The 121,717-nt window shown below is 42.4% G+C and overlaps 2 protein-coding genes across 4 annotated transcripts; one reads left to right on the top strand and one right to left on the bottom strand.

Annotated features, from left to right (window-relative positions):
- Positions 1-12,548: 12,548 nt before the first annotated feature.
- On the top strand, positions 12,549-46,137 carry fbxo11a (F-box protein 11a). Of its 3 annotated transcripts, none has more exons than XR_005037977.1 (21): positions 12,549-12,895; positions 31,161-31,291; positions 31,813-31,894; positions 32,263-32,407; positions 34,135-34,264; positions 37,544-37,627; positions 37,888-38,020; positions 38,290-38,396; positions 38,692-38,803; positions 39,144-39,250; positions 39,368-39,505; positions 40,831-41,048; positions 41,220-41,400; positions 41,856-41,978; positions 42,107-42,192; positions 42,376-42,452; positions 42,716-42,970; positions 43,323-43,430; positions 43,621-43,671; positions 44,022-44,120; positions 44,398-46,137. XR_005037977.1 is itself a non-coding variant. In XM_036956148.1 (21 exons), the coding sequence occupies exons 1-21, from the start codon at positions 12,808-12,810 to the stop codon at positions 44,525-44,527; spliced, it is 2,643 nt and encodes an 880-aa protein (XP_036812043.1). In that variant the 5' UTR covers positions 12,556-12,807; the 3' UTR covers positions 44,528-46,137. The 3 variants fall into 3 exon arrangements, 2 of the variants coding, with proteins under 2 accessions (XP_036812043.1, XP_036812044.1); XM_036956148.1 differs by having other exon boundaries at positions 12,556-12,895; positions 43,621-43,729; XM_036956149.1 differs by having other exon boundaries at positions 12,556-12,895; positions 32,266-32,407; positions 43,621-43,729; positions 44,398-44,696.
- Positions 46,076-80,638, bottom strand: msh6 (mutS homolog 6 (E. coli)). Its single transcript, XM_021576400.2, has 20 exons — positions 80,259-80,638; positions 77,980-78,185; positions 74,873-75,051; positions 68,731-69,417; positions 68,331-68,483; positions 67,970-68,167; positions 65,131-65,277; positions 64,609-64,699; positions 64,001-64,260; positions 63,443-63,683; positions 63,007-63,305; positions 62,584-62,786; positions 62,299-62,413; positions 61,953-62,139; positions 51,799-52,088; positions 51,402-51,519; positions 51,014-51,103; positions 50,581-50,735; positions 49,106-49,308; positions 46,076-46,395 (listed from the first exon to the last, which is right to left on the bottom strand). Exons 1-20 carry the CDS (start codon positions 80,516-80,518, stop codon positions 46,314-46,316), a joined length of 4,164 nt encoding a protein of 1,387 aa, XP_021432075.2. The 5' UTR covers positions 80,519-80,638; the 3' UTR covers positions 46,076-46,313.
- Between the last annotated feature and the right edge of the window lie 41,079 nt (positions 80,639-121,717).

Raw genomic sequence — 121,717 nt, 5'->3', positions numbered from 1 at the left:
TGCCTTCACTGTACTGTACATATCAGAGATGACACGATCCCGACCCTGCAGCTGCAAGTTTATTGCATTCAGATGACTCGTAATGTCACACAGAAAAGCCATTTCACACAGAAACATTTCGTCTCGGAGTTGTGTTGTGTCTTTCCCTTTGCTGTCCAAGAACAGACAAATCTCCTCACGAAGCTCGAAACATCTTTGAAGCACCTTTCCCTGGCTTAGCCATCGCACCTCTGTGTGATAAGGCAAATCACCATGCTCCGTTTCTAACTCCGTCAGAAATGCCTTGAACTGGCGGTGATTCAAACCTTTGGCTCTGATAAAGTTAACTGTGCGCGTGATGATGCTCATTACATGCTCCATTTTCAAGGCTTTACCGCACAACGCTTCCTGGTGTATGATACAATGATAAGCTGTCAGCTCACCTGTCGCGTTTTCCTCTTGCATCTTTTCCCGTATCTTCGCCACCAGTCCGCTCCTGTGTCCACACATCGCAGGTGCTCCGTCGGTTGTCAAACCCACGAGTTTTTCCCAAGGCAGCTCCATCTCATTTACACATCTTGACACCTCTTCATACAAATCATGCCCCGTAGTTGTGCCATGCATAGGACGTAAAGCCAAAAACTCCTCTGTCACGCTTAGGTTGGAGTCCACTCCGCGGATGAAAATTGACAACTGGGCAATGTCAGAAATGTCGGTGCTCTCATCCACAGCCAAGGAATATGCAATAAAATCTTTTCCCTTTTTCACAAGCTGCTCTTTTAGATTGATGGACAACTGGTCTACTCTCTCGGCAATGGTGTTTCTGCTCAGACTCACATTTAAAAAGAGTTGCCTTTTTTCTGGGCAAACTTCGTCACAAACTTTAATCATGCAGTTTTTGATGAAATCCCCCTCCGTAAATGGCCGGGCTGATTTAGCGATCTCTTCTGCCAAAATAAAACTGGCCTTGACAGTTGCGTCCGCGTGTGTGTCCGCGTGTTTCGTTTCATAATGTCGTCTCAGATTATACTCTTTCAGTACCGCCACACTTTCTCCACACAGAAGACACACAGGTTTTCCAGCTACCTTCGTGAACATATACTCCGACTCCCACCTTGTTTGAAACCCCCGGTTCTCAGTATCCACCTTCCGTTTTGCCATTTTTGATGGGTATCTGAAAGTTAATTTTACTGTGATGCTGACGACTGCTGTGCCAATAAATATTGAAATGAAGCAGCCTACTGCTCGGTGCGTCACCTTTGCATTGTGGGAAATGTAGTATTGGTGCGTGTAAAAGATCTGCGGGCTGCCGGCTTGCTGCGGGCCGGTTCTAATAATAAATCAAGATCATCCCAGGGGCCGTAAAAAACCTTCTTGCGGGCCGGATGTGGCCCGCGGGCCTTGACTCTGACATATGTGCTCTAGTAGTTAAACGTTCTTTTATCAATGAGTTTACTTCTAAACTTGGTGATGTAACACAGATAAACCTGTTTTATTCATCTCTAATTAGTATTTTCCTGGTTAATAACCCATTACAGTCTAAGCCCTGTTCGTGAGAGTCTCACCTTTACACTGAGGAATTATATTAGTGTGTAGCCCCAACTGTTCGGACGCTACAGACAGAAGTCGACAGATCGGCTGTGTCGACTTTAGAGTCCCAAAGATGTTTGTCGGGGTCATTGAGCAACACCATGGTGTTCGTGAGAGTCTCAACTTTCCAGAGGGTTCATAATAGGTTATAGACAAACCGTTCAGACGCTACAGACGATTGTGAGAAGGACCATTGTTTTTGGATGTCTCATGGTTTGACTAACATTGCTCTAGCTCTGTCACCTTTCACCGCAGGTGCGGATGAGCGACATCGGAGGAGGCAGTGGATTGAGACGCATCCAATGCAGAAAAACAGATCTCAATTCAATTCAAAGGCTTTATTGGCATGGGAAACATATGTTTACGTTGCCAAAGCAAATGGATAGACAGTAAACAAAAGGGAAATAAATAAAGTTTAAAAAATAAAGTTTTTAAAGAATATTGACATTTTAAATGTTATATTATTGGCTATGTACAGTGTTGTAACAATGTGAATGTAGTTGAAGTTTGGAAGGGAAAATAAATAAACAGATAAATATAGGTTGTATTTACAATGTTGATAGTTCTTTAATGGTTGCCCTTTTCTCATGGCAATGGGCCACAAATCTTGCAGCTGTGAATGCACACTGCGGTATTTCGCCTAACAAATATGGGAGTTTATCAATGTTTGATTTGTTTTGAAATTCTTTGTGGGTCTGTGGGAAATATATATCTCTAAAGTGGACATAAATTTGGCAGGAGTTTAGCAAGTGCAGCTAAGTTTGCACCTCATTTTGTGGGCAGTGGGCACATAGCCTTTCTTCTTCCTATGGCGGCCTCTCAAAAGCAAGGCTATGCTCACTCAGTCTGTACATAGTCAAGAATTTTCATAAATTTGGGGTCAGTCACATTGGTCAGGTATTCTGTCACTGTGTACTCTCTGTTCAGGGTCAGATAGTATTCCTATTTGCTCTGTTATTTGATTGATTCTTTCCAAAGTGTCAAATAGTTATGTTTTTGCTTCCTTAAAATTTGGTTGGTCGAAATGTGTTTCTGTCCTGAGGCTGTGGGGTCTATTTGCATTTCTGAATAGAGCCCCAGAATCACCTGGCTGAGGGGACACTCTCTGTAGCTGATGGCATTATTGTGGAATGTGTGGGCATCGCTTCCTTTTAGGTGGTTGTAGATTTTAACACATATTTTCTGGATTTTGATAACTAGCGGGTATAATCCTAATTATGCTCTGCATGGATTGTTTGGGGTTTTGCGTTGTACACTAAGTATATTTTTTCAATTGGGTGTTTGTCCCATTTTGTGAATTATTGGTTGGTGAGTGGACCCCAGGCCTCACCACCATAGAAGGCAATGGGTTTGATAACTGATTGAAGTACTTTTAGCCAGATCCTAATTGGGATGTTGAGTTTTATGTTCCTTTTTGATGGCATAGAAAGCCCTTCTTGCCTTGTCTCTTAGATCTTTCACAGCCTTGTGGAAGTTACCTGCGGTGTTGATGTATAAGCTGAGGTAGGTGTGTGCTCTAGGGCAACAGTGGCTAGATAGAATTTGTATGTTGCCTGGCTACTGGACCTTTTTTGGAACACAATTATTTTTGTCTTACTGAGATTCACTGTCTGGGCCCAAGTCTGACAGAATCTGGGCAGAAAATCTAGGTGCTGCTGTAGGCCCTCCTTGGTTGGGGATAGAAGCACCAGATCATCTGCAAACAGTAGACATTTGACTTCGGATTCTAGTAGGGTGAGGGCAGGTGCTGCAGACTGTTCTAGCGGCCTCGCCAATTCATTGATATACATGCTGAAGAGGGTGGGGCTCAAGCTGCATCCCTGTCTCACCCCACTGCCCTGAAGAAAGACATCTGTGTGTTTATTGCCCATTTCAACTGCACACTTGTTGTTTGTGTACATTGATTTTATAATGTCATATGCTTTCCCCCCAACACCGCTTTCCATCAATTTGTATAGCATACCCTCTTGCCAAATTGAGCCAAAAGCTTTTTTGAAATCAACAAAGCATGAGAAGACTTTGCTTTTGTTTGTTTGTTAATAAGGGTATGCAGAGTGTACACGTGGTCTATTGTGCGGTATTTTGGTAAGAAGCAAATTTGACATTTGCTCAGGACATTGTTTTCACTGAGAAAATGTTGGAGTCTGCTGTTGATTTACATATGTACATATTGGCCCGACCAACCAGTGCTCCCGCACATTGGCTAACCGGGCTATCTGCATTGTGTCCCGCCAACCCCTCTATACGCTACTGCTACTCTCTGTTCATCATATATGCATAGTCACTTTAACCATATCTACATGTACATACTCCCCCAATCAGCCTGACTAACCGGTGTCTGTATATAGCCTCGCTACTGTTTTAAACTGCATTTTTACTGTTGTTTTTATTTCTTTACTTACCTATTGTTCACCTAATACCTTTTTTGCACTATTGGTTAGAGCCTGTAAGTAAGCATTTCACTGTAAGGTCTACTACACCTGTTGTATTCGGCACACGTGACAAATAAATGTTGATTTGATGATACTGCAGAGGATTGTTTCTGATATTGGTGCTGACGCATAGTTCAAGGTAATTATTGGGGTCAAATTTGTCTCCAGTTTTGTGGATTGGGGTGATCCGGCCTTGGTTCTAAATATTAGAGAATATGCCAGAGCTGAGGATGATGTTGAAGAGTTTAAGAATTGCCCATTTGAATATTGTTTAGTATACCATCAACACCACAGGCCTTTTTGAGTTGGAGGGTTTGCATTTTATCCTGTAGCTCAACCAATGTAATTGGAGAGTCTACTGGGTTCTGCTAGTCTTTAATAGCTGATTCTAAGTTTTGTAAATGATCATGTATATTGCATTCGGAAAGTATTCAGACCCCTGGCCTTTTTCCACATTTTGTTACGTTACGCCTTATTCTCAAATGGATTAAATTGTTTTTTCCCCCCCTCATCAATCTACACACAATACCCCATAATGACAAAGCAAAAACAGGTTAAGAAATTCATAAAAAATACAAAGCTGAAATATTACATTTACATAAGTATTCAGTACTCAGTACTTTGTTGAAGCACCTTAGACAGCGATTCCAGCCTCAAGTCTTCTTGGGTATGACGCTACAAGCTTGGCACACCTGTATTTGGGGAGTTTCTCCCATTCTTCTCTGCAGATCCTCTCAAGCTCTGTCGGGTTGGATGGGGAGTGTCGCTGCACAGCTATTTTCAGGTCTCTCCAGAGATGTTTGATTGGGTTCAAGTCCGGGCTCTGGCTGTTCCACTCAAGGACATTCAGAGACTTGTCCCGAAGCCACTCCTGCTTTGTCTTGGCTGTGTGCTATGGGTCGTTGTCCTATTGGATGATCAACCTTCACCCCAGAATGAGGTCCTGAGCACTCTGGAGCAAGTTTTCATCAAGAATCTCTCAGTACTTTGCTCCGTTCATCTTTTCTTTGCTCCTGACCAATCTCCCAGTCCCTGCCGCTGAAAAGCTTCCCCACAACAGGATGCCACCATGCTTCACCGTAGGGATGGAGCCAGGTTTCCTCCAGATGTGACGCTTGGCATTCAGGCCAAAGAGTTCAATCTTGGTTTCATCAGAGCAGAGAATCTTGTTTATCAGGGTCTGAGAGTCTTTAGGTGCCTTTTGGCAAACTACAAGTGGGCTGTCATGTGCGTTTTACTGAGGAGTGGCTTCCGTCTGGCCACTCTACCATAAAGGCCTGATTGGTGGAGTGCTGCAGAGATGGTTGTCCTTCTGAAATGTTCTCCCATCTCCACATAGAAACTCTGGAGCTCTGTCAGAGTGACCATCGGATTCTTGGTCACCTCCCTGACCAAGGCCCTTCTCCCTCGATTGCTCAGTTTGGCCGGGCGGCTAGCTCTAGGAAGAGTCTTGGTGGTTCCTAACTTATTCCATTTAAGAATGATGGAGGCCACTATGTTTTGGGGACCTTCAATGCTGCAGACATTTTTTGGTACCCTTCCCCAGATCTGTGCCTCGACACAATCATGTCTCGGAGTTCTATGGACAATTCCCTTGACCTCATGGCTTGGTTTTTGCTCTGACATGCACTGTCAACTGTGGGAGTTTATATAGACAGGTGTGTGCCTTTCCAAATCATGTCCAATCAATTTAATTTACCACAGGTGAACTCCAATCAAGTTGTAGGAACATCTCAAGGATGATCAATGGAAACAGGCTGCACCTGAGTTCAATTTCGAGTCTCATAGCAAAGGATCTGAATACTTATGTAAATAAGGTATTTCTGTTTTTTACATTTAATAAATTAGCAAACATTTCAAAAAAACTATTTTCGCTTTGTCATTATGGGGTGTTGTGTATAGATTGATGAGGAATATATTTGATTTGATCCATTTTAGAATAAGGCTGTAACGTAACAAAATGTGGAAAACGTCAAGGGGTCTGAATACTTTCTGAATGCACTGCTATATGTTTTTTGCCCTTGGTTCTTTGTTATATGGCCGAAAAGGTTGGAGAAGTGGTTTATCCATACATCTCCATTTTGGATAGATAGCTCTTTTGTGTTGTTTGTTTAGTGTGTTCCAATTTTCCAGGAAGTGATTTGTTTCTATGGATTCCTCAATCACAATGAGCTGTTTTCTGTCATTCTGTTCCTTCTTTTTTCTTTGTGTATTTCCGTATTGTTTTTGTGTTCCACCATAGTGAAGGTTTTCTGGTTCTCTGTGTTTTTGGTTGGATAGGTTTAATCAATTTCTTTCTTGGGTTTTTACATTTTTCATCAAACCATTTCTCATTGTTAGTTGTCTTAGGTTTTCTGCCAGAACTTACGTTTGATATGTCAGCTGAAGGGCAAATATATTGTTCAGGCTTTCTACTTCTAAGTTATGTTGTTGGCCAATTGTTTGTTGATAGGTTAATACACTACCCTCCTTCCATCTATACAATTTCTTAATAGTATGTAGTTTGTTCGGCTTTGATGCCTCATGCTTGATTCTTACTCCGTTCAAGTAGATTGTGATTTTGCTGTGATCTGATCAGAGTGTCAGTGGGCTGACTGTAAACGCTCTGAGAGACTCTGGGTTGAGGTCGGTGATAACGTAGTCTACAATACTACTGCCAAGAGATGAGCTATAGGTGTACCTACCGTAGGAGTCCCCTCGAAGCCTACCGTTGACTATGCACTTACCCAGCGTGCAACAAAGCTGCAAGAGTTGTGACCTGTTTTTGCTGGTTATGTTGTCGTAGTTGTGTCTAAGGGGGGAGGGGCATATGTGGGAGGGAATGCTGTCACCTTCAGGTATGCGTTTGTCCCCCTGTGTGTTAAGGGTGTCAGGTTTTTGTCCAGTTCTGGCATTTAGGTCACCACATACTAGTAGATGTCCCTGGAAAGGATTGATGTCCTCGTCTAGGATGGAGAAGCTGCCTTCATTAAGGTATGGGGATTCTAGTGGGGGGACTATAGGTAGCACACAGGAGGACATTTTTCTCTGTTGAGATCATTGGGCTCCCGAGTAGCGTAGCAGTCTAAGGCAGTGCATCTCAGTGCAAGAGGCATCACAGGAGGCTGGCCTGCTGGCCTGCAGTCCCTGGTTCGAATCCAGGCTGCATCACATCTGGCCGTGATTGGGAGTCCCATAAGGTGGTGCACAATTGGCCCAGTGTCATCTGGGCTTGGCCGGGGTAGGCCGTCATTGTAAATAAGAATTAGTTGTTAACTGACTTTCCTAGTTAAAAAAATGAAATGCCCTTTTGAATTTCAAGCCAAATGTTTCTGTTTTGATTAATGTAATAGTTCATGTAATAATTGTTCTTTTTTAAATGTCATTTTGTGTTATTGACTGTACGTTTGTTTATGTGTAACTCTGTGTAGTTATTTTTGTCGCACTGCTTTGCTTTATCTTGGCCAGGTCACAGTTTTAAATGAGAACTTGTTCTCAACTGGCCTACCTGGTTAAATGAAGGTGAAAATAAATAAATAAATAAATAATAGATGAGTTAGGTCTTTTCTATACCAGATTAGCATACCCCCCTGAGTACCTTCCCTGTTTCGCACCTGGTAGTTTGGTAGATGGAACTACCAACTCTCTGTAACCTAGAGGGCAACCAGTGGGTCCGTCTCCTCTATACCATGTTTCTTGTAGGATGACAATGTCTGTATTTAAATTTTTTTGGTGAATTCCAGGTTCCTGCTCTTTAGGCCTTGGATATTCCAGGATGAGATAGTGAAGGTTTGTGTTCCATAAAGTATCCAATGTTGTTAGTCCTGTGGTTTGGCCTCAGACCAGTAAGTATGAGCAGAGCCTGCTGAGCATCTGATACATGCCAATGGCTTGGGCTAGTGTAAGAGTGGGGTTGCTTCTGTTTGCCTGCTCACGGCCTGGGCGTATGTGTGATTTTCATGTTGAGGCCCTCTTTGCAGAGTTGGGGGGCAGGAGGGGCATAGGTCTGATCTGAGTGGGCCTGAGGAGAGGTGTGGGCATGGGGTGTGGGCATGGTTGGTTTGGGGGAGTATTGATTGGTCAGGGTGGGGGTGTGGATGTGGCTGGTGGTGCTGTGGTCTGGATGTAGGTCCTCTCAGCATTGATCCTCTAGGTGTAGGTCCTGGGGGGTCCCGCAGGTCTGGGAGAGTGTCTCGCTGGTCTGGGCGGGGTGTCCGTTGAACTGTTGCTCCTGTGTGAGTTATTAGGGCTGCGGTTGAGGGCGATGTCCTTTAGGGTCCTGGTGAAGGTGGGCACTGCTGCCTTGTATTGGTGGACCTGGTCGTAAAGGCTGTTCAAGTCTAGGGTGAAGTGGTGAGCCAGGTAAACATTAGATTTTGAGGCACAGTCACGGGAAATACTTGCGTTTACCCGCTGCATGGTAGCAGGGTAGAAGTCTTTTTGTGGTAGCAGGGTGGAGATAACCACTTGTGCGTGGAGGAATGTAGAAGAAGCCTTTTCAATCACTCCCTTGAGTGCTGTGCCTGTGTTTATCATTATTTGGCTGGGTGACCCTAATTGGTCCTCATACAGAAGGTCTAGGGCACGCTGGGTGTTTGGACACTAGAGTTTAGACACTGTGTGTTTGGGAAAAAGTGTATTTTCTTGTATATATTTCTTGTTTGATGATCTGTGGCTTGTTTGACGGGGGAGGGGTGGGGGTGCTAGGAGGGCGTGGGGTCCCCTGGGCTTGGGGTTCTTCATTTATCTGTCCTGCTGTGATGTCGAGGCTATGGTCAGGATCTGAGGTGGGATGTTCTGCTGGCTTCTCTAGCTTATCTCTAGCTTAAACTGACATATTTTAATGGGGATTTTGTTATTATGCTAATTACATTTCAGTGGGGGTGCGGACATCGACTCTAGTGGGTTTTAAGTTATCATGTCCAGAATGAAGGAATGCCCTCTCTTACAAAATATTATTTCATGGCTATACACTACAGCAAAGAGATAAGATTATGTAAGAAATACACAGCAATTTTTTATTGAACCTTTATTTAACTAGGCAAGGCAGTTAAAGAACAAATTGTTATTTACAATGATGGCCTACACCGGCCAAACCCGTGCCAATTGTGCACCCCCCTATGGGACTCCCATTCACAGCTGGTTGTGATACAGCCAGGAATCAAACCAGGGTGTTTGTAGTGACGCCTCAAGCACTGAGATGCAGTGCCTCAGACCGCTGAACCAGGGTCTGTAGTGACACCTCTAACACTGAGATGCAGTGCCTTAGACCGCTGAACCAGGGTCTGTAGTGGCACCTCTAACACTGAGATGCAGTGCCTTAGACCGCTGTACCAGGGTCTCTAGTGACACCTCTAACACTGAGATGCAGTGCCTTAGACCGCTGAACCAGGGTCTGTAGTGACACCTCTAACACTGAGATGCAGTGCCTTAGACCACTGAACCAGGGTCTGTAGTGACACCTCTAACACTGAGATGCAGGGCCTTAGACCGCTGAACCAGGGTCTGTAGTGACAGCTCTAACACTGAGATGCAGGGCCTTAGACCGCTGAACCAGGGTCTGTAGTAACAGCTCTAACACTGAGATGCAGGGCCTTAGACCGCTGAACCAGGGTCTGTAGTGACACCTCTAACACTGAGATGCAGTGCCTTAGACCGTTGAACCAGGGTCTGTAGTGACAGCTCTAACACTGAGATGCAGGGCCTTAGACCGCTGAACCAGGGTCTGTAGTGACACCTCTAACACTGAGATGCAGTGCCTTAGCCCGCTGAACCAGGGTCTGTAGTGACACCTCTAACACTGAGATGCAGGGCCTTAGACCGCTGAACCAGGGTCTGTAGTGACAGCTCTAACACTGAGATGCAGGGCCTTAGACCGCTGAACCAGGGTCTGTAGTGACACCTCTAACACTGAGATGCAGTGCCTTAGACCGCTGAACCAGGGTCTGTAGTGACACCTCTAACACTGAGATGCAGGGCCTTAGACCGCTGAACCAGGGTCTGTAGTGACACCTCTAACACTGAGATGCAGTGCCTTAGACCGCTGAACCAGGGTCTGTAGTGACACCTCTAACATTGAGATGCAGTGCCTTAGACTGCTGAACCACGGTCTGTAGTGACAGCTCTAACACTGAGATGCAGGACCTTAGACCGCTGTGCCACCCGGGAGCAGTAGTGTGATGTGTGATCATAGTATGGAAATATAAAACCCAGGTAATCAAGGTTTTGACTGCACCGGGCCTTTGAGCAGAGTGGGTATCTCACTGCTGCTGTAGTTTGTTGATGGTGCTGTTGATATTGCTGTTGTCAAAGAGGGAGCTGACTGAGACTGGAACAATTAGTAGTCTCTTCCCACAGCCCATAAAGGATTGAACAATTAGAAAAATCAAATCAGTAGAAGATTTGCATCCATCTGTGATATGTACCTCTTTTCATTATATGACATCTGGGGTGTAATCATTACACAGATTGTTGCAAAAAGTTTTTCAACAGAAAATGTAAACAAGAGTTTTTATTGAACAAATTCAGGTAGGTTCCTCCCCGTATCGTTTGCTTCTTAAATGGTATACGGTTTCCATAATGAATACACCCCTGATCTTTTGGTTTGGAGTAAACAGCTTCCATTGCAAAAGTTTGAAACTGTTAGCAACATTGTCTGACTAATGAATACACCACAGGGGGCAGTCCTAGGTTTGAGGTTTACGTGGCATCATCATTACCTCCCAACAGATGGCGTTCTTTCCTACGTGACATTACTAACCCTTCGCAATGAGGAAATCAGAGCATGATGCCTCAATATGGCTCCATCTGTGAGTGAACATTCACTAGACTAGAGTACATGAATAGATAGGCTACCTCCTCTCAGTCAAATGTATATTATTCATGATGCCATTCCAGTGTTTCCTCTAGGACTTTTTTCAGCAGCGGTGGCAAAGTTAGCGCAGGGCGGGCATGGCCAATTGCGTGGCTTCCGACCAAAGATTTTAGAGGCTCACCTCTTGGTCTCAGAGACAAAATGTTGCTTGTTTCCTGCATTCCTACACGTTTTGCCACGGGGCTGATATTTTTTTTTTAAATGCAGTTTCAAAGCTCATAATTTCCTGCAATTCTAAAGATTTTGCGGCGGCCCGCCACTGCTAAATGAATATAGGAGAAACACTGCATTCAAGGTCCCACACATTAACACTTGAATGATCACTATTTCACTGAAATATTTAATCATGAATGAGCTTTGTTCAGAAATTTCACAAATAAACTGCCCATTGAATAAAGGCATTGAAACTCAATATCTAACTCTCAGAATGTTTACCACACTATGACAAATACACAAGTACAAAGAGCATTCAATGAGACCTGAGCATTCTCTCAATAATTAACACTAGAGCTCAGAATTAGTAGCAGGACGGCCTACTACTGGATATGCTCAGTCAGAGAGACCCATCATCCCTATGCATAAAATGTGGCCACCGCTTGTTGTAGTTCATTGATGGCAATTACTTAACAGACAGTATTTGCCATGGGCATTTGCATCCCAAATGACCTCTGGGCCCTGTTCAAAAGTAGTGCACTAAATAGGGAATAGAGTGCCATTTGGGTCACAATCAGCCAGCCACCAACCACACAACATGTGGTCTATACAGCTGTCAGTCAGGAACTCAAATTAATGACAGCTGACCACAAAGGAGAAGACCTCAGCTGTGAGGTGAAGTTCAACACTGGTGATTGATAAAGTATGTTTTTATTACAGTGATTTACATAGACAGCTGAGCTGTGAGAAAGACCATGTACAGGAGTAGTGATGTCTGTCTGTAGGCTTATTAGTTCCTTCTAAGCACTGAGTCAATCACTGGCAGTGGCACACAAACTCAGGGTTTGAATTACACATTGACTCTTGGGGTGCACGACGAGGTGTCTTATGGGTGCCACACATTGATATCTTTGAAAATTGTGGGGGGGGGGGGGGGGCATATTGGTATTAAAATTCTTCTGAGGGGCCCTGATTTGATGACCCCTCTAGCACACCTGTTATCCAAACCCTGTGCACAATCCTGTGTTGTCAGGGGGGAAAGAAAAGGGTAATCCAGTCTATCCTACAGGAGTCAATCAGGTGCTTGTTTAGATATCGTTATGCAAGGCATTGTGCCAGATATGTCAGGACTGTAATAATAAACCTATACTGGCTTCTACTTCAGACAACACAAGGAACCCACATTGACCAATTCTATTTTCCGATAGATGAATTGGCAAATAATACTTTGAAATGGAGTGGGCTTCTTTAGCCATATGTTCTTCAATCCCTATTGTGGGTTACTACCTACCCTGTACTGAATAATGTCTATATATCTCGAAAGGCTGTTCTGAACAGGAGACTCACAGGGTGTGTCGGGTTTGGTTCCAGCCTAGAACTATCACACATAATAGTGATGATTAGGCTACAGTAGGCTAATAATAGTTTAAAGGTAACGTGAGCCCATAATATACTTTGTTTCATTCTCAGCCATTTTCAGACACACATTCATGTTTGCAGTTGCAAGAAAAAACGTCGAACTACGATGTGCTATTGGTGGAAGTTCTTCCCATGTGATTGATGTTCAATTTTCTTGTTGTCGGACGGTCTCTGCGCTAATGGCTCCTCCTGCAATAGCAAAACGCAGCTGAGCAAGGGTTGCAGGGGCAACGCAAATATATACATTTTTTTCTCAAGCCGCAGGAAAGGGGTGACTTATTGAGCAATGTTTAAGAAAAAAACATTTTAGATTGCGTGCTTAGACGTCGTTCCAACTGCAGCGAAGGGTTCGGTTTTTCTTTTAAATTCTAAATACCCCAAATGAACTCCGTCAGAGCAACCAGCAGAAGACCCAGGCGAGTGTCGAGGCCGCGCCCGGTACAGCCGGAAAGGAACAACCAGGAAAGAGGTAATGCATTTAATGTAGTCGCTAAGCTAATTGGGCCCATTTCAAACCTTTACAGACACGTTAATTACGTGACTCAAGTTGAACGATTGCGTGTTGTCAGGTTGATTTTCAAAATTAGGGTTGAAAACATTTCCCTTTTGGTTGAGACGGTAGGAAACATCGAGGCATCTTGCTCTGTCCGCAATCCTTAAGGCCGCGCTTTGTTTGGTTTGTTCCTAGACCTAAACTAGTCCTTGCTGATCTTGACTAGCTACAGATCGTAGAAGATAATACTCAAACACATTGTAAATAATGGTTAGTCAGTCTCTTGTAGATGTCTTAGTATTTCTAGTCTCGCTAACGTTAGTTTTTACGGGTATAAAGTTAGCCAGCTAAGTGAACTAGTAGTACGTTAACGTAACGAGCAAATTGGCAACACATGACGGACGTTATTGGTAGACGGCTAGCTAGCCAACTAGCTAGTAGCTACGCCTTTGTTTAAATAACAATTAGGAAATTGTCGAAGTGAACATTACTTAATTGTTATTTGCACATTATGTAGAGGACAATTTTAGTTATGTCATTACGTATTCCCCGTTACTAGTTTAACCAATGTTGCGTTCTCTAGAGTTGTGATTTGTTGGCTGGTTAGCTAGCTAACATTAACCATCTAGCCAATGCAGCTAGCTACTGTTGCTGGTCACAAATTGTAGAGAAAATAACTAGATGAATAAATCACGTTTTAGCTGTGGCTAAGGCTAGCTACTCTCGTTGGCGTAGACAGCTAACGTTAGTAGCGTGCTAAATTCGCTTGACGCATCTAAAGTAACTAACACATTGGTCTGTGTGGCGTCTCAACACCTTAACCAAGGCCTGGTTGTGTTAGGATTAGTATCCATTTTTGAGGACACCCACCGGCGTTGTACCGAGGCACACAATGGGGTAACCAGGCACTCTTACGAAAGCTAACCTTTCAAATGTAAACAACGTTTAGGTTCTATGTGCGACGATCTCCGATGACAGCAGTCGTCTAGTTACTGGTACGTTGACAGCTGATGGTTAGACAAAGCGAGCTAATTCACAAAAGCAGGGGAAATTCACTTGGGACCGACCGTCAGAGCTTTGAGTGCTAACATACTCCTCTATTTTGGTGCGAACGTTAGCTAGACGATTCTCATTTTTCTTGGTCTAATTAGATTTGAGTCAATTTGCCAGCTACGTTTTTGTGAACATTAACGTGTAAGTATGATCAGTAATAGGATAAGCCATACAAGTCACGGTGGTTGAGGAGGCTTCAAAATAGTCAAGGCAGCTGTTCACATGATGGTTTGAGGCCTCCGAAGTGAAGAGGTACATGTAATGTTAGCTAGCTAGGCTATATTGGCTGCGTTGCCCAATTATTGGCAAAGGCGCTGATCTGATTGGTCAAAATGACATCTAAAATAAATTGGGTATAAGTTATGGGGTACTCATCATGTGACAGACAGCATGACCAAGCAGAGAGGTACTACCACATCCTTTTTTAATACAACTACCTCCAATTGTTAGAAAAGAGGGCACTCTGTACTAATGTGTATTTTCCTAATGAAGTATTTAGGGTGTTTAGACAGGCAGCCAATTATTATATTTTTTCCTGCTAATTGTTATTTTGACCAATCGCATCAGATCTTTTCAGAGCTGATCTGATTGGTCTTTTGAACAATGAGTGAAGAAAAAAAACAATTAGTCTGCCTGTCTAAAAGCAGCCTTAGGGAAACACAGCTATGAAGTGCAATAAGAGTGTTTGATGCTGTCACTGCTGCCTACATATAGACATTTGCATTCTTCATCAGCCTGAAAGAGAGGAACACTGTTTTGTTTTTGGTCATGCTGCCACCTCTTAAACTGTTCCCAATCCATGGTATCCTATTAAATTAGAGCCGCCTTTGTTTTTGTACCCTAAAAACCTGAAATGTTATTTATCAGAATTTGGCAAAGTCTTTAAAACAGGGTCGGGATGATACCAGTATCGTGATACTCGGCAAGGAAACGAAACAAGAAGCGGACTTAATGTTGGAAAAAAACATCATTATGTTGTCATCTAAAGTCACATGTATTTATTTTCCAAGCTATAGCACACTATTTTACATACAGCAGGTTTTTAAAGGACCGAAGAGTTTAGTGTGCTTCACGTCTTCATTTTTGCCATGGAAAAAATATTACAATACTGGTATTGTCCTGGCCCTACTGCCCATATCCATTGATCAGTTTGATTACTAACTAGTGGGGCACAGGAACAATGCAGCTATACTCTTTCGTTAGACTGTATTGATTAAGTGAACCCTGCTTCTTCCTGATGAGGTTTTTACTGTCTCCTCCCCATCATCCCCATGATCCGAACTCTGGTCTTGTTTTTTTCCCAGCAAGGATGCATTTTTTGTGCTATAACAAAAGTGGAGTGCAATGCGACACACTATGTCCTTTGTAATGGTTGTTTGTCAACAGCAGGGAATCGGTTGGCTTTTCTGTGTACTGTGTTTTGAATAGACTGTATGTATGGCTTTTAGGCCTAATGAGTTAGTTGCTTTAGTGCCACTTGTGTTTGGGATGCACTTGTTGTAGAAGACTAGAGATGATGTTGTAGTGAGCTAAGCAGAGACAGTGTTTGTAGTGGTTACTGGACTAGTAGCCTGGGAGAGCAGCCTTGCTACCAGAGCAACAGACAGTTTGCTGGAGCTAGGAGCTCCCAGCTTGGGTGGTTTTGATTGGCAACAGTTAGCCTATGGATTCATATGTTATGGATCCTCCAGGCTGAATGGACCTTTTGTTATTCACCTGGTGAAGGTAAACGGTCTGCAGTCATTGCAGGAGATGTAAAGAGTGTCTACACATATGGTCAAAGTTTAACAGTCTTTTGTCATAAACAAACCCATTAGATTGTGCAGACAGTGGTCGATACGTTTCAGAAATTGATCTTCACAATTTGTAATATATGGTCTGTCAGCTTTTTTATGGGACATTCATTTTATTCTGTGTTTCATGTATAGGCCTACTATGTAGTTTGAATGGTTCTCCCAATGGACTGCATTGCGCTTTACATGTGACACAATCTAATCAGAGAGAAAGCTCAGTAGCACCACACAGCTGCTTGAAAGTTTTAGCCAATGAAAATATCATACTCTGACTTGTTAGAAGGCTCTGTGCAAAATTGCCAGAAGGCTGCAACATTTCTACAAGGGACTGAACTTTTTTCATCTGTTGCAGCCCTCCCAAATGTTAGGATTCATTCCCTCCTCAGGGAACAGCAGACTGTCTCAATTCTATATATGGTACCAGTCAAACGTTTGGACACACCTTCTCATTCCAGGGTTTTTGTTTATTTTTACTATTTTCTACATTGTGGAATAATAGTGAAAACATAAAAATTATGAAATAACACATATGGAATCATGTAGTAACCAAAAAAGTGTTACACAAATCAAAAATATATTTCAGATTCTTCAAACTAGCCACCCTTGGCATTGATGACAGCTTTGCACACTCTTGGCATTCTCTCAACCAGCTTCATGAGGAGGTAGTCACCTGAAATGCATTTCAATTAACAGGTGTGCCTTGTTAATTTGTGGAATTTCTTTCCTTAATACGTTTGAACCAATCAGTGGTGTTGTGACAAGGTAGCAGTGGTTTACCAAACAGTGCCATCTTCTGTATAAGACAAAGTCCATATTATGACAACAGATCAAATGAGCAAAGAGAAACAACAGTCCATCATTACTTTAAGACATGAAGGTCAGTCAATCTGGAACATTTCAATAACTTTGAAAGTTTCTTCAAGTGCAGTCGCAAAAATTATCAAGTGCTATAAAGAAACTGGCTTTCATGAGGACTTCCACAGGAAAGTAAGACCCAGAGTTACCTCTGCTGTCGAGGATAAGTTCATTAGTTACCAGCCTCAGAAATTGCAGCCCAAATAAATGCTTCACAGAGTTCAAGTAACAGACACATCTCAACATTAACTGTTCAGAGGAGATGACTGTGAATCAGGCCTTCATGGTCAAATTGCTGCAAATGAACCACTACTGGGGCGGCAGCGTAGCCTAGTGGTTAGAGCGTCGGACTAGTAACCGGAAGGTTGCGAGTTCAAACCCCCGAGCTGACAAGGTACAAATCTGTCGTTCTGCCCCTGAACAGGCAGTTAACCCACTGTTCCCAGGCCGTCATTGAAAATAAGAATTTGTTCTTAACTGACTTGCCTGGTTAAATAAAGGTAAAATAAAAAAATAAAAAATAAAACTAAAGGACACTGATAATGAGAAGAGACTTGCTTGGGCAAGAAACACAAGCAATGGACATTCTTCACCTGCGGGATCATCTGAGACAAGCCACCCAGACAGCTGATGAAACTGAGGAGTATTTCTGTCTGTACTAAAGCCGTTTTATGGGGAAAAGCCCATTCTGATTGGCTGGGCCTGGCTCCCCAGTGGGTGGGCCTTGGCCCCCTGGGCCTATGCCCCTGTGAAATCTGTAGATTAGGGCCTAATGAATTGATTTAAATTGACAGACTTTCTTTATATGAACTGTAACTCAGTAAAATCTTTGAAATTGTTGCATGTTGCGTTTATATTTTTGTTCTTTGTGTAAAATATATATATATTTGCCCAGAGCCACATGTATGTATGGCTGATTATTGGCCTATCATATGATGTAGCTATTTTTTGTGCCTATGGTTAGGCTTGATACAATCTGACAGGGAAGGTTTTAGGGGGTCTCTGTGTGACACAATTACACAATGTACACACACATGGAAGTTCTTCTGACCCTGATGACCTGAGAGGTAGCCTAGTTCACCAAGCCAGTTGATTTGACATATCTTGTTTGTACAACAGGACGTTTAGGCTCCTATAAATGTCATGTTGATGTAAATAATTTGTCCTATGTCTTCCAGGCATAACCCTTTTGGCTTTTCCAGGGGTACGTTCTGACCTGCTGCTTCTGAACCTACGATGTGTTTTTCTTTTTATGGTCTTTCAGACCTAGTGGAGGTCACAAATTACAAGTTTAGTAGTGGGAGGACTGGTCTGGGATCGATGTTCTTTATTGTTTGTGTTACAATAACCTACTTTCCCAAACGGCTCTTAATTTTTGTTGCTCCTGATCGAGGCCTAGAATCTGACCTCTCATCAGGAGAGTTAAATAGTCATAAAGCTGCTGCTGGCACAGAGACATGATAGGATCGAGGCTGGCTCTGTTGTTGTTGCTACACTCTAGGGAGATCTTTGTAACCCATCTAAATGTGTTTAAGCCTCCTCCTTGTGGGCAAAAGGGCTGTGCCCAGATGTGAGCAAGCTGTTGTGGGGTTACTTAATTCACTACTCATTTCCTTTCTGTCAGGAGGAGTTCTCATCCAGCAGCTAGCTTCGCTGGCCAATATCCTTGTATTTATTCTCTCTCTAACCAGGTTTTGGTTACGCGGTAATAACTGGTTTTAGGACTATTTAAAAAAAAAATAATGGTTAAGCCAATGAATAAAATTGAGCCCGGCCAATTGTCAAGGAGAAGAGAGAAATTATATTGTGAAATAATGCTTTTTAGCGTATTAATTGATGGAAATACATGCTTATTGGTTAACTTAGTGGAATTAAATTGGCGCGTGCGTACATAATTAAAATATTGTCTCTTATCCGTATAGCATACAGATAGATACAGAGCAGAGAATCTGTCACAGTGCGAGAGCTGCTACTGCAGCATCTCAAACGGCAACAGAAGGCAGGCTTCATCAGCATGTCACACACCACTTTGCAATGAGCTGGAGGTAGTAGGTTATGCATTTTGAAAATATACTTCATCGTTTGAAACCTGAACGTTTTAATACATACAGTTGATGTCTGAAGTTTATACACGTTAGCCAAATACATTTAAACTCAGTTTTTTTTTCTTCTCACAATTCCTGACATTTAATCCTAGTAAAAATTCCCTGTTTTAGGTCAGTTAGGATCACCACTTTTTATTTTAAGAATGTAAAATGTCAGAATAATACTAGAGAGAATTATTTATGTCAGGTTGTATTTCTTTGTGATGGCCACTCCAATACCTTGACTTCATTGTCCTTTTTTTTGTCCCATTTTGCCACAACTTTGAAGTATGCTTGGGGTCATTGTCCATTTGGAAGACCATTTGCATCCAAGCTTTAACTTTCTGACTGTCTTGAGATGTTACTTTAATATATCCACATAATCTTCCTACCTCATGATTCCATCTATTTTATGAAGTGCACCAGTCCCTCTTGCAGCAAAGCACCCCCACAACATGATGCTGCCACCCCCGTGCTTCACAGTTGGGATGATAATCTTCGGCTTGCAAGCACCCCCCTTCTTCCTCCAAACATAACTATGGTAATTATGGCCAAACAGTTCTATTTTTGTTTCATCGGACATTTCTCCAAAAAGTACAATCTTTGTCCCCATGTGCAGTTGCAAACCGTAGTCTGGCTTTTTTATGGCGGTTTTGGAGCAGTGGCTTCTTCCTTGCTGAGCGGCCTTTCAGGTTATGTCGATATAGGACTCGTTTTACTGTGGATATAGATACTTTTGTAGCTGTTTCCTCCAGCATCTACACAAGGTCCTTTGCTGTTGTTCTGGGATTGATTTGCACTTTTCGCACCAAGTACGTTCATCTCTAGGAGACAGAACATGTTTCCTTCCTGAGCGGTATGACGGCTGCGTGGTCCCATGGTGTTTATACTTGCGTACTATTGTTTTTACAGATGAACTTGGTACCTTCAGGCATTTGGAAATTGCTCCCAAGGATGAACCAGACTGGTAGAGGTGTACAATTTTTCTTCTGAGGTATTGGCTGATTTCTTGTGATTTTTCCCATGATGTCAAGCAAAGAGGCACCGAGTTTGACAGTAGACCTTGAAATACATCCACAGGTACACCTCGAATTGACTCCAATGATGTCAATTAGCCTATCAGAAGCGTCCAAAGCCATGACATCATTTTCTGAAATTTCCCAAGCTGTTTAAAGGCACAGTCAATTTAGTGTATGTAAACTTCTGACCCACTGGAATTGTGACACAGTGAAATAATCTGTCTAAACAATTGTTGGAAAAATTACTTGTCATGGACAAAGTAGATGTCCTAACTGACTTGCCAAAAATACATTTGTGGAGTGGTTGAAAAATGAGTTTTAATGACTCCCGCCTAAGTGTATGTAAACTTCCGACTTCAACTGTATGAGGCATGTCTTACCTTGCTTCAAAGTAGCCTATTAGATCTCCTCTTTTTTTCCATTTCTAATGGATATTTTCATCACTGTTACATGAAACTGCGGTGCCCTTTTGACAACAGTGTTTTCCAGCTAATTGCATTATGGAATGAACATACCCACGTATCCTTCTGCCTTGTGCGCTTATAATGTTGATAAACTAGTATTTCTTCACATTATAAGCCAAACATTCTGATATGTTGCATCAGACTCATTGCTTTTTAATGTTTTTTTTTATTTTTATGTAGCCTAGGCCTCGTTGTTGTATGCATTTGGGCTCTGTCTTCGCACAACTGTCCTAGAGTCATAATCTAAATGTGATTTCTGTCATTCTGAGCACCGTGGGTGGACACCCTAATCAGGTTATGCACCCAGTGTATGTGCGTCCTACAGATTTCTCAAATGTCCGGTAAATTAAAATGTTTCCGGTGAAATGTCCAGTGCCACATATTCCTAACTAGTTTATGAATTTGTTAGTGCACTGCATTGTAATATTTATCTTATGTCATGCTGTCAAGGAACCTGAGACAGAGATTGAATAACACAGTGGGAAATGACTACAGCTAAAAGGAGAGGATAGCCAATGCTATAACAAAAGTCAAATAGATTCGAGAGGAGACTGAGAATTGGTGAGTGGGCTTGGTCCCTTCTGATAATTCTATGACCTGTGAGCAGCATACACCACCATCCATGTGTCACTGCGTCACTAGTAGTGATGCACCAATATGCCATTTTTGGCCGATACTGATATTTTATATTTTCCTTGCCAAAGAAAAAAATGATACTGATAACCGATATTTTATATTTTAGCAGCCTTTTAACCTCTTGAACCTCTGGGGGCAGTATTTCATTTTTGGATGAAAAACGTTCCCGTTTTAAACAAGATATTTTGTCACGAAAAGATGCTCGACTATGCATATAATTGACAGCTTTGGAAAGAAAACACTCTGACGTTTCCAAAACTGCAGAGATATTGTCTGTGAGTGCCACAGAACTAATGCTACAGGCGAAACCAAGATGACATTTCATACAGGAAGTGAGCCAGATTTCGAATGCGCTGTGTTCCAATGTCTCCTTATATGGCTGTGAATGCGCAAGGCATGAGCCTACACTTTCTGTCGTTTCCCCAAGGTGTTTGCAGCATTGTGACGTATTGGTAGGCATATCATTGGAAAATTGAGCATAAGAGACTACATTTACCAGGTGTCCGCTCGGTGTCCTCCGTCGAAACTATTGCGTAATCTCCAGGTGCGTGCATTTTTCCATTTTGAACACAGGAGAAACCAAACTGCCACGAGTGATTTATCATCGAATAGATATGTGAAAAACACCTTGAGGATTGATTCTAAACAACGTTTGCCATGTTTCTGTCGATATTATGGAGTTCATTTGGAAAAAAGTTTGCCGTTGTAATGACTGAATTTTCGGGGGGTTTTCTTAGCCAAACGTGAACAAAATGGAGCGATTTCTCCTACACAAATAATATTTTTGGAAAAACTGAACATTTGCTATCTAACTGAGAGTCTCCTCATTGAAAACATTCGAAGTTCTTCAAAGGTAAATTATTTTATTTGAATGCTTTTCTTGTTTTTGTGAAAATGTTGCCTGCTGAATGCTAGGCTTAATGCTATGCTAGCTATCAATACTCTTACACAAATGCTTGTGTAGCTATGGTTGAAAAGCTGAGAGGACAGTGTTGTTAACAAAAGGCTAAGCTTGTGAGCCAATATATTTATTTAATTTCATTTGCGATTTTCATGAATAGTTAACGTTGCGTTATGCTAATGAGCTTGAGGCTATAATTACGCTCCCGGATACGGGATACAGGTTAAGCATTCTAGTACAGTTAAATAGTTAAAACACACACATGGACTCAGCGGTCTAAGGCACTGCATCCCAGTGCAAGAGGCATCACTACAGTCCCTGGTTCGAATCCAGGCTGTATCACATCTGGCCGTGATTGGGAGTCCTATACTGCGGCTCACAGTTGACCCAGCGTCGCCCAGCCGTCGTTGTAAATAAGAATTTGTTCTTAACCGACTTGCCTACTAAATAAAGGTTACACACACACACACCACACTGACCAAAAAGTTATTTTGTTGGCATTTACGTGTGTCCCCATTACCAGTAAAACATAATCAAAACCTATTTATTTTACTTACTTGCTGTTTCGTTGAGTCGTTTTATTCTCAACCGGGATTTCTATGGACCGGCATTTGGGTCTTTGCGTGTCAAAAAAGATATACGCCGAATAGCACTATTTGACAAATAAGCTTGTTGACCCATCGGGTCATAAAAAAAAAGCTAGCTAGCTCATGGATGCAAACAATGTTCTTCCCCAAAAACATAGCAAAATGACATCTGTTTCAGTAGCTATATAGTTACCTAGCTATATAGTTAGCTAGTTGTCTTCTAAAATAACCCTAATTTACAAGACTGTTGTTATTTGATTAATGGTGGTCGGACCCATCTATGTGAAGCTAGCCACAATAGTGGACTTTGCGGTTAGCCTTCAAAATAAAAGTAAGTCATTGACAGTGATGCAAATGAATACAAATTGTGGAATTATGCCATAATTGAATGGATCATGCTAAACGAGGTTGCAATGTTATTGTATAAAATCAACAAAAGACAATAATTTGACAATTTGTTGAAATCACACTGGATGTATTATATTTTAGAATTGCATTGGGGGCATACTTATTCCATTGTACAGCCTTACCCCATGTCATTGATCCACAATCCATAGGTATCAGTCTACTCAGTGACACCCAGAAAACATTAGCGTCATAGCTCTTATTGCGGGACTCTGAAACAACTGTGAATTGAGACACATTTGTCAACCTATGTGTATTGAACACCTGAGGAAAAACAATACTCCGTGAATGTTTTGGAGTCTAACTCTGAGGAATATCTTGGGTATTGAGTAGACTGATACCCAATTTCATTGATCCCCAATCGTTAGGTAAAGCTGTACAGTGAAAAATGAATGTCAATACACACAATAAGCTGACTGGGGAGGTGTTTTCACACAGTCACAGTCCCGCAATAAGAGCTACAACGCTAATATGTGCGTAAATTCTTCAGTTGTGTTCTGTAGGTGTCACTGAGTAGGCTGATACACCATTTCATTGCTTCACATTCCAAGCTTGTTTAACTTCTTATGGCTGAGATCCCGTTACCGGGAGCGATATAACAACAACCAGTGATAGTACATGGCGCCATATTCAAAAGAACAGAAATCTCATAATTAAAATTCCTTAAACATACATGTATCTTATATCGTTTTCAAGGTAGTCTTGTTGTTAATCCCACCACAGTGTCCGATTTCAAATAGGATTTACGGGGAAAGCACCACAAACGATTGTTAGGTAACCAACAACTCACTAAAATACACAGCCAATTTTACCAGCCAAAGAGATAGAGAGAGAGAAAAGGCACATATAGAGATAAAATGAATCACTAACCTTTGATAATCTTCATCAGATGACACTCATAGGACTTCATGTTACACAGTACATGCATGTTTTGTTTGATAACTCAGATTTTCTGATATAAATATGAACTTTTACATTGGCGTATTAGATTCACTAGTTCCAAAAACATCCAGTGATTTTGCATAGCCACATCATTCAACAGAAATACTCATCATAAATGTAGATGATAATACAAGTTATACACATGGAATTATAGATATACAGTGGGGGAAAAAGTATTTAGTCAGCCACCAATTGTGCAAGTTCTCCCACTTAAAAAGATGAGAGGCCTGTAATTTTCATCATAGGTACACTTCAACTATAACAGACAGAATGATGGGGAAAAATCCAGAAAATCACATTGTAGGATTTTTTAATGAATTTATTTGCTAATTATGTTGGGAAAATAAGTATTTGGTCAATAACAAAATCAATACTTGTTATATACCCTTTCTTGGCAATGACAGAGGTCAAATGTTTTCTGTAAGTCTTCACAAGGTTTTCACACACTGTTGCTGGTATTTTGGCCCATTCCTCCATGCAGATCTCCTCTAGAGCAGTGATGTTTTGGGGCTGTTGCTGAGCAACACAGACTTTCAACTCCCTCCAAAGATTTTCTATGGGGTTGAGATCTGGAGACTGGCTAGGTCACTCCAGGACCTTGAAATGCTTCTTACGAAGCCACTCCTTCGTTGCCCGGGCGGTGTGTTTGGGATCATTGTCATCCTGAAAGACCCAGCCACGTTTCATCTTCAATGCCCTTGCTGATGGAAGGAGGTTTTCACTCAAAATCTCATGATACATGGCCCCATTCATTCTTTCCTTTAATTGTTTTCAGGCTGGTTGTATTGGTGATAGCTTGGTACCAAGCTTAAGCTAGCTAGCTACTTGCGGTCGGACAAATAATGCTTTATTACCAATGCGGTATTGTAAACACATCTTTCGTGGCTGGTGTCTGCAGACTTTTTTTGTACAGCTTTGACAGTGCTACTGATAGTAGTGGTGGCGCTTGGCTTGCACTTGCAAATTCAGAACACACAACTTTCTATAATAGAACTGTGTTATTTAACACATCAAATATTGTTATTTGACGTGTATCTTTTTTGATAATATCAGCCAATTCCGATATGTTCACCGATATTGTGCATCACTAGTCATGCTAGCCGGTTTCTCTTGGTTCTGTAACCTCCTCCGTTCAGCACAGCTGTTGATATTAGGTGCTTTCCATGACAAAGCGGGGTTTTGTAAACTGCTGCTTCTATTTTCTGCTCGGCATCACACATTCTGTGCTTCAGTTGCACTTCTCCACTTGGATGAGAATTCACCAACGGGCATTCTATCAGCAGACATTTCTCTGGCTGATGTGTAGCTACTTTTCTCGGCTTAGCCAGCCTACTTTTCTCTGGTAAAATACCAGATTAACTTTAGACAAAACATTAGGGAACGTAGCTGGCTACATTCGTTCTATGATAAACATTAGACATAGGATGGCCGTGTGTCGTTTTTGCGGGAAAAAAACACCTTGCTTTTTCATTGTACGCTCATTTACTTGTGTGGCTGCTAGCCAAATAGCCTTGCACTTCTGTGGTCTTCTGATGAATATGTTACGCTCATTTATTTTCTGTGAAGGAAAACTATAGTTGCATGTCCCTAATCACTCCATTGAAGCAAAAAACACAGCTGACTTTCAATATAAAACACAGCCCGGTCGATACACAGCTGACTTTCAATATAACACGCAGCCCTGTCGATACACAGCTGACTTTCAATATAACACGCAGCCCTGTCGATACACAGCTGACTTTCAATATAACACGCAGCCCTGTCGATACACAGCTGACTTTCAATATAAAACGCAGCCCTGTCGATACACAGCTGACTTTCAATATAACACGCAGCCCTGTCGATACACAGCTGACTTTCAATATAACACGCAGCCCTGTCGATACACAGCTGGATTCACCTGCTCCCGCTTTCTCCTATTGTGCTCTTTACAAACACATGCCGTGAACTACGGTAAGCTTCATAATGTGACTGGTGAAATTAAGAACGTGTTTTTAATTATCTCCTAACGTATTGCACAAGTTAACTGCAGGTATTCACTTAAGTAGCTTCAAATATGAACATTTATTGAAAAACTTCTAAGAAATAGTTTCAACAGTATAGAAAAACCATTGTGTGGTGGAAAAAGTACTCAATTCTCATACTTAAGTAAAAGTAAAGATGCCTTAATAGAAAATGACAAGTAAAAGTGAGTCACCCAGTAAAATAATACTTCAGTAAAAGTCTAAAAGTATTTGGTTTTAAATATACTTAAGTATCAAAAGTAAATGTACTAATAATTTTAAAATGCCTTCTATTAAGCAAACCAGACAGCACAATGTTCTTGTTTTTATTTATTTACAGATAGCCAGGGTCACACTCCAACGCTCAGACATAATTTAAAAACAAAGCATTTGTGTTTAGTGAGTCCACCAGATAAGAGGCAGTAGGGATGACCAGGGATGGAGAGGGCAGGTAGCTTAGTGGTTAGAGCATTGGGCCAGTAGCCGATCAAATCTGCGAGCTGACACGGTAAAAATCTGTCGTTCTGCCCCTGAGCAAGGCAGTTAACCCACTGTTCCCCGGGCGCCGTTGGACCATTTTCACAGATTGAGCTGTTTCTAATCTTTGCTAGGCTGTAATAAAGGCTTGACATAAGCATTCAAAATGTAACAAGTACTTTTTGGTGTAGGTAAAATGTATGGAGTAAAAAGTACATCATTTTCTTTAGGTGCTTTCCATGACAGGAATGTAGTGAAGTAAAAGTAAAGTACAGATACCCCAAAAAATTACTTCGGTAGTACTTTAAAGTACTTTTACATAAGAACTTTACACCACTGTATATGGTGTGTATATACTAGGGCCGGGCAATATGACCAAAATATCCTATTTTTAAATTGACGTTATTTTATGTTTTTGAAAAATAAAAGTTCTAAATTTGCTTTGAATAGTGCGTGGCCCTAGGGTAGCAACAATTAGGGCTGTCCCGACAAAAAAAAAAAAATCTTAGTTGACCGAGAGTCGTCCTGTTCTTTTGACCAATCAATTGGTTGAAATATTTAAACACATTTTTTTCATATAGATATACACCCTATGTGTTTGAATAAAATCAACTACATATGTACTTTTATTTATTATTTGACCTTTGATTTAACTAAGCAAGTCAATTAAGAACAAATTCTTATTTTCAATGACAGCCTAGGAACAGTGGGTTATCTGCCTTGTCAGCTCGGGGATTTGATCTAGCAACTTTTCAGTTACTGGCCCAACACTCTAACCACTAGGCTACCTGCTGCCCCACTGACCTTGTCTAATGCTTTAAGCACACTGTTTGATTAGATAATAAAGACACACAAATTACTCAAAGAGCCTGATGGTCACACTGTTTAAAGAACAAATGACAGCGTGTGACTGGTGCACGTTGTCTCTATCTCCTCCCTACTGCAGCGAAAAGGCACCACAGCAAGTGTTTATTGCGCTGTCCGTGCTGAAGCCTCTACATCATTTCAGCCATTTGGTTACTTACTTGTTTGACTGAAAAGTTCTGTTACTGAAATCCCTAATTTGTTTAGGAAAAACATTCACTATTCGCTCAACCCTAGCTCTCTTTACGTGAAACATGTAAGCATCGCATGCATGTGAACAATATGGCCTGAGCTATAGCCTATCATAATCACCTCAATAAATTGGTTATAACAAACTCCGAACACAGTAACACATGACAGCAAAATGGATGCGGCGCATGTGAAAAAGAAACTTGTAACGGGTGAATGTTTACTGGTTGCCCAGGAGGGAAAAAGGAAGTCAGATCTGTAGAAGATATTTGACTTAGTTGTGGAAACTACTGGAAATCCAGATAAACGAGAGTATAGGATCACGCATCCCGAGAGTATTGTGCCCGAACGAACAGTTGCTGTTAGATTACAATTTTTTAAAACAGTGTAAACAACACTAAATAAGTGTATCAGACAGTCTGTTTTAACATAATTTTTAATATTATTTTATTAATATCAACCTTTTATTACAGCGGTATAACAACGGTTGCATGCATTCGTGAATTGCGGTTGATTTATTGTTTAGGCTAATTATTCAAAGCTCCATTTTTGTTTAATTTTTAAACTACAATCCTGGATTGCATTTCAAAGCATGATTGTCTTGTGTGATGGAATGAATGATTGATTGATATTGTAGCCTATATATTGAAATATAGGCCCAAGTAAGTTACGGAATTAAGACTAAACAGGACGCGCTCTTAGGCCGACAGCTCGATGATGGTTACACAAGGCTGCTATACTAAGCCTGCTGATAACAACATTACATTATTATAATGAGGATTGTAATAATAACAATAAGAAGAGGGTAGGAGCGAGAGCTGTGTGCAGATGTTAGATTAGTTATTTTTCTGCCTGTTTTGAACAGTGTAAACAACACTGAATAAATGTTAAGTAATACCAGTCTGTTCTAATGTAAAAAATGTGTCAAGCCTTTATTACAGCCTAGCAAAGATTAGAAACAGCTCAATCTGTGAAATTGCTTTATCTGACATTTGCTGTTGCATGAGGCTTGGTGCTCATGGAATCAGTAGGCTATTAAACAAACACTTAAACAAGCAACAGAAGCAGGATCTGTCTTATTTATGTAGATATACAGTGGGGCAAAAAAGTATTTAGTCAGCCACCAATTGCAAGTTCTCCCACTTAAAAAGATGAGAGAGGCCTGTAATTTTCATCATAGGTACACTTCAACTATGACAGCCAAAAACTTTTTAAAATCCAGAAAATCACATTGTAGGATTTTTAATGAATTTATTTGCAAATTATGGTGGAAAATAAGTATTTGGTCAATAACAAAAGTTTATCTCAATACTTTGTGATATACCCTTTGTTAGCAATGACAGAGGTCAAACGTTTTCTGTAAGTCTTCACAAGGTTTTCACACACTGTTGCTGGTATTTTGGCCCATTCCTCCATGCAGATCTCCTCTAGAGCAGTGATGTTTTGGGGCTGTTGCTGGGCAACACGGACTTTCAACTCCCTCCAAAGATTTTCTATGGGGTTGAGATCTGGAGACTGGCTAGGCCACTCCAGGACCTTGAAATGCTTCTTACGAAGCCACTCCTTCGTTGCCCGGGCGGTGTGTTTGGGATCCTTGTCATGCTGAAAGAACCAGCCACGTTTCATCTTCAATGCCCTTGCTGATGAAAGGAGGTTTTCACTCAAAATCTCACTATACATGTCCCCATTCATTCTTTCCTTTACACGGATCAGTCGTCCTGGTCCCTTTGCAGAAAAACAGCCCCAAAGCATGATGTTTCCACCCCCATGCTTCACAGTAGGTATGGTGTTCTTTGGATGCAACTCAGCATTCTTTGTCCTCCAAACACAACGAGTTGTGTTTTTACCAAAAAGTTATATTTTGGTTTCATCTGACCATATGACATTCTCCCAATCTTCTTCTGGATCATCCAAATACTTTCTAGCAAACTTCAGACGGGCCTGGACATGTACTGGCTTAAGCAGAGGGACACGTCTGTCACTGCAGGATTTGAGTCCCTGGCGGCGTAGTGTGTTACTGATGGTAGGCTTTGTTACTTTGGTCCCAGCTCTCTGCAGGTCATTCACTAGGTCCCCCCGTGTGGTTCTGGGATTTTTGCTCACCGTTCTTGTGATCATTTTGACCCCACGGGGTGAGATCTTGCGTGGAGCCCCAGATCGAGGGAGATTATCAGTGGTCTTGTATGTCTTCCATTTCCTAATAATTGCTCCCACAGTTGATTTCTTCAAACCAATCTGCTTAACTGCTTAATTTTGTTTCTGGTGTCCTTTGACAGCTCTTTGGTCTTGGCCATAGTGGAGTTTGGAGTGTGACTATTTGAGGTTGTGGACAGGTGTCTTTTATACTGATAACAAGTTCAAAAAGGTGCCATTAATACAGGTAACGAGTGGAGGACAGAGGAGCCTCTTAAAGAAGAAGTTACAGGTCTGTGAGAGCCAGAAATCCTGCTTGTTTGTAGGTGACCAAATATTTTCCACCATAATTTGCAAATAAATTCATTAAAAATCCTACAATGTGATTTTCTGGATTCTTTTGTCTCATTTTGTCTGTCATAGTTGAAGTGTACCTATGATGAAAATTACAGGCCTCTCTCATATTTTTAAGTGGGAGAACTTGCACAATTGGTGGCTGACTAAATACTTTTTTGCCCCACTGTATAGGGATGATTTATAAAGCCAGGCACATTTAAGTTGGGTTATTGATTATAGACCTAATTAAGTTGATTTCTTCTCTCCTCACTTTTCTTAGACAATTAGGTTAATGCAAGGGCTGTTTACTCATCTCTGCTGCTGCTGCCTCCACCGCATTGTTCTCAATCTCAATATGCTGTTTAACTTTTCTATTATGCACATAGCAACATAGGGAAAGGCGCAAATTCTACGGTGCTCTGAAGATTGTTTCAGAACTGCGGACAGCGACTGTATCCAATGTGGGAGAGTGCATTTGTTATAAAATAATATTTGATTTATTAGTGATGCACCATCATTTTTTTAAATATAATATAACCATATACAATTTCAGTATCACGTCTTAGTGGTGGACTGTGCCATCCACATGGCCTCTGCAATGGATTAGTCCACTCAGTCAGGCGCAAGTCAGATAGGTGTCTTGTGCACCATAAAAAAAATGAATACAAATAATTGCGACTGGTCGACTAAATGGGGCCAACCCTACATCACACATATTCTAAGTGATTTCAATGGGTCTTTCTCCATTCTGATAGTTTTTGGTTGAATTAAATAGTATAAAACAATTTTAATTTGAGCTCATTTCCACACTGCCACATAGGGCTACACGATATGGGCAAACAGTCTAGGCATTATTTTCTACCAAACTTTGCAATTGCGATTGACTTGTGATTTTGAGCAAAACACTTTGGTGAACTGTTGGAATCATGGAAATAGAATGATTATTCTAAATCTATAGTTCTTTGAATACAGTGTTTGACATGACAACAAATTTAAAATGCCAGGGAGCAGTTATTGTGACAGGGTAGGAAGCAGTGTTTCCTAGGGGACCTTGGACTACATGAAATGTTTTCTCTTAGCTACTTCATGTAGCTAACGTTCATTCTTCACGTATTCCTCTTTTATTTAGAGGATACTGACCGGAATGAAGGCGAATACTCTGCTGTCAGTCAGCGATCTGAGAGGCATGCCGACTTCTAAAACTGTACTGTGAAAGATTTTAGCGCTGTGCAGAGGAACTGTAGCTCACTACGGTGCAGCCGTAACATTTCTACTAGTCGTAGCTTAAGCTAAGAGGGTTTTGACTGTCTTCCTCTCGTCCAGATGAGGACGTCCCTGCAGATATGGCTGTTTTGACTGTGTCCTCTCTTCCTCTTGTCCAGATGAGGACGTCCCTGCAGATATGGCTGTTTTGACTGTGTCCTCTCTTCCTCTCGTCCAGATGAGGACGTCCCTGCAGATATGGTTGTTTTGACTGTGTCCTCTCTTCCTCTCGTCCAGATGAGGACGTCCCTGCAGATATGGTTGCAGAAGAATCAGGTCCAGGAGCTCAGAATAGTCCGTACCAACTTCGAAGAAAGTCTCTACTACCCAAGAGAACAGCAGCGTGTCCAGCAAAGACTAACATGGAGGTGAGTCATTAGAATGGAATGTGTCCCAAATGGCTGCCTATATAGTGCACTATATAGACATGTGTTATGTAAAACAAACATGATGCCTCTGACATGTAGAATAATGACTAATTTTAGCTCTACTCATGACATTTCTATCTGTTTGCCTGCTGAACATGGATCTGCCATAATGAATCAGCTCACTTAACTCGGGCTGTTGAGTGCCACTGGTTATAAAGACATATTGCAGACATTATAACCTAGACTGTTGAGCAATATCAGTGGGAAATGCATTCCACCCACAAAGGTGTCTTTAGCATGTCATCCTTTCACCCACGGGCTGAATTTGATAATTCATCTTTTGTCTCTGCATAATTGATTAGTATTTCACTAGCGGTAGTGATTAATTGAAGAATTTGATTTATTAAAAACAATGCTGAAATATTGATACAGTCGTTTTAAGCAGATGACCACTGTCTGTTCTATCAAAACGGGTCAAAGCTATCAAGGCTTATAACCATCTTTTTATTTTTAATGCGCAGGGTGCTTCCACTTCAGCCACAGAAGACTTTGGCCATCGGGCAAAACGTGCCCGAGTGTCAGGAAAGTCTCAAGATTTACCAGGTAAAATAATACTTTGATCTTTAACTTTTTGTTGAATTTTGATTTATTAGAATCATTGTCCTGTCACTTCTCACCTCACCGATGTGCTTGGCTGTGAAAAGGAAGAGTTAGGAGAGGAACTGTTAGGAACCCTTAAAGGGATACAATCCATTACACAACCTCACCACAATGACATACACAATAGAGTAAAACCAACGACAAAGGTTTTGGAGAGTTGTTGAAGATGTTGGTTAACGTGTTATGAGAATTGGAGGTTAAAAATGACCCTGCTCTGTGTTGGACACTCTTTCTGTCCCGCTCCTGTTATTACTTTGGATGTGTGAAAACCTCCATTAATAAAGTGTCCATCTCGTTGCTTTCACCACTAGCAGCACCTGCGGAGCACTACCTCGAGGAGAAGCTGCCAGACGAGGTGGTTCTGAAGATCTTCTCCTACCTGCTGGAGCAGGACCTGTGTCGCGCAGCATGTGTCTGCAAACGCTTCAGTGAACTGGCCAATGACCCCATCCTCTGGTGAGTGGCTGGTTCAGCTGTCCCTGTGTCACTGTCTGGTTGCCTGTCTGTTTCAAATTCAATTGTATTTGTCACATGCACAGAATACAACCGGTGTAGACCTTAGCATGAAATGCTTACTTACAAGCCCTTAACCAACTTCGTAGTTCAAGAAATGGTTAAGACAATATTTACTAAATAAACAAAAAAATGTCATAAAAAGTAACACAAAATAACAACGAGGCTTTATACAGGGGGTACCGGTACCGAGTCAATGTGTGGGGGTACAGGTTAGTTGAGATAATTTGTACATGTAAGTAGGGATAAAATGACTATGCATAGATAATAAACAGCGAGTAGCAGCAGTGTAAAAACGGGCGGGGGGGGGGTTCAATGTAAATAGTCCGGGTGGCCATTTGATGAATTGTTCACCAGTCTTATGGCTTGGGGGTAAAAGCTGTTAATGATCCTTTTGGATTTAGACTTGGCGCTCCGGTACCGCTTGCCGTGCGGTAGCAGAGAGAACAATCTATGACTTGGGTGACTGGAGTCTCTGGCAATTTTTTGGGCCTTCCTCTGACACCGCCTAGTATATAGGTCCTGCATGGCAGAACGCTTGGCCCCAGTGATGTACTGGTCCATACACACTACCCTCTGTAGAGCCTTATGGTCAGATGCTGAACAGTTGCCATACCAGGCGGTGATGCAACCATTCGGGAATCTCTCAATGGTGCCTCTGTAGAACTTTTTGAGGATCTGGGGACCCATGCCAAATCTCTTCAGTGTCCTGAGGGGGAAAATGTGTTGTCGTGCCCTCTTCACGACTGTCTTGGTGAGTTTGGACTATGGTAGTTTGGTGGTGATGTGGACACCAATGAACTTGAAACTCTCAACCCACTTCACTTCAGCCCTGTCATGTTAATGTGGGCCTGTTCGGCCCTCCTTTTCCTGTAGTCCACGATCAGCTCCATTGTCTTGCTCACATTGAGGGAGAGGTGGTTGTCCTGGCACCACACTGCCAGGTCTCTGACCTCCTCCCTATAGGCGGTCTCATCGTTGTCGGTGATCAGGCCTACCACTGTTGTGTCGTCAGCAAACCTAATGATGGTGTTGGAGTTATGCTTGGCCACGCAGTCATGGGTGAACAGGGAGTACAGGAGGGGACTGAGCATGCATCCCTAGGGGCCCCTGTGTTGTGGGTCAGCGTGGCAGATGTGTCGTTGCCTACCCTTACCACCTGAGGGCAGCCCGTCAGGAAGTCCAGGATCCAGTTGCAGAGGGAGGTGTTTAGTCCCAGGGTCCTTAGCTTAGTAATGCACTTTGTGGGCGCTATGGTGTTGAATGCTGAGCTGTAGTCAATGAATAGCATTCTCACATAGGTGTTATTTTTGTCCAGATGGGAAAGGGCAGTGTGGATTGAGATTATGCCATCTGTGGATCTGTTGGAGCGGTATGCGATTTGTAGTGGATCTAAGGTTTCCGGGATGATGGTGTTGAAGTGAGCCAAGACCAGCCTGGTTTGACTGGTTGTGTGTGTCTGGATGGTGAGACACACTGCCATTCGTTCTGACTGGATGGATGGATGGTGAGACCATAGCAATAGAATGGACATCCCCATTCAAGTCCCTCCCGCACCACTCAGTTAATCAGCAGTTTCAGCAAGCCGATGCACAAAATCTAATCTAGATCACATAGTGAAGTAACCCTGTCTGATGGTGTCTGTCTGTGTGCCTTGCTTTGCTTCACAGGAAGAGGCTGTACATGGATGTGTTTGAGTACACGCGTCCCATGATGCACCCTGAGGCGGGGAAGTTCTTCCAGATTAACCCAGAGGAGTACGAGCAGCCCAACCCATGGAAAGAGAGCTTTCAGCAGCTGGTAGGACTATGACCTCTATACCCCAACTGTCCTAATTGTTACTCACCTCTGTCCTCTATACTCTCACTGTTACCTCTGATCTCAGGACAGTGATTGTTTACAAACAATTACCTCTGACCTCTACCTTCACTGTTACTCAACCATATACAGTCCATTCAGAAAGTATTCAGACCCCAGGTCTGTAGCCATGAAGTGCTTTGAAAGGCTGGTCATGGCTCACATCAACACCATTATCCCAAAAACTCTAGACCCACTCCAATTTGGATACCACCCCAACAGATGATGCAATTTCTATTGCACTCCACACTGCCTTTTCCCACCTAGACAAAAGGAACATCTACGTGAGAATGCTATTCATTGACAACAGCTCAACATTCAAAACCATAGTGCCCTCAAAGCTCATCACTAAGCTAAGGACCCTGGAACTAAACACCTCCCTCTGCAACTGGATCCTGGACTTCCTGACGGGCCGCCCCCAGGTGGTAAGGGTAGGTAACAACACATCTGCCACGCTGATTCTCAACACGGGCCCCGCAGGGGTGCGTGCTCCGTCCCCTCCTGTACTATCTGTTCACCCATGACTGCCTGGCCAAACACGACTCCAACACCATCATTAAGTTTGCCGACGCCAAAACGGTGGTAGGCCTGATCACCGACAGCGATGAGACAGCCTATAGGGAGGAGGTCAAAGACCTGGCAGTGTGGTGCCAGGATAACAACTACAGAAAAAGAGGAGCGAGCACGCCCCCATTGTCATCTACGGGGTTGTAGTGGAGCAGGTTGAGAGCTTCAAGTTCCTTGGTGTCCACATCACCAACATACTGTCATGTTCCAAACACACCAAGACAGTTGTGAAGAGGGCACGACAAACCTATTCCCCCGCAGGAGAGTGAAAAGATTTGGGTCCTCAGATCCTCAAAACGTTCTATAGCTGCACCACCAGCATTCTGACTGGTTGCATCACCGCCTGGTATGGCAACTGCTCTGCCTCCGACCGCAAGGCACTACAGAGGGTAGTGTGTACGGCCCAGTACATCACTGGGGCCAAGGTTCCTGCCATCCAGGACTTCTATACCAGGCTGTGTCACAAAAATTGCCAAAGACTCAAGCCACTCTAGTCATAGACTGCTCTCTGCTACTTCACGGCAAGCAGTACCGGAGGGCCAAGTGTAGGTCCAAAAGGCTTCTTAACAGCATCTACCCCCAAGCCGTAAGACTGCTGAACACTTAATCAAATGGCTACCCGGACTATTTGCATTGTCCCCATCCCCATTTTTACTCTGTTACTCTGCTACTCTGTTTATTATCCATGCATAGTCACTTTACCTCTACCTACATATTACCTGGACTAACCGGTGCCCCCTCCGCACATTGACTCTGTACCGGTACCCCCTGTATATCGCCTCGCTACTGTTATTTTATTGTTGCTCCTTAATTATTTTTTATTTTATCTATTTATTTTTTACTTCAGTAAATACTTTCTTAACTAACAATAGAGTTAACACTTTTTTTCTTAAGGGCTTGTAAGTAGACATTTCACTGTTGTATTTGGCGCATGTGACAAATACAAATTGATTTGTTAAAGCCTTATTCTAAAAATTTTATTTTTTAAATGTTTTTATCCTCATCAATTTACACAGAATACCCCATAATGACAAAGCAAAATTTGCAAATGTATTCAAATTAAAAACTGAAATATCACATTTTACTCAGTACTTTGTTGAAGCACCTTTGGCAGTGATTACAGCCTTGAGTCTTCTTGGGTATGATGCTACAAGCTTGGCACAACTGTATTTGGGGAGTTTCTCCCATTCTTCTCTGGAGATCCTCTTAAGCTCTGTCAGGTTGGATGGGGAGCGTTGCTGCACAGCTATTTTCAGGTCTCTCCAGAGATGTTCAAGTCCAGGCTCTGGCTGGGCCAATCAAGGACATTCAGAGACTTGTCCCAAAGCCACACCTGCGTTGTCTTGGCTGTGTGCTTAAGGTCGTTGTCCTGTTGGAAGGGGAACCTTCACCCCAGTCTGAGGTCCGGAGAGCTCTGGAGCAGGTTTTCATCAAGGATCTCTCTGTACTGACTAGTCTCCAAGTCCCTGCCGCTGAAAAACATCCCCACAGCATGATGCTACCACCACCATGCTTCACCGTAGGGATGGTGCCAGGTTTCCTCCAGACATTACGCTTGGCATTCAGCCCAAAGAGTTCAATCTTGGTTTTATCAGACCAGAAAATCTTGTTTCTCATGGCCTTGGAGTCCTTTAGGTGACTTTTGGCAAACTCCAAGCGAGCTGTCATGTGCCTTTTACTGAGGAGTGGCTTCCGTCAGGTCATTACCTTAAAAGGCCTGATTGGTGGAGTGCTGCAGAGATGGTTGTCCTTCTGGAAGGTTGTTCTTCTGGAAGGTTCTCCCATCTCCACAGAGGAACTCTGAAGCTCTGACAGAGTGGCCATCGGGCTCTTGGTCACCTCCCTGACCAAGGCCCTTCTCCGATTGCTCAGTTTGACCGGGCGGATAGCTCTAGGAAGACTCTTGGTGGTTCCTAACTTATTCCATTTCAGAATGATGGGAGGCCACTGTGTTCTTGTGGACCTTCAATGTTGCAGAAATATTTTGGTACCCTTCCCCAGATCTGTACCTCCACACAATCCTGTCTCAGAACTCTATGGAAAATTCCTTCAACCTCATGGCTTGGTTTTTGCTCTGACATGCACTGTCAACTGTGGGAGTTTATATAGACAGGTGTGTGCCTTTCCAAATCATGTCCAATCAATTGAATTTACCACAGGTGGTCTCCAATCAAGTTGTAGAAACATCTCAAGGATGCTCAATGGAAACAGGATGCACCTGAGCTCAATTTCGAGTCTCATAGGAAAGGGTCTGAATACTTATGAAAATAAGGTATTTCGGGGGGGGGGGGGGGGGGGGGGGGGGGGGTTGTAGTACATTTGCAAAAAATCTTGTCATTTTGTAGTATTGTGTGTAGATTGAGGGAAATTGTGTATTTAATCCATTTTAGAATAAGGCTGTAACAAATGTGAAAAAGGTGAAGGGGTCTAAATACTTTCTGAATGCATTGTAGATACTGCTGCGGCTAAAACGTACTGTCAATGGTTTGTACAGACGTATGCATGCAGGAACAGAGCCCCAGTAATTCTATGGCGCAAGTAGTCCCAGTGGAGTCTAATATCACTTGAGGTTGCTGTGATTCTAGTAGGAATCTCACCATAAGTATTACTGTGTAATAATAGCAATGGCTAGATTCATTATTTTTCTGCTTTCAGTATAAAGGAGCACATGTGAAGACGGGCTTCGCAGAACACTTCTACAGTAATCCTGCCAGATACAAAGGAAGAGAGAACATGCTTGTAAGAGTTGTTTGTTTGTTTGTTTCAGAGAGTTTAAGGACCAGTTTCCTTGACACAGATTGAGCCTAGTCCTGTACTAAAATGCACACTGATTGAAGAATGTCAATTTATATTGGCCTAACTTTTTAGTTTAGGCTTCTTAATCTGGGAAACTGGCCCAGAGAGTTCTGTTTGTTTTAAGGTTGTTATTGAGTGATTTGTCATCATGTGTTCACTGTGACTTGGCTTTAACACACTTCTCTGTTCTGCCTCTTCCTCAGTACTATGACACCATAGAGGATGCACTGGGGGGTGTTCAGGAGGCCCACTTTGACGGCCTCATATTCGTCCACTCAGGGGTCTACACTGACGAGTGGATCTACATAGAGTCACCCATCACAATGATCGGAGCTGGCACGTATTCATTATTGAGTTGCCCTACTGTCTGTTCGTTGTCTATCTGTACCAGTGGTTCCCAACCTTTTTGGGTTACTGTACCACCAAATACATTTTGCTCTGCTTGTAAGCCTGTGGTCTCAGGAGTCTTCTCAAGTACCCCCACTGAGTTATACCACTTGACCTGTTAACTAGGTTAATTGATTGTCATTGCTGGACACCTTTTAGCTCGATGTTGTCTTCCCAACCTCGCCCTTTTAATCCTAACGACGTTCATTTGTCAACAGCACCCGGTAAAGTAGCGGACAAAGTGATCATTGAGAACACCAGAGACTCCACGTTTGTCTTCATGGAGGGCTCAGAGGACGCGTACGTTGGCTACATGACCATCAAGGTGAGCTATTATGTAATATGGCTCTAGCCTAGCTGCCTGGCTGTATGCAGGAACTCTGTACATTAGTGGTCCACATGTCATTATAAATACAGCTGGTCTGAAACAAAGGGCAGTCTTGACATATCAGTTGTGGTTGTTAGTCATATGTTATGAACATGACTCATATCTTAGTAATATAATATATGCCATTTAGCAGAAGCTTTTATGGACTTTTAGCCTGACGTTTGTCATGTCTTAGTAATATCTTAGTCATGTAATTAGCTTGTCTAACTCCCGTATGTTTGTGGTCCTTTAGTTTAATCCTGACGATAAGTCTGCCCAGCACCACAACGCCCACCACTGTCTGGAGATTACAGTCAACTGCAGCCCCAGCATTGACCACTGTATCATACGCAGCACTTGCACAGGTACCTTACAACACAATGTCTCCCCAGACCTACATGCCTTTCATAAAACATAGTATTACCCTCTGACCTACTTAGTGCAGTCCAATTATGGGGAATTGATTGATTTGGTTATTTATAGGGCCTTTTCATTTTGGATTGCATTTTGACTCCCAAATGCATAATAATTATCATAGCACATAGGCTTCTACTCTTTAAAATAAAGCTGGAGCTATGCTAGCTATTTTCAGTGTCTTCAACACATTCAATTGAGACAGTTGGTATCTGTCTGAGAAGTCTAACTTAGTCGATTCACATGGCTCTAGCATGCTGACCTTGCTGGCTCTGCACCTGTTTATTTCAGTGGGCTCAGCGGTCTGTGTGAGCGGCCAGGGAGCTTGTCCCACCATTAAACACTGCAACATCAGCGACTGTGAGAACGTGGGGCTTTACATTACCGACCATGCACAGGTAGGTAATGCAAACACACACACACATACACACACACCTCTCTTTCCTTATGGCACTTGATAACTCAAATAATCCCATTTCCAAGATTCTGCTGTGAAACTGACACTCTGTTTCCAGGGTATCTATGAGGACAACGAGATCTCCAACAACGCTCTGGCTGGGATCTGGGTGAAAAACCATGGCAACCCCATCATCAGACGGAACCACATCCACCATGGCAGAGACGTGGGCGTCTTCACTTTCGACCACGGCATGGTGAGATGACACTCCATATTGGTCTGGCTACCACCGAGATGACACTCCATATTGGTCTGGTCTCTATTGGTCTGGTCTGGCTACCACTGAGATGACACGTCATATTGGTCTGGTCTCTGTTGGTCTGATCTGGCTACCACTGAGATGACACACCATATTGGTCTGGTCTCTGTTGGTCTGGTCTGGCTACCACCGAGATGACACACCATATTGGTCTGGTCTCTATTGGTCTGGTCTGGCTACCACCGAGATGACACTCCATATTGGTCTGGTCTCTATTGGTCTGATCTGGCTACCACCGAGATGACACTCCATATTGGTCTGGTCTCTTGGTCTGATCTGGCTACCACCGAGATGACACACCATATTGGTCTGGTCTCTATTGGTCTGGTCTGGCTACCACCGAGATGACACACCATATTGGTCTGGTCTCTATTGGTCTGGTCTGGCTACCACTGAGATGACACTCCATATTGGTCTGGTCTCTTGGTCTGATCTGGCTACCACTGAGATGACACACCATATTGGTCTGGTCTCTATTGGTCTGGTCTGGCTACCACCGAGATGACACACCATATTGGTCTGGTCTCTATTGGTCTGGTCTGGCTACCACTGAGATGACACTCCATATTGGTCTGGTCTCTATTGGTCTGGTCTGGCTACCACCGAGATGACACGCCATATTGGTCTGGTCTCTATTGGTCTGGTCTGGCTACCACTGAGATGACACTCCATATTGGTCCATTGTGGCCAGCTCATTGTCTACTGTAGTGACTTAACCTTAAGGCGCCATCTCAATTCATCTTACCATCTCTTGCATCCTCTCACCTATTGCTAGAGAAAATCCAAGGTCTCTCCCCTCTGACCTTCTTCTCCAATGTGTTTTGAGAAGGAGAGCATGCGAGGTAACAAGGAAAGAAGAATTGAGGAAAACCTTAGTGTACTGTAGAACCTCAGTCTGCAGCCGTTTCTTCTTCAAGAGAAGCGTTGGCTTGCAGTTTAATCCATGTGTAGGTTTTAGAGACGCACCACTGATTTTAGTTACATAAGCCTTAATCCACAGCTTTTCCCTTTTAAAAACATGTAAATGTGTTCCTACTCACACGGTAGCTTAGTTACATAAGATATCGGATTGAGGTAATTTTCTCAAGAGGAAAGAACCGTTTAGCACCTTGCTCTTCTGAAACGTATTAGAGAAGGTCCAAGGTTCCTCCTCACTGACCATCTTCTCCAATGCTTTTGGAAAAGGAGGCAAGGAGAGAGAATTGAGAAAGAGCCTTGGCATTCTAATTATTTTGACTGACTGTGACTGTCACCCCCTGCAGGGCTATTTTGAGAGCTGCAACATCCACAGGAACCGCATAGCTGGCTTCGAGGTGAAGGCGTACGCCAACCCCACGGTGGTGCGCTGTGAGATCCACCACGGACAGACGGGAGGGATCTACGTGCACGAGAAGGGCCGAGGACAGTTCATCGAGAACAAGATCTATGCAAACAACTTTGCTGGAGTGTGGATCACCTCCAATAGTGATCCTACAATAAGGTCAGTGGGGTTTTAAAGTCAAACACTTTCTATCGCCCTCTCCTCCCTTCTCTTTCCCACTTTTTATATCACTTGCGCTGTTGTCTGTTATACAACCGATATTCATTTATATTGATTCTGATGTGTAAATGGATACTCTGATGAAATTTTTCCACGTTGTGTCAATCACAGGGGCAACGCAATCTTCAACGGTAACCAGGGTGGAGTTTACATATTCGGTGATGGGCGAGGCCTCATCGAGGGGAACGACATCTACGGTAACGCCTTGGCAGGGATCCAGATCAGGACAAACAGCTGCCCCATCGTACGACACAACAAGATCCACGACGGACAGCATGGGGGCATCTATGTGGTAAGTAGGGCTTTCTTATAACTTTTTAAAAATGTGTATTTAAAGAAAACGTGTAGTCAAATACGTAGCAAATACTTATGAGACTTTTAGCTGTGGTTTATTTGCAATCCTTTAGCATCTTTAACTACTAGCCCACCTTATTAGTGTCTGAAAATAAAATGCTCTAAAACGCTAGGCAGGTAGCCAAGCGGCTAAGAGCGTTGGGTCAGACACCGAAGGTTGCTGGTTTTAATCCCCAGCCGACTAGGTGAAAAATCGGCCCATGTGCCCTTGAGCAAGGTACTTACACCTAATTGCTCCTGTAAGTCGCTCTGGATAAGAGTGTCTGTCTGCTAAATGACGACAATGTAAATTGATACAGAGCCATCTTGTAGTCAGTGGACTCTGAAAGACGGGGCAGTTCTCTTTGGATAAGGGTATTAGTAATGTAATGAATCTGTGTGTCTCCCCTGTAGCATGAAAAGGGACAGGGGGTGATAGAGGAGAACGAGGTGTACAGCAACACGCTGGCAGGAGTCTGGGTGACTACAGGAAGCACACCTGTCCTCAGGAGGAACCGGATACACAGTGGGAAACAGGTACGGAGATGGAGAGAGACCCGTCTGTCTGTTCAGATGGCTCTATGGGCTACTCATCTCTTACAGATGAATGAATGAAATTGGACCATAACCTGCAAGCTAAACACTTGGCCTTGTGGGTCATACAGGTTGGTGTCTACTTCTATGACAACGGCCATGGAGTGTTGGAGGACAATGATATCTACAACCACATGTACTCCGGAGTTCAAATCAGGTCAGTGATAGAGCAGGAACTCAAAATGAATGGCCAACCATACACTGGGATCTAATGGCAACCTGTGTAGATCATGTAGTGCATGTTGTAATACATCACAGTGATATGAGCTTTGTAATAGCACTATCAATGTTTTATTATATGCATTGATTGATTGATGGTTAATGTTTTCCACTGTAACAGAACTGGCAGCAATCCCAAAATCAGACGGAACAAGATCTGGGGAGGTCAAAATGGAGGCATTCTGGTTTACAACTCAGGTGAGAAACCAGTATCTTTTATTCTGTCTTTATCCATCCTCCTCTCACACTGCTTGATCTTGTCTGGATAGGGGTGAAGCAAGCACACGTGTACCTTTCTACATTTTAAATTCATGTGCAGAACAGTGAAGACACCCTGGACTCACAGGTTGAGTGAAGTGGACCAATCAATATCCTGTGTAATTCAGATGCTCCCTCATGAACCTTCTAACCAGGATAAATGAAAGGGAGACCCATTGGCTGATATATTGACTCTGTTTCAGGTTTGGGCTTCATCGAGGACAATGAGATCTTTGACAACGCCATGGCGGGGGTGTGGATAAAGACTGACAGCAACCCCACCCTCCGGAGGAATAAGATCCACGACGGGAGAGACGGAGGCATCTGTATATTCAACGGAGGACGGGGTTTACTGGAGGAGAACGATATATTCAGGAACGCCCAAGCAGGGGTCCTCATCAGCACCAACAGCCACCCCGTCCTGAGGAAGAACAGAATATTTGACGGCTTCGCTGCAGGTGCATTATGTAATTCTAGAAAGCAGGGTTCAATCCAGGTCTGTTCATTAGGCACCATATGGTGGAAAGAGGAATGAAATGAGAGGGAGAGGGACTACGTGGATTTGTCCAATAAGAAATCCAAATGTTCTGTTTTCCATTGTGTGCCCTAATGAACACAGCCTAGCAGTATTTTGCTTTGTATCCTTTTGATTAATAGTAGAGAGTGAGGCCCAATCCAAAATGTGGAAGTTTCACCATGTTGCTTATACCAATCAAATCTTCTTGGATCTCCACAAGTGCATAGGGCTTAGGGGTCAGGCCTGAATCTCCACTTCCTCCACGCTGATCCTGACCTGTCTCTGTCCACCAGGTATTGAGATCACCAATCATGCCACGGCAACCCTGGAGGGCAATCAGATCTTCAATAACCGCTTTGGAGGGTTGTTTCTCGCATCTGGTGTCAACGTTACAATGAAAGGTAAGAGGGGGGGGGGATAATGTGTCACCATGATGTGATTTGTGGATGTTTTATTCCAGGAATCTAGCATTGTAGGATCTACTTACATCAAGTAGTATTTGTCAAAATTCAATTATCTTAAATTGCCTCATTATTTTTTCTTCTCTGTACCTGGACTGATCCAACTACACCTGACCTCCTGTCTCCCCAGATAACAAAATAATGAACAATCAAGATGCCATTGAAAAAGCTGTGAGCAGAGGTCAGTGCCTGTACAAGATTTCAAGTTACACCAGCTATCCAATGCACGATTTTTACAGGTAATAATTTCTTACCTTATATATCTAACTTCTACCAGTGGGATTTTCCAGAAAGCAGGATTATTAAATTAGCCATTTAAACTTTGATAAACAGCCACTTAACTCTTCACTTTCTGGTTGATTTGAGAACACTATGTTTTGAAGATAACATTATTTCAAGCAATGTTGGACAGTTAGCTGGCTAACTCATTGATCCAGCTTTCTGCCCCAGCTGTCCACTTTAATTGATGTGACCTGGACAACTCGTTTGGCTCATCACCTGTTTCTTTGTTCTGTCCCTCCGTGTGGTCAGGTGTCACACCTGTAACACAACAGACCGCAACGCCATCTGTGTGAACTGCATCAAGAAGTGCCACCAGGGGCACGACGTCGAGTTCATTAGGCATGATAGGTACGTTACTCTGTATTTTACAGCGATACTTCATTCTAAATGACTTTGTAGATATGCAAATTATATCTGGTTTTGTTGCAGAACCTCTTCCTCTTGTGCCAAATGAAATGTTGCATTCAAACGTGTTAATATATCGTCAGTAATTGACTTTACATTTTTAAAAATTAGTCTAGAGCCAACTGGATGTCTGCTAGTATTTCAGTGGCTACCTGATCAGTTGGTAGTTTAGTCTTCCATGTCATTTCCAGCATAATTCTTTCTTTTGTCTTCACTGTAGATTTTTCTGTGACTGTGGAGCCGGGACGTTGTCAAACCCCTGCACGCTAGCCGGAGAGCCCACGCATGACACAGACACACTGTACGACTCAGCCCCTCCTATAGAGTCCAATACGCTGCAACACAACTGAGCTGGACCCCCCCCCCCCCCAAGACCCTTCCAGGCCTTTACCCTATATAGTGCACTACTTTTGACTCAAACCCTATGCTGGCCCTGGTCAAAACTAGTGCACTGTAGGGAATAGGGTGTCATTTTGGACAGACTCATGTTTGCTCAGCTAACTAGTCCACCTATGGGGAGGATGGAAAAATACAAACTTATAAATATCACAATGTAAATAAATATGGGGAAAAATGGATGTCGTGATGGACAAAGACAAGCTGAAAGGAGACATGACATTTCTGCTGTGGATGCACTGACTGCCTGCACAGCTTCTCCCTTTTTATTTTCCTTCCCAGCAACATGGTGACGAGGAGGCAATGGGACTTGGTCGGTGATGAATGGGTATTCTTATTCCCTTCATAAGGCACTACTTTTGACCAGGGTCAGTATTAGGGTCCTAGTCAAAAGTACCCTATGAACTGAATAGTGTGCCATGTCAGATATTGACTCAGGTTGGAGAATTCATGGGAAGCATTTCAGCTTTATAGCGGAGTTGTGGATGGACGCTAGACATTTTAATGCCCCTCCCTTTCTTGGCAAAGTGGGCAAGTGAAGTCAGACTGCAGTTATTGTACAGAGCCATACGAGGAGGCAGCAAACCGTTGTGCTGGTATATGTATGGTTACAGAAAAAAAATGACCTAGCACTTCGGGGTTTTTTTACGAAAAAAAGATTTTAAAATGCTTTTCTCATGTAGTTTTGTACTTGAATGTCTTAGTTTTTTTTTTTTGGTTTTACCCCCCATGGACTTGGTGTAAGTGGAATGTCGCAGTATCTACATTCTTTCTGTGAAAGAAAACAAAGCAACATTTTCTCCAGCAATGTTGACTATTTTAAGAAAAGCTGCGAAAAATACATTGGTCTTGTTAACCTTTAGAATTGATCTAGAACTGTGGCCATTTTTGTTTTGACTCTTTGAACACCCAAATACAATTGTCTGCAATATGGCGATAAGGAACCATGAATGCTTTGCTACATATTTCCTATTATTTGGACCACACTGGAGGTAAACCTCTGTATAAATGACAAAAGTATTAAGGGTTGGATTCAATCGGTATCTTATGCGTTAAAATGTAAAGGACATTTGACTGAGCCGACCTGCAGCGTTTACCTATGACATTGCCTTTAACATTTAAATTGAGCTATAATGCAGATCTTCTGCGATACCGACTGAATCCAGCCCTAAGTCTTGTGAACTCACAGCTTTTCTAGCCTGGTCCCAGAGCGGTCTTGCAAACACCTCTGGGTATGTCATTTCCTGTTGGCAATGCCACACAAACCGATCTGAGCCCAGGTTAAGGCAAATATTTTCACATTGGAGTAAAGCACTGCCAGAGATCCTTTTCTAAAGTAAAGCTCTTAAATATAACCAGTATATGGTTATTGCTTTCCCATTCATGTGTTTCGGTGACTGTGGGTTCTCAAACAGCCAGAATTGTATGCATGTACCATAACATCTAGACTTAATATATTGTGGAGTATTCAATAACCATTTTGTAGATGCTAGTGTGAATTAAAAGGGTTTAATTTCCTAGAGAGGAAAGTGGTCTTTTTTAAATAAACTTTATTTGATCATAATACAGTAGTGATGTGATGATGGAAAGGGGAGAGGAACAAACTACAAAGAAAATGGATTAGAGGTTTTAAATGTTGCAAATAGACTGAAGACAGTTTCCTATTCTACTCGATACAACACTCAAATTAGAAATGTAACGTTCTCTTGAACAGGCCCAAAAAACAAAACAGCTTCATCTTCACAGGTTGCTGATCATCCGGAGGAGCAAGGCAAACTGTGTACTGGCTGCTGTGGGGTCTTCAGCATACAAACACAGTTTCCTGTGGAGCAAAAAGATGGAAAAATAACACTAGTTACTTGAAGACTTGTGTATAGAAAACATTAAGAACACCTGCTCTTTCTCTGACAGACTGACCAGGTGAACCCTATGGTCCTTTATCGATGTCACTTGTTAACTTAATTTTACTGAGTTACAGTTCATAAAGAAATAAATTCCATATGACTGGGAATAGATACCGTAAAAAACATTAAGGGGTGTGGATCAGAAACACCAGATACTGACTGGCTCAGGCAGCGACATCTTTGCATAGAGTTGATTGTGGCCTGTAGAATGTTGTTCCACGCTTCAATGTCTATGCAAAGTTGCTGGACAGAAGCAGGTACATGCCGATCCAGAGCATCCCAAATATGATCAATGGATGACATTTCCGGATGAGTATGACGGCCATGGAAAAACAGGGACAGTTTCAGCTTCCAGAAATTATGTACAGGTCTCTGTGCAATCAAATTGTCGGGATTCAACCGTGAAGAGCACACTTCTCCAGCATGCCAGCGGCCATCGAAGGTGAGCAATATGCCCACTGAAGTCTATTACGACGAACTACAGTCAAGTCAAGACCCTGGTGAGGATGACGAGCAAAGATGAGCTTCCCCGAGACGGTTTCTGACAGTTTGCAAACACAGTTTTGTCAGGGTGGCAGGTCTCAGACAATCCCGCAGGAGAAGAAGCTGGATGGGGAGATCCTGGGCTTGTATGGTTTCACAGTCTGCGGTTGTGAGGCCAGTTGGACATACTGCCACATTCTCTAAAACTAAGTTTAAAACAATCAATTCTCTGGTGGACATTCCTGCAGTCAGCATGCCAAATGTACGCCACTTGAGACATCTGTGGCATTGTGTTGCGTAACAGAACTGCACATTTTAGAGTGGCCTTTTAATTGTTCCCAGCACATGATCGTGCTGTTTAATCAGCTTCTTGATATGCCACACCTGTGAGGTGGATGGATTATCTTGGCAAAGGAGAAATGCTCACTAACAGGGATGTAAACACATTTTGCCCAAAATTTGAGAGAAATAAGCTTTGTGCTTATGGAACATTTCTGGGATCTTTTATTTCAGCTCATGAAACACAGGACCAACACTTTTCATGTTGTTTATATTTTTGTTCAGTGTTCATGAAGGGGAGGAGACAGATTAAGACATGAATTGTGTATGTGTGCCATTCAGAGAGTGGAATTGGCAAGACAAGAAATGTCAGTGCCACGCGCACCAGTTTGTCAAGAACTGCAACGCTGCTGGGTTTCACACACACAAGTCTCCTGTGTGTATTAAGAATGGTCCACAACCGAAATGACATCCAGCCAACTTGACAACTATGGGAAGCGTCGGGCCAGCATCCTTGTGGAACGCTTTCGACATCTTGTAGAGTTCATGCCTCGACGAATTTAAACTGTTCTGAGGGCAAAAAGGCAGAGTGGGTAACTCAATATTATGGTGTTCCTAATGTTTGGTATACTCAGTTTACTTCTCTACATGTACAGTTGAAGTCGGAAGTTTACATACACTTAGGTTGGCTTCAAACACTCCACAGATTTCTTGTTAACAAACTATAGTTTTTTCAAGTCAGTTAAGACATCTACTTTGTGCATGACAAGTAATTGTTTACAGATGAATTCACTATCACAACTCCAGTGGTTCAGAAGTTTACATACACTAAGTTGACTGCCTTGGAAAATTCCAGAAAATTGTCATGGCTTTAGAAGCTTCTGATAGGCTGATTGACATAATTTCAGTCAATTGGAGGTGTACCTGTGGATGTATTTCCAGGCCTACTTTCATACTCAGTGCCTTTTTGCTTGACATCATGGGGAAATCAACAGAACTCACTCAGCCAAGACATCAGAAAACAAATTGTAAACCTCCACAAGTCTGGTTCATCCTTGGGAGCAATTTCCAAATGCCTGAAGGTACCACGTTCATCTGTACAAACAATAGTACGCAAGTATAAACACCATGGGACCACGCAGCCGTCATACCGCTCAGGAAGGAGATGCGTTCTGTCTCCTAGAGAAGAACAGACTTTTTTATTTGTACTTTTCACACTAAAGTATCTATATCCACAGTAAACCGAGTCCTATATCGACATAACCTGAAAGGCCGCTCAGCAAGGAAGAAGCCACTGCTCCAAAACCGCCATAAAACAGCCAGACTACGGTTTGCAACTGCACATGGGGACAAAGACTGTATTTTTTGGAGAAATATCCTCCGGTCTGATGAAACAAAAATATAACTGTTTTTTGGAGGAAAAAGGGGGAAGTTTGCAAACCGAAGAACGCCACCCCAACCATGAAGCACGGGGGTGGCAGCATCATGTTGTGGGGGTGCTTTTCTGCAGGAGGGACTGGTGCACTTCAAACTAGATGGCATCATGTGGATGGAAAATTATGTGGATATATTGAAGCAACATCTCAAGACATCAGTCAGGAAGTTAAAGCTTGGTCCAAATGGGTCTTCCAAATGGACAATGACCCCAAGCATACTTCCAAATTTGGGAAGGTGATTAAAGTAATAAAGCTTAAATAAATCACTAACATTATTCTGACATTTCACATTCTTAAAATAAAAGTGGTGATCCTAAGACAGGGAATTTTTTACTAGGATTAAATGTCAGGAATTGTGAAAAACTGAGTTTAAATGTATTTGGCTGTGTATGTAAACTTCCGACTTCACTAACTACAGTTTAACACATACTTGAAGACTCGTAGGGAAATGGTGCTCCTCTCAAACTCCTTGGCCTTCCTGTGGCCTGATTGTATAACATCCTCAGGCAGGTTGGCGAGGCGAGCAGCGTTGAAACCGTAGCTTTTAGGACAAGCTCCCGCGATAAACTTGTAGAGGAAGGTGATCGTCTCCTGACTAGGGTCCTCATCTCCCTCATTCTCCACCATACAGGCCTGAGGGGGGACAGAGTGATAGGTTAATTGCTTTAACTTAGAGGAAGGTGATGGTCTCCTGGCTAGGGTCCTCATTTCTTTCTTTCTCCACAATACAAGCCTGATAGGTGAAGACTGACTGGTTGATTAAAGGCCCAGTGCAGTCAATTAAGTTTGCTGTTTGCTTAATAGACTATTAGCAAAGAGTTCCAAACTGCTCTGCTAATAACAGCTAGTTCTCAGTTTCTCCTCCCCGACAGTCCTAGGAAAATTGTTGCTTGAGAATAAGTTTAGCTAAAAAGCAATTTTTGCCCATTTTAAAAATGGAAATCTATTACAGTAGTTAGGTTTTTATCCAATTTGGCGACAGATTTTCACTCAAATATTTTTTTAAAACGAACCATTAAACTATATTCAAATGTTCCTTCCAGAGATGTGTTTCCATAAAATGTACTTGTTGCATTTAAAAGGATGTGTGAGATGACGTAAGGCACATAAAAATAGACTGCGGTTAAATTCATGAGTACCAAATAAAAAAAAATACAAGTCAAATAGGTTTCCATCGCATTTTTCTTGCGTTATATAGCCAGTGTGCCCACTCTGATACTGGCAGGTTCGTTCTAGTCTAGCCAATGAATAACGCTATATACGTGCAGTTGGCTAGAACACACGTACAGCCTTCATGAATTTGTTATGGACAAACGAGCAATCATTTTTTTTATTTGTCAAACGACAGCCAAGCATCGATCATCATGTGAATAGAATAAGATCCTCCTTATTGGAAAGGAGCATCAAGCTCCTCACCTTGCACTTTCACCAGCCTATGAAGTTCATCATAACTGATTTAATCTGTAGCCTAAAAAACTGCAAGCTCTCCTGACAAGTCATAGTAGGAGGAACACAAGATGATATGATGGTTATCAATATTTGCGAAGAAAAGGATTTTCTAGCATAATTAATTTTACCGACACAAAAAGATCCCACATTGTCTAGCGAATGTGTTTTGTGGACATTTGGAAAGTTTCCATCAGTCCTGCCATTTGTTATCCGACATGTACTTTATTCGCATAAAAAGGGTTGGCTGGAAACCTGGTTAGAGAAGTACGTAATTGTTACCCAGAATTATTTGATATGGCTATAAAACAGTCTACAATTTGTGATTGATTGACAGAGCTGAAAATAACGTGTCCAGCCGTATAAAATCCAAAGGCACAATATTTGTCATTGAATTGTTATGTCCGTGTACTGTATTGATTATCATTGAGCTTGCTTGTGTGTGTGCCGTCTCCTCACCATGTGTCCGAGCCGTACAGCAGGGTTGTTGGTGTAGTCTTCTACTAAGGAGTGGTAATGTGTGGAGAAGAGGGTCCGACAGCAGATCCTTTTCGCCAGCTCGTTCACCACAGCACTGGCTATCGCTGTGCCGTCATATGTGGCTGTGCCCCTTCCTGTAACACAACGGATCAGTTTCTCTCTCACTTAAACTTTATGGGCCGATTTCCCAGACACAGATGAAGTATTTGACTTAAAAACATGTTCAAAAGAGAATCTCCATTGATCATGCTTTTAAGTTCCAAACTAGTTCTGGGTCTGAAACTGGCCAAAGAACTATGCCTCAGAAGTGGAGGATGAACCCTAAAGCTACATCTTCTTGTAGTACCAACACCATGTTGAATTCAACACAAAGATTTAAGACAGACAAACAGATAAGAGATGTGTTGTTTACCCAGTTCATCCAGCAGCACCAGGGAGTGCTTGGTCCCATGGTGGAGGATACTTGCAGTCTCACTGAGCTCTACAAAGAAGGTGCTCTCCCCTGGAACACACAGGCCAGGGTTACATTCACTTAGTTCAGGAGGACATCTTAAGGAACTCCTGGGACTCGGGGAAAACACTTATGTATCCCAATTCTCAACCCTTATGCCCCAAGTGTGTACTTGGTCACGTCACACTTAATAGGAAAGGTGGAATAAATATGGTCAAAACTCCCAGTTGCCCATGCTTACACCAATCAAATACTTTTAAAATGCACAGGGAGCAGTGCACAAGTCCACACTTCAGAAGAATTGGAACACACCCATTCACTTGCTGGGGAGTGGGGTACGAGTCCTTACCAGCCATGATACGGTCCGATGCTCCCAACCGGGTAAAGACTCTGTCCACAGGGGTAAAGGACAGGCTCTCAGCAGGAACATAGCAACCCAACTGGGCCAAGACCACCACCAGACCACACTGCGGGAGGAGTGACCAAGCACAGGAAATAATTACACATCAGGACCAAGGAAATCCAGAATCATATTAGTCCAGACTGTGCCAGGAACACAGAACCACCACAGATGGAAATCTAACAACTTCAAGCCAACAACTACAGGAGAAGCAAAAGTACACACATGACCTAGGTGAGGTTCAAGATCAACTGCCATTCCCGTTAAATGTTTGTCTTTAATGTGTGATCTTGCAGCACAACCACTTTCTCTCTGGGAAAAACAAAGTTGAAAGAAAAACCCATACCTGTCTCATAAGAGTCGACTTTCCTCCCATGTTAGGCCCAGTGACCAGCACGCAGGGTGCATGTCCTTTATCCTCCTGGCCCTCCTCCTCGCCGCCAGGGCACCCAATAGCAATGTCATTAGGGATGAAGTCATCACCGAAGAAGGTTTTGGTGACACAGGGGTGGCGGGAGCCCCTCAAGTCCAGGAAGGCTGCTGATTGGCTGATGTCACCAGGAAGTAGTACTTGAGGCCGTGCCATTGGTCCTCCATCACCCCCCTGGCTGTACCGTGTCAGACTCAGTAACACATCTACACAGGTAAAAGCAGACCCTAACTTAGTATTTAAACATGCATTTTGTTTTTGGATATATGTAGATGTGTTGTTTGTGTATAAATGCATGTCTGAAGTTAGTTACGTCCTACAAAATAGTATTTAAAAAACACATGACGATAACAAAATATAGACCAAATGTCAAATGCATTTAATATTGTGATTGGGGTTGCACATTTTGGGGAATATTCAGAGATGGAAACTTTCCGTGGGAATTAACGGGAATATATGGGAATCAACAGAAATATGCAAATTAATACCATTTCAAATCAAATCAAATGTTATTTGTCACATACACATGGTTAGCAGATGTTAATGCGAGTGTAGCGAAATGCTTGTGCTTCTAGTTCCGACAATGCAGTAATAACCAACGAGTAATCTAGCTAACAATTCCAAAACTACTACCTTATACACACACAAGTGTAAAGGGATAAAGAATATGTACATAAAGATATGAACGAGTGATGGTACAGAGCGGCATAGGCAAGATGCAGTAGATGGTATCGAGTACAGTATATACATATGAGAAGAGTAATGTAGGGTATGTAAACAAAGTGGCATAGTTTAAAGTGGCTAGTGATACATGTATTACATAAGGATGCAGTAGATGATAGAGTACAGTATATACATATACATATGAGATAAATAATGTAGGGTATGTAAACATATTAAGTAGCATTGTTTAAAGTGGCTAGTGATATATTTTACATCAATTCCCAACCATTCCCATTATTAAAGTGGCTGGAGTTGAGTCAGTGTGTTGGCAGCAGCCACTCAGTGTTAGTGGTGGCTGTTTAACAGTCTGATGGCCTTGAGATAGAAGCTGTTTTTCAGTCTCTCGGTCCCAGCTTTGATGCACCTGTACTGACCTCGCCTTCTGGATGATAGCGGGGTGAACAGGCAGTGGCTCGGGTGGTTGTTGTCCTTGATGATCTTTATGGCCTTCCTGTGACATCGGGTGGTGTAGGTGTCCTGGAGGGCAGGTAGTTTGCCCCCGGTGATGCGTTGTGCAGACCTCACTACCCTCTGGAGAGCCTTACGGTTGTGGGCGGAGCAGTTGCCGTACCAGGCGGTGATACAGCCCGACAGGATGCTCTCGATTGTGCATCTGTAGAAGTTTGTGAGTGCTTTTGGTGACAAGCCAAATTTCTTCAGCCTCCTGAGGTTGAAGAGGCGCTGCTGCGCCTTCTTCACGATGCTGTCTGTGTGGGTGGACCAATTCAGTTTGTCTGTGATGTGTACGCCAAGGAACTTAAAACTTACTACCCTCTCCACTACTGTCCCATCGATGTGGATAGGGGCGTGCTCCCTCTGCTGTTTCCTGAAGTCCACAATCATCTCCTTAGTTTTGTTGACGTTGAGTGAGGTTATTTTCCTGGACACCACACTCCGAGGGCCCTCACCTCCTCCCTGTAGGCCGTCTCGTCGTTGTTGGTAATCAAGCCTACCACTGTTGTGTCGTCCGCAAACTTGATGATTGAGTTGGAGGCGTGCGTGGCCACGCAGTCATAGGTGAACAGGGAGTACAGGAGAGGGCTCAGAACGCACCCTTGTGGGACCCCAGTGTTGAAGATCAGCGGGGTGGAAATGTTGTTACCTACCCTCACCACCTGGGGGCGGCCCGTCAGGAAGTCCAGTACCCAGTTGCACAGGGCGGGGTCGAGACCCAGGGTCTCGAGCTTGATGACGAGTTTGGAGGGTACTATGGTGTTAAATGCTGAGCTGTAGTCGATGAACAGCATTCTCACATAGGTATTCCTCTTGTCCAGATGGGTTAGGGCAGTGTGCAGTGTGGTTGAGATTGCATCGTCTGTGGACCTATTTGGGCGGTAAGCAAATTGTCTCTCAAAGCACTTCATGATGACGGAAGTGAGTGCTACGGGGCGGAGGTCATTTAGCTCAGTTACCTTAGCTTTCTTGGGAACAGGAACAATGGTGGCCCTCTTGAAGCATGTGGGAACAGCAGACTGGGATAAGGATTGATTGAATATGTCCGTAAACACACCAGCAAGTTATTTAGTCTGCCTGGGAGCAAGGCATCCTGGTCCGTGACTGGGCTGGTTTTCTTTTTGTAATCCGTGATTGACTGTAGACCCTGCCACATACCTCGTGTCTGAGCCGTTGAATTGAGATTCTACTTTGTCACTATACTGACGCTTAGCTTGTTTGATTGCCTTGCGGAGGGAATAGTTACACTGTTTGTATTCGGTCATGTTTCCGGTCACCTTGCCCTGATTAAAAAGCAGTGGTTCGCGCTTTCAGTTTCACGCGAATGCTGCCATCAATCCACGGTTTGGGAATGTTTTAATCGTTGCTATGGGAACGACATCTTCAACGCACGTTCTAATGAACTCGCTCACCGAATCAGCGTATTCGTCAATGTTGTTGTTTGACACAATACAAAACATATCCCAGTCCACGTGATGGAAGCAGTCTTGGAGCGTGGAATCAGATTGGTCGGACCAGCGTTGAACAGAACTCAGCGTGGGAGCTTCTTGTTTTAGCTTCTGTCTGTAGGCAGGGAGCAACAAAATGTTTTTTTTGTGTTGGATATATTTACCATAACAAACCTTTTACCTTATCATAAGTAGACAATTGCAAATTATTAAATCCTTCCAATAGAAAAAAAAAAGACTATTTAGTTACAAATTGAACTTTAATTAAATGAGTTGACTCTTCACATGGGATGATTTCACTAAACAACAAATATTGAATGATTCATCGCATCTCCCAAAAACGTTTTCAATATCTGTAAAATGATAGTCTAGAAACTCAAGCTTTGTTTGTCTTCCTCTCAGGCTTCCATGTCTTCTCCCTGGACCTCCTCAATGTCCACCTCTTGAACATCAGACTGAGGCCTTATTTTCACTGTCACTTCCCACCCTTGTTGAGGATGGCTCGTTCTCAGGCTCAAAAAGCCTCAAATTTGCCCAGATGGCCACCAATTTTTAAACCCTTGTATTGGTCAGCCTGTTGCGTGCTTTGGTGTGTGTTCCCAAACAAGGACCAGTTACACTGAGGTGACTGATGTTGGTGGGATTTGGAGGATGATGGAGGCAACAGGGGAAAGAGCCTCCGATCCACAAAGTCCCTTCCACCAGGTGGCTGATGAGATAGGTTTGCAGGACTGCCATATTGCATCTCCATCCCAAAGCGCTTGCTTGGATGTGTACTTCGCCAGACTGCCAAGAACCTTGCCCTCATCCAAGCCAAGGTGGCGAGACACAGTAGTGATGACACCGTAGGCCTTGATGATCTCTGCACCAGACAGGAGGAGCTTGCCAGCATACTTGGGGTCCAACATGTATGCTGCGGCGTGTTTGGGCTTCAGGCAGTGTGCAAGATCTTGAGAATCTGCTGTACACGTGATGGAAGAAAGCACTGTGTATGCAGAGGGTTGCAATTCCATTGAATTGGGGGTAGTTTAACCATAATATGCCACAAGACCTGGAATTGCCTTGTGTATCCCACAAAAAAGGTTAACTGTTATAAGATAACTTTTTTGATGAATTTAAGCAAAATTCCCAGGCTTAACTTCCCATGGAAAAATTCTGGAAATTTTCCTGGAAAGTTTCCAACCCTAATTGTGATAGCCTCTTATTGACCACATTGGCTTCAAGGCAACCATCTAAGCCCAATAAATCCCCATCCACATCATCCTCTCCTTTAGACCAACACTGGCAGAGTGTTCTGTCCTCATTAGGTTCATCAATATTTTATAGGGTTGTTTTTAGCAGCGTAGCTCTCTATACACACACTGGAGGTGTCCCAAATGGCACCCTATTCCCTATATAGTGCACTACTTTTGACCCAATATACCAAGATAGCGGAGCAGTAAGACATGTTAGTTTTCATCCCATGTAAATATTGTCTTTTGTATACATTTCAATCTCTTTTCCATTTTCAAATTAAACATACCTTCCTGCAACCTGCCTCACCCAATGTGGTACGGATCTGCTATTTTTTTGACCTTATAACTGGAACCTCCATCAGAGGCTAGCCAGCTAATTAGCTACTAGCTTTTTAGTCATTGTTAACCACTGCTAGCGGTCTTTACCTTTAGGTCGGACTCCAGACGCTTTAGCCCGGATAATTACCTGCCAGTCTGCACAGCACGATGATATCAGCCCTGAGCATATCGGACTGCTTTTTTCCCTTCACTACATCACCGGATTCGTGCCGCAAGCTCTAGACCATTCCACCGGATCTTTGCAGCTAGCTAGTTGCTACCGAGTGGCTATTGTGGCTAACGTCCTTGTCCAGAAGCATGCACCAGCTAGCCTCGAGCTAGGCCCATTTCCCGGCTAGCAAGCAAAGTACACCAACTACAATACCGCTCTTGCCAATTGGACTGGACCCTTTGTCAACACGGAGAGCCGCCGATCCATCACAACTGGTCTGCGGACGTAACTTCGGCCGATGTGCTCTCAACCGGCCTCTGCATTGTGGATGTTGGTGTTGATCCATCTGCTAGCCTCGGCCTGCTAGCTTCCTGAACGCTGCGTCTCCAGCTCGCCTTGCATAGTAATCGACGGCTCCGTTTCATCTTTACTGCTCATTGACCCTATGATCTCTCGGCTACAGAGCTGATGCCTGCTGGACTGTTCATTAACACTTAATTTTGTTTATCTGTCGGCCCCAGCCTCGAACTCAGGCCCTGTGTGTCGCTAACCGACCCTCTCTGCCCATTCATCACCATTTACCCGTTGTTGTCCTAGCTGTTTACCCATTGCTGTCTCAGCTCTCCCAAGCAACACCTGTGATTGCTTTATGCCTTTCTCTAAATGTCAATATGCCTTGTATACTGTTGTTTAGGGCAGCTCTCAGTTTTATTTTACTGCGGAGCCCCTAGTCCTGCTCAACATGCCTCCGAAAGCCCCCCTTGTCCCACCCACCATACATGCGGAGACCGCACCTAGCTTAACTGGCGCCTCCAGAGATAAAACCTCTCATCGTCACTCAACACCTAGGTTTACCCCCACTGTACTCGCACCCTACCATACCCTTGTCTGTACACTATGCCCTGAATCTTTCCTACCACGCCCAGAAATCTGCTCCTTTAATTCTCTGTTCCCAAAGCACTAGACGGACAGGTCTTATAGCCTTTAGCCGTACCCTCATCCTACTCTGTTCCTCTGGTGATGAAGAGGTTAACCCAGGCCCTGTGCCTTTCTAAATCGACCTGGCCCGGGTATCCTGGGAGGATATTGACCTACAGACCAATATCTATCCTGCCCTGTCTTTCTAAAGCAAAGTGAACAAACAGATCACCGACCATTTCAAATCCCACCGTACCTTCTCCGCTATGAAATCTGGTTTCCGAGCTGGTCACAGGTGCACCTCAGCCACGCTCAAGGTCCTAAACGATATCATAACCGCCATCGATAAAAGACTACTGTGCAGCTCTCTTCATCAACCTGGCCAAGGCTTTCGACTCTGTCAATCACCGTATTCTTATCAGCAGACTCGATAGCCCTCGTTTCTCAAATGACTGCCTCGCCTGGTTCACTAACTACTTCTCAGACAGAGTTAAGTGTGTCAAATCGGAGGGCCTGTTGTCCGGACCTCTGGCAGTCTCTGGGGGTGCCACAGGGTTCAATTCTCGGGCCGACTCTTTTCTCTGTATACATCAATGATGTCGCCTGTGCTGCGGGTGATTCTTTGATCCACCTCTCCGCAGACGACACCATTTTGTATACATCTGGGCCTTCTTTGGACAATGTTAACTTTTTATGGATCAAATCCCGTTAGCGGAATCGATTTGACAACATCCGGTGAAATGGCAGAACGCCAAATTCAAATTAAATTAGAAATATTTAACTTTCATACAATCACATGTGCAATACACCAAAATAAAGCTCAACTTCTTGTTAATCCAGCCACTGTGTCAGATTTCAAACAGGCTTTACGGCGAAAGCAAACCATGCTATTATCTGAGGACAGCACCCCATCAAACAAACACATGACAATTATATTTGAACCCGCCAGGCACGACACAACTCAGAAAAAAACTATATAATTCATGCCTTACCATTGAAGATCTTCTGTTGGCACTCCAATATGTCCCATAAAGATCACAAATGGTCCTTTTGTTCGATTAATTCCATCCTTATATCCCCAAATGTTCATTTATTTGGCGCTGTTTGATTCAGAAAAACACTGGTTCCAACTCACCCAACATGACTACAAAGTATCTAATAAATTACCTGTAATCTTGGTCCAAACATTTCAAACAACTTTCCTAATCCAACTTTAGGCATTTTAAAACAAATAATCGTTCAAATTTAAGACGGAATAAAATTTGTTCAAAAGTGGATAAAATGAGTGGAGCGAGCTCCAGGTCACGCGCCCCAAACAAAACAGTCCATTTGACTATACACCCAGAAAGGAAAGGGACACTTCTTCATTACTCAAAGGAGAAACATCAACTAATTTCTAAAGACTGTTGACATCTAGTGGAAGCCATAGGAACGGCAAGCATATTTCTATTAAAACAGGCTTGCCATAGAAAACTAATGGAAAACAGATTGACCCCCCCTCAAAAATGTCCCTTTTATGGATTGTGCTCTGGGTTTCGCCTGCCAAATCAGTTCTGTTATACACAGACATTATTCAAACAGCTTTCTTTGGTCTTGGCCATAGGAGTTTGCAGTGTGACTGTTTGAGGTTGTGGACAGGTTTCTTTTATACTGATAACAAGTTCAAACAGGTGCCATTAATACAGGTAACGAGTGGAGGACAGAGGAGCCTCTTATTAAAGAAGAAGTTACAGGTCTGTGAGAGACAGAAATCTTGCTTGTTCGTAGGTGACCAAATACTTATTTTCCACCATAATTTGCAAATAAATTCATTAAAAATCCTACAATGTGATTTTCTGGATTTTTTCCCCTCATTTTGTCTGTTAGTTGAAGTGTACCTATGATGAAAATTACAGGCCTCTCTCATATTTTTAAGTGGGAGAACTTGCACAATCGGTGGCTGACTAAATACTTTTTTGCCCCACTGAATATATCACTGGTCATCCCTAAAGCCAACACCTCCTTTGGCCAACTTTCCTTCCAGTTCTCTGCTGCCAATGACTGGAACGAATTGCATAAATCACTTAAGTTGGAGACATATCTCCCTCACTAACTTTAAGCGTCAGCTGTCAGAGCAGCTTACCAATCGCTGCAGCCTTACACAGCCCAGCTGTAAATAACCCATCCAACCAACTACTGAAATCATCCCCATATGTTTTTCTGCTCTTATGCACACCAGTATTTCAAGTTGCACATATCACTCCAGTGTCAATTGCTAAATTGTAATTACTTCCCAACTATTGGCCTATTTATTACCTTACCTCCTTACTTCATTTGCACACACTGTATACAGATTGGTCTGTTGTGTTATTGACTATATGCTTGTTTATCCCATGTGTAACTCGTTTTTTGTCGCACTGCTTTGCATTCTTGGCCAGGTCGCAGTTGTAAATGAGAACTTGTCTACCTGGTTAAATAAAGGTGAAGAAAAATAAATAAATATATATTTTTAAAAAACAGTCATGGTCAAAAGTAGTGCACTATAACAGGTAATAGGATGCCATTTGGGAAACATTCCATGCTTAGCAGAGTAATGACCCAGACAAGGCTGTTAGTGAAACACATTATGTTGCTGCAGTAGAGCGCAATCATTAACAATGCAATCATCTCCTTTCCCCTTCTGTTTTCATTAGAGCAGAACTGAGTATGGCTAATGTGGCGTGGTAAAAGTGTAGGCATGCCAAGTGAGCAGGGGTTGGAACCTAAATCCTTTTCCAATCGTTTCGTTCTGAATAGAACCACTATTTATCTTGTTCCATTCTACTGTTCCAACCAGAAAAATAGAGTTCTGAACTGGTACGAACCCCCCAAACTGTACAGGTTTATATTGTTCCTTTAAGTTCCTTATTTAACCTGTGCAATCAGAGCTAAATGTATAAAAAAAATAAAAATTCTAGCTTGAAATTTACTTATTCATGTTACCATACTAGAACATATTGATTACTTTACATGTGTAAGAAATGTATTGGGGTCAATAGAGGGTGGATATGAACTAGGTGTATGGAAAGTTACTGAGTGAGGAAGGGGGAGTACAGAAAGTTTACATTCTGTTAAAACATGGTATTGTTAAATCTCAAGGCTCTTAAAGAGGCAAAGGGCAACAGTCTGGTTTCAGTCACTGATAAGGTAGGACAGGCATGGAGAGTGTAATATTTGTGTTGTGGAGAAATGACCAGGCAGGAGACGGGAGTACAGTTAGTTTTCGTTTAGTCAAAACCCCTCGTGCTCTACAGTTCGCGGCATTCCAGTGCGCATGTGCATTTCCTATTAGGTGTAGTAACGTAACACTGCAGTAATGCACTACTGCTTAGTAACAGCACAGTAACTAATATAAACAGATGTAGATCCCAGATACTACAGAGAGGAGCGAGGAACCCATCCCGAGGTCAGGTCAGATGAACAGTCCTATACCACACATATTTCCACTCCCAGGTTTTAGCAGGAGGCGGGGCCATGAGTATGCCAGTGAAAGGAACCAATTTAAGTTCCTGACTAGCAACAGATGTATTGGCTGTCTAGACGTGCAACAAACTGACTCCGCCTAGGAGGATATGTGCTTGTGTAAACATGTCTTTGCAGCTGTTTCACCCAGTGGGGAATAAACTGGGTTTGAGCTTTTCCTATTTATCTGTTTGAGTTTTTACTATGTTTAGAACCAAACAGTTCATTGAATTACTTCAATCAGTGCGGCTAGAGCAGCTTGCTATGAAGCAGGTAAGCTAGTTGTTTACATGCATGATGGACTGACAAGTGTAGGGAGTGAGATGCCACACATTGAGGGTGTGGAGAGTGAGAGGTTTGGCTTAAAGTGCTGGGTATCTTGTTATGACATGCATTATCTGAATTAGATACACACAATTATACCTAGGAGCTTCTATGGAGAAACTTTGAATGTCCTTTGAACTTCACGCTGGACCACTGGTAGCTAACAAGCTTGTGTGTGCAGAGCTGCACCAGAATTAAAAACACATTCTTTTTTTTGTAGTTAATTAATCTATTGTGAAATGTGATAACTAAAGTATCCTTAACTAGCACTGAAAAAGTTAATTCATTCTTCTGTAAAATCTGTCCCCATCTTCTGAATCATGCTTGTATAGTCAGTAGGCTACAGTCGTCTATGCTTCGCAGGGGGGAGGGGCATGTAGCTTACACACACTAGCAAAGATTTTCAGCGGCAGGCAGACACTGGAATAGGTTTGAGTGAGGGCTTTGCTTAGGTGTTTTGAAAAAAAATGCCAGCAAAATAAAATAAAATTATAAACCAGTTCCCATGCTTTTAAAATAACAGTTCTATTCCAGAACAGTAGAGATCACTTTCGTTCCAATGCAGAAGAAAAATTCCCTTTTCCAGTTTTTGGTTTGGTTCAAACCCCTGCCAAATATGATTATAAAGCCTACTGTTTATAATGGGTGTAAAATATCCGTTTGCAAATGTGTTCAGGCATTGTCGACAAACCAATGTCTGTGGCTCACCAGGTGCATGAACTGTATCTATGGTAACCAGCAGTACCTGGCTGCAACTCAATATTAGGTATAATGCACCTCAATACAGTGAGTAAACTGTAGGTTTATGGAATCGTTGATTCTTTTGAATTCAACTAGACCTACATGATCATGAGAAGATGTTGATCAATGTGCATTTGATTTGACTATTTAAAATACATACAAATGTTACACCAGGCAACAGATGTATACCAACAATTGCCCAGGATACTCAGAAGACTCATTAAGCTAGTTAAATAAACCTAATAAATCAAAGCTTACCTAGCACAGCCATGCACTCCACCCCAGTCTGCCAGTCCCTATAGTTCTTGTCAAAGTTGTAGAAGAGTCTTCTCATGCAGTCCTTCAGAGCTGCGTCTCTCTTCTCCTCAAGACTCTGGAGCTCTGAGAACAGACGCTCTATCTCCCTGGTCCAGTAGCGTTTCCAGCCCTTCTTAGTGGACTTCACCTGATTAAATAGAGTTCAGAAAAGTTTGCTAAACTGTCACTCCACAATATTTTACAAGACACACTGCAGATTAAAAATCACATTGAGGAACACTCAGTATTTCTAATTTGGCAGCCGCTTCAAACACCTGAAAATGGCATTGCTAGCAGCCACTCTGACCTTGTACTCCTCAGGAATGTTCCTCTCCGAGACACTGTCTGGTACTTCCATCTGAAAGCGGTTCCGTCCCGTCCCCCAGTAGGTCAGGTTCCTGCAGCCCAGCCTCTTCTTCTGCCTGGCAACATTCAAGTTGGTTAACTGCATTTAACATATGCATTTGTCCAAGAAAAATATAGCAAACAAGCTCATTTCAGTTCTTCATTGGGCATGCTTTTTAGTCCAGGACTAAGTGTAATGTGACCCTGGGAAGTTGTCCTAAATGTGTTTCTCAAGAGATTAAGGTACCTGTCCAGGTAGTCCTGTAGGTCCCTCTCACAGGCCTTGATGCCACTGAGAGCCTGGTCAAACTCTGGGTCAAAGCCAGTCTTAGGGGTGATGACTCCGGTGGCGCGGGCCTTCTGGTGGTCGAAGGCTGTGTCCCAGCGTTTCAGCTCGGCCGACAGGTCAGGGAAGAGGCCCTCCTGACCGTCATCCTTCAGGTTGACCACCTGATGAGATTACATGAAATTGTAATTTATTAAATCGCCAAGAAGAAAACAGTTTGTTTTTACTATGGTTGTAACCAAGTATGACAAACACAAATACTCAACATTTAAAACAATCACAAGACAACACCAATAAATACAGGACATTTAAAAAGTACAGAATTAATATAGTAAAAAGCACAATTATAGTGACAGGTAGTGCTGTGGTGTGTAGTGTACAAACCTGGCGCAGCAGCCTGGACCGGAAGTCGACCGCAACCGGTCCTAGTATGGTCACAATCTCCTGCATGGTCTTGAAGCCCTCCAGAGCCGAGAGGAAGTCCACAATCTTTTTCTTACTGTAGGTGACCTCTTCATACAGAACAGCCCTGCTGTCTGGGTGGTCCTGACCCTTCGGAGTACCGATGCTGTGGATCTTACTAAGGAGCCTCTCCAGATCAGGGAGCTTCTTGAGCAGGTCTGAGACCTCCGTAGCCTGGGCCTGCACTCCCATCAGGTCCTCCAGGGCATCCAGGCGCTCCCCTATAATCATTATAATACATGGGGTTTATATAGCGCATTTCAATGACCGAGCAAATCAGAAGAAATAAGACAATAGCAGACCAACCAATGAAAACAAGAACAGGGTTCAAAACAATGTATTTTCGTGTTCCCCTCACCTATGGATGTGGGGTTACAGAGCGGGGAACAGAGCCACTGCTTCAGCAACCTTTTACCAAATGGAGTACTACAGGTATCCAGGCGTTCCAACAAGGTCCCCTCTGTACCCCCCGACACATTCTGCAGGATCTCCAGGTTGGCTAGGGTCACCCCATCCAGGACCATACGCTGACGGGTCTGGGAGAAGAAACTGGTCGGCCCGGCTGCCTTCTCCATCTCCACGTCCACTGGGATATATTCCTAGAATTTGGGATAAAATCATAACTTCGTGCACTCCTGGAACCTCTTGCCTAGGCGCCAGGCTATTTCTGCTCTCTTGACAACTCCATATGGAATCGTCCTGCCATGTTTGGTTTGACAGTGACAAAAGAGTAGGCAAAAGCATAAACCGATCTGGGACCGGGCTAAGCCTGAAAGGCTCAAACTAACCAAACTACTTATTTTCCTACAACATTCACTAATTTATGGTTAGCAAATGTTCATAATAACTTAACTTAATTGGTTTAAATTGCTTAATTATTATGGTGGGCTAATTGGTTAACCATTGACATCCCTACCTGGAAGTTGGTCATGGACAGCAGCTCCTGGTCAACCAGACATTTCTTTAAGTAGAACATACAGCCTCCCAGGGCCGACAGAGCCAACTCATACCCCTCCTTAGGGGTCAGACCCAACGAGTCGCTCTCAGACGTCATGGATTTGAGGACAGAGGGGAGAACACTGCTCCCAGACTCCTCATCCTTCCTCACACTCTCTTTAAAGTAGTCTTCTTCAGCTAGGGTCTTCAGGGTCTTCTGTGCATCCCAGAACTGGGAGCCTGTTGAGAGGGAGGAGGGTGTAATGTAGTGAACATTACTGTTATTCCAGTCCATGTTTTCATTATATTGATAACCGATATACAATATTCCATACCATGTTTTACTCACGCACTAGTTGAACGAGAGAGAGCAAGTGAATAACAATGTTGGTAAAGTACAGTTCAGACACCCAACCAATTTTCATAAACAAAGACTGACGTTACAGACTGGAAGTACGGGAGAGGAAGGGGTCACTGTAAAGCTGTAATCAGTATCATTGTAAATAAAGTACTAAAAAGTGGATGAAGTGAAATATTGATGTATACAGACTGACACAATAAAAAAAGTATTGAAAAAGAACTGTGAACCTGCAGTCAGCCCCTCCTGCATAGCAGAGGACAAAGAAGCCTTGAAGATTTTCCGGGTTTCGGCTGAAGGGTTCCCCTTCTCAAAGAGCACCTGTGTAAACAGAAAGAAAAGGGAGCATTTTATATACATTTTCCTTTATGTCTAAAAAAAACTTTTACGACAAGGATGGGGCAGATCAATGTAGTTTTTGTTGTTGTTGGGTGATTGTGATATGCTGTAAGTGTTGTGAAAACTAGAAAGGGTAATTTCCCTAAATAATAATTGTGTGACTTGCTTCAGCTGTCCAAACATGAACCTATTTTTATGGTAGTGACCGAAGTTAACAAGTTTAAATTGTTATTGTTGAACAGTGGAGGATGCTGAGGGGAGGACGGCTCATAATGACTGGAACGGAGCGAATGGAAAGCATGTGTTTGATGTATTGGATATCATTCCACTTATTCACCGACAACTATTACCATGAGCCATTCTACCCAATTAAGGTGCCACCAACCTCCTGTGCTGTAGAAGTAGTGACTGACCTGTGCAGGGGTGTAGTGAGACAACAGGGTGCGGAGCCGGGAGCAGTGTCGGTCGTCCTGGAATTGGCCCACATAGAAGTACCCTACAGATGTGTCCACGAAGCTGACCCCATAGGTCCTGCAGCGCCCTGAACTCTCCTCCTCTGCCTTGAGATGAGAGGTGATACTTTGATGCAAAACACATTACTGCAACCTCCATGTCACACAATATGGAAAACTCAAGGTTAGAGGAATTTGACCCAAACATAATTATTAGATAAACTAACCCTGTAAAAAGGACAGTGTTGGGGAGTGGTAAACACATGTAGTTCAACTAGTAATTTAACTATATTTTGCAGTAGCTTGGTGGTAGTTGAACGCAATGGTGTGTTGGTAGTGGTAAAAGTGGGTAATCTAATCTAGCCCAGAATTTCCCCAAACGACCCGCCCGGCAAAGGAATGGCGCCCTGTGCGAAACATTCCGAGAGAAACTCTGAATTAGAAGTCGACCGATTAAAAATCGGTATGGCCAATTAATTAGGGCCGATTTAAAGGTTTCATAAATCGGTAATATGCATTTTTGGACGCCGATTATGGCCGATTACATTGCATTCCACGAGGAAACTGCGTTGCAAGCTGAGCACCTGTTAGGCGAGTGCAACAAGGAACCAAGGTAAGTTGCTAGCTAGCATTAAACTTATCTTATAAAAAAAACAAATCAATCTTCGCATAATCACTAATGAACTACACATGGTTGATATTACTAGGTTTACTAGCTTGTCCTGCGTTGTATATAATCAATGCGGTGCCTGTTAATTTATCATTGAATCACAGCCTACGTCGCCAAACGGGGGATGATTTAACAAAAGCACATTCGTGAAAAAAAGCACAATTGTTGCACGAATGTACCTAACCATAAACATCAATGCCTTAAAATCAATAAACCTGCATATTTTAGTTAAAAGAAATTTGTGTTAGCAGGCAATATTAACTAGGGAAATTGTGTCACTTTTCTTATGTTCAATTGCAACAAGAGGTATATGCAACAGTTTGGGCTGCCTGGCTCATTGCGAGCTAATTTGCCAGAATTGTACATAATTATGACATAACATTGAAGGCAATGTAACAGCAATATTTAGACTTAGGGATGCCACCCGTTAGATAAAATACGGAACGGTTCCGTATTTCACTGAAAGAATAAATGGTTTGTTTTCGAAATGATAGTTTCCGGATTTATATTTCTGTTTATTATAATTAAGTCTATGATTTGATAAAGCTATCTGACCGAGCGGTGGTAGGCGGCAACAGGCTCGTAAGCATTCATTCAAACTTTATTGCGTTTGCCAGCAGCTCTTAGCAATGCTTGCTTCACAGCACGGTTTATGACTTCAAGCCTTTTAACTCCTGAGATTAGGCTGGAAATACTATTAGAACATCCAACAGTCAAAAGGTATATGAAATACAAATGGTATAGAGAGAAATAGTAGACGCGTCATAATTCCTATATTAACTACAACCTGAAACTTCTTAACTGGGAATATTGAACCACCAGTTTTCATATGTTCTCATGTTCTGAGCAAGGAACTTAAGTTATCTTTTCTTACATGGCACATATTGCACTTTTACTTTCTTCTCCAACACTTTGTTTTTGGAATATTTAAACCAAATTGAACATGTTTCATTATTTGAGACTAAATTGATTTATAAAAAAGTGTTCATTGTTCATTCAGTATTATTGTAATTGTCATTATTACACACATACATATAAATATATATTACCATTTAAAAATAATGATTAATCGGTATCGGCTTTTTTTTTTTGGTCCTCCAGTAATCCGTATCGGCGTTGAAAAATCATAATCGGTTGACCTCTAGTAAGGTCTACAGTATCCGGCGCATGTGACAAATAAATGAGTCGATCAGTCTTAAATGGAAGAAGTTTGAAACCACCAAGACTCTTCCTAGAGCTGGCCGCCCGGCCAAACTGAGCAATCAGGGGAGAAGGGCCTTGGTCAGGGAGGTGACCAAGAACCTGATGGTCACTGACAGCGCTCCAGAGTTCCCCTGTGGAGATGGGAGAACCTTCCATAAGGACAACCACCTCTGCAGCACTCCACCAATCAGGCCTTTGTGGTAGAGTGGCCAGACGGAAACCACTCCTCAGTAAAAGGCACATAACAGCCCGCTTGGAGTTTGCCAAAAGTCACCTAAAGACTCATCAGATCGTGAAGCATGCTGTTGAAATTTTTTTCAGCAGCAGAGACTGGGAGACTAGTTAGGATTGGGGCAAAGATGAATGGAGCAAAGTAGAGCGAGATCCTTGATGAAAACCTGCTCCAGAGCGCTCAGGACCTCAGACTGGGGCAAAGATTCACCTTCCAACAAGACAACAACCCTAAGCACACAGACAAAACAATGCAGGAGTGGTTTCGGGACTAGTCTGTAAATGTCCTTCAGTGGCCCAGCCAGAGCCAGGACATGAACCCGATCGAACAGCTCTGGACAGACCTGAAAATAGCTGTGCAGCAACACTCCCAATCCAACCTGACAGAGCTTGAGAGCATCTGCAGAGAAGAATCGGAGAAACTCCCTAAATACAGGTGTGCCAAGCTTGTAGCGTCATACCCAAGAAGTCTCAATGCTGTAATCACTGCCAAAAGTGCTTCAACAAAGTACTGAGTAAAGGATCTGAACACTTATGTAAATGTGAGTTATTTTTATTTAATACATATGCAAAAATGTCTACAAACCTGTTTTTGCTCTGTCATTATGGAGTATAAATGATTTAAACCATTTTAGAATAAGGTTATAAGGTAACAAAATGAATATACTGTACAACGCATCACAAAACACATCCTACCTTCTCCTTGATGCTGAGGAGGTATTTGCTGTGTGTCTCAGAAGGGGCTCCGTCCAACACGCTGTAGGTCTGCGTTCCCCGTGTGATGATTCGGCACACCTCACGCTGTACCACCCGGTCAAACTTGGTGGGCTTCAGCATGGTCTTACAGCGAGCCTCCATCATGTCTGGAGTCTCCGTCTGCTCCACACGTGCCACCTAACATAAATACTTTATTAATGACTGAGGAGAAATTGGTTTGCCAGCAAAACAGCAGTGATGGGTGGAAATAGTTACATATCGCAATATTATTTTGGATAACATTAAGCCTTTTTAAAAGGATGAGTCTAAGCTTTCTTTTAAAAACAAAATGGCTCCCCACCTTGTATCCCCTCTGCACCAGTCCATCTGAGAAGCGTCCAAAGCCTATCTCGGGGAAGCCAGAGTGGGCCCAGGCCCCCTTCATGAAGGTCAGCCCCAGCTCGTTGACACCAATCACAGCATCCATGTGGTACAGCTCATAGAACTTACCCACCTGAGTAATAATACATTTTACTTGCACCTTTCAAGATAGATGAGGACACTAAAGGCCAGATTCACAGCCACAAATTCTGCCTAGTCCTAGACTAAAAAGCATGTTCAAAGGTGACTGTTCTGGAGGCAAGGGGGGGTCCGACCCTGTACAAGATGGGGGTGCCTAATAAACTGGCCAGGGAGTCAATGTTAAACAAAGAAGCATTGCACCTCCACCAAAATACAGCATTTTAAATGATTTATAGTACCTTGAAGAAGAGCACGGCATCGAACGTCTCCGACTTGAGCTGCCACCAGCGCCGCATGCCTGGGGTCGTTTTGTTCAAGAAGTCTTCTGGGACATACAGAGTCGTGGGATCGTAGTCTTCCTCAGACTGTCTCCGTCTCTTGGCGTCTTTCCTCCGGCCTTCCTGTAGCCAATCAAGCTTCTCATGGTCCCATACCGTAGCCCCACCTTGCCCGCCGGCACCTGAGCCATTCGCCTGGCTGTCGAAGCTCTCCGGGGCCGAAAAGGCTGAGAGTCGAGACTTTGTGTCGGCTGTGATGGTGCTAGATAAGGGGGCTCTCTTGGCGGTTTCTGGAAGAGTGGGAGTCTTGGGTTTTGGTTTGGCACTGGATGGCTTCTCTATGGGTCGTTTGCGTTTCACCGGTTTAACTGGGCTGTCGGGTTCAGCCTCACATTCACTTTCTACATCTTCCTCCGACATACTGTTCACTACCTCTTCCTCATCTTCCTCACTGCTGCATCCGGCCTGTTCTGGTTTGAATTCGTCACCCGAGCCTTCACTGTCGGAGGCAACCACGATGCGGCGACGCTTGGACTTGCTGCCCTGTTCTGCTGTGGCACGGGAGGAACGGCGACTAGGCTTAGACTTCACCGTCTCCTCATCTTCCTCTTCAGTCAAATCTTCGTCGGTCAATGTTGACTTATCAAGCTGTAGGAGGAAAGGCAAATGAAAATACAGTACTTCAGTTTTTCAAGAGAGAAAAAAATTATATGGGCTCCCCAGTGGTGAAGTGATTTAAGGCACTGCATCTCACTGCTTGAGGCGTCACTACAGACACCCTGGTTAAAATCCAGGCTGTATCTAAACCAGCCGTGATTGGAAGTCCCATAGGGTGGCGCACATTTGGCCCAGTGTTGTTCGTTTGTTTTTTAAAGTTTTTTAAATTTTTATATTCAACACAGTTGCTTTACACATGCCAGTTTGCACACAAGACAAAGCGTAATATATGTATATGTCGGAGGAATGATACAGTATTTATCATTATTGAGGGGTAAGTTCAATGTTTAAAATAACTTGTTCTACACTACAAGATGGGAAAGTTTTGATACTGGCTTACATTTTTTCGATGCAAATGTGTCGAGATCGTAGGAGAGTAGTTGATCCATACGGATCAACCGCCCACGGTTCGGCACGCGTGTGAACTGCAGATCAATTGCAAAGTTTAACCATCAGTGTGAAATACAGTTTTACTGCCGCTGTTACTTTTTAAAGTAATTCCCTAAATCTCGATGCAAATTTGCAGTGAAAGATAAAGACAGTGCTGTGTTTTGCTCTGAAGCCTGATTGAATAATTTTTTTAAGCAGTTGTGCTTACTGTTCACGTGAACGGGGCATGTTGAATCCAAACGTATCAATCCTGGATGCTCGCGTTGCAAAAAGCTACGAAAAGAGCAGTGACAGCCATGGCTGGGGGAGGAGCTGAAGAACAGGAAAAGCCTCCCGCTTCATTTAAGTCTCATGGATGGGAGAATTTTGGCTTCCCTGTCAAATATGACGGAAGAAGGGTGGTGGACAACACCATTACGGTGTGTGGGCATTGTGCCACAAGAAAGCCGTATGATCATGGAAATACATTGAGCATGGCCACACATTTAAAGCGTCATCACCCTGGTGTGTCAAGTGACGGGAGCCAACTCAGCCAAGAGACCACTTCTCACCGCAACATTTAAGCAGCCCGTTGCTGTAGAATCAGACCGGGCTAAAGCCATCACCAAATCTATTGGGATGTTTATCTCTGCAGACATGAGGCCATATTCTGTTGTGGAAAACAAAGGGTTTAAAAATATGGTGAAAGTGCTTGAGCCATTCTACGAAATCCCCTGGCGCACCCACTTCAGTATGAAGATCATGCCAGATCTTTAGGAACCGGAAAATAACTAAATTGTCGATGAATTATCCAAGGCATCCTCTGTTGCTCTCACCTCACACAGGTGGACCTCCAAGGTAACGGAAAGCTTTGTGACTGTTCACTACACCAGAGGAGTGGGAGATGTGAAGTCCGGTGCTATAGACACCCCCTCTATGAGAGAAACACAAATCTGGCGCAGGTACTGCTAGGAGCAGGAGCAGAGTGGAAGCTAGAGAGGCCCAATAGCAATATCCCAATCACCACAGATAACGCCAAGAACCAAGTAAATGCAGTGATAGAGGCTGGTGCTCTCATGTGCAATGCAAGCTATTTAGCATCTCAAAGGGGAATCTCAGTAAACCAGATGGACCGCCTCCTTGGGAGGATCAGGAAGGTTTCCTTTTTCCACCGGCGCACAACAGCCACTCATGTGCTTAACACCAAGCAAGAAATGCTACAGCTACCGACTCACAAGCTCATACACCATGTCACAACAAGATGGAACTCCACCTATGACATGTTGGAGCTCGATCTTGAGCAGCAGGCAGCTGTGAATGTGGCAGGAGGAGGTCCTCCAGGTGCTCAAACCCCTCAAAACGGTTACAACCTTATTGAGCACCGAAACTGCATCGTCAGTGTCCATGATCCTACCTCTGAAAACAAGGAATAAAGCACCATATCATTAGAGATGTCAAGGCTGCCATTAGAGGACCGGTACCCCAGATACACCCCTAATGTACAGGACTACCTTCATAGATCTACCGCACTGGATCCAAGGTTCAAGTCAAATGTTATTTGTCACATGTGCCAAATACAACAGTGAAATGCTTACTTACAAGCGCTTAACCAATGATGCAGTTTTAAGAAAATATAAGAATAAATATTTAAAGAGCAGCAGTAAAACAACAGCGGGGCTATATACAGGGGGTACCGATACAGAGTCAACGAACGGGGGCACCAGTGGAGGTAATTGAGATAATTATGTACATGCAGGTAGGGTTGTTAAAGTGGCTATGTATAGATAACACGGAGTAGTAGCAGCGTGGGGGGTGGGGCAAGTAGTATTTGATTAGCTGTTCAGGAGTCTTATAGCTTGGAGGAAGAGGCTGTTTAGAAGCCTCTTGGACCTAGACTTGGCGCCCCGGTACCGCTTGCCCTGCGGTATCAGAGAGAACAGTCTATGACTAGGGTGGCTGAAGTCTTGACAATTTTTAGGGCCTTCCTCTGACACCGCCTGGTATAGAGGTCCTGGATGGCAGGGAGCTTGGCCCCGGTGATGTACTGGGCCGTAAGCACTATCCTCTGTAGTGCCTTGCGGTCGGAGGCCGAGCAGTTGCCATACCAGGCAGTGATGCAACCCGTCAGGATGCTCTCGATGGTGCAACTGTAAACCTTTTGAGGATCTGAGGACCCATGCCAAATCTTTTCAGTCTCCTGAGGGGGGAATAGGTTTTGTCGTGCTCTCTTCAAGACTGTCTTGGTGTGCTTGGACCATGTTAGTTTGTTGTTAACCTGTTCCGCTAGCGGAACCACTCACCAACAGCCAATGAAATTGCAGGGCGCCAAATTGAAAATCAACAGAAATCTCAATTCAATTTTCTCAAACATACAAGTATTAGACACCATTTTAACCTGTTTGGGGTAGGGGGCAGCATTTTCACTTTTGGATAAATAGCGTGCCCAAACTGAACTCCTCCTCCTACTCTGTCCCAGATCCTAATATATGCATATTATTATTAGTGTTGGATAGAAAACACTGAAGTTTTTAAAACTGTTCGAATCATGTCTGTGAGTATAACAGGTCTTATTTAGAAGGCGAAACCCCGAGGACAGACCATTGACTTTTTTTTCAAGTCAGTCTTTTCAATATGTTTTCATAGGGAATCGACTTTCCTGCAGTTCTTACCACTTCCACTGGATGTCACCAGTTTGTAGAAATTGGTTAAGGTTTTTCCTTTGTGTAATGAAGAAGTACCATTGCTCAGAACGAACATCACTTCATTCTGTATCAAACGTGCCAAATAAATGGACATTTTGGATATATAATCGACGGAATTAATCAAACAAAAATACCATTTGTGATGTTTGAGACATATAGGAGTGCCAACAAAAGAAGCTTGTCAAAGGTAAGGCATGATTTGTATTTTATTTCTGCGTTTTGTGTCGCGCCTGCAGAGTTGAAATATGCTACTCTCTCATTGTTTACTATTGTGCTATCATCAGATAATAGCATCTTGTGCTTTCGCCGAAAAGCCTTTTTGAAATCTGACATGTTGGCTGGATTCACAACGAGTTTAGCTTTAATTTGCTCTCTTGCATGTGTAATTTAATGAAAGTTTGATTTTTATAGAAATGTATTTGGCGCTCTGCATTTTCCCTGGCTATTGGCCATGTGGGACACAAGCAGAACATATCATTCATTATGTTAGGTCAGCAACTAGTCACAGAAAGCATACAGCGATTTTCCAACCAAAGAGAGGAGTCACAAAAAACAGAAATAGAGATAAAATGAATCACTAGCCTTTGATATTCTTCATCAGATGACACTCCCGGAACAACATGTTACACGATACATGTATGGTTTGTTCAATCAAGTTCATATTTATAGCCAAAAAACTCAGTTTACATTTGGCTTTGCCTCCAAAACATCCTGTGAATTTGCACAGAGCCACATAATTACAGAAATAATAATAAACATTGATAAAAGATAAGTGTTATTCACAGATTTAAAGATATACTTCAATGCAACCGCTGTCAGATTTCAAATAAACTTTACAGAAAAAGCAAACCATGCAATAATCTTGAGTACAGCAATCAGACCAAAACAACCCAAAAAGATATCCGCCATGAGTCAACATAAGTCAGAAATAGCATTATAAATATTAACTTAATCACTGCCAGACCAGTGACTCAAAGATTCCTTATGAGCCCCACCTTAATAGTAGAAGCCTCAAACAAGTTTCTAAAGACTGTTGACATCTAGTGGAAGCCGTAGGAAGTGCAAAATGACACACTAGACACTGTGTATTCCATAGACACTGTATTCGATAGGCCAAGAGTTTAAAAAAAACTACAAACCTCATATTTCCCACTTCCTGGTTGGATTTTTCTTAGGTTTTCACCTGACATACGAGTTCTGTTATACTCAGACATCATTCAAACTGTTTTCTATCCAAATCTACTAATAATATGCATATATTAGCAACTGGGACTGAGTAGCAGGCAGTTTACTCTGGGCACGCTTTTCATCCAAACGTGAAAATGCTGCCCCCCTAGCCATAAGAAGTTAATGTGAACGCCAAGGAACTTGAAGCTCTCAACCTGTCTCACCTAGACCATGCCCTACACCGGAGGACATACAGTGACCTTGTCACTGAGATTGTAGCCACTGAATAGGTAAATAGCTATTGCTATTAGAATCATCCATTTTTGAGTTGTAACAATAATGGTTTTTATTAAATGTTATTGCCACAATTATAGTTCTATGAAATTTGAAAATAAATAGTTTAATAGATAGTCCTTTTTTCTGCAGGGTCAAGCCAGAGCCAAAATAATTTGTCCATGGAGCTTTTCGGGGAGACTTTTGCGAGCAAGGACACAGGCAAGACGTTTGCCAACACCATCAAAGAGGTGGTGGTATCCTACAAGGCAGAAAGCAGCATTCCAGTGGATGACATGGTGGAAAAGCAATAAGTATAAATATCCTCACATTGCCATGATGGCAAGTCACGACCTGGCTGTACTTGGCACTTCAGGTCAAAGCGAGAGGGTGTTTTCCACAGCAAGGGACATATTAAATGCAAAGAGGTCAACCCTCTCCCCAGACAATGTAGACATCCTCATCTTTCTGAAAAAGAAGTTATAAGCTCAGGTTTGCTTTGCTTTTTTTAAAACTTTTATTTTTGTTGACAGGCTATTTTTTCATTCACTATTGTTCAAAGGAAGAAGGCATCATGCCGCATATTGCACTTTAATTTAACAATTGAGTATTGAATATTTATTTTAAGATTTTATTTAAACATTGCAAAGTTCCTTGCTTTAAGTGTTCTTTAAGTAATAAATGGAAAGCAAAGTTATTTGTCTCCCTTTTTTTTGCAGAGCTGAAAAATGATCCGATCCATGACTCAAAACCGTGAGTTTTGTGATCCGTTGCACCACTACTAGATAGACAAATAGATTGTAGATTAATAAAGTATCAATCAAATGGAAATGCAATGTTCGCAGCAGTACATACAAACGGAAAGATTCTCTCACCTCCATATCCTCCTCCTCGTCATCTTCCTCAGCATCAGATGGGTCCATACAGACAGGCATCTTCAGTCTAGTCTCTGGGCTGTCTGGCATAGCAGCATCAGCCAGCTCCATGGCCTTGCGGATCACAGGCTTACCACTGAAGAACACCCCTCCTGTCTTAGCATCACTGCTGTCCGAACCTGGGATGGAGTACAAGTGAGAAGCGACATTACTTTTAGTGCACTCCAAAGTGTATATGGCTCGAAAACAATGTTCTGTCTAAGCTGCGCTCACAGTAGCTCCGAGACTGCCGAGCAGCTCCCCTGGACTGTCCGCAGAAATATTAGCCCACAGAGAGAAGCACGAGATTGAACTTCACTCAACTTTCTAGAGCAGTGGTCACCAAGGCATTAATAGTGGATCACCAACAATTGTGTAAAAAACCCAACAATAAAGCAGTGATCCTTTTTCCCCCCACATTAATTTCATATAAAGCAATAAAAAGTCATGTGCTCAGTTTTAGGACAATTTTAAGCGGAATACATATTACAAAAACAATGAGCACTTTAGATGTTTCAATTTTGTTTATTTTCCAGAGAAAACAGCTCTGTCATAATCTACTTACACATTCACCTCTCCATCAGGCTTTGCTTGCCATCAACACAAGATGGATCTCACATTCCTGCTCACGCTAGCTCTCTCAAAAAAAAGAGTTAAAGCTGATCAATCGCTTCCAATTTAAGGATCAATATTTCTTTCTAACAAGTTGTCTTCAAAATACTTGATTGTGATTTTTTTCTGAAACGGTCGTAAGGGGGATGAACAGAAAACGTACAAATAGAGTATTGTGGTTGATATATACTTTTGAAACAGTATTACCATTTCTAAAAAATACAGAAAGATTGTGCTTTAGTGATCCGGATTAAGTTTTACAGAGTTTAAAATGGCAAAGCTGACAAATTGCACTCGGTGCTTTGATCAGCGCTCTCCATAGACAGACTGGGGAGAGCAGACCACCCTACTAAAGCCAAGGTTAGCGGAGAACAAGTTTGTCGTTTTACTCACTCACCTTGATTCTTTCAGCGCTGCCACAGTCTTCCCTGCTACCCCTTCAGTCATGGTGAACTGCCACTGCTGTGGGAACTGTTCTGACATTCTCATATGCTTTGCTGATTTGAAGTGACTGTTGAATTTCTCTAGTTTCCAAAAACACTTGGAAATTGTTTCGCACGGTCGTTTGTTAGCTAATGAGATTGATTTCTGTTCCTTGTACTGCCCGTCAGCCATCAACAATCACCCATAATCCTCGCACGTGAATACACCGACAGGCCAAGGGGAAAAAAACGTTGATGTGTGGTTGGATTGGACAGTGCAGTAATTAGTCAAAATTACAAACGCGCTTTTGATTGGACCCTTTTATGAGCTAAAAGTGCAGGGATTTGTCAAAATTGCGAGCTCTCGCATAATATGCGCTGATTGGTTGATTTTGCATTAAATTATGCAATTGCAGAATTGCGGAATCCTGGAGGGACTGTTAATTGGTTAACATTGCATAGGCATATGTTTTTTAAGTCATGTGTAAAAAAAGCTGAGCAGTAGATCTCAGCTTGCATTTTTACTCAGAAAGTGACCTTTACTCATAAAAAGGTTGGTGACCAGTAGAGTTTTCCCTGTTAACACCATCAATTGTGATCAAATCAACGCAATATTAGTCACTTTCAATGCAACATACCGAAACAAAACAAACTAACAAAATCTCTTGCATATAGGCAGAACACGGAGTAAAGATTCTATTGCATTGACACACACTACTCAGCCCGCACGCTAAAGAATGGTGTGGCATAAACAATCAGAGCTGCAGTAGGTCTATACGCAAATAGACCATTGCCACATACGGATCTGTGCCACTTACTTTTAACTGGACTCTGTTTACAGCATAAACAGTTGAGTAGATGTGCTTGTTTTGAGATCAAAGCAAAAGCTTCATGTAGCCACATGTGCACATTTTAGTCATACACTTTGCTAGTTAGTGAGTTATCAGCCAAGTTACATATCATTTGTAGTCAGCAATAGGGGAGTGATTGCCTCCTACAAGAGCACAAAACATTAACATTTCTAGACATCTTTGAAATGCAAGTCCGGTAAACAGCTTTTTTGTCGTCTTAAAGGGGCAGTGTTGTATTTTGAGACAGGCTTGAATAAGATTGGTAGCCAATAGGCAGAGGGTAGCATAATTTGTCTGATTTTCTGTAATAATGGTATAATAATAATGCATTTTATTTTGTAAAGTGGTTTCTTGCATCAAACATGAGAACATTTTCAGTCACTGTGTCTGAAGGACAAGTGGATAAACAGGTAAAAAATATATATATATTTTACCTTTATTTAACTAGGCAAGTCAGTTAAGAACAAATTCTTATTTACAATGACAGTGGGTTAACTGCCTTGTTCAGGGGCAGAACGACAGATTTGTACCGGAATTTTCTTTTTCACAAGTCGCATGGAATGCAGCCCTACATTGAACACCACACATTGGCTGCTACTGTAGGCTGAATAATATTACAGCGATTTCCATGTTAAAATGTTATGGAATGCATTTTCTCCATTGTTTTTGATGGTAGGCCACTCTGTAGGTTATGATCAAATAGCCACAGTAGCCTACATGGCCACTTAACACTGTAACCTAAAGCAGGTACAGCCTCAGAGTTCACAGTAAACGCACGCTGGAAGTTGCACCGAATTTTCACAACATTCAAGAATGCGCTCGCAGACCTGAAATTTGCTCAGTGCCGAAAACATTGCTTTAGAATCAATAAAACCCTTTTTTTAGAGAAGCTATTGCTGTAGTAATATAGCTTACCTCTTAACTGGCATCTTACATCACTAACTGTAGCATAGCTAGAATTAGCCTGATATCAGATTTTCTTGTGCCGTCTTGCAAACTCCTATGGTCATGGTCTTCCATGACAACATACATAAGAGTTGGAACGACAGAACATACAGATCTGGGACCAGGCTAACCAAGAATAGATAGACAATAGATGTCCACCTGCACAGGCTAGGTGAGTGACGCAGCACACTGTAGATAGTAAAGGGAGTTTTGGACAGGTAAACCATAGCTTTCTCACCTTGATACTCGCGGATATATTTGGTGCTGACCCAGCCCCTGGTCGGTGGCTCATCGAAGAAGTGGACATGCAGGCGCTGGCTTTTACCCCTACCCCTCAGCTGCTGCCCGCCGACAGGCTGGGGAGCTACCATACACGGCCACCAGGGGTGCCCCTCTAGCTTGGCCCACACCAAGGCTCCGGCACTGAATGGACATGGTGCTGGACTGGAAGAAAATAAGATGGAGAATTAAAATATCCGACAACAGGTCATCTAGTAACAATCTCTCCTGTTTACCCAAGTGTCTACTTGTTGAACTTCCCTTTATGGATTTGAAAGGAAATCACTGGTATAGTAACTCCCTTGTCTACTCTAGCCAATGCTTACTCCAATCCAATTATTTTTTACATGTGGGGAGCAGTGAACGAGTGCACACTTTAAGAGGAAAGGGAGATTGAAGGAAATATGGATCCGTCCCATTCATTTGTTTTACATTAACCTAAGGTAGCAGATGTAAAAGAAAACACCCGAGCTGAGTTTCCATATCCAGTTTTCAGCTGAAAATTGATCTAGATTGAATAGGGTTGAATTAGCTGTATCACAGAGTTTCTAAACCCAGAGGCGCAAGATCATGAGACTTACGGGAATGCTTGTGAAACAGGCCGGGTTGTGGGGTTTGATTAGTAAAAAAAAAAAATAATAATCTCCCTTGTTAATTCTCAAAATCTAAAAAAGGCACAACCTAGATTCGAGCAAATGTCTTAAGTAGTTAAACATATTACTCCAACCTTGTGAAAGTGAAACTGACACGTTTACATTTTTGCCAAAAAGAACTTCATGTCAAAGGAGCGCCTTGGATTTGATGGCCTGCACAGGTGCAGTTCACCACGGGTTGACCGTTAGACATGACGACATGTTTCTGCGCATAGTGTCTAATGGTCCCCTACAAGTGTGATCGGTGATTTATATTAAAGCAGTTTCTGCCCATCTTTGGCTGTATCCCTTAAAAGCCGATGCATCCGGTTGTCGTCAACTCAGCTCACGCCTCCTTCACACCGACAGCATATTTGCGCAAAATGGTACGCAGCATCATCTGGATGTGTGTGCAACAAAAGTTCAACAGTCACCTTCCTCTACCATTTCTGTCAAGCCATCTATGCAAATAGTTTTACAAATACATTTGATAAATTAAACGCAATGCTGCAGGGCAAACGCAGCGTTCCATTGGAAATGAATCTACTTCCACAAATAGAACAATGAGAACAATGAGTCAGATGTTTCACCAGATGTATAAATGTGAGGCATCTGCTGGCGTTGCCACTCACTACCAAATATGGTAGTGAGAGGAAGCCCAGTGGCTGGCAGTGGGAGAAGATGGATTTTGACAGACTTTCTCATCATCGAAATATTTGATCTCAACACAGTTCTGTTCCCAAAACTAAAATATGTTATTTACAGAGTGGACTACATTTAGTAGGCTTTACCTTTTGCCAAAGTTGCAAAAAAAGAAAGCGCGTGGTTTAGTAGGAGTGCAAAGGCGAATTCAGTTATTGCACACGGCACTTGATAGAGTAGGCCTTCCCTAACGGAAATATGCAGATCCACGCTAGAACGTGTCAATAGGATCTCGCTAACTCATGCTTGGCTCTGTCCATCTCCTTGCTTGTTCTGCCCACTATAACTAATTTGTTCCCATTGGAACGGCAGATTGTTGTCTATCTTGGTTCAGTTAGAAAAACAATCATTGGTACTGCTGGTGTTCCAAAATGCGATGACACTGATCGAGGCTTAATAAACCTAGTTTCACATAGACCTGAAGATATGGTATGATGCCTTGCCCCTTTGAATATAATTGGTCCCCATGGGTCTACGTCCACCCGCATCATGCCAGTCACGAAAGTGTTGAATTACATGACACGTTCTCCCGCCAAATGAGGACGCATGCATGTTACTGTGCACTTTGACATGCTTGATCAAAATGTATCATTACTCCAACACTGTCAGACAACGGATACACAAGGAAGTGTGTTGAAGGGTTGAGACAAATAACATTAACGTTACTAGTTAAGTAATCCGCTGACTGGTTAGCCAGTTTTATCCAGCCACTAATCTGTCTAAATCGTATTGCATTTACATAACGTCTGTCCTGTGTAGACGAGAGTTAGCCATTTCACAAATCAATGAGCATTTCTACATGAGTTATAATTAGCTACTGTGGCTAGCTACCGCTAAAACCACTAGCCACAACAAAGCAACTCGTTGTTTGTGCTAGCTAACTAATTTGAGCCACCTGTCTTACCTCTCCTTTATTGTTAGTGTCTTATTCCCAAAGAGTTTGCCGAATCCGCCTTTGCTTGCTTTTGCATTAAGGGGTTTTGCAGGAGTCTTTTTGGTGTTGGGAGTTTGAGATGCATGCTTAGCTTCTTCTTTTGGAGAGCTGTTCTTTTTTCGAACTGAGGATGGCAAGTCGGCTTCTGCAGGCGAGGGACTCGGTTTCGCCTTCAGAACCGGTGGCGGAGACTTATTGAAAAAATTGAAAATGCTGCTTTGCTTCGCCATAAAGCCTGTTAATGGAAAAAATTATAATGAAGTGATTTAGTTCATCAAATGTTTAGAGTCTGCTAACTCTGTCTGGTCTGCAGGCATCAGTGCTCGTGCACTGTTCGCGGGAAATTCTCAGAAGGTAAAAGGTCATGTGGGAGTGGCTCCAAGGAAATTCAGCCAATGGCAAACCATCTTTATTCTTGGTATTTATTAATCAAATAAATATTTTGGGTTTATACTGGTTCATGTCAAACAATTAAAACATGTATTTTCTCTTCCCGAGTAAGAATAAGTTAATACATATTTGTATTTATTTAGGAGTTACATTTCATCATGATACAGACCGACTATGTTATGCGATAGCCACATCACCAGCAGAGTGCAGTCGCGGTATTTGTATAATTGATTACAGATTATGGGAGACGTGTGTAAACCTAATGTAAACCTAACTTGTAATCATTCATCATAGATAACTTTGGAATTCACCCTGTGAATTGTTCTTCCCATTTCACAAACTGTGAGTTTCCCTTATATTTTGATTTACCATTCTAATATTTTCATCACTTCACTTTCACTCTACTCTTCCCCAGGATGAGGACCTGGACCCTCATTTTTCTACCTGGTTGTTGGAAACAAACTGGTGTAAACTAACCACACCCCAAAAAATATCTGGTGATATGTTTTTTATTGAGAGTACCCTCCCATCAAACTAAACAGCACAGATTTGTAAAACATTTCATATCTTACCAGGCACAAGTTTGCTTTTAGAAGTGGTGAAGAGAGACATCTAATCTCTCCCCTCTTATCTATATATATATATATATATATATATATATATATATATATATATATATATATATATGTGTGTGTGTGTATATATATGAGAATATGCATTTTTTATATATGAGAATGTGAATTTTTAAGTCAGAATATAAAAAATATAAAAATGTACACATCCAACTTAACAGGTGCAGAACAGAAGCAGGTTTTTAAAAAAGGAACGTCCACAACTCTGGTATGTTCCCATGGTGATTTAATCATCAGGTCAAACCACTGGAGTCACATGACTTGGACTTGAGTCTGACTCCAGTCACAAATTTGATTTGGACTTGCAAGCATGAAACTGAATATGTATTTCAATAGGTTTCATAGGTTGCCTACCATTTATATTTTATATGTATACCTTTGCTTATTTGATCAGGTCACTAACATAGGCCTACGGAAATGCTCCAAATTATTGTTTCAAAGACATCAATCGGTGCTTCAGAACCAAAAAGTTGATTGTTGACCAGTGACGCGTAATCACCATTGGCGCGCAAAGGCAGTCGCAGGTATCCAGATTACAGTTTTTTCCAACTGCTTACACACAAAATCTTTTCATGTCACCAGATTTTTGAAACCTCTCACTCAAAGTGCAAAACTACACACCAAATATCCAAAACCATAAGCTATTTCTCAGCCTTTGACTCAGTTGTCACTTACATAAAACACTTTTTTCAAAACACTACACACAATTCTCTACCTAAAACACAAAAATCTAACAGGAATTGACTTGCTTTCCTTTTCCAAACACAACCAATCAAAATGCTACACTTATTCACCAGGTCACACACACACTCCTCACACATTTTTGGTACATTGTTTACAGTTCCTATGCTGAACACATACTGTGTTTGAATTCTGTACAGAGTGGAAAGGCAAAGACATCATGGAGGACGAGGACGCTTGTTTACAGATGTACAAGAGACTGCAATTATAAATATGGTTTTGGCCAACAATGCAATTAGGACTCGAGAGATAAGAGTGCATATCTTGAATAATGACACCATATTTAACAGCATCAATGCTGTAAGCCTGTTGACCAGACAACGCATCCTCCAACGGCACCGAGTGACGATGAAACAACTTTACAAGGTGCCATTAATTTATTTATGTGGATGAGGTTGGCTTCAACCTCACCAAAACCAGGCGCCGCGGAAGAAATGTAATAGGACAGAGGGCAATTACCAATGTCCCTGGACAGCGTGGGGGTAGTATAACTATGTGTGCTGCCATCACTCAAAATGGGGTCTTCCATCACAATGCCACACTGGGTCCGTACAACACCGGCCATATGCTCACTTTTCTGGATGCAATTTACACAATGCTTGTCCCTGATCCAGATCAGGAGCCTGCTAGATTTGTGGTTTTATGGGACAATGTTAGTTTTCACCGGGCTGTTCTGGTCCAAAACTGGTTTGCCACCCATCCACAATTTGTAGTTTTGTACCTACCCCCATATTCACATTTTCTAAATCTCATAGAGGAATTCTTCTCAGCCTGGCGCTGGAAAGTGTATGATCGGCAACCCTATGTCCGCATGCCACTTCTCCAGGCAATGGAGGACGCATGTGGGGACATTGAGGTTGCCTCTGTCCAAGGTTGGATACGCCATGCTAGGAGATACTTTCCTCGATGTTTGGCAAGAGAAAACGTATCTTGTGATGTGGACGAAGTATTGTGGCCAGACCCAGGCCGGAGAAGAGATGAAGCGTAGCTTAGCACTGGTTACTGCCTCCCCCACCCCACCCCGCACACACAATTGTGATCTTTACTGTATTCTAAAGAATATACTTTTGGTTTACATATGTTTATGGTTTTGTTGTATGCTACTGTATACAACAGTAATGTTTGGCCTAATAAATATTTTCTGTTTCTACATTGCATTGGTGTTTACAGTGTACTTGTTACCCCTCTCAGCAGATGACTTTCACTGTAGAACATTGTATTGAAATGTAGATATAAGCCTATGAAAGAGCTTTCGATTTAGAACAAGTGTTTACATGGTATATCCAAAAATGTACTATTATGAAAGCAGTGTTTGCCATTTGATGCAAATGCTTCACTCTGACATGTGTTTATGGCATTTTGAATGCAGTGTTACATTTTGAAGGAGATGTGAGGCATTTTGAATGCAGTGTTACATTTTGAAGGAGATGTGAGGCATTTTGAATGCAGTGTTACATTTTGAAGGAGATGTGAGGCATTTTGAATGCAGTGTTACATTTTGAAGGAGATGTGAGGCATTTTGAATGCAGTGTTACATTTTGAAGGAGATGTGAGGCATTTTGAATGCAGTGTTACATTTTGAAGGAGATGTGAGGCATTTTGAATGCAGTGTTACATTGTGAAGGAGATGTGAGGCATTTTGCATTTGTGTGTGCAGTTTTGGGAATTGTGTGTAGAGTTTTGAAAAAAGGAGACAGTTTTGAAAACATGTGTAAGCAGTTGGAAAAAACTCTAATGACCAGAAAGCGCTTTGCATGGCAAAAACAGAGTAGTTTACCTACGTTAATATTTACCATATAAAGTAACGTTTAGCAACCCGCTATGGATGCATCTTTTCCACAATAGGCTAACTGGTGATTTCATTGACCATTTTCATATTTCAGATAGGCCTAGTTTGTGTGTGTTATAATTATATAACTCCGTGGTGGTACTGCATATGTCTAAAGATAGATGTAACATCGTACTACCTGCAATACTCATGGGATGAAGAAGTAACATTCTGGCGAATTAACTAGGATATTTGTGAGGAAGAAAAAAAGGCTACAGACAAATCATGCTTTCCATCTGATACTGCAACACCCCAGCCATATGATCATGCTTGCTCTGGAATCCAGAGAAGTGACAATGTGACATGATATTCCTAGTAAACATTGACTGCTAACATGAATGACTTCCAGCTGAAAATGCAGGCATAAAACGCATTTTATGTAAATAAACTCAGCAAAAAAAGAAACGTCCCTTTTCAGGACCCTGTCTTTCAAAGATAATTCGTAAAAATCCAAATAACCTCACAGATCTTCATTGTAAAGTGTTTAAAAACTGTTTCCCATGCTTGTTCAATTAACCATAAACAATTAATGAACATGCACCTGTGGAACGGTCATTAAGACACTAACAGCTTACAGACAGGAGGCAATCACAGTTATGAAAGCTTAGGACACTAAAGAGGCCTTAAATTGCAATGTCCGTACTGTGAGACGCCTAAGACAGCGCTACAGGGAGACAGGACGGACAGCTGATCGTCCTCGCAGTGGCAGACCATGTGTAACAACATCAGCACAGGATCAGACCCACCGTCGCTGGACCAGACAGGACTGGCAAAAAGTGCTCTTCACTGACGAGTCACGGTTTTGTCTCACCGGGGGTGATGGTCGGATTAACACCGAGGCCTGGACTCTGGAGCGGGATCGATTTGGAGGTGGAGGGTCCGTCATGGGCTGGGGCGTTGTGTCACAGCATCATCGGACTGAGCTTGTTGTCATTGAAGGCAATCTCAACACTGCATTACAGGGAAGACATCCTCTTCCCTCATATGGTACCCTTCCTGCAGGCTCATCCTGACATGACCCTCCAGCATGACAATGCCACAAGCCATACTGCTCGTTCTGTGCGTGATTTCCTGCAAGACTGGAATGTCAGTGTTCTGTCATGGCCAGCGAAGAGCCCGGATCTCAATCTCATTGGGCACTTCTGGGACCTGTTGGATCGGAGGGTGAGGGCTAGGGCCATTCCACCCAGAAATGTTCGGGAACTTGCAGGTGCCTTGGGGGAAGAGTGGGGTAACATCTCACAGCAAGAACTGGCAAATCTGGTGCAGTCCATAAGGAGGAGATGCACAGCAGTACTTAATGCAGCTGGTGGCCACACCAGATACTGACTGTTACTTTTGATTTTGACCCACCCTTTGTTCAGGGACACATTATTCCATTTCTGTTAGTCGCATGTCTGTGGAACTTGTTCAGTTTATGTCTCAGTTGTTGAACCTTGTTATGTTCATTCAAATATTTACACGTTAAGTTTGCTGAAAATAAACGCAGTTGACAGTGAGAGGACGTTTCTTTTTTTGCTGAGTTTAGTATGGTGATCAAGAATATGAAACATTTACTTTGCAAGCACAACAGCAATGGGGCACCAATTACTAGCATTGGCCTACTGTTCTTTTGGTACGTCATAATTGCTTAACATTTATAATTTACTTTTGAAGCTTGCATTTTAAATTTGTTGTTAAAATGTATTACTACATAATAAAAATGTGTCGTAGACAAAATAATGAAAATGGCTGACTGATAGCCTCAATAAGTAGACAAAGATTTGTAGTTGAACAAGTCATTGTCTGTAGTTATGTTTTTACTTGACTTGAGACTTGTCTTGACTAGCTCTTAGAATCCACGACTTGGACTTGACTCGACACTTAACACATTCTACTTGGGACTCGACTTGAGACTTGGACCTTGTGACTTGCTTGAGACTTGAATTATAGTGACTTGGTCCCACCTGTGTCACACAGTACTGTGAAACACACCTACTGTACATAAATAACCTCTAGAGGCATGTACATCCGGTCAACAGAAAACATATAATACATTAACGTCATAATAAATATTACATAGGAGACGTGAATACATTTTGGTTTGTTTATCCATTTCTATTGATATTGGAGCACAATAGATTAAAAACTTGAGACAAATGAGTCAATCATTTTGTAAACAATATTATATAGGGAAAATGGAAAAGTTCCCCTGTGAGCAGAACAAATTTTATAGAATGTTTTATATTTTGTTTCTCATTTAGACCACTTGGAGACAGAGTGTTGAGGAAATGTATCGAAAAGGATTCTCGTCTAAGGAGGAAATTGTCAATATCGCCCTCTCTACATGGACTTTTCACATGTTCAATTCCTGTGTAGCGGAGAAAGGACAAGCTGTGCAAGTTGTCCACCTGGGCCTTGTTTTGTGAGCGTTGTGTTGTGAGCACCATGCCAATAGCCTACTACATTATGTTGTGTTGTGAGCACCATGCCAATAGCCTACTACATTGCGTTGCAGCCCAGCTGCAGTCATTTGTCTTCTCATGGTAAGTTCTCACTTGCTTTGTTCTCACATTTGTCTCTCCCACTCACTTCTTGTTCTTCTTCTCTCCCTCCTGCAAATTAATTAAATCACTGTGCTCCTTATGGTTTTGGTGTTTCCTCCATATTGTAGGACTTTCTTCCCATTTTTAGGTTATGTGTTTCTCATTGCACCTCTCTCCATAGTTTTGGGGGGTTCTAATCCTCTCCCCTTCTCCCTATTTGTAGGTTCTAGGTGTTTATCACACAACACTCCTTAAACCTCTACTGTTGAGCAATGTTCACTTCCAAACCTTCGTACTAAGTCTGGTTTCTCACTGGTTTAATTTCTTTGGTAGCTCCATAGAGCATGTGTGTTTAGCTTGACTGTGTATTACATGCTTTTTGAAGCGCCTACTGAATGCATGATTATTGAAGCTCTGCTATGCATGCATAATAATTGAGTGGAAAGTATTTGAGATGTGCTTTAAACCCCTATACCTGGGAGGGATGTATAGGCTACCGTTTGCTGTGGAATTTGAAACGATTCAAGTTTGAGCATGTTTGTAGTGATATTCTGTGGGAGAAAAAAGGACTTAGGTTGCCAGATTGCCTGTATCAACCTGTAAGTCCCATGTTTGTCATCTCCCCTCTGACAGAGTCTCATGTAATCCGCTCTATGAACTGTACTGTGTCTATTCATTTAATTATAATAAAAAATGGTTTAATTTGCAAAACCCCATGCTTGCTGTCTGTGGTGTCTTTGGAAACTGTAAGAATCTGGTGTGTGTGAGAGAGAGAGAGCTTTTCCCCTAACATCTACATTTTAGACGTTCTAGCCCTTCTCTACTCAACTCTCCTCTGCTGACATTTCTGTCTCAATATGGTGCAATAGTCTTGTACTTTGGCTTTTCCTCACAGAAAGTGTTGCCTCTTTGGGGTGAATATTGATGGTTTGAGAGTATCCAGTATCAAGGTAGAGGTTAGAAGAACACCATTGCAGAGTGTGGTCTGTGTGTGTGTTTGTGTGTGTGTGTGTGTGTGTGTGTGTGTGTGTGTGTGTGTGTGTGTGTGTGTGTGTGTGTGTGTGTGTGTTGTGTGTGTGTTGTGTGTGTGTTGTTTGCTTGTGTAGGTTGTAGTAGTAGTAGTAGCCTACTACTATGTAATGCCCTCTACACTCCTAGTCAAAGTCATAGTCTAGACCATTCCTATATTGTTACGACTATTATGATGTCCCCCTGAACATGATTCATCTCTACACTCAGACCAAAACCTGCATCCCAAATGGCACCCTATTCCCTATACAGTGCACTACTTTTGACCAGGTAAAAAAGTGTGCATTGTATAGAGAATTGAGTGCCAATTAGGATGCAGCCTCAGACCAAAATAATGCTCACTATTTCTCATAATGAACATCTCTGTTTGAGGGCATCATTGCTCATAACACTCTGAACTAATAGTTATTTTGGATAATTACCCCAAATTACACCTATTAATTACACCAGCTCCATTGTCCCTGGAGCCAACCTGCTGACCAGACCGGACACGTCGCGTGCACGAGCATCACAAAATCCTTTTAGAAATCCATGTTATTAAATTATTGCACCCACACTGCTCGCGCGCGCCGACGAACGTCTGTGTTGCCAAGGGCTAAAATAGAAGTCATTCCTATTTCTGACGCAGATCGCGCTGCAAGTCCTGCCTCCCCCATCTCCTCATTGGTTTATAGAAGCAGGTACCCATGTGCCATCTCCTCATTGGTTATAAGCACGTTGGTGATTGAAAGATGAAATGTTTTGGCGGTTGTCGTGGTAATACTATGAAAGTGTAGATGCCAATCACCATATAAATTCAAAGATGAAAAAGCCTGGAAGGAGGAGAGATGACTAGAAACGATTCGGTTGGCCATTTTATGTGTGGATTAATTGTCGGTGTAGAGGACCTTGTGCATTTCAGGTAAAATAACAACTCAATGTTTATATCCCAGGACAAATTAGCTAGCAACAGCAAGCTAGCTAAATAGGACAAATTAGCTAGCAAGTGCAAGCTAACGAGCTAAATTGCCATACATGTTTAATGCTTTTCAACCTGTCCCCAAATTAATGTTATTGGTTCAGAGTTTGTTTTGATATTTTAACCTGCGATCGCGTTTGGTGTAGGGGGACAAAATTAATTTATGCACGATAATGCACGATAGTGCACCCACGCAGACGGTTTGGGTCCCGTGTTAGCTGTTCAGTGTTCTCACATCTGTGTCATCTCAAATTAACAATGTAAAACACAGTGCATAAAACCATATCTGGTTTCAAATACTATTTTAAATAATTGAGCTTGATTGAGCTTGCCTGTTGCAATGAAACCAATAGAAAAGCCTCAAAAGTTCAAACCCCACACACCTGGCACTTCAGGAAGGCTAAACCAAACTGTCAAAGTATTTCAACGATTTCAAATAGTATTTTGGCCCAGGTATGCATGAAACTAACTACAGTAACAATGGCTGCGTCACACAGGCAGCCCAAAACTATTTTATTTTTTACTAATTGGTATTTTGAAAAAGATCTGATGTGAAAAGATCTGATGTGATTGGTCAAAATACCAATGAGAGGTAAAAAAGATCAGAATTGGTATGCTTGTGTAAACACAGCCTACAGTATGTGATGGGTAGGGTCAGTTTTTTTGGTTGTTTTTTCTTTGACTTCCAGCATTATCCACTAGGTTTGCTGCAGGTAGAAAATAATAGAAAATTGTATTTAATCGACACAAACCGTCTGAAATCAATCAATCAATGTCTGGTTGTGCGTGAGTGTTTGGTGGATGGATTACCTGAGTCAGGGGATGCGAAGCTCTACAAATCTTAATTGCACCAAGCCTATTGTTTGGCAGGGAATACGTTTTGTAGATCAGTGATTCTATACCTCACTTTGCTCAAGCTAATCCTATCCAACATACTCGGAAGTTGTTGCTAAAAATAGGTAAATTAGAGGCAGTGTAAGCGGAGAGCCAATAAAACCAACCATAGAAGTACGTTGTACTCAAACCCAGGTCCAGTGACTATTGTGCCGACAGTTTGGCCTCTTGGCATAACGGTTAAAAGGATACCTCAGGATTTTGGCAATGAAGCCCTTTATCTACTTTCCCAGAGTCAGATGAACTCACGGACACCATTTTCAAGTCTCTGACTGCAGTTTGAGGGAAGTTGCTAACTAGCATTAGTGCAATGACTGGAAATCTATGGTAACTGCTGATACCATAGACTTCCAGTCATTGCATTAACGCTAGTTAGCGTTGGCTCGCAAAACTACCTCTAACTTCCTTCATAATGGACGCAGAGACATTAAAAAGGTATCCATGAGTTCATCTGACTCTGAGGAAGTGGATAAAGGGCTTCATTGCCAAAATCCTGAAGTATCTCTTTAAGGCACTGGACAAAAGGTTCGGACGTCTTGGTGTAACGGTTAAGGTGTTGGCTTGAAAGTCACTGGACCAGAGTTTGATTCCCGGGCAGGGCTACCCCCGAGTTAGCTACAACATACTTCCATGGTTGGTTTCATCCGTTGGAGAGGATCAGCTTGAAAAAAGTTTTCCCTGCCGAATAATAGACTTTGTGCAATTAATATTGGTAAAGCTATGCCTCCCCTGACTTAGGCAATCCCCCCACCAAACACTCATGCACAAGCAGACATTGATTAATTGACTGATTGGAGACAGCTTGTGTCAATTAAATAACATTTTCAATAGGATTTTCAACCTGCAGCAAACCTAGTGGATAATGCTGGAACTACCAGTCAAAGAAAAAACAAACAAAAACAACTGGCCCTAGTGATGAGTCAGCCTTATCACCTCCATTGAACAATGATTCACTAAATAAAATATCTCTCTCTGCCGTAAAAGTATACATAATTATGCAATGTGGTAGCCTAATTGTCACAGGCAGCCCAATTCAGATTTGTTTCCCACTAATTGCTATTTTGACCAATCAGATCAGCTCTTTTGCCAATAATTGGGCAAAAGGTCAGAATTGTGATGCCTGTGTAAATGCAGCCTACATGCTTTAGATGAAAAGCGTTTATATTTCTAAGTATTAGACAGACAATTTTCTCTGGGTACAAGTCAGAGCCATAATTTAATCAAGCAACCATGGATGAAGGCATCCCGGAAACGGCAGGCAGGGCATTACGAAAGGAAAGGGTACTGTATGTTTAGAGAAGAAAAGGTTCTGTATGCCCTCAGAACAGCCTCAATTTGTCGGGGCATGGACTCTACAAGGTGTAGAAAGTGTTCCACAGGGTTGCTGGCCCATGTTGACTCCAATGCTTCCCACAGTTGTGTCAAGTTGGCTGGATGTCCTTTGGGTGGTGGACCATTCTTGATACACACAGGAAACTGTTGAGCGTGAAAAACCCAGCAGCATTGCAGTTCTTGACACAAACCAGTGCACAGTCCATGTCTCAGTTGTCTCAAGGCTTAAAAATCCTTACTTTACCAATCTCCCTTCATCTACACTGATTGAAGTGGATTTAACAAGTGACATCAATAAGGGATCATAGCTTTCACCTGGATTCATCTGGTCAGTCTGTCATGGAAAGAGCAGGTGTTGTTAATGTTTTGTACACTCAGTGTAGCAGTGTGGGCTGTATTGAGAAAAAACAAATGAGGCCTGTACAGTTGTTTTTCCATCTGGCAGCATCTCTCTCTCTCTCTGTGTCTCTCTCTCTGTGTCTCTCTATGTGTGTCTCTCTCTCTCTCTCTCTCTCTCTCTCTCTCTCTCTCTGTGTCTCTCTCTCTCTCTGTGTCTCTGTGTCTCTGTCTCTCTCTCTCTCTCTCTCTCTCTCTCTCTCTCTGTGTCTCTCTCTCTCTCTCTCTCTCTATCTCTCTCTCTGTGTCTCTCTCTCTGTGTGTCAGTCAGGGTGCCACTCTTTGTGGCTTCTTAAAGAGCTCAAACTCACTATTAGCTAGTCCTCCAGAGCTGTTGTTGATACTGACAATGCAATACATTTGCACTGCTCTCTTTCTCCCTCGGTTTCTTTCACCCTGTCTCTCTCTTAATTTCTCTCTCTCACTCTTACTCTCTCTACCTCTCTGTGTATGTATCTTTCTCTACTCTCACTAATCCTCTCGCTGTTCACCTCTCTCTCTCATTCTCTCTACTCTCACTCTTCCTATCTCTCCCCCCCCTGTTATTGGACTGGCCTCTGCTATGTTGGGACAGCACTACAAACTCCTGTCCACACTGAAAATCCCTTGTCACTCAAACTCTCAATCCCTTAAATGTAGAGAGAGAGAGAGAGAGAGAGAGAGAGAGAGAGAGAGAGAGAGAGAGAGAGAGAGAGAGAGAGAGAGAGAGAAAAGCTTGAGCAGCAGCACTGAAACACCCAGAGCTATGAAGTAAATGCTTGTCTCCTTCTCTACTTGTGTGAAGTAAATGCTTGTCTCCTTCCCTCGTATGAAGTAAATGCCTGTCTCCTTCTCTCCTTGTATGAAGTAAATGCCTGTCTCTTTCTCTCCTCCTATGAAGTAAATACGTCCCCTCCCCTTCCACATATACCCTCCTCCCCCTCCACATATACCCTGTCCTCCCACTCCACATATACCCTCCTCCCCCTCCACATATACCCTGTCCTCCCACTCCACATATATGTCCTCCCCCTCCACATATACCCTGTCCTCCCCCTCCACATATACCATGTCCTCCTACTCCACATATACCCTGACTTCCTCCTCCACATATACCCCCGCTCCACATATACCCCTCCTCCCCCTCCACATACTCTCCTCCTCTTCCACATATACCCCCCTCCACATATACCCCCCCTGCCCCTCCACATATACCCCCTCCCCCTCCACATATACCCTGTCCTCCCCCTCCACATATACCCCCCATCCACATATACCCCTCCTCCACATATACCCCCCTCCCTATATACAACCCCCCCTCCACATATACCCCCCCTGCCCCTCCACATATACCCCCTTCCCCTCCACATACTCCCCCTCCACCTCCACGTATACCCCCTCCCCCTCCACATATACCCCCCTCCCCCTCCACATATACCCTGTCCTCCCCCTCCACATATACCACCCCCTCCACATATACCCTGTCCCCCCCCTTCCCATACACCCCGTCACCCCCCTCCACATATACCCTGTCCTCCACATATACCCTGTCCTCCCACTCCACATATACCCTGTCCTCCCCCTCCACATATACCCTGTCCTCCTACTCCACATATACCCTGTCCTCCCGCTCCACACATACCCTGTCCTCCCGCTCCACATATACCCTGTCCTCCCACTCCACATATACCCTGTCCTCCCCCTCTACATATGACCTGTCCTCCCCCTCCTCATATGCCCTGTCCTCCCCCTCGACATATACCCTGTCCTCCCCCTCGACATATACCCTGTCCTCCCCCTCGACATATACCCTGTTCTCCTACTCCACATATACCCTGTCCTCCCCCTCGACATATACCCTGTCCGCCCCCTCCACATATACCCTGTCCTCCAACTCCACATATACCCTGTCCTCCAACTCCACATATACCCTGTCCTCCAACTCCACATATAACCTGTCCTCCCCCTCCACATATACCCTGTCCTCCAACTCCACATATACCCTGTCCTCCCCCTCCACATATACCCTGTCCTCCCCTCCACATATACCCTGTCCTCCAACTCCACATATACCCTGTCCTCCAACTCCACATATACCCTGTCCTCCAACTCCACATATACCCTGTCTTCCTACTCCACATATACCCTATCCTCCCCCTCCACATATACCCCTCTTCACCTCCACATACCCCACCTCTCCACATATACCCTATCCTCCCCCTCCTCAAATACCCCCCCTCCCCCTCCAAATATATCCCCCCTCCACGTATACCACCCTTCCCCTCCTCATATACTTGACATGTCATTTTCTTGACTGCATCGCATCCTGGATGAGACCTGCTGGAGACGGACGGGAGTGTGTAAGTGCGCACATGTGTGCGTGCAAGCGTGTGTGTGTTTGGGTGTGTATGCACAGGAGAGGAGAGGAGACCAACTCCATCTTTGGTTGATTGGCTGGGCTGAAAGAGCTACTACTGCTAGTTGATGTTGCTGCTAGATGTTGCTGCTAGATACTATTGGTGCTAGATGCTGTTGGTGCCAGATGTTGCTGCTAAATGCTGTTGGTGCTAGATGTTGCTGCTAGATACTGTTGGTGTTAGATGCTGTTGCTGCTAGATGCTGTTGGTGCTAGATGCTGTTGGTGCTAGATGCTGTTGGTGCTAGATGCTGTTGCTGCTAGATATTGCTGCTAGATGTTGCTGCTGGATGCTGTTGTGTTGTCGTTGTGAAGGGAAAATGACATGCTGCTAGCAGTGAGAGACCTACCTCACAATTTTTTTTAAAATCATGTGAAAAACATGTTATCACATGTTGCTTTACACCCCTACCTACATGTACAAATGACCTCATCTAACCTTTACCTCCGCACACTGACTCGGTACTAGTGCCCCCTGTATACAGCCTCGTTATTGTTATTCTTGTTGTGTTACTTTTTATTATTACTTTTTATTTTAGTCTACTTGGTAAATATTTTCATCTTCTTGAACTGCATTGTTGGTTAAGGGCTTGTAAGTAATCATTTCACGTTAAAGTCTACACTTGCTGTATTCGGCGCATGTGACAAATAAAGTTTGATTTGATTTGATGTCACGTGATCACATTAAAACTTTTTTTTCCATAAGGGCTTGGATATGTTCCATATGGCACCATATTCCCTATTTAGTGCACTACTTTTGATCAGGGCTCATAAGGGCCCCCTGCCTCAGCTCCACTCTCATTAAAGCTCAACAAGTGTAATTGCAGTTAATGTGACATATCAACCCCAGGATTAAGACCTGTGTGCCCTCTCTATGTCTTCTGTAACTGGATCACTGTGTGTTTGTCTCTCTCTCTCTCTCTCTCTCTCTCTCTCTCTCTCTCTCTCTTTCTCTCGCTCCCTCTTTCTCTCTCTCTCTCTCTTGCTCTCGCTCTTTCTTCAATCATTAATACTATATTAACTCTACCCTCTAGCAGTCTATGAGGGTCTATCATTCGAAGAATGTGATCATTGAGGACGTTTTCGTCTATAACTAGGGCCTTATGATAATGTAAATGTGAGGTAAAACAAAATGATAATTTACAAGGTAACACTTGCCTTTCTCACTTACCTCCTCTCCTCCCTCCATACACCTCTCCTCTTCTCTCGTTACTTTCACTTGTGTCAAAGTCCCCCATAAAAAAAACTGCAATAGAAAGAAATTGCCTTGATCTCCCATTTCCCAACGCTGCTTTCCAAGCCTCTGACCCTAACTTTGGCTAGTTATGAAGCTCGACAGATAAATTATAGATTTCATTCAGGCTGCTGACTCTGCTCTATAACCATAACCCTAACGGCATCCTATTCCCTATATAGACCCTATGGATTGTGGTCAAAAGTAGTGCACTCTCCCTCTCTTGACCGTAGCGCCAAATGTAGTGCACTGTCTAGGGAATTGGGTGCTATTTGGGGCGCAGCCCATGACAGCTGTGATTGATGGGGAACTGGTGCAGGTGTGGGAGGCAATAAGAACAGGAATCAAGGAGATAAACCCTGATGTTGAACACTAGACAGCCAGGGGTGGATGTTCCTACACACACACACACACACACACACACACACACACACACCCTGTCTGATCGCAGACCGTGGTGTTTCTAGTCAGGAATCCTCCTAATGATATATAAACTACTATCTCTGTGACACATTGCAGAGAGAGAAAGTGTGTGTGTGGGTTTGAGAGAGAGAGAGTTAGTGAGAGATAGAGAAAAAAGAGAGAGAGGGAGGGTGTGTGTGTGTGTGTGTGTGTGTGTGTGTGTGTGTGTGTGTGTGTGTGTGTGTGGCAGAGAGGCTTGTATTGATGCAGTTGAAAGGCAGAGGCTTGTATTGATACAGTAGAAAGGCAGAGGCTTGTATTGATGCAGTTGAAAGGCAGAGGCTTGTATTGATACAGTTGAAAGGCAGAGGCTTGTATTGATACAGTTGAAAGGCAGAGGCTTGTATTGATGCAGTTGAAAGGCAGAGGCTTGTATTGATACAGTAGAAAGGCAGAGGCTTGTATTGATACAGTAGAAAGGCAAAGGCTTGTATTGATACAGTTGAAAGGCAGAGGCTTGTATTGATACAATAGAAAGGCAAAGGCTTGTATTGATACAGTAGAAAGGCAGAGGCTTGTATTGATACAGTTGAAAGGCAGAGGCTTGTATTGATGCAGTAGAAAGGCAGAGGCTTGTATTGATACAGTAGAAAGGCAGAGGCTTGTATTGATGCAATTGAAAGGCAGAGGCTTGTATTGATGCAGTTGAAAGGCAGAGGCTTGTATTGATACAGTAGAAAGGCAGAGGCTTGTATTGATACAGTAGAAAGGCAGATGCTTGTATTGATACAGTTGAAAGGCAGAGGCTTGTATTGATACAGTAGAACGGCAGAGGCTTGTATTGATGCAGTAGAAAGGCAGAGGCTTGTATTGATACAGTTGAAAGGCAGAGGCTTGTATTGATACAGTTGAAAGGCAGAGGCTTGTATTGATGCAGTAGAAAGGCAGAGGCTTGTATTGATTCAGTAGAAAGGCAGAGGCTTGTATTGATTCAGTAGAAAGGCAGAGGCTTGTATTGATACAGTAGAAAGGCAGAGGCTTGTATTGATACAGTTGAAAGGCAGAGGCTTGTATTGATGCAGTAGAAAGGCAGAGGCTTGTATTGATTCAGTAGAAAGGCAGAGGCTTGTATTGATTCAGTAGAAAGGCAGAGGCTTGTATTGATACAATAGAAAGGCAGAGGCTTGTATTGATACAGTAGAAAGGCAGAGGCTTGTATTTATGCAGTAGAAAGGCAGAGGCTTGTATTGATACAGTTGAAAGGCAGAGGCTTGTATTGGTACAGTTGAAAGGCAGAGGCTTGTATTGATACAGTTGAAAGGCAGAGGCTTGTATTGATGCAGTTGAAAGGCAGAGGCTTGTATTGATACAGTAGAAAGGCAAAGGCTTGTATTGATGCAGTTGAAAGGCAGAGGCTTGTATTGATACAGTTGAAAGGCAGAGGCTTGTATTGGTACAGTTGAAAGGCAGAGGCTTGTATTGATACAGTTGAAAGGCAGAGGCTTGTTTTGATGCAGTTGAAAGGCAGAGGCTTGTATTGATACAGTAGAAAGGCAGAGGCTTGTATTGATGCAGTTGAAAGGCAGAGGCTTGTATTGATGCAGTTGAAAGGCAGAGGCTTGTATTGATACAGTAGAAAGGCAGAGGCTTGTATTGATACAGTAGAAAGGCAGAGGCTTGTATTGATACAGTTGAAAGGCAGATGCTTGTATTGATACAGTTGAAAGGCAGAGGCTTGTATTGATACAGTAGAAAGGCAGAGGCTTGTATTGATGCAGTAGAAAGGCAGAGGCTTGTATTGATACAGTTGAAAGGCAGAGGCTTGTATTGATACAGTTGAAAGGCAGAGGCTTGTATTTGCAACGATGTGCGCTGAGAGTCGGGAATCAAGTTCAGGGAGTGAGTGTTTTAATAAATAAACAAAACAATAAACACAAAAAACGCACCGACATGAAACAGAGTCAATAACACTTGAGGAAAGAACCAGGGGGAGTGACAGATATAGGGAAGGTAATCAAGGACGTGATGGAGTCATGAGACACTGGTGCGCTTGACGATGGTGACAGGTGTGCGGGATAGTTAGCAGCCTGCTGACCTAGAGGCCGGAGAGGGAGTATATATGACAGTATTTATACAGTTGAAAGGCAGAGGCTTGTATTCATACAATAGAAAGGCAGAGGCTTGTATTGATACAATAGAAAGGCAGAGGCTTGTATTGATACAGTTGAAAGGCAGAGGCTTGTATTGATGCAGTTGAAAGGCAGAGGCTTGTATTGATACAGTTGAAAGGCAGAGGCTTGTATTGATACAGTAGAAAGGCAGAGGCTTGTATTGATACAGTAGAAAGGCAAAGGCTTGTATTGATACAGTTGAAAGGCAGAGGCTTGTATTGATACAGTTGAAAGGCAGAGGCTTGTATTGATGCAGTAGAAAGGCAGTGGCTTGTATTGATACAGTTGAAAGGCAGAGGCTTGTATTGATACAGTTGAAAGGCAGAGGCTTGTATTCATACAATAGAAAGGCAGAGGCTTGTATTGATACAGTTGAAAGGCAGAGGCTTGTATTGATGCAGTAGAAAGGCAGAGGCTTGTATTGATACAGTTGAAAGGCAGAGGCTTGTATTGATACAGTTGAAAGGCAGAGGCTTGTATTGATGCAGTTGAAAGGCAGAGGCTTGTATTGATACAGTTGAAAGGCAGAGGCTTGTATTGATGCAGTAGAAAGGCAGAGGCTTGTATTGATACAGTAGAAAGGCAGAGGCTTGAACTAATACAGTAGAAAGGCAGAGGCTTGTATTGATACAGTTAAAAGGCAGAGGCTTGTATTGATACAGTTGAAAGGCAGAGGCTTGTATTGATACAGTAGAAAGGCAGAGGCTTGTATTGATGCAGTTGAAAGGCAGAGGCTTGTATTGATACAGTAGAAAGGCAGAGGCTTGTATTGATACAGTAGAAAGGCAGAGGCTTGTATTGATGCAGTTGAAAGGCAGAGGCTTGTATTGATACAGTTGAAAGGCAGAGGCTTGTATTGATACAGTTGAAAGGCAGAGGCTTGTATTGATGCAGTTGAAAGGCAGAGGCTTGTATTGATACAGTTGAAAGGCAGAGGCTTGTATTGATACAGTTGAAAGGCAGAGGCTTGTATTGATGCAGTTGAAAGGCAGAGGCTTGTATTGATACAGTTGAAAGGCAGAGGCTTGTAATGATACAGTTGCCTTATCAGTTTTGAAGAGGTATCACTACTGTATCTCATTCTCCTTATTGCACATGTGACGAATGATACTGTGGTGCTAACAGTTTGGCTACTCCACTGCCCCTGTCTGTACAGGGACTGGAACTAGTGGTCCTTTGCTTAGGAAGCACACGTGACCAACCTGCTTGACACCATTCTAATCAGTTGCACCACCAAAAAGGCAGCTCCATTGGCAACATTTCAAGCTGTTGACTGTGCTTACTGGTCTGATCTAACTCTGTCACACATCATTGATGGTTACCATTTTCAATACCCTGGCTCTTCTACAACTGGGACATAAAGACGTTTTTTTTCACCTTTATTTAACCAGGTAGGCTAGTTGAGAACAAGTTAAAATTTGCAACTGCGACCTGGCCAAGATAAAGCATAGCAATTCGACACATACAACAACACAGAGTTACACATGGAATAAACAAAACACACAGTCAATAATACAGTAGAAGAAAAAAAGTGCAAATGAGGTAAGATAAGGGAGTTAAAACCTCTTGGGGTTAGGGGGCAGCATTTTCACTTTTGGATAAATAGCGTGCCCAATTTCAACTTCCTGCTTCTCATGCCAAGAATACAAGATATGCATATTATTATATTATATATTATATATTATTATATATATTATATTATATTATATTTAGTATATTTGGATAGAAAACACTCTGAAGTTTCTAAAACTGTTTGAATCATGTCTGTGTGTAATAACAGAACTTAAGTAGCAGGCAAAACCCTGAGGACTAAGCGTTCAGATTTGTTTTTTAGGTCTCTGTCTGTTCAGTGAGTTCTCGTTGGCAAACAATATTTCTTAGGAACTGGTTTACAGTTCCTACCGCTTCCACTGGATGTCACCAGTCTTTGGAATTTGGTTGAGGTTATTCATTTGTGCAATGAAGAAGTAGGCCAACTAGGAACTGGGTAACACTGTTGAGAGTTGCGCAAGACGTGAAAAGTAGCGTTGGTTTGTTGTGTTCCTGTATTGAACACAGATAGACCCGTCTACAATTTGATCGATTATTAACGTTTAAAAATACCTAAAGTTCTATTACAAAAGTAGTTTGAAATATTTTGGCAAAGTTTATAGGCAACTTTTGAAATATTTTGTAGTGACGTTGCGTTTTTTGGAAGCTGTTTTTTTCTGGATCAAACGCGCTTTATAAATTGACATTTGGATATATATGGACGGAATTAATCGAACAAAAGGACCAATTGTGATGTTTATGGGACATATTGGAGTGCTAAAAAAAGAAGCTTGTCAAAGTTAATGCATGTTTTATATTTTATTTCTGTGTTTTGTGTAGCGCCTGCAGGGTTGAAATGTGCTACCCTCTTTGTTTACTGGTTGTGCTATCATAAGATAATAGCTTCTTATGCTTTCGCAGAAAAGCCTTTTAAAAATCTGACATGTTGGCTGGATTCACAACGAGTGTAGCTTTAATTGAGTATCTTATATGTGTGATTTAATGAAAGTTTGATTTTTATATCATTTTTCAAAATTTGCCATGCTGCATTTTCCCTATTTTTTTCCCAAGTGGGACGCGACTATCCCGCCTGTCCGTAAAAAGTTTTAAGGCAATAAATAGGCCATGGTGGCAAAGTAATTATAATATAGCAATTAAACACTGGAATGGTAGATGTGCAGAAGATTAATGTGCAAGTAGAGATACTGGGGTGCAAAGGAGCAAGATAAATAAATAAATACAGTATGGGGATGAGGTAGATAGATGGGCTGTTTACAGATGGGCTATGTACAGGTGCAGTGATCTGTGATCTGTTCTGACAGCTGGTGCTTAAAGCTAGTGAAGGAGATATGAGTCTCCAGCTTCAGTGATTTTTCCAGTTCGTTCCAGTCATTGGCAGCAGAGAACTGGAAGGAGTGGCGACCAAAGGAGGAATTGGCTTTGGGGGTGACCAGTGAGATATACCTGCTGGAGCGCGTGCCACTTGTGGGTGCTGCTATGGTGACCAGTGAGCTGAGATAAGGGGGGTTTTACCTAGCAGAGACTTGTAGATAACCTGGAGCCAGTGGGTTTGGAGACGAGTATGAAGCGAGGGCCAATCAACGAGAGAGTACAAGTCGCAGTGATGGGTAGTGTATGGGGCTTTGGTGAGAAAACGGATGGCACTGTGATAGACTGCATCCAATTTGTTGAGTAGAGTGTTGGAGGCTATTTTATAGATGACATCACCAAAGTTGAGGATCGGTAGGATGGTCAGTTTTACGAAGGTATGTTTGGCAGCATGAGGGAAGGATGCTTTGTTGCGATATAGGAAGCCGATTCTAGATTTAATTTTGGATTGGAGATGCTTAATATGAGTCTGGAAGGAGAGTTTACAGTTTAACCAGACACCTAGGTAGAGTGTCGTCCATAGAGTTAAATGAAATATAGAATTACCCCTGTGGTTTATTCCAACCTACGTGCTATCATGCAGCATATAATCTTTGTGCAACATGTTAGAACTTGCAGGAATCCAATATATGAGGATAAATATTAAATGGTCCACTGGCTGTATATATGTATATATTTCCAGTCATGTTGTGCTGAGATTGATCGCCTTGCATTCCAAATGAATGTCTCCCATATCCATTTGTGAGAAATTAAATCAGAGAAAGAGAGAGCGAGAGCGAGAGAGAGGAAGGATGCACACACGCACACACACTCTCTCTCTCTCTCTCTCTCTCTCTCTCTCTCTCTCTCTCTCTCTCTCTCTCTCTATCTCTCTCTCGCACTCGTACTCTCTCTCTCTCTCTCTGAAGAAAACAATGAAATGAAACACCTTCCTTGGACATTTCTTGCAGTAAAGGAATGCGTCCCAAATGTCACCCTATTCCCTTTATAGTCCGTGCTTGACTGAAATGTCAATGTTCTCCTGCTTGAGCTGCTGTTCCTCTTGTTGAATATTAGCTCAAAAGCATTGTGGAGCTCCTGCACCTACATATTAACTGTACCTGCACCCAAAATGAGTACCGGAACCTATTTCCGTCCAAGTCAAGCACTGTTTGTAGTGCACTACTTTTGATCAGGGCCCATAGGGTACTGCACCATGTGGGGAATAGGGTGCCATTTGGGATGCTACCTACTGTAGGACATATAGTTTTGTATTATGCAGTCCAGATGCACGCCAGCACCTAACCTTGAACATCTTGTTATGCCAAGTTACCATCCTCCCACTCTGTAACCATATGGTATGTGGGTGATAGAAATATCATTAACATCATATTAAATATCATGCATGATAGGGTAGAGATATGGTTTTACTCAGTGGTAGGGAACTACTTTGCATATACACTGTTATAATAATTCACAAACATGATTGATTCTTCCTTTTGGGGAGTTTCTTTCTTGGCACTGCTTCAGCTTGCTCTTCTGCTGGCGTCTAGGCTGGGTTGCTGTTGATATAAAAGTGCATGTAATAAATACGTTTGATTGATTGATTGACAAACATGGTCTGACATTAGGCTGGCTGGGATATGCTGTTGTCATGTGACAGGATTCGACTAACTCAAAATTAGCTACTGAATGTGTATGTGAGTGTGAGTGTGTGTGTGTGTGTATGTGTGTGTGCATGCTTGCTGTAACTATGATGACGTTTAGATCCTGTTATAACCTTGCTCTGATGAAGGTCGTGGTGACCGAGAGCTTGGCACATTCAAACACTGACTATTTGCATGGATTTAAGTGTTCTTTACTAATCCCAGACCTATCACCATGTACATTTCTATTTCATATTCAGTATACAAAGATAATTGAGAAGATCTAGCCTCTCATTGCTTTACCGTACATGCAGATTGCATGTTCATACTCCTTGCAAGTACAGCTATCTGCTCCCTAAATGAGTTCGATGGTTGTCGCTTAAAGCATCAGACTGTCAAATTGTTCTAAAATGGAACAGCCTGTATGCAAATGAGGCTGATGCAAGGACTGGGTATGGCTGCATCCCAAATGGCACCCTAATCCCTAAATACAGTGCCTTCAGAAAGTATTCATACACCTTGATTTATTCCACAATGTGTTGTGTTACAGCCTGAATTCAAAATACATCTATACACAATACCCCATAATGGCAAAGTGAAAACACGTTTGTAGAAATGTTTGCTAATTTATTGAAAATGAAATACAGAAATATCAAATGTACATAGGTATTCACACCATAGAGTCAATACTTTTTTTTTCTGCTGAAACGTGAATTTGTCTCCCAGTCTCTGTTGGAAAGCAGACTGAAGCAAATTTTCCTCAAGGATTTTGCCATCCCTGAAAACATGAAGATTGTTACTTAGTGAAGTGTTGTGTTGGATTTGACCCAAACATAATGCTTCGTATTCAGGACAAACAGTGAATTTATTTGCCACATTTTTTGCAGTGTTACTTTAGTGCCTTATTGCAAACAGGATGCATGTTTTAGAATACTTATATTCTGTGCAGCCTTCCTTCTTTTCACTCTGTCATTTTGGTTAGTAATGTGAAGTAACTATGTTGTTGAGCCATCTTCAGTTTTCTCATATCACAGCCATTAAACTCTGTAACTGTTGTAAAATCACCATTGGCCTTGTTGTGAAATCCCTTTCCTTCCTCTCCAGCAACTGAGTTAGGCAGGACGCCTGTATCTTTGTAGTGATTGGGTGTACAGTACACTAGCATAATTTTTTTTCTTCACATCTACCAATCGGTGCCCTTTTTTCTGAGGCATTGGAAAACCTCCCTGGTCTTTGTGATTGAATCTGTGCATGAAATTCACTACTCGATTGAGGACCTTACAGAACATTGTGTATGTGGGGTACAGATATGGGGTAGTTACAAAAGAATAATGTTAACCACTATTATTGAACACAGAATGAGTACATGCAACTATAATGCACTTTGTTAAGCCCATTCTTACTCCTGAACTTATTTAGGCTTAACAAAGGGGTTGAATACTTATTTACTCACAACATTTCAGCTTTAAATGTTTTATTACTTTCAAAAATGTTATGCAAACAAAATTCCATGTTGACATTATGGGGTATTGTGTGTAGATCAGTTACACAACATCTCAATTACATGTACAAGTCGGAAATTTACATATACCTTAGCCAAATACATTTAAACTCAGTTTTTTCACAATTCCTGACATTTAATCCTAGTAAAAATTCCCTGTCTTAGGTCAGTTAGGATCACCTCTTTATTTTAAGAATATGGGTCAGAAGTTTACATACACTCAATTAGTATTTGGTAGCATTGCCTTTCAATTGTTTAACTTGGGTCAAAAGTTTCGGGTAGCCTTCCTCAAGCTTCCCATTCCTCCTGACATAGCTGGTGTAACTGAGTCAGGTTTGTAGGCCTCTATGCTCGCACACGCTTTTTCAGTTCTGCCCACACATTTTCTATAGGTTTGAGGTCAGGGCTTTCTGATGGCCACTCCAATACCTTGACTTTGTTGTCCTTAAGCCATTTTGCCACAACTTTCGAAGTATGCTTGGGGTCATTGTCCATTTGGAATACCCATTTGCGACCAAGCTTTAACTTCCTGACTGATGTCTTAAGATGTTGCTTCGATATATCCACATAATTTTCCGTCCTCATGATGCTATCTATTTTGTGAAGTGCAGCAGTCCCTGCTGCAGCAAAGCACCCTCACAACATGATGCTGCCACTACCATGCTTCACGGTTGGGATGGTGTTCTTCGGCTTGCAAGCCTCCCCCTTTTTCCTCCAAACATAAGAATGGTCATTATGGTCAAACAGTTCTATTTTTGTTTCATCAGACCAGAGGACATTTCTCCAAAAAGTACGATCTTTGTCCCCATGTGCAGCAAACCGTAGTCTGGCTTTTGATGGCGGTTTTGGAGCAGTGGCTTCTTCCTTGCTGTGGCTTCTTCATTCCACCTACTCAATCAAAGGTTTTTCTTTATTTTTACTATTTTCTACATTGTAGAATAATAGTGGAGACAACAAAACTATGAAATAACACATATGGAATCATGTAGTAACCAAATTTTATTAAACAAATAACATTTCATATTTTAGGTTCTTCAAAGTAGCCACCCTTTGCCTTGATGACAGCTTTACACACTCTTGGCATTCTCTCAATCAGTTTCACCTGGAATGCTTTTCCAACAATCTTGAAGGAGTTCCCACATATGCTGAGCACTTGTTGGATGCTTTTCCTTCACTATGCGGTCCAACTGATCCCAAACCATCTCAATTTTGGTTGAGGTCGGGTAATTATGGAGGCCAGGTCATCTGATAAAGCACTCCATCACTCTGCTTCTTGGTCAAATAGCCCTTATACAGCCTGGAGGTGTGTTGTCCTGCTGAAAAGCTAATTTTAGTCCCACTAAGTGCAAACCAGATGAGATGGCGTATCACTGCAGAATCAGTGACTAGATAAAATATATGTCACGTTCGTTATAAGGATCGGACCAAGGCGCAGCGTGGTTTGCGCACATTCTTATTTATTGAAAGAATTAACACTGAACAAACTAAGAAAATAACAAAACGAAACATGAAGCTATACAAACGAGTGCTGACAGGCAACTACACATAGACAAGATCCCACGAACACAAAAAGTAAATGGCTACCTAAATATGATCCCCAATCAGAGACAAAGATAAACAGTGCTGATTGGGATTGGGAACCATATCAGGCCACTATAGACATACAAATTCACCTAGACTTACAAAAACCCTAGACATACAAAAACCCTAGACAATACAAAAACTAGCATACCCACACTAGTCACACCCTGACCTAACCAAAATATTAAAAAAACAGAGATATCTGGGAGGGCATCTGCCCTCTTTGGCGACTCCGGTTCTGGACGCAGCCCCCCCTCCTTACACTGATCCCTCCGCCTTTGTAGAACCGGACCTTGGATCATTGCTGGAGGCTCTGGACTGCGGATCATCGCCAGAGGCTCCGGACTGGGGACCGTTGCTGGAAACACCGTACTGGGGACTGAGCGGTGGCCTCCCTAATTAGCCCTGACCCTAATGGTTGACTATCTACGGCGTGCACAGGGAAGGGCATATCCACAGGAACAATGGGGATCCCTAAACTATGGGCAAATGATCTGTCAATAAAATTCCCAGCTGCGCCTGAATCTACGAGCGCCTTATGATGGGAATGCGGGGAAAAATCAGGAAATTTAATAAACAAAGACATGTGAGCAACAGGGGGTTCTGGGTGAGCCTGGTGCCGACTCACCTAGGGTGACACGAGAGTACCCTGCCTGCTGCCTCGACTCCCAGAGGAACCTCCCCAGCACCGACCGGCAGTGTGCCCTCTGCGGCCACAGATTGTGCATGGAATGGCCCCTCCTCCGGTTGCCTTAATTGCAGCACCTCCCAACTCCATGGGCGTTTGAGTGGTGGTGCTGGGGGATGGAACCGACAGACCCCGATCTGGACGTCCGAGGGTAGCCAGCAGGTTATCCAGCCGGATGGACAGGTCCACCAGCTGGTCGATTGTGAGAGTGGTGTCCCTGCAGGCCAACCCTCGACGGACGTCCTCGCACAGACTGTACCGGTAGTGATCGATCAGGGCCCTGTCGTTCCATCCCGCGCTGCGGTCAGGGTCCGGAATTTCAACGCAAACTCCTGTGCGCTCCTCATCCCCTGCCTCAGGTAGACGAGACACTCACCCGCCACTCTACCCTCAGGCTGGTGGTCAAAGACTGCCCGGAAGTGGAGGGTGAAATCCTCGAAGTGGTCCACCGCTTCTTCTTCTCCCCATACGGTGTTGGCCCACTCCCGGGCTTTAGCCTCCAGCTCTAACTGGAGCAAGAATCCCACTGGGCCCGGGTGAAGGAGGGGTGAGTGATGGTGAGACTGGTGGTGCTCGTGGAGACGCTGGAGGAACTCCTCTTCTCTCCCAGTGCTCCATGGTTTGTAGAACACGATCCATGGCGCTGCCGAGATGCTGCAGCATGGCAGCGTGCTGCTGGACTCGCTCCTCAACCCGTACTGCAGGGGCACCTTCTCCTGCTGACTCCATTGCAAGTGGGTGTGTGTTTCTTTCAAGGCTGTGGGTAACTGGTGAAGGAGTCAGGCGCAGGAGAGCTGAGATGCGTGGAGAAGGTATTTAATACAAGATACACCAGTATAAACTGGTGAAAAAGTATTTTGAGTGGGTCCCTTTATGGATAATTTGATAGAGATAAGGTTAAAGCATTATATGACTGTCTACAGGGTCTGGGAAATAGTCCCAGAAAAAGATTGGCGTATGTCCACTTTTGGTAAAAGTATGGGGAATTGACTTATCCCATACCAATAAAACTATAAACGCTTATGGGATTTTCCATCGAATAAACCCTTTTTCCGTGAAGTTCGATCGAATTAACACAGAATATAGACCTGTAATTTCAATATGTCTCAAGAGGAAATATCTGCTTTTATTAAACTCGCCAGATCTTTCTGTATCAATGGATGTCGATTCAACTCATTTGACTACTATGACTGTAAATAAATCCCCTTGACGCTTGTGAAATCTCTGCAAAGAAACACTTGGACAAACTTCCAAAAATTATTTGGCTATTTTCTGGTAATTTTGTCGTTATTATGTGTCAGATGTTAAGACTACAAACCATTATAATCGGGTTATTTGCGGGATTTACTTGTCATTGAAAAACCATTGGGTCTATGTTACTCACTGAAATCGGGTTAATGATTGTGGTTTAACTTTGCCATGGTTTGCTTAGACAGCCTACAGTAGCCTGGGTAAGATGTCAGTGGGATGTGGGCTGAACGTTGTAGCAGTTTGCTTAGTTCCAATTGACAGACGAATTTGTTCAACATGAATAGTGAGGCGATTTCGAGGTGCGGAGTTCTTGTGTTGCCTAATAGCCTGCTGGAAAAGGCTACTGAGAATTGGGTCGTAATTTCAATCACTGAATCAAATATTAATAATATGGATATGAACTGAATATATGCTTGTCAACAACAGCCAGTGTTTGTTTTATTACCTGTAGCCTAATCTTACAGACTGTTACCTAAATCTAAAGCATTCTAATAACAGCTGATTGACAATTGCGATAGAGCTGTGACCATGATCACAATTGATAACTTTCAATTTAATTAACTAAACATAGCCATTAATAATTGCATAATTAAGCAAGGCTACAACAACATTAAATGTAAGTTTTAAGCAGAAAGTGAATATCCAACAGAGGTTGGTAATAAAATATAGAATAACATTGTTAGGCTAGACTACAATGAAAACAATGCCTTCTAATAAGGAGAGAATTATCATGTTTGGTTTGTTTTGTTTTCTAAACCTTACTAAGTGACAGTGATAAAGACATTGATAAAGAGGGTTGATGTGGAATTGTATGAGTGTTGACGGTATGTGTATGGTAATATTTTATAGTGGTTTTTGGATAGCACTCTAATAATGCCATATTTTAGTAAATTGAAGAAGCTGAGGTTTCAATACAAGGTTAAATTATGAATAGAGGGATTGAGCCTTGAGACTGACAAATAGATACGCCACGAGTAAGGGACAAAATGGAACATTTGGAGCAGAGGTATGAATAGTTGAACGGGAGATGTTATTTTTTTTTAAACAATTTCCAATTATTATTACTACATTTTATAGTTTCGGTAACACCACTGAATTTAAAACTTCTTATGGCTGAAATCCCGTTAACGGGATCGATTTGACAACAGCCAGTGAAAGTGCAGGGCGCCAAATTCAAACAACAGAAATCTCATAATTAAAATTCCTCAAACATACAAGTATTATACACCATTTTAAAGATAAACTTGTTGTTAATCCCACCACAGTGTCCGATTTCAAAAAGGCTTTATGACGAAAGCATACCATGCGACTATGTTAGGTCAGCACCTAGTCACGGAAAAACACAGCCATTTTTCCAGCCAAAGAGAGGAGTCACAAAAATCAGAAATAGAGATAAAATTACCTTTGATGATCTTCATCAGATGACACTCATAGGACTTCATGTTACACAATACATGTATGTTCTGTTCGATAAAGTTCATATTTATATACAAACATCTCTGTTTACATTGACGCGTTATGTTCAGTAATGTTTTGCTTCCAAAACATCCGGTGATTTTGCAGAGAGCCACATCAATTTACAGAATTACTCATCATAAATGTTGATGAAAATACAAAAAAGCATGCCAGGCAATAATCTGAGTACAGCGCTGAGGCACCAAAACAAGCCATACAGATACCCGCCATGTTGTTGAGTCAACAGAAGTCAGAAATAGCATTATAAATATTCACTTACCTTTGATGATCTTCATCGGAATGCACTCCCAGGAATCCCAGTTCCACAATAAATGTTTGTTTTGTTCGATGAAGTCCATAATTTATGTCCAAATACCTCCTTTTTGTTCACGCGTTTAGTTCACAAATCCAAATTCACGAGGTGCAGGCACTTAGTCCAGACGAAAAGTTAAAAAAGTTATATTACAGTTCATGGAAACATGTTTTTAATCTTGCACTTAGCCATCCCGCATCCGGGATCGTGAATACAGCCTCAAGCTCATTACCATAACGCAACGTTAACTATTCATGAAAATTGCAAATGAAATGAAATAAATATGCTAGCTCTCAAGCTTAGCCTTTTGTTAACAACACTGTCATCTCAGATTTTCAAAATATGCTTCTCAACCATAGGAAAACAATCATTTGTGTAACAGTAGCTAGCTAGCGTAGCGTTAGCATTAGCGTTAGCATTCAGCAGGCAACATTTTCACAAAAACCAGAAAAGCATTCAAATAAAATAATTTACCTTTGAAGAACTTCAGATGTTTTCAATGAGGAGACTCTGTTAGATAGCAAATGTTCAGTTTTTCCTGAAAGATTATTTGTTTAGGAGAAATCGCTCCGTTTGGTTCGTCACGTTTGGCTACCAAAAAAACCCGAAAATCCAGTCATCAAAACGCCAAACTTTTTTCCAAATTAACTCCATAATATCGACTGAAACATGGCAAACGTTGTTTAGAACCAATCCTCAAGGTGTTTTTCACATATCTCTTCGATGATATATCGTTCGTGGAAGTGTGCTTTCTCTCCTGAATCCCAGGAGAAAATGCCCGCACCTGAAGATTACGCACCAATTTGACCCCTGGAAAATGTAGTCTCTTATGGCCAATCTTCCAATGATATGCTTACAAATACGTCACAATGCTGCAGACATCTTGAAGAAACGACAGAAAGCGCAGGCTCGTTCCTGGTGCATTCACAGCCATATAAGGAGACAATGGAAAACAGAGCTTCAGAAATTCTGCTCATTTCCTGTTTGAAGTTTCATCTTGGTTTCGCCTGTAGCATGAGTTCTGTGGCACTCACAGATATTATCTTTGCAGTTTTGGAAACGTCAGACTGTTTTCTTTCCAAAGCTGTCAATTATATGCATAGTCGAGCATCTTTTCGTGACAAAATATTGCGCTTAAAACGGGCACGTTTTTTAATCCAATAATGAAATAGCGCCCCCATAGATTCAACAGGTTTTTAACATAAATCTTCGATAGTGTTTCAACTGGACAATTTCTTTGTCTTAAGAAATGAAAAGGAACGCAGCTTGCTCTCACGGCCGTGCGCATGATTTAGCTCATGGCATTCTGCCAGACCTCTTAGTCAAACAGTTCTTATTCGCTCCCCCTTCACAGTAGAAGCCTGAAACTGTCACGCCCTATGTGACTAGGGTGGATATGCTAGTTTTTGTATTGTCTAGGGGTTTTGTATTGTTTTTGTATGTCTAGGGTTTGTAGGTCTAGGTATTTGTATGTTTATGGTGGCCTGATATGGTTCCCAATCAGAGGCAGCTGTTTATCGTTGTTTCTGATTGGGGATCATATTTAGGTAGCCATTTCCCCTTTGGTGTTTGTGGGTTCTTGTCTATGTGTAGTTGCCTGTCAGCACTCATTTGTATAGCTTCACGTGTCGTTTTGTTATTTTGGTTAGTTTGTTCAGTGTTAATTCTTAATATAATAAAGAATGTACGCATACCACGCTGTGCCTTGTTCCGATTCATACGACGAACATGACAGAAACAAGGTTCAAAGACGGTTGACATCTAGTGGAAGCCTTAGGAAGTGCAATATGACCCCATAGACACTGGATATTGGATAGGCAAAGACTTGAAAAACTACAAACCTCAGATTTCCCACTTCCTGGATTGTTTCTCAGGTTTTTGCCTGCCATTTGAGTTCTGTTATACTCACAGACATCATTCAAACAGTTTTAGAAACTTCAGATTGTTTTCTATCCAAATTTACTAATAATATGCATATCTGCATAACTTCTGGGCCTGAGTAGCAGGCAGTTTACTCTGGGCACCTTATTCATCCAAGTTACTCAATACTCTCCCCCATCCATAAGAAGTTTTTAAGCAAGAAGGTAATTTAATTTAAGATAATCTGTTTCCATTACGAGGAATAGTGTTTAATATTAAGGTAGATCTAAGTAAATGTTTTAGTTCCGAATATTAAGCTGATAAACCAGCACCAACTTTTTGAAGGTACTAACAGATTTGTTAAACAACAGGTTTTATATTTTGACTACATTAATGCAACAGGTTAAAATGATAAGATTACCGGAAAGGGGCTCTGAATTTTTTTTTTTTTTAAGGTGTCTATTCCACTTAAGGGGACACTGTATTATCTGATGTGTCTTAAGTAGGATTCTTTCTTCCAGGACTGACGGAAGTCCACTACACAGTATGTTAAGGGAGCTCCTAAATGAAATAAGGCCAGGTTATTTTAGTTAGTTTTTACCCTACGTTTTGAATATTTGTTAGTGGTGTTAATACCATGTTTAATTTATTGTATGGGGTCTATTTCATTTGGTTTTGTGGGTTTTTCACAGGTTAGAAAGGATGTGCCTTAAAGGGCACACACATAGAATTTTCTGAAGTTTTCATGAGCTTTCATTGAACACATGTCAATTCTTTTGGGGTGGCAGGTAGCCTAGCGGTTAGAGCGTTGGACTTGTAACCCAAAGGTTGCAAGATCGAATCCCCGAGCTGACGAGATAAAAATCTGTTTTTCTACTCCTGAACAAGGCAGTTAACCCACCGTGCCGTCATTGAAAATAAGTATTGGTTCATAACTGACTTGCCTAGTTAAATAAAGGTAAAAATAAGAAAAACTTGATACACAAAATGTTAACCTCTCTGATCTCCCAAACCCGGATCCGGTATCGTGACTACAGCCTCAAGCTCATTACCATAACGCAACGTTAACTATTCATGAAAATCGCAAATGAAATGAAATAAATATGCCATCTCGCAAGCTTAGCCTTTTGTAAACAACACTGTCATCTCAGATTTTCAAAATATGCTTCTCAACCATAGGAAAACTTGTGTAAAAGTAGCTAGCCAGCAAAGCATTTAGCGTTAGCATTAGCGTTAGCATCCAGCACGCAACATTTCAACAAAAACATAAAAGCCTTCAAATAAAATCATTTACCTTTGAAGAACTTCTGATGTTTTCAATGAGGATACTCTCAGTTAGATAGCAGATGCTCAGTTTTTCCAAAAAGATTCTTTGTGTATTAGAAATAGCTCCGTTTTATACATCACATTTGGCTACCAAAAAAAAAAAACGAAAATTCAGTCTTCAAAACGCGAACTTTTTTCCAAATTAACTCCATAATATCGACTGAAAACATGGCAAACGTTGTTTAGAATCAATCATCAAGGTGTTTTTCACATATCTCTTCATTGATACATCGTTCTTGGACACATGGTTTCTCCCCTGAATCAAATGGTAAAGTACAAGCAGCTGGCAATTGCGCACCGAATTCCACGCAGGACACCAGGCGGACACTTGGAAAATGTAGTCTCTTATGGTCAATCTTCCAATGATATGCCTACAAATACGTCACAATGCTGCTAAGACCTTGGGCGAACGACAGAAAGTGTAGGCTCATTCCTTGCGCAATCACAGCCATATAAGGAGACAATGGAAAACAGAGCTTCAGAAATTCTGCTAATTCCTGGTTGATGCATCATCTTGGTTTCGCCTGTAGAATGAGTTCTGGGGCACTTACAGACAGAATATGCATAGTCGAGCATCTTTTCGTGACAAAATATCGCGCTTAAAACGGGAACGTTTTTTATCCAAAAATGAAATAGCGCCCCTAGAGATCTAACAGGTTAAAGGTTTGAAACATCTTTGAGTCAGAGTAAGAGAGAAACACTCACTGGAAGGGGTTGAATGAACTCTGACTTTCAGGTGTGGCCTGATCATCCTCACTAGAAAGACTGAAGAACGGGTGAGATTAAAATGTTATATGTAAAAAATAATAATTAGGAAGAAGTTTATAACTTGGCAATCGTTCTATGTGTGATTCGGACCATGACAAAGACAGAGAGAGTGCGCTGACTCTGAATGAGGGACACCTGTCGCTAGTCAATTTTACTATTCCTTGAATTACCTTATGGGATACAATGAAGTTAAAATTGAGTTATCAAGGGTTGTAATTCTAATTGTATTTGTTATTTTGATTTAACAGGCAGTGTGAGTCGTGTGTCCAAAGGGGGAGTCCCCTGAGGCCTTTTTAGTAAATATGCAAATAGATTTTCTTCACATCTGCCTGTAAAAGGAAAAAAGAGATGTTGGTAATGGTTGACAGTACTCCAAATTGGTTAAAGTTTTACCCACCTCGAGTGATACAGTTGAAGTCAGAAGTTTACATACACCTTAGCCAAATACATTTAAACTTAGTTTTTCATAATTCCTGACATTTAATCCTAGTAAAAATTCCCTGTCTTAGGTCAGTTAGGATCACCATTTTATTTTCAAAATGTGAAATGTCAGAATAATAGTAGAGAGAATGATTTATTTCAGCTTTCATTTCTTTCATCACATTCCAAGTGGTCAGATGTTTACATATACTCAATTAGTATTTGGTAGCATTGCCTTTCAATTGTTTAACTTGGGTCAAACGGTTCGGGTAGCCTTCCACAAGCTTCCCACAATAAGTTGGGTGAATTTTGGCCCATTCCTCCTGACAGAGCTTGTGTAAGGTTTGAAGGCCTCCTTGCTTGCTTTTTCAGTTCTGCACACACATTTTCTATAGGTTTGAGGTCAGGGCTTTGTGATGGCCTCTCCAATACCTTGACTTTGTTGTCCTTAATGATTTTCCAGTGTTGGTGATTGCGTGCCCACTGGAACCACTACTTGTTTTTAGATGATAGGAGAGAAGTCCAATGTGGTCGTCTGCTGCAACAGCCCATCCTTGACAAGGCCCGCTGTTAACTCGCATTCTCCTTTCGACCTCCCATCAACGAGCTGTTTTCACCCACAGGACTTCGCACCATTCTCGGTAAACCCTAGACACTGTCATGCGTGATAAGCCCAGGAGGACATCCGTTTCTGAGATACTGGAACCGGCACACCTGGCACCGACGACCATGCTCAAAGTCGCTTAGGTCACTCGTTTCACCCATTCTAACATTCAATCAAACAGTAACTGAATACCTCAATGCCTTTACTCGTGGTAACGACTGGAGCAGAACTAGTGTAACGTTATCAAACACATGGTTTGATGCCATTCCATTCACTCCATTCCAGCCATTATTATAAGCTGGTCTCCCCTCAGCAGCCTCCAATGGGGCTCTCCAAACCTAATCAAGTGTTTCACTTGATTCTAATAATTAGCTGGTTGATAAGATGAATCAGGTTAGTAGGGAGGATAGTTCTCCAGGAACAGAGTTGGAGAGCCCTGGTCTATGTCCTAAAGAGCTCTCTCTCACACAAACCTTTCTCTCCATATATCCCTCTCCTCCCCATCTCCCTCTACTCTCCCTCTTTCCCTTACTCCCTCCATCTACATGTGTAGTCCTTTGGTGCAGTGCTGTGTTTGTATGTGTGCTGTGCTAAGCAGTAATGAGGAGTGGAGTTCCCTCTCTCTCTCGCTCTCTCTCTCTGCTCATCAAGCACCTCACCCTCTCAATTAGTCAGATACCCTTTATCTTTCCGCACTGCATAGTGAGAGGCGAAATATCAACCTGCAGTCCTCCACTCCATCATTTCAGAACTGTTTGGTCATCATGACCATTGTTATGTATGGAGGGAAAAGGAGGAGGCTTGCAAGCCGAAGAACACCATCCCAACAGTGAAGCACGGGGGTGGCAGCATCCTGTTGTGGGGGTGCAGGGACTGCTGCACTTCACAAAATAGATGGCATCATGAGGACGGAAAATTATGTGCATATAGTGAACCAACATTTCAAGACATCAGCCAGGAAGTTAAAGCTTGGTCAGAAATGAGTCTTTCAAATGGACAATGACCCCAAGCATACTTCCAAAGTTGTGGCAAAATGGCTTAAGGGCGTCAAAGTCAAGGGATTGGAGTGGCCATCACAAAGCCCTGACCTCAATCCTATAGAACATTTGTGGGCAGAACTGAAAAAGCGTGTGCAAGCATGGAGGCCTACATACCTGACTCAGTTACACCAGCTCTGTCAGGAGGAATGGGCCAAAATTCACACAACTTATTGTGGGAAGCTTGTGGAAGGCTACCCAAAAAGTTTGACCCAAGTTAAACAATTGAAAGGCAATGCTACCAAATACTAATTAAGTGTATGTAAACTTCTGACCCACTGGAAATGTGATTAAAGAAATAAAAACTGAAATAAATCATTCTCTCTACTATTATTCTGACATGTCATATTCTTAAAATAAAGTGGTGATCCTAACTGACCTAAAACAGGGCATTTTTACTTGGATAAATGTCAGGAATTGTGAACAGAGATTAAATGTATTTGGCAAAGGTGTATGTAAACTTGACTTCACCTGTATGTATATGGCTGACTTTTGTTATGATAGCTGATGTTTTTACTGTGTTGAAATAAATGTAGTGTATAAACAGTCATTCTCATTGCAATAATGACCTTTCTGTCACCGCTGAGCACAGATCAGTACAACAAGCAATCTACTATAGTGCCCATGAATTTCACATTTGTGGGAAGAAGCCAATTTGAATGTAGTCATTTAGGTCAATATTTGGATGCAAACTCTTAATGAAATACATTTCAACTCTAAATCTGACATAGTACCAATGTCTTCTTTTTTAAAGAGCATAACCATGTGTGTGAGGTGTATACTTTAGTTTCAAAGTAGATTTGGTTAAGACTACCAATAATCACCCTGATTTAGACTACCAAGAATCACCCTAATTTAGCCCACAACAGTAAAAGGTTAATCAGTAAAAATAAACAAATGAGTGATCAGCTATAGTACACCTACAGGACCACTTTGAGTTCTGCTAGGTACCCACTGGGCACGTACAGTATTCAATTCAACGTATATTTCATGTTGGTTCGAGGTAATTTTATTGAAATGACGTGGAAACAGTTTGTTTAATAAGCCATCCCTAGCAGGCTACCACCCAGTTACTCAACCCTGCACATTAGAGGCTGTTGCCCCATAGAAATGGAATCACTGATCACTTTAATGTTTATATACTGCTTACCTCATTTCATATGTATATACTGTATTCTAGTCAATGCCACTCCGATATTGCTCGTCCTAATATTTATATATTTCTTAATTCCATTATTTTAGATATGTGCATTGTAAGATAGTACTGCACTGTTGGATCTAGTAACACAAAAATGTCGCTACACCAGCAATAACATCTGCTAAATGTGTATGTGACCAATGATTTGATTTGTGTGCCCAGTGGGTGTTTTCTGCGTCCAGGTCTTTGGTCAAAAGGAAGTGCACAATATAGGGAATAGGGTGCCATTTGAGACTAGAGCCATTGGGTTGTTACGCTGTCTGTAGTCTGTTCTACACAGCTGTAATCTGTTCAGCATGAAGAGTTCTACCAGCCAGCTAAATAAGATGTAAACAGCTGAAGTTGCTAAACTGTCAGACAAAACCAACAGCAGATGAGATCACCTACTGCACATAAGGAAATTAGAGGGGTGTGGTTTTCATCCAGACAAATGCTGTTCTAGCAACCTGGATTCAAAAGTAAATGACAATGTAATTCCGGGACACTCCAAATAGTTTGATATATTGAGTTTCATATGGTATATATCAGAAGTCTGTATTATTGACTGTATGTTTTGTTTATCCCATGTGTAACTGTGTTGTTGTATGTGTCGAACTGCTTTGCTTTATCTTGGCCAGGTCGCAGTTGTAAATGAGAACTTGTTCTTAACTAGCCTACCTGGTTAAATAAAGGTGAAATAAAAATAAATGTAAAAAAGGTGTGGACTCGAGTCCCAAATATGACAACTCAACTTTGACACCAATGACTCGTGACTTAACTTGGACTTGAGCCTTTTGACTCGAACTAACTTGCCCAAGCCCAAATATTAAAAATGCTATTAAAAAAAATGCTATTGGGGGTGTATTATGGCTACCCATGCATTTCCATGGAAACAGTTTACAGTTTCACAGTTTCGAACAGTTTCAAAAGCAATAGATTTTTTAAAGCATTCATGATTTGCGTAAATGTAATATACTATTACTCTTGTTAAAATATGAAATGGTATTACATTTGGTGAAGAGTACATTATGACTTGTTTAAAACGTGAGACTTGACGGTCTTGATTTGGGACTTACAAAACAATGACTTGGTCCACCTTTGGTGTATATTAAGTTGTGGACGTCCATCATTCATTTTGTTTGATCCGTTACAAATTGCAATTCACGCAATGTGTACAAATTGCAATCTATACAATATGTTACGAATTTGAAAAATGTATGATACGTTATGAATTCCAATTTGCTGTGACTAACATTAGCTAGGTGGCTAACACTTACATTAGCTAGCTGGCTAGTGTTAGCTAGGGGTTAGGGTTCAGGTTGACTAAAACTTGAAGTGTTGCAACGTTGTTAATTAGCTAAAATTGTCGGTGATGAGATTAGAACACGCAACATTTGGGTTGCTTAGCGTCATACACCTACCCATCCACCCTACTTTCATGTATACCTTAAGTATCCGTCCCACTAGGAGCAGATGTCAATTCAACATCTACTCCACGTCGGGTCAATGTAACTTAATTGAAATTATGACACGAGACCCAGATGCAGACACAGGAGGCAGATGGTTGGAGTTTAAGCTGTTTAATAATCCAAAAGGAGTAGGCAAGAGAATGGGCGTGGACAGGCAAAAGGTCAAAACCAGTTCAGAGTCCAGGAGGTACAGAGTGGCAGACAGGTGGGTACAGAGTCCAGGAGGTACAGAGTGGCAGACAGGCGGGTACAGAGTCCAGAAGGTACAGAGTGGCATACAGGCGGGTACAGAGTCCAGGAGGTACAGAGTGGCATACAGGCGGGTACAGAGTCCAGAAACAGTCAAGGGTCAAAACTGGGAGGACTAGAAAAAGAAGAATTGCAACAAAAAAAACAAAAAAAAAAGGAGAACGGGAAAACCCGCTGGTTGACTTGGAAACATACAAGACAAACTGGCACAGAGAGACAGGAAACACAGGGATAAATACACTGGGGAAAATAAGCGACACCTGGAGGGGGTGGAGACAATCACAAGGACAGGTGAAACAGATCAAAGCGTGACAGAAATTATGCGGAAACAACTCTGATTTAACCAGTGTGTGCCCAGAGAGTTCTGTCTAATGCAACCATACTAAATGTAACATATCATAACAATTTGAGTGTCCGGGATTTACATTTACTATGTTACGTCTAGTCTATGAGACCAGGCTGGTTCTAGACATACTGTCTGTGTGTGTCTTTGGCATTGTTGTTGTTTGAACTGCAGATTGTCCCTGTAAGCATAGTTTGAGACATTTTGACACATGAAGTCATTTGGAAGAAATTAAATTGTGCTACCAAAGCCAGAATAGAATTGGATAGGTTACATAAAGCTTATTGTTTTAGAATAATAAAGCTGTATTCCTAAATAAGCATTTTCCACAGAGCCAAACAAGTGAAGGAGATCACAGATGCTGGCTGTACAAATGACACTTCAGATAATTTCCCCTGTTCCAGCTCTGGAACTTGAAATCAAAGATCAGAAAGCACATCTGTGATTTGCCTTTTAAAACATGGTGAGGGGGAATAAGAGAGGGTTGATTCTTTACCACTTCTGTCAATTTACTATGAAAATATCAAAAAACGTATCCAAATTGTATCTGATATTTCAGTCCTGCTTTGGTAAAGGAAAGTAAAATGGCTCCTATATATAAATGGCTCAATCACCCCTCTAATTGTAGCTGAGCTGATTGGCCAACAGACCTAAGTGATTTCCTGGCATGAGATGCCACTTCAAGCTTCTCTCTCTCTCTCGCTCTCTCTCTCTCTCTCTCTCTCTCTCTCTCTCTCTCAATCTCTTTCTCTCTCTCTCTGTTTCTCTATCTCCATTCTCTCTCTCCTTCCATCTCACTCCCTCCCCCCTCTCTCTCGCACTATCAATTAAATTTCAATTCAATTAAATTTCAATTTAAGGGCTCTATTGGCATGGGAAACATACGTTTACATTGCCAAAGTAAGTGAAATAGATAATAAACAAAAGTGAAATAAACAATAAATTACAGTAAAATAATAAAAATGAACAGTAAACATTAAACTACCAAAAGTTCCAAAAGAATAAAGACATTTCAAATGTCATATTATGTATATATACAGTGTTGTAACGATGTGCAAATAGTTAAAGTAAGTACAAAAGGGATAATAAATAATCATAAATATGGGTTGTATTTACAATGGTGTTTGTTCTTCATTGGTTGCTCTTTTCTTGTGGCAGCAAGTCACAAATCTTGCTACTGTGATGGCATACTGTGGTATTTTACCCAATAGGTATGGGAGTTTATCAAAATGTGTTTGTTTTGTGGGCAGTGTGCACATAGCCTGTCTTCTCTTGAGAGCCAGGTCTGCCTACAGCGGCCTTTCTCAATAGCAAGGGTATGCTCATTGAGTCTGTACAGATTGGGTCAGTCACAGTGGTCAGGTATTCTGCCACTGTGTATTCTCCATTCTCTCTCTCTCCCTCTTTTTCGCTCATGTTCTCTCTCACTTTCTCTCTCTCACACTCACTCACTCGCTCTCTCTCTTCCTCGCTCTTTTTCCCTTTCTCTGTTTCTCTGTCAATCTCCATTTTCTATCTTCTTCCATCCCCAACCCCCCAAAAAACATGAATATTTTCATGTGAAAGCCACTGAAGGAGACTTTTTAAAGCAGACGACAGCTGCTATGCTGTTAGGTGGAGTAGGGCCTTAGGGCTAGTGTCTAACGCCACGATCACACCGACAGCGTCATTGCATACGTTTGATGAATAGTTTAGATAAATCCAAGGTATTGCCACAACTCCTACCGAAGGTGGCTCCCCTTCCTGTTCGGGTGGTGCTCCGCGGTCATCATCACCGGCCTACTAGCTGCCACTGATCTTTTTCTCCCCCTCCTTGTCTGTTTATTAGTTACACCTGTGTTTAGTTAGGTTAATTAGTTGGGCTTTATTATCCAGCCGGCCCGCCTGCTGGGTGTGCGGGATTGTTTTATGTGTACTCGTGTACACGCCTGTAAGTCACGGTTGTTCGTGTACGTGAGTTATTCGGGACTGTTTAGTTCCCCTGTGTTTTGGGGCATTTGTTTGAGTGGCGTCGTGTTCACCTGTGTGGTGAATAAAGAAATAGCGCTACTCTGAACTCTCTGTTTCCTGCATCTGACTTCTTCCTCCACTACACCCCGGGCATTACAGGTATGCACCACACAGAACGCACTGCAACTAACTCTGCAAAGCAATGCAGCAAGGAAAACGCAGCACTCCATTGGAAATGAATGAACTTCTGGTGTACCATAACGAAATGATGCTGTCAGTGTGATCGAGGTGTAAATGTGAGTGCAGATTTGTATTTACGTGTGTGTGTGTGCCAGATAAACTACACTTATATTCTATTCAATCTGTATTTGCAGTAGGAGAGGAATATAACAGGAGAGGAATGGAACAGGAGAGAAGGGAACCTAAGAGAAAAGACTATCAAATAGCTCCAGCTCAGTGGAGGTTTCTGAGGGGAGAACGGCTTATAATAATGGCTGGAATGGAGTGAATGGAATGGCATCAAACACCTGGAAACCATGGAAACCACGTGTTTGATACCATTCCACTGGTCCCGCCCCAGCCATTAGCACAAGCCTGGCCTCCCTAATTAAGGTACCACCAACCTCCTGTGCTCCAGCTACAGCCACTTCTTGATGGGGAGCAAAATGTTTCTGTTCTAGTGAAGACTGTCTTGCGGTAGCATGGCTCTGTCACCAGTCAATACCTTGAGGAGAGGAGAGGAGGGGGGCAGGAGAGGAGAGGAGAGGAGGGGGGCAGGAGAGGAGAGGAGAGGAGGGGGGCAGGGGAGGAGAGGAGAGGAGGGGGCAGGGGAGGAGAGGAGAGGAGGGGGCAGGGGAGGAGAGGAGAGGAGAGGAGAGGAACGGAAAGGAGAGGGGATGAGATGAGAGGAGGGGGCAGGGGAGGGGAGGGGAGGGGAGGAGAAAATAAGAGAAGAGATGAGTGGAGTGGAGTGGATTGGAGTGGAGTGGAGTGGAGATGAGGAGATGAGATGAGATGAAGAGAGGAGGAGTGGAGTGGATCCCAGGCTGCTGCTTGAGATGCTATCTCCTGCTGGGCTGCTGCTCATTAGGCTAGTGTGTGTGTGTGTGTGTGTGTGTGTGTGTGTGTGTGTGTGTGTGTGTGTGTGTGTGTGTGTGTGTGTGTGTGTGTGTGTGTGTTCTGCAGTGTGATTTACAGCTAAAAAGTGCTCGAGCAATCTCTTAAAGAGCACGAAGAGCTTCTCCTCTCTGTGGTGTGTACGTGTGTTTGTGAGTGTGAGCGAGAGTGTGAGTGTGTTTGTGAGTGTGAGCGAGAGTGTGAGTGTGTTTGTGAGTGTGAGCGAGAGTGTGAGTCTGTTTGTGAGTGTGAGCGAGAGTGTGAGTGTGTTTGTGAGTGTGAGTGTGAGTGTGAGCGAGAGCGTGAGTGTGTTTGTGAGTGTGAGCGAGAGTGTGAGTGTGTTTGTGAGTGTGAGTGTGAGCGAGAGTGTTTGTGAGTGTGCTTGTGAGTGTGAGCGAGAGTGTGAGCGTGAGTGTGAGCGTGAGTGTGAGTGAGAGTGTGAGTGAGAGTGTGAGTGAGAGTGTGAGTGAGAGTGTGAGCGAGGGTGTGAGTGAGAGTGTGAGCGAGAGTGTGAGTGTGAGTGTGAGTGTGAGTGTGAGTGTGAGTGTGAGCGTGAGCGTGAGCGTGTGTGTGAGTGTGAGTCCGTGCATGCGTGCGTGCCTGTGTGATGTCACCATTATAGAAGTACTTGTCCATTTGCTGATGTAAAATAGTAGGCAGGCGGATAAAGGTAATTCCTCAAATTAATGCAATTACAGGTTTCCTCAATCGACGAACATCCTGATCCAAGTACAGTCTCCTAAAGTGGCTCATTGTGTGTTGCCATTAGGAAAAAGTCATTTTACTTGCCTGGTGAGTGGGTCTTCATCAGCAAGAACATGCTATTCTATCTGCAGAACACACTCCTATT

This window comes from Oncorhynchus mykiss, chromosome 20 (assembly GCF_013265735.2).
Source record: "Oncorhynchus mykiss isolate Arlee chromosome 20, USDA_OmykA_1.1, whole genome shotgun sequence".
Classification (NCBI taxonomy): domain Eukaryota; kingdom Metazoa; phylum Chordata; class Actinopteri; order Salmoniformes; family Salmonidae; genus Oncorhynchus; species Oncorhynchus mykiss.
This window is presented reverse-complemented; position numbering and strand designations above follow the sequence as displayed.

Bases quoted from the DNA above. Each gene is read 5' to 3' on its own strand.
- fbxo11a (XM_036956148.1), top strand. From the start codon at position 12,808: ATGAACTCCGTCAGAGCAACCAGCAGAAGACCCAGGCGAGTGTCGAGG. The intron at 31,292-31,812 runs GTGAGTCATTAG...TTTAATGCGCAG, and splicing joins CAGCAAAGACTAACATGGAG to GGTGCTTCCACTTCAGCCAC. The intron at 42,193-42,375 runs GTCAGTGATAGA...CCACTGTAACAG, and splicing joins TACTCCGGAGTTCAAATCAG to AACTGGCAGCAATCCCAAAA.
- msh6 (XM_021576400.2), bottom strand. From the start codon at position 80,518: ATGGCGAAGCAAAGCAGCATTTTCAATTTTTTCAATAAGTCTCCGCCA. The intron at 69,418-74,872 runs GTGAGAGAATCT...TTCCTCCTACAG, and splicing joins ACGAGGAGGAGGATATGGAG to CTTGATAAGTCAACATTGAC. The intron at 68,168-68,330 runs GTGGGGAGCCAT...TATTTATGTTAG, and splicing joins TGGTGCAGAGGGGATACAAG to GTGGCACGTGTGGAGCAGAC.